We start from the raw sequence: 144,179 nt of genomic DNA on the forward strand, positions 1-144,179 counted from the left end.
ACCAAGTTAAATTCTGGGTTTACGTCTTCTATAGCATTAATGGTAAAGAGTTTTCTAAACTTTTCAGTCCTAACTCCCTGTCCTAACAGTCCTAAGTCCTGTAGGTTTTTATTGTTTGTCGGACAGTATGGCCTTACAATGGCCAGACACAGTAACCAGAAGAACTATACGAAGTCCAACTGGGGCAATGAACACTGGTATTCGTTCCTTTCTTCCGAACTATTAAGCATGCTTATTGAATCGGAAAGTCTCTTTCCGAAGTATTAAACAACCTAATATTATTGTAGAGTGCATTGGTTTTGTACAGAGAAGCTTTTTCTTTCGTAGATAGAAAAATAAGTTATGTATTTAATTATTTTACTGTAGCTATTTTGCATTGAAATAGCCTTCTGTTGAAAATCGTATTTGGATGTAATCTCAATCCATTTCTTTCTCAATTTCAATTATGGAAAAGTTATATTTAACATGTTCTTCACGACACGTTTTGTTCAATTCGGTGCGCAAAGCATAGAGTGACTGAAACATTAACTGAAATACATGTTTGATCTTGCTGAAGCAAAGGAATGAATGGGACTGAAAAACGTAAATACATAAAGCATTATTAAAAAAGAAACGAGTTCTTATTATAACAGCAAGATGCCTCAAGGTTGTCAGTCAGGATTCTAGTAGTTCATAGCTCTGCTGCCTCCTATTTGATGCCAAGAGATGTCGCTAGTTCCAAGGCAACTAGCAGACTAGCCGTAGATTTGTTGGGAACAAGTAGTATAAGTAAACCAAATTCATACAAATAATCAAGCTACATGGAAAATTCCGTACAGAACGAATGGTTCTAGTCGCAGGAAGTCTGCATTATCTACAAGCATGAGATAGAACTCCTCTACACTCAAGCCAACTCATTCCAACACAAGAGAATCTAAATCGAAGATAAGTCTCAAAACTCCAGTCTAGGATGTTTTACTACAATAATTTCAGTGATGACGATAAAACACCTCCCTTTCCTCCTCAAACTCTCCTCCATGATGCACAAAAAAGCCAAACAAGTACACAAGACATTGATTTGAAAAAACATTTTATTATATTCTTTTTCTAAAGTAGTAGTAAAATCTTATGTACCTTCTCCTTCCCTCTCAATTTTTTAGCCATCTTAACTAACGCTTTAACACAATTACACCCAGTTTCATTCTGCTCTGTTCTGGATTTATTTATTATATGCCATAAAACATTAATTCTTTTCCTGGACAAAATAGTATGTCAGCTAGAGGTCTTTCCTTTTCTTCGAAGTATGATAACTATATATTTTTTCAGTTCAGTTCAGATACCATTCCAGCTCGAGGGCATTGCTCACCGCAAAGACCAGGGCCGGATTAAGGGAGGGGCTTAGAGGGGCTATAGTCCCGGGCCTCCAGGTGGACAAGGGCTCCACTCTAAACAAAATCTCAACTAGTTATCTAAAAATAATCATGGAGATACAATAATCATCATAAAATAAAGTATGACTAAAAATATGAAACATATTCCTTTAACTTTCCTACCGTACTTTCACAAAAAGACTGGTGACAGAGAAACTGATAATCTAACCGTCTCCGAAGGAGATTTGGATCCGCCCCTAATTAAGATGGTAGCTTTCTCTGATATCTAACCTGTCATTATTTAGCATGGTTTGGTAATTTAAAAATCCAGTATTTCTTCCATATTTTGAAAAATTTATTTAAAAGAAATAAACCCAATGTTACATTGGAGGCGGTAGGGGAGCGATTAAAATTTAAAGTGGGGAGCCTGACAATTGATTTCTTATAGCCCCAGTGAAATTCTGAAAAAAAAAATGAATTTCATATTAAAAAAGAAATACAAAATACATTTTCATGGTAACTCTTACATTCATTATGTGATTATAAAGTTAATGGTACTTTTGAAATTGATTAGAGTGAATAGATATGTATTTAAGTAACAAAACCACTTGGGTAAGCTTTTCAAAATATCAAGTTAAAAGAACGAAGTTTGTCTTCCACTTCCATCTCATTGCTCAAAGATACCGGCGATGAAACAATTGGCCGGAAATCATGCGGCCACTTCTTACATCAAATCATGAAGATGAGTGCCAATGTTAGGTACGTAAATTCAGTTTTTTTTTTTTTTTAAGGATCCTTTCTTGGAACTATACGTAGCACATTTTAGTACTTACACTTGAAATAAAAATACAGCTGTTTAAAGACGATTGATTGCCTTTGTCTTTGAATTTCATATGTGCACACAGGATTTGTTAAACAAGACCGTACATCTGATATGTTTGAACTATATGCAACTTATGCTCACGGGCTAAACTCAGTCTTCTGAAGTCAATCGACAAATGATTATTATTACAGACACAAAGACAACACTAGAATCCCAAGTTTCAAAATTATATTATGTATGAAAACAGATAGTAGAATTAATTCTTCGTCACAAGAGACCTAGGGTCTGAAAGAAATTCAGAGGGAGTTCAAAGGGAATTTCCATATTCATAAATAAAAGTTGTGAATTTATTGTGTATTGAACCAATGATATTTATGCTTACATTACCCATACGCTGATGTTTTATCGATACTTCTATTTCACATTTACCAAAAGGCTGAATTACGATAATAATCCTAAAAGAAAGATGCATTGTAATCAGGTTTTACAAGGTAATCCCGAAAGACAAACTATCCAATTCCGTAGCCCTTTAAAAATTTAAGGAAAATTTCTTCTTCACTTCCTTTACCCCAAAGGGTTCACATTCATCGAAAAAATGAAATGAAATTTCTTTAGTTTAACGTCCCATGATTATGCTCTTTATGCTAGAGGAGACAGATGATTAATGAAAGTGAAAGATTGTAAAATTAATTGTTGGGCTCTCACAGAACCACGTACAACAAAGGCACATGCTCTAGCCAATAGACCAAGGAAGGGAACTTCCACAGTTCTCGAGTGGAAACGTATCGGAATTCTTTCTTGGCTACAACTCAAGAAAATAATTTAGTTGTCAATCGACCGACTTACATTAAAACAAATACAAGCATCGCAAGCCTTAACTTGATTTAAACTTACAGTTACAAGATATTGCGCAAGTATCTAAGCTATCAACCCATAATTAATATTTTAGTCATTAACATCTTATTACTGAGTTTTACAGGTTACTACTGTTTTATAATGAAATCAAATAAAACGTAATCAATTTTTTATATAATCTGCTTAATACACGGTAGAAATTCACTTGTGTGCTATCTTGTTCTTAAATTGTTAATTTCCATGCATATGCCATTATCCACAATACATCTGCATTACTGCAGGATTCAATAACTATATAATTTATGGAGTTCTTTATTAAGCGAAACAGATTAGGCTACTTATAACATGTAAACTGCAACTTTTGAAAATCGTTGGATACACTGCTGAGTGACGCTCTCCGTTCCCCTGTCCCACCGCGCTTACCTAGAAACTGATGTAAACACAACACTAGCGCCCTCCACGAAAAACCGCACTAATATCCTGGTCAGGTAACACCATGAACAAATAATGTTGAGCGTTACAAAAACGACGTTAGGAGGTAAGTCCAGGTCAATATTAGCCTGGGTGCTAAAAGAGATGTAAAATTGGTAAGTTGCTAATCGATATGTCATTATATACTACTCATCGATAACAGTGGAAAGCTTTTCAAATAAAATACATGTGTATGTAATTATGAACATGTGAAAAATGAAACCAAATATTAAATAAAAAAAAACATTTTTTTTTTTTTAATAAGTACCTATCTTTGCCTCGAGGGCCTAGGAAACGGAGAGCATACTCAACAAAAGATAAAGCTCTCGTCTAGATTGAAACAAAAAAGTGTACGTGGTTCAATCTGGTGCAATTCTCTCATTTATTTATTTTTACATATTTCTGGGCGCTGCCGGCATCTATGGCCTTAAGCCTGTCACGTATAAGGAATAACACCCTTCAACGAACACACTAACCGGGAAAAGGGGAAGGAAGGAAGCGACATAGGACCTGAACGTTAGATACCATAACTGTCTTTGCCTGGTGTGAATAAGAAAACGGAGGCTGATGTAGAAGATAAAAACTGGGGGGCCTAGCTAGGCTGGACTATAATAGGTGTATCATGAGTTTACTATAAGCTTTTAAGAATATATAAATAATAGCTTAAATTATTTTTGTCACTCAAACATCTGGGGCTAGGCCTCCCCTGTCCCGGGCTAGATCCGCCACTGGGAAAAAAGCTGACTCAGGATGAATGGCCTGAAAAAACTGTTACCCCTAGTCGACCAAGTGCTGCTATTGGGAAGCGAACTCGGGGAAGTTCGCACCAAAGTCGAGAGTGATAGAGACTACTCTCCGTGGTGCCATCTGGTGCCATGCAATCTTGTGTTAGATATTTTTACTCTGCACTCTACAATCTCGACTACCATTAATCTTCATTTTTCTATCCTTTCCCACTAACAGACAGAACATAACTGAAGGAAATTGCAAATATATATATATATACATATATATATATATATATATATATATATATATATATATATATATATATATATATATATATACATTGAGTTTCCTATTGAGAGTTGGATATGTTTGTGCATATGCTAGTAGGTAATGCAAATATTCTTCCTCTTCCTCTTTAATGTAACTCTATCTACTAGAGGAGCTCCCTCGTGGCTAAGCGGTTAGCGTACGCGCCTTTGGCGTGGAAGACCCGGGTTCAATTCCCGGCGGGAGCTCATGTGGTTCGGATTCCACGTTAATCAGTAGGTCCACGTCTCCTATAGCCTCGCTGCTGAACGGGACGCTAAACTAAAATAACCTTAACCTTAACCTCTATCTACTAGAGCAGATATAAGAATCAAAAAATCGATTTTCATTTTCGGAATATTGGACTGTACTGATTATCTATTTAAAATATTAGATATGTCGAACGAAATCTCCTTAGCTATTTCCTTAGGGTATAATGTTCAAAATATCGCAGTATATTTATGGAACACAACACTCCACTTCACGGACACTCTCAAATATGGACACAAAGAGTCGTCTCCTTCTCCCCTGCCAACACTTTAGCACCCTCTCCACAACTATTATCAATTCAGATATATTTTGTACAGAAAACACTATCTGCAATTTCAATTAAATCTGAGTACACAGTGCAGTAGACACAAAATCACTTCCATACAAAATGTGTTTTTCATAAGTCAATTATCTTGTGAATTATCACACAGAATAGTTGCTACCTGAACTTAAAACTCATTTTTTTCTTTTCTCTGAGCACAATCAATTTTTAGTGTTTAATAATAACTTCTCATGTTAATATTGCGTTATATTTAGTATGAGAATGAAGAGAATTTTACAGGAAAATAACATGAACTATAAATCACGCTTTCTTTTAGAAAATTGTGTCCGTGCGGGACTGGTCTAAACAAATTTGTGAGGGACTGCATTGGGACATTATTTTGGTATATGTTGGGTTGCCTAGCATACAACTCGGGGTCTTGCTCTAAAATAGTTCTTATCATTGCATACATTTATGAATTCGAAATAGATTTGCCAATTACTATTTTTAATAACCAAATTATTTGTGTTATTGTTTACTGAATTAAATGTATGTGATAAAATCAATTTAGTCATATCGTAAATAGACATAGAAAAACATGATTTTGCATAGCACGAAATCAACTAACTGCGTCATGCAAGGTATTTCTATTTCTTCCATTTGAGCTATTGGAGTTCCTGTGGTTTGATATATACGGGTTACTTTCCGATGCACCATTTACTACTATTTACTTTTTAGTGTATACAATTACCGCTTGAGATATCAGAAATCTAAATTTGTGTAACAACTTTCTAATGAACATATATAACCACAAATTTAAAAAAAAGATACGTAAGTAAATTTGTGGTAAGAAATTTGACTTGAATGACTAAACACTTATATGGTTTCTATAAACTTCTAAATTTTCCGTTAAGTATGGGAAGTACATTGTACTTAATCTGTTTTCTCTTTCCTTTTCTTCTCAGGTTCTACGAAGTACGAGGATGCCTACTACACAGGCCACGAGGAGGGAGAAGAGAACCTTGTAAACTTGAGTCCCACACCGGGAATGGGACCCTATTTCGATACTTCAGCTTCAAAAAACACAACGGCATTAGTAGGGAAAACGGCAATTCTCACCTGTAGGGTGAGAAACATAGGGAACAGAACGGTAAGTGGTTTTATATATTTTCTTTAAAATTATTTATGGTAGGAAAAGTGGTGCTATTTTTACAAAGTTCGCACAGTGTAACAGTACGGTTGTTCAATGAACAAAACCTGCGCAGCCCGATTAGTGTTTCTTATGTATGCCATTTATTACTTAAATTCTTTACGATAGAGAGATTAACCAATGGCCGAAGCATAGAAACCCTAGTATTGCTACGGAGGAGACACAAATACAAGTGTCGGTGGAGCTGACTGTGCATCCTCAACATTCCATAACAATGAAGGCTCAAACTTGCGGTGTGTCACGCAGAATGACACACAGGATCTTTTAAAAAAATATCTTCCATCCATACAAACTACGTATGGTCCAGGAGTTAAGTGAACATAATCCTGATATGTGTATCGAGTTTTGTAAGCAGATGTATGAGGCATTGGCGTGTAGGACCAAAGTGCTAACAAACGTGAGTTTCAACGATGAGATTACGTTTTACTTGAAAGGCAAGGTCAACTGGCATGACTGTCGATACTGGTGTGACACAAATCCTCATGTATTTCGTGAAGGGAACACACTACACCCACAGTCGCTGAATGTTTGGGCGGTTATCTTCGGTAATCACATAATCAGGCCCTTCTTCATCGATGGAATACTAACAGGTGAGATGTACCTGGCAATGCTGCAAGACTTGATTCTACCATTGATTGTGGAGACATTGGAAGAGATTCTGCCGCCTGTTTTTCAGCATCCTGCAATTTGAAGCCTATGGTGTTCCGCACAAAGCCTAACAGCATTGCGGAGCTGCGCCATGCATAGTTGATGCCTGTATTCCATACCGGTAATGACTTTTACCCGTATTCGAGAGGAATTCGTCCAACGTTTAAATTATTATTCAGGAGGTGGGAAGTGCACAGTTCAAGCACCTCCTGCATTAATGTGGTATGTCGTAAAAGGTACCATGTTTCTCTCTGCTTACAGCTTTGCAATGTTTCTTCGACTTTACGAATGACCGCCATGTTGGCTAGGGACACGCTAGCGACATGCAGTTTCCAGAACTGGTCTTTACATTTGACTACCTTTCAAACGAGGTACCACACGATGGGGTTGCTATTTAAAATTTTGTAGTTACCCCTCGTAATTCCCTTAGACCCCCTCATGATGGATTCTCCTTATCAGCATAATGTTTTGTATATCCCTTGAAGGTTACAAAAGGTTTCATGATTTTATCTGCATTGGCTTCTTCAGCAGACTGGCCTTATTGTTATTCATAGAACACACTGTATATCTTAAAAATTCAGCATCCTTCATATATTTTATTGATGCGCTGTACTACAATAGGGCAGTTTTACAATCAAATAGCTTTTGTATTCGTAATTTCATGGTGTGAACAAATTGGTAGAAAACGTTTGTATATAGATTATTTTAACTTGTTCACCACTCTAATAAAATGTGAAGTTAGATATAATTTAATCGATTAACCTTATTATTACACTGCTTGAAAAAATCTTACTTTTTAAAAGCTGTTTTTTATTTGATACCTGATTTTATATAATTTGAGGCTGCTAATTACGGAAATGAAATTAGTTTTCCCCCATCACGTCAGGTGTTGTTACAAATCGGAAAACATGATTGCGTAAATTGTGCTATTTACACAGCAACGCTGTTAATATACAGTACATTATGACTATATATTTTTAACAACGGAACATTATTTTGCTCAATAACTAATCTGAACATTTATATTCTAAATTATTAAGGTTATTGATAAACCAACCTATCTGATTTTTGTCCCTGCCTTTTCACTTGGAAACCTATAAAACTAGATTTCCTTTTGTGAGTAGATCGTAAATCTTCACGTACCAACGTCCAACGATAATCCGCCAGCACTGTTGTACTCCAGCGTACCGGATAGCGGTATTTAATTGCTTTGATGTCCTGGTGAAATCTTTCACCATGTTATTCACTTAAATCATCATAATTAGAAGGAAAACTGTCCAAATGTAAGTACAGGAAATGAGTCTTAAGACTCATTTTGCACCCTAATGTTTTAAGCTTCTGGAGCATATTAGACACAATGTACTTGTAATTTTCGTGTTTGTTCTTCCCGAGGAAATTATGATACCTGTCCCTAAATGCACTGCATGCTTCCTTTCAACACTTGTCATACATTGTTCAAAGTCTGAGTCCTTAAAGAAGTTTCTGATCTGAGGACCAATGAATATTCCTTCTTTTAACTTAGCACTTGAAAGTTCTGGGAATTTTGTCACTAAATACTGGAAGCACTGCTCATCTTTATTCAGAGCTTTGACAAATTGTTTCATTAGGCTATGTTTAATATGTAAAGGTGGTAATATGGCTCTTGAAGGGTCTACGACGCAAGAGTCACATTTTTACTTCCTACATTGTGGCTTTCCCTGACAGGCGAATCAATTTGAAAAAAAAAATGAAAATGAAATCTTTAAGTTTAACGTCCCACGGTTATGCCGGTTAGGCTAAAGGAGACGGTGATAATGAGAAATGAGTGAAATGGTGGAATGAAGAAAGTGGGAGGAAACGGGAGAACCCCGAGAAAACCCACGAGCACAGTGTTTGTCCACCACAAAGTAAACACGGCGCGAGCTGGGATCGAATCAGGGACCCCAAGCACCGGAGGTGAACGCTCTACCACTGAGCCACCGCGCCCCCACGCGAATCAATTTGAGTCTAATGTTTATCGCGTTCTCTGCTGTCCCATTCGCAAATGTGGCATGGATATTCGGTGCATCCTTGCTGCTGTCCAAGAAACATACATATCACCTTTAGACCGCGGCACAATAAACACTGATGATCCTCGTATTTGACTTTTTTCAAAAGCATTTCCATACTTTCGCAAGTCTCCTTTCAATGTATAGAATTAGCAATGGATACAGAGGGTTGTTAGTTGCTGTTGTGAAGAAGCACATCGTTCAGACTTCTCTTGTTGGAATCAATGAAAAACTTCTATTCCTCTGCATTATATTCATCCCTTGTGAGTTTTATCATGAGATTTCTGACGTCGTTGGAAAAGACTAAGTGTCCATCAGCAGAAAAGTATTGTGCAAATTCTTTCTCACGATGTCTAAAATATGAACATGATGTCCCAGAAACTAATAAAATCTTTTCACTAAGCCTTAAGCCTAAGACTTCCGCTGCTTGCTTGGACAGATTGAAGTCTCGCACTAAATCGTTTAACTCGGGTTGTGTAAATAACTTCGGCTCAGCAGTTTCCTCTTTTCTGCTGTACATATCATCACCACACGCGGTGCTACTAGAAGCAGAATCTGTACACAGTAGTGCTTGCGGTGGGTTAGGTACTGGAATATCAGGACCATGTGGTACCTAGATCGTCATGCAGATGGCAGGTTAGAATATGTAAGGCTTCGTTTGTTTCTTGTGGCAAAACTTTTAACCTCACACGAACAGAAATAGCAGTCTCTACTATGATCTCTTGCTTCAAGCCACATCATTGGTATTCCGAAATGTAGAGATTTCTTCTTACTTTTGTCTAGTTCCATAGGTCTTCGACACATACTTTACATACTGATTTGTCTTGATCCCCTAGGCGTAATATGCACGTTTCACAAACGATGTAATATTTTGTTTCTGTTTCGACACTAAATAGCTGCAACAGATATAGCAGAAATAATCAGGATTATTCCGACACTTCCTACGTTCCATTTTGATTCAACATCATTGCTAAACACAACAAAATATACGACGACTCGTAGTTATCGTGATCACAGCTTACACAGCGTTGTTATTGCGTCCCCAACGTCATTAATGCGTCGTGATATAATTAGTACAGGAATACCACGACCATGCGGTACAGGTTGTAATGCAGATGCTATCAGATACTCTACATAATGTTAGCAGAATAAGTAACTGCACGTCTTTTATTACAAATTCAAAGATAATCAGAAGGATATGGCATCGAAAGTATATTTTTATGGGATTTAGGATTTTCTTCTGAAATATACATTTTTACGGCTAGTTTCCTCTCCCCTCCCATCTATTTTAAGGAAACTGTATGTGATAGAGCAAAACTAACTACATTTTTGGATTTCTCAGGTCAAAAACATTAAGAATACATTAATAGTTTCCAAACAGCAAAATCATAGTAGAGCAGTGTTATTATTATTATTATTATTATTATTATTATTATTATTATTATTATTATTATTATTATTATTATTATTATTATTAAATATTCTGCCTTTCCGCAGGTTCTGGGACTAATGATAATTTTTTTTTCAGTTTTAGATTTGATCCGATTAAGCTTAAGTTTAACATTTTTTATAAAATCGGAAGGATTAATAATAATCGTATAAAAAAACTTTTTAATATAATATCTCTATGAAATGTACTACAATAAAACTATTTTTTGGTGAAGTAACCCATTGTGGATATAAAACGAGCAGATTACTCTACGCTCAGTTTAGGGGCGTCAGGGTTTAAGAGCACTAGGAATGATAAAGATCATTTAGGAAATATACTTTGTTTAGCCATAAGTTTCCAATCTGCTTTTACTACAATGCTTTTGTTAGTTTACTTCTCTGTTTGTTAGAGCAAATCTTGGAACTTAACTTTAACACACTCTCATATTAACTAGAATCACAAATGCGTCTCTCTTAGCTTAAACGGTATAATCCTGAAACGTTAAACTGAAAGATTTCATTTTTAAAGTCTAAAAATTTATAAAAATAAGTTAAACCTGATGATAATACAATATTTTCACATAAGTTTTGCTGTGGCTTATTATTTCACTGTAAAATTAACTCTTTATGATTATAATTATCGACCATGTGCCAACCCAAACATTCACACAAGTTTGACTAATTCCAAATGATTAACCATTCTGTTAAGTTCATAATGAAAGAAGTTCGAACATGTTCTACTTTAGGAGGAAAGGGGAAAGAAACTATTGGCTACAATACTGTAATTAAATATTTTGAATAAAGATTTAAAAGTTAAAAAATAATAACAATAGAAAGCCTTTTAAAGCAGTTCTTGCTGGATTAATGTAGTGTAATAAAAAAAGATCTTTATTAAGAAAGAATTGAAAACCATTCGTCTAGCAATTTCCTGAATAAGCTTTTTCATGCTGGACGACCTCGTGCCCTCGCATACATATTCCACATACGAAAGTAATCTACTAGTTTTTAGATTAACTAATAAATACATTTTTGAATTATATTTTAATCAATCTAATGTTTTTGTATAGCTAAATTTTTCATATGAGTATTATTTTCTATTTTTCAGATCTGAAATATTAAGAAATCTTATTTAGTACAATTTTCATATTTCTAGTAAATAAAATGAAATCTTTATTTTGCTACATCGGCCATTTCGTGCTGGTGGCGGAAAAGTGAAAGAGTTTGTAGACCAAAGAAGATGAATGGTACAATAAATTACTTTCAAACGAATTGGCCAATCTTTGCCGCCCTACAAACTCGCTGGGGCAAGGCACGAATTTACAACCTTTTGCACGCGTCGTAAACATTTTACTACTGAGATGCCATGTACCAGCCAAATAGCACTAAACGTGTACAAGTCTTTAAAAAGCCAGTATTCATTTTTGTTAAAGATTTATAAAAATCTTCATGCACATGGCTTAAGAAGTAAACTTTGAAGCGTAATCAGGTCCACCTGAAATCCAATCAACTTTTTTAAAAAAACATATTTATTTAGCGATTTACATTTTTGAAATATAACAAGATAATGTTAGGTTATTTACGAAAATAAGCTTTTAAATTAATCACATATACATAATTGGACTGAATGTTATATATATAGGGTGGACCTATCTTGAGACGATCTTGTAACTTTCAAACAAATAGACAAAATTCGATTTAAAAAATTTGTAATATGCAAATGTCGACAGGCGGACATTGCTTGACATACTACGAAATACCACCAAATTCCCAGTCCTGCCAACCCAACATAATTGTATCTTTTAAGGTAGTATATTACGTCAGCTTGTTGCATGTCCAGCCCAAATCTATATACAAAATGAAATTTCACATATCATATTTATTGTTCAAAGTAACAAACTAACAACCCTTCAGGAATTAGATTTATGGGCTCTCAGCATCTAAGGCCCTTAAGCCCGTCACGTATATAAGGAATGACGTCCCTCGGTGAGCACACTCTGTGATGAAAAGGAAGGCAGAAAGGATTGGGGAAAGAAGGAAGCGGCCTGGGACCATTATATTAGATACCATCCCGGCATTTGCCTGGTGTTAACGGGGGAAAACCCAGGAAAAACTTTACTCAAGATGACTGGCCTGAAAAAAGCTGTAACACATTTTCAATCAAGTGCCCCCACCAGGAATGGAGTCAGAATTGCCCTCACTCTTCCTGTCAGCGTGGCTTCAGCCGAAAGGAGCTTCTCAAAATTAAAATTAGTTAAAAATTATTAATTCAAAAACTATGTGCCAGGAGCGCCTCGTGGGACTCGCCATGATGTCGACTGAGTTCGACGTTCTTCAAGACTTGACATAGATGTCATTGTCAGAGATTTTGCACACACAAAAAAAAAAAAAAATCGGAAGGTTTTATTGTAATTGTTGCGAGGTGCTGAAAACAAATGCATTTAAAATTGTTTAATTTGTTGCTAATTTTCACCCTAATAGAATTTAATTTTTAATTAGTTTTTCTTAAGTTATGCTTATTACTTATCACCCCCGAAGCCAAAGGTTGCAAAGTTAGGAAAGCAATTTGTCTAAATTATTCTAGATTTTAAGTTTCTGTTTTTATAGAAGAAAAATACATAGATGTTTTCTCATAAAGTTCCCTAAATTAACTAGGATATGTTTACTTACTTATCAAACTTACGAAAGTTAGAGGATTTCTAATACTTGATAAGACCTGTTATTATAGTCTTATAAGAGTGTCCAGCTTTTGTACAAATTCATGAAATACGTTTTATGAATTCTATGGACTTCAACTACTAGAACCTACATAAAAAGGGTTGTTTATATTGCTGTGCTTAAAACACGTTCAGCATACGCGAAATGTATTTTTTGTTATTTAACGTTATTAGACTAGATTGTTACACAGTCGGATATATGATAGATGACTTCTGATGTTATGCAAATAACAAAATAAGTTACAACATAGCAGTAATCATGTCACCATTAGTAGTATTCAATGAATGCTATTCGATATTGTTTTTGTTCATACATATCAGTACATAAATAATAATAACAATAACACAATGTAAATGATACCACACAGAGAAAAATCCATTCTTCGGACAGCGGTACATTGTACAAATATACGGTATCCTCTTGCATACTATAGAAATCAGTACGGAGCATACGTTATCCGTATGCTACATAGCCACTGCTCTTAGATGTTACATCATGCCGTTGCAGGATATCTGACATCTAACAGTTTTCCGTATATCACATGCATATACTTAAGTTACCTTTGTCAGCTATATGTTGTATACGTCCATTTGTATGTGAGATCCTGACCGCCTACATTGTTTCATACGGAAAGTACGTATAGATGGAACACTTATACGGAAAATATTATAAAACATGCGTTTTCAGTTATACGTCTGCTGTACGTTAAGTCCAAAAATTACAGGAATTACGCATGTAACCTATCTTTTTAAGTACGTCACCTACATTTTTTTTCTCAGTGCATATGCAATTTTTAAGTAGGAAATATACCTAAATGTATATTAATTTCTCTTTTCAAAACATGGGTTTACAAGATTAAAATCACTGTAATAAATGTAAAATACAAACTCGGACTAGAGGGGGGGCGCCAAAACGTCACTTTGCTCGAAAGAAAATTTTGCCTTGCTCCAACGCTGGTGAGCATCTATTAACAATAAATCGTCAATTTTCAAACAAAGTTTATAAAAATATTATTTTTTTTAAACCATCAGACGGATAAGAAACGAAATTTGGTGTGGTCCACAAAAACTAGAAATTTTCAATATACAGTGTTGAAAATTCCTATACAACTTCTAGTTTTCGAGATTGAGAGCGATTTCCTTGACAATCCAATGGAGTTAATTTTGTTTTTAATTACAACATGTTATGGAGGTCAATTAACTCTATCGTTTGCACGAATTGAATCTAGTCACCTCCGCGCCTAACTCACCTACCTTCTACGATCTACTCAGCTTCTCACCTACTTCCCTAATAACTACTACCCATCTACTTAAGTGTTATACATAACCTACTCACCTACTTCGCGGTGGCGTTTTATAGGCTCTTCCTTTCTTAAATTGAATGTGAAAATGGCTGAACCGATTTTCGCCAAGTATTACCCTCTGTAATGGTCACTAAAATTTGACGGTGAAAATTTGAAGTAAGTGGAGACTTGAAAACAAATGAGGTTGAGTTAATAACTATAACACTTAAGTATTTTCTAACAATCGTATAAATCTCATGGTTTTGGATAAAATACCTAGTAAACCAAGTTGAAAGATTATTGCGAAAATTTATTTTGGGCAGACTTCGTGAAAAATGGTTTCGAAATCTAAATACGTCCAATAAACGCAAAATCTATCTATTTTTCTATCGTATTCCTGTGCCATGAAATGATTCTGCAAGGTCTTGACTTTAAAGAAATATACTTAACCCTTTCAGCAGATACCCTCACAATTGTGAGTGCAAAACACATTACCTATAAACGTTGTGATTTCCAATGTACTCAACAAATGGCAATTCAGTACCTGACAACTTGTCATTGAGACACTCACAAATGTACGAGTACTTGTAGCTAATTTGTGTACTAAAATCGTATCATTGGCAGTTTTTCACAACTGAAAGTAGCATTCACAATAGTGAGGATATCTGCTGAAAGGGTTAATCTGTCCATTGTACACTACTTTGTTAAGATGAATGTTCTAGTTGAAGTATGTCTGGTGAATATATATATATATATGTGTGTGTGTGTGTGTGTGTGTGTGTGTGTAAACAAAGTTCCTAAGCTCAGAAAGGTTCACTAACATTATTGGTTATTCTATAGTTGCTATCAAGCTAACACCACCTGTGCTTCTATTCTTTAAAAAATATTTGAAGTACGGGAATCACTGCTCAAATAACGGTTGCGTATCTATGTTATCTTTGGTATATGTCAAAAACCGTGTACATAGTATGCACGAATAACTGATAATCTCTCTCTCTCTCTCTCTCTCTCTCTCAAATATGTACATACATACTTGTATGTAAACAAAGTAATTCATCTGTATGAAATATACATATAAATATTCAGACTTCAGAAAAAAACACTGAATGGAGCATAAAAAATATATAGAGAAAGATAACGTTGACAGATGATGAAGATAGAAAACGAGCGTACACTAAAAGGAAAAAAACGAAATGAATGAAAAGTAAATTGGACACAACCATGCATCACTGACATGTAAAATTAAAAATTCAGCAAGAGATCTATAGAATGATTAATTTCTTCTGTGCGTAGTATAGGGTAAAAAGAGAAAGCGAGAGAGACTGAGAAGCAAGAGGGAGAAAACTGTCATAGTTTCTTTTTCTCCTCTTGTTGGTCTATCGGTTTCCTCCCTTCTCCTAACGTACCTATATACATATTTTTCTCAACTATACTATTCATTCTTTCGTTAAGATAGATATTTATTTTACAAACACTAAGTGTATGACAGTGATATCATATATATTCCAAACAACAGCATACGAGAGAAGAAGAAGAATATACTAGAATCAATTAGGATGCAGCTACTAAGTTGTTACTAGGTTTAAATCGTATATAAAAAGTTATCAAATAGAGAAAAAATATACATATTCGAAATTTGTATGTTGTAAAATATTTGAGTTGGAAAGCCTTATGGTAAACGTTGAAGACGTTTGGTAAGATAAATAGAACTACCAGGTTGAAAGAAAAACAGAAACGCTGTTCATGTACGTATATACGTAGAGTATATGTACATTACTACATATATATGTAATTTGTGAATGTATGCATGTATGTGTTTAGTTAAACGTTCTGTAGTATCCGAAACTCTCGCAGTGTTTATCTACAATCTACACGAAAGGGAAAGTGTGGATATTTGATTTAAGTATTACAACAGTACAGATTAAGTACACAGTAACTTCAATGATTTTGGGACAGATTTTCCCCGATTTGAATTGTGGTAATTTACGATTGTTTTATTTCATCAAGATAGAAAAAATGAAAATTTATATATATATATATATATATATATATATATATATATATATATATATATATATATATATACGAAGTGAAATGAAATCAAAAAATGAATTTTTGACGAACACGCCCCTAAAGTTACAAGAATAAAATGTGAAATACATGTGAATGACAGCGATGCAAAAATCGATAGAATGAAAAAAAAACGAATAGGAAAGGTAAAAATGTTCTCAGAAGACATTGTCCGCCATATACTGATACATTACACAATCAAAAATGTGGTAAAACAAAATATTTTCTTTGACAAAACAATGTTAATCGACTTTAACAAAAGAACTAAAAAGTAGAAAATAATAAAAATGCTCAAAAGAAGAAAATAATAATAAACCGCTTAAAAGCAGAAAATAATTCATTACTATTACATATAAAATGTTTGAAGTCTGTACCACTCAATATGGATTGTAATTTTCCGAATCATTAGATCGTTGTCTTGGTACAGACTTCAAATTTCTTTTATAGATAAAAGTAATTAATTATTTTCTTCTTCAAAGCGGTTTATTATTTTCTTCTTTCTAGTGCTTTTATTATTCTCTTCCTTTGAGCACATTTGTTGAAGTTGATTAATATTGTTTTGTTAAAGGATTTTATTTTCCGTTTTAGTGCGTTTCGTTTTTTTTTCTTACAGTTTATTAAATTTTTCCACTTTATTGTTACCCTGATAATTTAGTTTGATGCCTAACTAGAGGCAAGACACTAACTTGCTATAAAATTGGTCGGCCTGCAAAACATACATATATATATTGATGCGTTCCAGAACTATGTGTAAATATATACCGGGTATTAAGATTTATATGGAACCTGATAAAATTTTATAAAGAATCTGCAAGGAAATATGCTCTTTCAAACTGAAAAAGATAAACAATATTGGTACTTTATTTCATCTATTTTGAAGTTACTCATAAATATTGATACTACACACGCAAGCATATATCAATACAGCAGGTATGACTTGTTCAGTGAATTTTTTACCCGCCCTCTTTACGTTGGATAGTTTCCGAACTATTGGCGTCCGAAAGTCATTTTCCCACGCTTTCGGCACCTTGTAGATCCGAAACTATTTCCGATAGCCGAAAGTTCAAGAGAACTTTTTTTCTTGTCTCAGTGGCAAGAGTCACCTCCTAAGAGTTGTAACACTTATTTTGCAACACCCGATATATATATACAACTAGATTATATGTTGTATCATCTAATGTTTCATATAATGTTTGAACAAGACTTATAGGTTCAATGACATGCTTTTTAAAAGAATGAATATCCATTATATAGTATCTTCCAGATGTTTGAAAACACTATAGAACAATGTATAATACAAAGGACGTATAACATATAAACTATTTGTATTCGTTTGGAAGAGTTTACTGTACAAATAGAGAACAACAGAAACGTGCCTTACACAACAGATTCGCACAGCATAGGGCAGCCATTAAAGTTGAATTTCCTTGAAGTAACAGTTATTTTCCTTGATGACTGTCTTGCGCACTGTCGGTATAGGCTGGATCAACTTTAGTAGGACTGAAATAGGTATAAAAGTTGTCATTCTTGCTGGAGAACCTTCCACAGATGCGCAGAATTCATGAGACGCTTCTTGCGAACGCTCGTGTCTAATTCGTACTGCAGTAGTTAAATTGGATTGTAATCGGAACAAGGGAGACCCATTCCACGCTTTGGTGTATTTTTTCTTCATTAGGAACTTCACATAATGTTTACAAAAAAATTTGTATATTTTGTGTCAGTGTCTGCTAGTTAAATGAACATTCAACCAATCAGACGCGTACCAATGGCTTGGCATTTTGTTGCAGGATGCTATAATGATCATTTTACATGTTTCCCTTGATTTTCACTAAATCTCCCTTTGTATTCTCTTCACAATACCGCCATACCATCACCAAATTCCTTCAATGTTTCCCAGTTGGAGTTATGGACAGAAACTACAGAATAACTCCTGGAGTCGGCAGCCATAAATTGACAGCGCCTACTTCAAAAAATGTGAAACTTTGATTCATCTGTAAATAAAACCCTTCTCCTGTCCTTCTCTGTCTAGTTATCCTGCCTTAGTCCACTGGTTTCTTTCTGCTACATTCCTTTCTGGACTCTTCTCAGTTAAATATCCTTTTACTGTTGATTCATTCACGGAGGTATTCCCACATGTGTTGTACTCAGCGAGCAAGTACAAGACGGATTTGAATCTATCGCGCTTATATGTCACTAGCGAAAATCTATACTCACGTCACGATATTTTTCTGTGTGTTTCAGAGCATGGCAGATCGATAGATCGATATTCATACCAGCCTGCACCTCGATACCAGTGAATCGTTTTTGCAATTCTACTGACAGGCAATTTCAATGTGTTTGCTATTTGTCGCACTACCTTTCTGTGTACAAAGTCAATACCATTAATGGCACATCATGCAAAATGGTTGGTGCACTTCTCAGATGAAATCTTACCACTCACTAAAACACACACTAGATCCATTTATCCACTTTCTGAGTTTCAAACGGTCATTTTACTAAAGAAAATGTAATCACACTGTACAAAAACGACCTTCTGTTAGTCAACTGTGTTCCTCCAGTGGTCTCAAGGCGCTAGATCGCGCTTTACTGGTACAAGTTCTTTCACACTAGTAACAGCCTTCCAAGCGAATAGCACAATCCTGAAGTTCCGTTATGTTTTTACTGCAAGAATCATGTTTGTAGCTGTCCTAATGACAGATCATTTATTGCTACTAATCTATTTTATCTGTGTTGCTACCAAAGCTTCCAACGATCCAGGTCATACAGTTACTCAATACTTCCCTGCAACAGTTAAGTGTCTCCAAACTTCTAGAGCAGAAGATAATTAGTTAGTCAGTTAGCTGGAGAGGTGATCACAAATAATCAAAATATAAAATACAAATATTGTAATGAAACAGTTTTCCTTTCTAATGTATAAAAGTTTTTGTAACTATTTAGTTTATAATCCATGATTTAACCTAATCATTGAAATTACCTAATCTAACAAACTTGTCTTTAATACCACTGGGTCGAAACTTCTTCTTTAGCAAATAGCAAATGTAAGTCATGAATAGATGTAAGAGTCAGAGATACATTAAGTGGATTTGTGGAAAACGCAAAGAGAAAACGATTCACTGTCACATTTGTCCAATCTCTGATGGGACGATAATGGAACTGGGTCTAATACTCACTGCCATTCAAGGCCTATTTTACTACTCAAGCACAACGTTCATCTCGTGACCTACTTGAACATTCGCCATTGATCTCTTTCATTCTTTCACTCTTTATATGGTTATCTTTTGCTTTATATGTTATGTTGAGATTATAAATACACTCAAGATGTTGTAATAGTCAGGACACTTGAAGAATTTTATAGAACATATTCAAAGTACTTTCCGTTATTTATACTCCACACATATTGCATTAAGACTATCAATGATTGTGGTTCAATCAATTGACAACCGTTTTTCGATTGTTAATGCCAGGCGTTGCTGTACAATGTTTTTCTGAATTGTTATGCCATACTCTTGTGATTCTTTGTATTCATAGACTTTCAAGAAGAAAAATAAATATTTTAGATTGCAGTTTCACTTTTTCTATACATGAAAGCAAGGGTTGTTTCCTTTTAGGAATAGTCAATCGATTGTGTAAGCTCTAATAGTTCCTTCGTTTCGACACTCGTGTAGTCAGCAACATACTTCAGTTACTTTTCTTCCTCGTGTTGCACCAGGTACCAATTTTAAAGAAGGTGAGCGAACCTCCGAGATGCATTGTAACAAGGATTGAACGGGAAAAGAATTTCAGTTCTCACTGAGAATCGAACCCGAGTAGTACCGAATACATAACGCTCTGAGTGAATTTAAGTTGGTATCAAAAGAGCGCTGTCAAAACCACTTGTCACAATCTTTTGACTAGGAACCTCAGAATTTCCATAACGACAGGATTATGGTGTTGCAAGACAAATGACAGAAGATCATAGAACAAAATAATGGATATATACGGTTTGATAATGTTAGTTTCAAATTACAATAAATGTATTTCCAATTTTGGTCTCCAAGAGATCAATACGTTTTAAACAACTAAATATTATATAATGCAATATATCTATTTTCGGATGTGAGAAAAAAATACCTCTACTTCTCCAATATGTAAAATTGATTTATCGGCAACTTTTGGAGACTTGAGAAAGGGGAAAAAATTGTTCCAGTTCTCTAGAAATTTGAACAATGTGTTTCCAAAATCAGAAACTAATGGATTGTACATATTTTGGGTGTATTCCCAAAACTTTTATATCACCAGAAGAATTATCTTTTTCATTTATCACTATGTTTCATCCTTGTTCAATTTATAGTTTTCTGATGGGATTTAAATAATGGTTCATAATATCCGAATATTTTGAATATATTAACTTTCCATTTTGTTCGCATAAATATTGATTATACTATAGTTTCCTGGAATGCAGTCATGGAAGAAATGAAATATTTTTTAATTTAACAAACGACTATATGACAGAATATATATATAAAATCTAGTTTAAATTCTAAAATTTTAAACACGAATTTTTAGTGTTTTTAAATTATTTTCTTTCCCGAAATAAAAATGAATGGAAATCTTGATACCTAATTAAATTCCAGACAAGAGATATTTCCTATGGAAAAGGAAAATAAAAATTGAATGCGTAATATTTCTTCTTGTCTTTCGTTTCTTTGTTCTGATCTTAAATTATTTTCATAATTTCTTTAGGATGTTTCTTTTCTTCTTTTCGTTTGCATTTTTTAACCATTTTGATTATTGTTTTTTCCTTGTCGTATACTCATTGAAAAATCAGGCATTCTTTTGTTTCACGACATCTAGTGATGAATTTGTGAATTTCTTTCCGGAGCGGAAACAAATGAAGGTCTTATGATGACGCTTTTCTTCTTTTTCCTGTTTTTTCCTTATTGAGTTTTTTTTTTTTTTTTTTTTTTTGGCGTAAAGTAAAACTTGAGAAGTAGGACTTGGTAGATTAGAAGAAAGTAATAGGGATACATAGTATCGGATTTTTAACAAAATGTAAAACAAAAAGAATTTCTAAAACGAAGTAGGAAAGAAAAATACAGAAGAAGGAAGCAAATACCTAAGGAGATATTCCAAGTACAAAATAAATCATCCTCTTATGAAGACCTCTTTCATTATTTCATGCTGAAGTTCTGTTCTTTAACAATTGAGTTCGAGGTAATGACATTTTCCAGAAAAAGTGTTTACCTTATCTCTTACTAAAAGTAAATAAAAAAGGTGACAAGATATAGTTTCTGTATAGACGCTCATTATATATACATGTATATATACATACATCTTCGATTCAACCAGTCTTTTGAAACATTTCAGTGAAACATGATTAAGAAGCTTTATGCTGTTTGAAAGGACTTTTATTCTCTTTTGATGTAGAGTTTCACCTAGAACAAAGCTACGGGAAATTAATTCTTTTATTTCAATGAACACTTTTTCTATTTATAAATACATTTCCTTTGAACCTAGGTCGGTGCCTCGTTATCTTTCTAAAATTATTATTCTCTCAATAACCTTTCTGTGCTTAGAAATGTAAAGATTTTACACCATTTGGGACACACCATAGGATGGAGGTAAGATTATGAAAGAGTTCTTACCATGTTCTGCACACTATTATCCTCCCACTTTAATTTGCTTCACATATCTCTTTTAGAAAGGTTGAGGAAACTTTAGAGTTCCATTTCAATGAGTGGAGTACGAGAAAATTTCCCACCCCCTCTGGTGATCGAACCAGTGTTCCAGTTGATAGGCAAATACCTTACCATCTTCACCAGGGCTACTCTGAATGCTATACTTACGTGTGCCTAACAGGAACGTAGCGAAAGTGCGGAGGTTCAAGGTAATCGAACATTCCCAATTCTTAGAGATTATATTGAAACAGGTTCTGACTACGCTCTTTAAATTCACCTTCATTGAAGGTTGATTGAGTGTTGTCCATCTAGATAGTTGTTACAGATGTTATTCTTTCAGATTAAAGCAATAAATTTATAAAACAAGCGTCTGGAAAGAAAAATAATTATTTTCCTTGCCGAGTGTCTTTGATCCGAATCTGAATCAATAAATATCATTTTGCATTTTAGAAATTTCATTTCCAGGCTAGATAAACCCCTTACAAAATACTTAAGTTCAATGACACATGAAGTTTGTGTGTCATGCTTTCCAGCAAGAACTGAGCTAAGGTATCCATAAGAATTAAGGACTTAGTTTAATATCCATCTATTAGTGGAAAAACATTATTTAACAATATCTTATATACATTGTCATAGTTTCAATGTCATCAAGCAACACGAGTGCAGCTATATGTATAAAGCTCTTGTGGTTCATCATAATCTGACGTCTATGCCAGAACGTCCATCAAGAGTCTCCATGTGTGGCATGTAGTGAAGCAGCGAAAGGCTTGTTGATACTTCCGCAGAATTGAACCTGATTTGTAGCGTGACGTAATGCTGGTCCATCGATAACGTACACGATAGGAAACAGAGGGTTCGCACAACAACACGCTTGCAGATCGCTGGATTGAAGGATAGTTGGAATTGCCTAACTGATATGATGGTGATCAAAGTATGGTCAGGGATGCCGTGGCTCTATATAAATATACTGTTTGTTTTTTCTTAAATATGAATTTGTTTTTATAATGAATTTGAATATTAAGATATTTAAAGAATATTTATTATGAATATTATTTATGAATATTATATATTTAATATTGAATATTATTAATACTATTGAGAATGTTTTTTGTATATTGATGTGAAATGAAAGGGTTAATGGATTGTTAGTTAATAAGTTTTATTGTGTGATATTATAACAATAATAACATAGCATTGCATTTTGTTTATAGCTATTTTAAGGCACAAGTAAAGGGGAATATTTATTTTTATTAGTGAGATTGGTGCCATTAGCTTATGCAGATTATTATTTATATATTTAAGACAATAAACATAATATTGAAATGGGAGCCGTAAAAAAATTAATGAAATATAATAAATTAATGAAACAGAAAACAATTTTAATTTTCTAAAACAGCAAAGGTTTACATTAACCTTGTAAATAAATGTAAACAACTTTTGTGAAAGGAAAAGTGTTTTACTAAAACAGTAGGTAAAACCTTACTTTTAATAGCAAAATATAATATAAATAGTTAAATTTTTAAATAGGCTTTACAAAAAATTCAACAATGGCAGCACACTTTTTTGGCCAGTAAGTTATTTTTTCCGTATCCTTTTTGTTTTATATTATAATAACACGCTATTCTTAATAGTTGGCAGGTTTTTAAAAAGGCTAAAATAAAATATGTCACTGCTACTATTAAATGTTAAATAATTAAATTTGTTTTCTGTTTTATTAATTTATTATATTTTATTATTTTTACGGCTCCCATTTTAATATTATGTTTATTGTTTTAAATATATAAATAATAATTTACTTAAGCTAGTGGCACTAATTACATTAACAAAAATAAATATTCCCCTTATTTTTGCCTTAAAATAGATATAAACAAAAGTAATACTATGTTATTATTGTTATAATACCACGCAATAAAACTTATTAGCTAACAATCCATTAACCCTTTCATTTCACATCAATATACAAAAAGCAATCTCAATAGTATTAATAATATTCAATTAATATTAATATTTAATATTACATTGAAGGGTAAGGGAAGAAAAGAAGGAATGTCACAAAACTGCATTTTCGAGAAAACGATTTAATATTGAAAACTGCGTACAAAAAATAGGGTTATGAAATTTTTGCCACTTTTTACATCAACATTTCTACATCTACGCATGCATGCCATAGACAGTCAAATAGTACCAAGAGTCACCAACAGATAGGACAAAGCACCCGAAAAAGTACATACATGGACATTCCTTGTTTTTCCCCGTACCCTTCATATGTAATATTTATAAATAATATTTATAATTAATATTTTTAAATATATTAATATTTAAATTCATTATAAAAGAACAAACCAAGTGTAGAATACAAGTCTATTTTTCCCCTGTTCCATTGCACAATTGCCCTTAACACCTCATAGCTGAAAATGTCTTTAATCATATTGGTAGACATTGTTGTAGGAGTTGAATAGAGGCCACGTGAAATCTGAATACTTTGATGCCCCACTCCCATCCTCGAAGAGAATAATGGGCATCCACATAGCGCTAAGGAATCCAAATTCACTTCATTAAATATGCACCTTTAACTTTGTCCCGCAAGGTCTCCGAACATACTCCCTATCCAACACGTGTAGGGCATGGTGGAATAAACATAATTACCAACCGGATAACGCCGAGAAGAATTACCCGGTTTTGCGAAGCTATTCAATGGTGCCGGGATATCAATTCGCCTGTCGATCTGCTCAAATATTGTGTGTCCGCTTGAAGATTATAGGTCCTATTAAGGTTTATGTGACTACTCTGTATGTATTTTGAATACTCTGTACAACATATTTGGAATATTTTATTCGTATGTTGGTTTACCTACCACAACCAACTTTTTGTCAGTATGAGTACACTTGTATCCGTCTACTATAGATCAATTCTTTCTCAGAATAAATTTAAAATTAGAAACGTTCTAGTTTACTTAGAAATGAAAAGAAAACGTTATTACACATTTAGCTTTAAGCTGTGTTCCAAACACTCTTGGAGGTTTTGGCAAAAATTACAATCGATAACACTATTACGAGGTTAACTTGTTTTCTTCACTTTTCGAAAAATATGGTATTTTCTTTTTTCTTCTTTAGTTTCAAACAGATTATGATATTAACTTGAAAATTAGATATGAGTTATAAAATGCAGTCGTTGATTTCGTTTTCAACGCTAAAATAAGAAAGAAAAGAAAAACGATACTAGTGCTTTTGCTGCTTGTGTTAGCTTTCAGTTTATGCTGTATATCAGGCCTGTGCTCATCACGAGAACATTTCGGACTGGTCATCAACCGTGTAATGGCACAAGCTTTATTCCTCTACAAACAATTTCGACCAGATAATGATCGTACGCTCGGTAGATGATGTGTAATTTAAAGCCAAGATTCATGAGACATATTGTATAAGCGTGGATATATCTCCCTTAGACTAGCAATCTTCTGCATCGCTGTTGCAAAATGTATTATCTCTTTCCACCTAAAATACCTTCTATGCATATATATCGTCTAAGAATTATGAGGTACCACAAAGATATTACGGTAAGGTTTCGTGTATTTATAATTCTTCTCGAACTAAAGAGATTAGATATGCTAGTTCACTAAAATTGACTCCTGTAATTCCTTGTTTGTTATACTCATTAAAATCTTAAGTGAGAAGTAAAATTGTTCTGCCAATAACTCTAAGGTAATTTTGTGAAGAACTATCTTATGCTTATGGAATTTGTTAACAAGAAATTGTATTCGCTGAATTTGTTTTTCGATGTACATTTTCTCAGCAGCTTTGCACTATATTCTTCATATATTCTGTAATTGAATGCAATATATGTTTTATATTTCAACGTAACTAGATTCTCGAGTCACCTAAATTAACATGTTTCTGTAAAAAAAATGAAAGAATTTATTATTATTATTATTATTATTATTATTATTATTATTATTATTATTATTATTATTATTATTATTATTATTATTATTATTATTATTGATAATGAAATAAATGTCACGTCAAGTTTTCCAAAGGGACGAGACAGAAATCTTTCAATAGAAACAGCTACATATCCTAAGACGCGATTTAACATCCATATCTTGTTGAGGCATGACATACTCTTTTCTTTCGAAGGCAACCCTACTTTCACGTCTCATGCTTACGATCTATAAACTAATTACTATTGCAACGCACTGAAAAAAAATCCGTTATCCGGATAGCGATATATTGTACAAATATACGGAATCCTTATATTTACTACCCAAAACCGTATGAAGCACACGTTATCCACATGCTACATACTTTTCCTGTTTACATATTACATCATGCCGTTGCAGAATGTCTGACATCTAACAGTCTTCCATATATTACACACATATAATTATGATACATACAGTAAGCCAGCTATTGTTATATGCGTCTATCTGTATGTGAGATCCTGACCGCCTATATAAGTCCTTTCTTTCGTACGTAAAGTACGTTTATTCCAAACACTTATACAGAAATCACGTAAAAAATATACTTTTTCAGTTATACTTTTACTGTACGTTCAGTCCAAAAACTACAGAATTTACACATGTAACATACGTTTTTATGTACATACTTTTTCTCATCGCGGATGATTATTGAAATTAAATAATTTCGAAAGAAATACTGGATTGATAATATAGGAGGGAACAGCAGAACCCCAAGGAAACCTACATACGCTTTGTTGTTCGCCAGAAACTCAGATACACTGAGATTGAATCAGGAACTTCTTGCACTGGAAGTTATTGCTCTATCGCTGTGCCACATGGAGAGAAAAAACGTACGTGGCATATAAAAAACATATGTTACATGCGTAAATTCTGTAGATTTTGAAGTAAATAACCATCCGTATGTAACATTCTGCATCAAAAATATAAGCGAAAACATGTTTTATACGTGTCCTTCATAGAAGCGTACTGATGTTATTCGTGTGAATTCATCTACAGTATAGTAACGGTACATTTAGTCGTAACCGTATGCACGAATTATTAAGTAGGACACATACTAGCTAACAGTATAATTGAAAGAAGTATGTAGCTTACATCCTATACATATATCTGTTGCATTCATTCATCAAACAGCATCATTACTGTACGCATTCATCTTATGTGCGATTAGATATAGAATGTATACTGTAAATATGCATTATTCGGATTTACAGTATGCCGCATACAATATGTATATACTATACAGCATACAGACTATTTGTATGTAAAAAGCAAAAGTGCGACGTAACAACAGGTGTTAAACAACACACTTTAACGATCACGACAATTTGTTATTTTTCCAGCATGACATCTCCTTCCGAATTCTAGCATAAATATCTAGTAACTGATAATGAGAATTGTATTAGTTTTACTAATAATCAATAATCAATAGTCAAAGCTTTAGGCGGTATATGTGACATTTATAACAAGGAACAAACAGTATTACTATATATACAGCAGGAAGTATTATATTTTTGTAATTCTTCATGAAAATAGTGTTCTAAGGGTAGGAATGTTTCGGCATTTACATGACTAGAAGTCCTGACATCTATTTTCCTTACGTGCACTACGAAGATATTGTGAATTGTAACAAAATAGAAGAAACTATACCAATTAAATATTTGCACTCGAACAATTTGACACAAATGCAGAAACAATTAGAAAAAAAAACACAGTACGAGTTTCAGTAGGATAAGCTCACAGTGATTGTTATTTATTTATATGGCATCACACATGACAAAGAAAACTACCGCTGTATGTATACAAGCGGTCAGGATGCCAGATACAGATGAACGTATCTAACATATAGCTGGCGTACTTAATATATGAAGTTTATTCGATGTCAGATATACTGCAGCGACATGATGTAAAACCTACAGAGAAAAAGGTCAATACGTATATAACATAAGGATAACGTATGCTCTATGCATATTTGCATAGAAAACTTATGTAAGCAGGGGCATACGTATTTATTAAGGGTGCGCCTACCTTCTTATCCATCTCTGGCATCGTAACTGTTTGTAGGACTTTAATGAATGTATTCAATATACGTGCTACTGCGTTACTACAATGTATTTAAGGCTACACTATAGTCTGAACCAATTCAAATGAACCTTTCCTTCACCATTATCCAATCGTGTGTTATACTTGATATTTACAATCTTCGCAGCTAGATCTAATTCAACTACAAGGAATACTAAGACGTTTGCTGGATAATGATGTAATAAGACTAAATCGTTATCGTTTTGCTGGTAAGTGTTACTTGTTGGCTTTATAAAATCTTAGACTAATATATTTGTCCGTCTTCTTCTGTATAGTAAACAAATTGCATATGACAATGATCAGATACTTCTTAGCCAAAAAAAGATAACTTAAAATTTTAATACTGATTAATGTATGAGACTTACGACATATCTAAAATATGGAACCATAATTAGTAAATTTTCACTAAGCTACTGTAGCGAATGCTGTAATACAAGGCTACATTCAATGAATATATCGTTCTCTTCAATATGGCATCAATGATGTTACTGTTGTGGCGAATGGTGTGTCAAGTTAATGGCTTTGTATTAGAATATAGTATAAGATTAATACATTCTCATAAGTAAATTTCGAATGATAATTAGTATAATATTAAGTTTTTAATACATTTGGAAATAGAATTGAGATTTTTGCTCTTGTCTGATATCATATCTTATTTAACTATGAGATAGTAGATATATAATGATATACCCCAATAAAGTTTGCTTATTCTCATTGTTAAATTCTAAAATCAATACTAGTCCATAGTCAAGACTAGTCCATAGAAAGACATTTATTAAAATTTATATTTCAAGGAGATCATGACATTTCTTTTTATTTCCCAACGAATGTTAATATTAAAAAGATACATATATTCAATGATATGAAATATTGTTATTGTAATATGTGAACAATAGCGTAATATGAATAGATTGTATAGAAAGTCATTTTTAAAAAAAACTTCAAATTCGAGATTATAATCTGCCTTTGTATTTGGTGTCGCGTGTTACACAGGGATGCACGAAAGTACTTTCGACAAAGAAATTGTCTGCAACATTGATTAATATCTTTGTAATAACTTGAATACGAGGAAGACGAATACGATTTCATCTTATAGTAATATATTTTACCTTAGTATGATTCGAATGAGATTTACATGGAAAAAACATGGACTTACTTTTCTTGTTATGCATTTAGTACAGTAATTATATTAACAAAGATTTAATCTTCCGGTTTTGGTTGTTGTCAACAATATCGTGCATGTGAATTTTTAAATATGCAGATTTGTATCTGTAGGACACGAGACTTAAAGACGCGGTCAAACAACCTTATTTTATCTTAAATATTTATTAAGTTATAGTAATTCAAAGTCTACCACAAGAAATGTCAATATGTATCCACTGCTTAAAAGGGATTATGTAATTCATATTCATTTTACTATACTTCATGAACTAAGCGAAGCTATACTGAGAAAAGATAGGGTGAGAGATTTACCTTTTAAAATAATAATAATGCCTAATAAACTTGAAGATACACACAAACAATCCGCCCTGATTTTATCGGAACAATCCCAATTTGGAAGAAAATGTCCAGGGTCCCGACGGTGCTCTATTGGGATTTAAAATCTTCCGCCTTTTATGTATATTGATGAAGTTTATTATTAATATTATTGTTATTGATATTTAGTTTCCACATTCTTATATAGGGTCTTCAAAATATGAGGAAATCCCTATTAGCGGCAGGGAGAGAAGTAGATAGGTAACATATAGACCTATATATAAGCTACATACTATTTAAATTGGCTACATATTATATTATATAGGCCCTACATGATATAAATTGTCTCACTTTTCTATTATCAATTACATAAATATGATTTGCATTTCACAAGAAATACTTATATTTTCTTTTCACGAAAAATGGATCACTGGTACATTTCTCTCCTCATTAGCTATATGAAATATCGCTACATTTTGCTTTAAAACGGTTTAAAATCTACACACTATGCCACATAACACAGCGTAAGTTTGAAAATTTCTGGTAGTTTCAGACTTTCAATATCTCCCCTCTCGACATAACTTTGTAATTTAGTGAAAATTAAACAAGATACGTATTTTATGTTAAGTATTTTCATATTATATTATCACCATTAATTAGTGGTTTGTTTGTAATCCAGCTCTACACAATACCATTTTGCTCTTGATATGAAAATGATTTTCAGATTCAGCAAGCAGGTAAATTTTATTTTCTAACATTCTTTTCGCTTTTAATCGCACATTTAGCTTTCTATAATAGTCAAAATTCCCAATCTAGACTATTTTTGCCATATTTTCTCATTGATTTCCCAATAAACTGTTTTTTTCATCCTTCCTTATACACAAAAACTCCCATCTCTTTTTTACTGTCCATATTTCTGCAGTGTACAGTACAAAATTTAAAGTTGAACTATTTATTGACATTCCTTACTTTCTGTTCATTGTTCCCTATTCTGCTTTGAGAAGTGTAGAGTTTCATATATGAGTCATACAGCAGTATTCTCGATTAGACCAGTGTTACGCAATTTATTTTAGTAGGGAGAAATAACAAATATAATTTAATCAAATAAACAATGGTTCAGTTTACAGAATTCTTGTATTACTAACCTCTAGTAATGATTGAAGTCTTTAATAATGTGGTACTGGGATGCAGTGAATCTCTGAACCGAAGTTAAATGATTATCTATCAGTGTTTCTAATACAAATCCTTCTTTATAACCCTATTATTTTTCTTTTATTTGTCAGAATGAGGTCGTGGGCTGGATTGAACATTTCAGAAGGCCGCCTATGATCCTCGCGCCGTTCTGGTTGTCATTTTAAATTCAGTTCATATTATCATAGTAAGACTCCAATATGTGTATCTTACGTATAAGTTAAATTGCTTCAACTGCAATCTCTGTCATGTGACAGCACTACAGTACCTAAAAATATTTAAAAGCTTACATGTGATCACTATAAGAAGTGATAATTTAGCATATTTCCAGCTCATTTAATCTATGATATTTAAATTATCGCCAGTTGGTGTAAAACCTTAAAACTTAGGTCTTGTAGTTTAGCTTATTTCACTATTAATAGCACTGTTTTGCGTCAAGTTTTTTGGTAAAGTAGTTCATCTGATTGAAATCATAGAAGCACAGGAAAAGACGTATTGAGTACGTTACAGGAGAATAAACTGAGACTATTTGTTCACTAATGCTCTACGTTCGGAGTTTCTTTTGTGAATGCTAATCTCACAACTTACCAAACTCCTTGGAGAAAACTTATCTTCTCATGTGTCTTGTCACTTTGTGAGTCGGCTATTGGAAAAAGAGAGCAGACATTTCTTTTCAAAACATAGCGTCTTTACTTACCTGTCAGGTCCTGAGTCAGCCTATACGTATTTCAAAGCAAACATTCAACACTACTAGGATGGGCACTTTTTTAAAGCAGTTAAACACAAGTACAAAACGTACATAGGAAAATGGTCCATAATATGTTTCATGTAGATATTGTCTTTCAAGAGGAAGAAACATGAACACTACGGAAAACGACGCAAAGAAACTGAAGGTTGTGGAAATATGTAGACAAAAATGGAGAAGGAGAAAGAGGAAACGTTACGAATAATAGGTGAATATGAACAATAGTAAGTGCAATTACAAAGAAGAAGGAAATTAGTTGCAACATTGACTAACAAGTAATACTTCCCAAGTATAACACTCCGATTTTGATCAAATTTGGCAGGTACATACTATACATGAAATAAACGAATACGTGTTTTATTTTTATTTTCTGCAGAAAAGCGGTTTTAGAGGGCAAAAGCCCCCCAATTAAAATTTTCAAATTTGACGCCCAAAAGACAAGAAGAAGTGGACTGAATTGAACGAAATTGTGCACAGATATTGTAGACGTAAAATGAAGGACTACATGTTTGGTATTTTCCTGGAGAAAACGGTTGCGTGGGGCATGGACCTCTCCAAACTTTTGATCACAAAATATCAAAAGTGCTAATAACAGTATTTCAGATAAGCCTAAAGGACATTAAGAGTTCCAACAAAACTTTATTTAGGGACAATATGCAAAAAATAAACGTCAGGGGTATTTTAGTTCTGCGGAAAAACGGTTTTAGAGGGCAAAAGCCCCCTCGCAAAATTTTGAAAGTTGACGCCCGAAATACAAAAAGAGATATACCGAAGTGAACGAAATTGTGCACAGATATTGTAGACGCAAAATGAGGGAATACGTTTTTCGTATTTTCCTGGAAAAAAAGAAAAAAGAAAAGAAAAGAAAGAAAGAAAAGCTTGGGTGGACCGAAGCGTTGGGTGGCGGAAACAGTGGATCGAAGCAAATGAAATTGTGTGTAGGTATTGCATATGTTAAAAAAAAATGCCTTTCGTGTTCAACAAGTGTCCAGATCCGATTTCTTCAATTTTGGCACATCAACAGTAAGCACAAACAGTATAGCGTATTTTATAGTATTTCGGGAGGCGCTTTAACCTTTACAGTGTTTTTTCCGCACAAACAAAACACGTGTCGATTTATTTCCTGTTTACTGTTAGTGTTCCAAATTTGAAGAAAATCGGATGGGGACACTTGCGAAACACGAGATACCTTATTTTACGTATACGGTATCTACACACACAATTTGATTTGCTTCGGTCCACTCCTTCCTGCGCTACTACGGTAATATTTACTTTTCTTCGGAGGGGGCTTTGGCCCAACATTGTATTTCCGCACAAACTAAAGACGCGTATTCATTTATTTTTTTTTCTGAATTTCCCTATATAAAGTTTCGTTGCAATTCTTCATATCGTTTAGGAACTTATGACGTATACTTATTTGCACTCCTGATATTTCGTAATCAACGGTTTAGAACGTCTTTGTCCCACCCAACCGTGTTTTTATAGGAAAATACGAAACACGTATTCCCTTATTTAACGCCTACAATATCTGTGCACAGTTTCATTCACTTCGGCCCACTTATTCTTGCGTTTGAGCCGTCAACTTTCAAAATTTTGGGTGGAACCGCTCTTGCCCCTAAAGCCGTTCTTCCGCAGAAAATAAAAAACACATAATGGTTAATTTATTTATATGTTTTGGATATTATTACAACAGAAAGGTTCACTGCAATTCTTCATGTCCTTTAGGCACTTCTGACATACTGTTATTAGCACTTTTGATATTTCAAGATCAAAGGTTTGCAGGGTTCCATGCTTCATCCAGCCGTTTTTTTTTTTTTTTTTTTTAAGGAAAATACCAAACAGGTATTCCCTTATTTTACGCCTACAACATCTGTGCATTTTCGATCACTTTGATCCACTTGTTTTTGCCTTTTGGGCGTCAAATTTCAAAATTTTGGGTAGGGGCTTTTGTCCCTTAAAACCGTTTTTTCCGCACAAAATAAAAAAAACACGTATTCGTTTATTTTATTTGTAGTATCTACCTCCAAAATTTTATCAAAATCGAAGTGTTACACTTGGGAAGTGTTACTTGTAAGAAGAAATTATGTAACAACAAATATGCTAAGAGATACGATGTCAGGAAAAGAGGAAAAAGTCGAAAGAATGTATAATTGACGAACAGTAATAAAACAAAAAAAATCACTACCTTAAGATAAATACAGCTCCGTTTGGGGCAAGTGACCTACTAGTAGTGGCAGAGTACCTATGATAATGATGATATTATCTGCATGAGACATGAGAGATAGCAAAGAAATTAGTTCAAGACCTTGCTGAAAAGAAGCTTCTTAGTGTGCGTCAGGTACTTTTCTAGTGATGGCACAGTACCTACAAAGAAGATGATATTATCAAAAACAAAATAGAACGCTAGGAAAGAGATTAGCTAAGGACGGTAATAAATGGAATAGCTTCTTAGTTTGCGGCAGGTGACTTACCAAACTATGGCAGAAGACTGATGGTGGAATAATCAAAATGAAAAATGTGGGTGAAGAAAGAGGTTAGCTAAGGACAGTGGTACTAAGAAGATTCTTAGTTTTCCAAAAGTGTTCTATAAATATAGCAGAACACTTGTGACGATGATAGTACTGTATTATAACAACTGAAAAATTGTGTATGAGGGAAGAGAGAGCTGGGTTTGCTTAGGATGAATATTATTTATGAGTTCAATCTTGTGAAGTGCCCGGATAATATGGTAACATCCCTATTTTATGACCACTACTGATTATAGGATTTAAAAGTATTAGGTGTATAAGGTGGTCATCTTCTTTTAGTTGGTCTTTGCAAACAATTAACACCGACTTTTTGTTAGATTCTCTCTTGTAATCTGGAAAAGATGTACGTAATATGGGATGAATAACTCTTACATGTTGAAGTGGTGATCTTCGTAGAAGGATGCACTAACTGCAGCGATTTCTTTCTCCTCTTTTTAAACCTTTTCAAAGTTTTATCTGCAAACCAAATTGGAAAGAAGCCATTAAGAAGAGCTAGATGTAGATAGAAGAACAATATTAAGATATATCTCGCCGAGGTAGACATACAAAATAGAAATTGGAGCCAGTTCACTACAGAAGTCAACGGAAAGCTTTTGTCACTGCGGTATTGAACGTTCAGGTTCCATTGCTCATATAGTTCGTTCGTTATCCTTATTAATCTAGTAAACGTTTCATGCCTTTCTTTGTAGACTTTTAATATAAGTATATTTTCAATTATACAAACATGGCCTAAGAGAAGTAACTGCATTATCACTTCAAATGAACTGAAAAGAATAGCTATTATTGAAGAAGACATGGTAGTGAAGGTGCATCATCATTATAAATAATTGACAAAATAGGATATGTGAATTAGGAAAGACTAGTGTCGAAAAGGACAAAATATAATGGAACTTTAAAGAAATTAACAGATAGATGAAAGAAGTGAAATAATAAAATTGAAGGAAGATTAGAATTTTATTATTGTTTTAACTTTTGCTTTTATTTTGCTTTTATAGTTCTCTTTTGTTGAAACTAAATCAAACATAACCCAATTTGAGGTATGATTAAACAGAAAATAAATGTGTATGGTTATTTTCAATTCTGGATCGTATCTAAACTTATGAAAAGCAAGAGATCATTAATTCTCTAGGCATTACTTATGTCCTGATGAATGAATATACAGTGAGAATAGTCGAAGCCTATAAATATGGAAATTATGTAACTAGTATTACCAGAAGCTAATTATGACGAGTGTAATGTAAATACCTACGTAGATGTAGTGCTGTAAAGAGATGTAGTGTAAATTTATACCTGGTCGACTGTCATTGGCTGCATCAAGATACATTGTATCTAGCTATATGAGATGTTGAATCAAGAGATATGAGTTTATGTACCTTTTCTAAAATTATTACATGTTAAAGAATGTGTGAAAATTATTTTTGATTTTATAGGAAGTGTTTAGCGCTGTGTAGACCCACGTATTTTTTGAGTGGATGTTTACTCTTAAGTACTACTCCAATCTCAATGTTTGGGTTATTAAATAGGTTATGATGAAGGCTATTACTATGAGAGAATATTAATTTTGATAACACGCTTATAGCATCAACAGTCGTAATTTATTTTTTATGCTATAAATTAAAGTTAAACAGGTTTCAAGTACCAAATATATTTTAGAGATCTCTTTTATGGTTGACAATTTATTAAGTCCAAGCCACAACTTAAAACCATAATTTTATATTTCATATGCATCAACATATCACCACGTCGGTTAGTGTGGTCCCGGGCTCCATTCTCAGTGGTGGTGTAGTTGAACGAACAAAGTGGTTCTGATTCTACTATAATCAGTAGGTCCACGACTCCTTTAGCTTAGCAGGCATAACCGTGTGACATTAAACTAAATCAAACCAAACAAAAGAAGTATCACCAACATAATATTTCATGGTGGTAACATTGTCAAGATCTACTCCTGTCAAGTTTTGTCCTGATTAAATACATTTCTTCGATTTTGTGCGATATTTTATATATATATATATATATATATATATATATATATATATATATATATATATATATATATATATATATATATATATATATATATATATATATATATATATATATATAGTTTTTCAAAGCAACATCGACAACTTTTCGGAAGTGATTCCTAACACCAAGATAAGACAAAAAAGTATAGACCAACTTGGATGCAGAAATCCGTCATTTCGGAGTTATAGGCCGCCAAAAACATGAAAAAATTAACTTTAAAGGTTCAGGGACCTGCAGTAGTACAGCGTCAATACTTCACTTAGGACCTAATATGTGCGCTATTCAAAAGTACATGTTTCAGAATCCTGTGGTACGGACTCAAAGAATTTTTATAAAGGGAGTTTTTTCATGTTTTCGGCAGCCTATAATTCCGAAATGACAGATTTTTGCACTCAAGTTGGTTTATACTTTTTGTCTTATCTTGGTGTCACGAATCACTTCCAAAACGTTGTCGGTGTTGAATTGAAACACCTTATATATATTCCTTTACGATTTAGAAAAAATAAATAAAGAAACAAAATTTTAATATACTCTAGTTATATAGCCTGGGCAGTACAAAGGAACTCAGAAAAACAATTTAATTTCTGATGATAATTAGATTGCTTCTAGTGGACTTAATTAGTTTTTAGACAGTTTCTATAGACGACATGAGGACATAAAAAGACAGTTCTAACTAGACCATAATATTTGATCAAGGAAGATATTTTAGTATTCAGCTACTAATAGTTAGTGACTTTATACATACATACATACATATATATATATATATATATATATATATATATATATATAGATAGATAGATAGATAGATAGATAGATAGATAGATATAGATATAGATAGATAGATATAGATATAGATATAGATATAGATATAGATATATATTGCATATAGATCAGAATAAAAATGCTTTATAAACTGTCCGCATCTGTCGGCATCAAACATAATATGTCCCCAATGAAATACGATATATATATATATAGTTGCGGATAGAGTATTTTCCAAGGCAAAAAAAGGAGTAGAATGAGTTACGCAGAAAAGAGGAAAAGGGCGTAATGAGGCAGTGGTGAACAAGAAAGTATCAGAGTTTAATGCTTAGTGGTGCGTGCTTGCTTTAATGACGATTACAACGGAACAACTATGCGAACGAAAGTGAAGCTCTACCTCTGCCCCGTCTACCCTGGAAGCCGTTTCGGAACATTTATGGGTTTTCCGGGCTGAGTACTAACAACCATCGTCTGTCTGTTGTAGAATGAATGACATTGATACAGAAGATGTGGTCATCCCAAGCTTCAATTATGTGTAACGTGTGTCACATGCTCTATTCGCTTTACTAGTTCACTCAGTAACTCGTACGAGACGACTTCATTATCATAAGCTTGCCGAGTACGACCAAATTAAAGAAAAGTGAATGGAAACATATCATAATTACATAGATCGTTCATTCATGATTAATCTACTTATATCACAATCCTATACTATTACACACTTAATCTGCTTATATAAGTATTAGTAATGTAATGCTTATATCATATTTTCATTTGGATTTGATAAAAGATTTATAAAAAAGAAAAAAGTATACAGTTTTACGTTTTAGCGTTGTGGCCTTTAGGTTTAAGGAGGCAGTTGAATAACGAAATGAAATGAGAATATTGGAGGAAAAGGGAAACCGCAGAAAACACACAAATATGATGTTATTTATTAACCACAAACTTGAATATCCTGCCATCAAGTAAGAAACCACCGCTTCAGAGGAGGTGAGCAGTCTAACATTGAATTACCCTGTGCCCCCGATAAAGATTTAGAGCTTTTAGCAACCACAAATGATTTCTCCCGGAACAACAGATACGGTAGCTATACAACATGTCGACAAAATGGATAGAATTTTGAAAATGAAATGAAACAAGGTATGAGATGATTGGTAGTATATGGATGTGAGATGAAACGGGAAATACTCCAGAAAATCCATGGATACGATGTTGTCTACCACACACTCGCATTGTCTGGGATCGAACCAGAACCTTTCATGCCAGCGGTGATCGATCTATCACAGAACCAGCTGTGTTACCTGCTTAGTTTGTAGGAATTGTAGTAGTAAAAAAGTAAAATAATAACAATTCTATTCAAAAATTCTCATATCTGCTCTTTATCTTAGTAACTATAACTTTTTATGTTATTTTTTTATTTACGTTTATGCTAAAAAAATGTTCTGAATAAAATAAATATTTCAAATGTTTTTTCAAAGCTATACTGGAAACTTCTTCTTAAATTGTTATGTATTCGTAGGAAATGTTGAAATGGTATGTGAACGTTGTGCAGTGCACCAAAATTCCTCTTACCCACTTCGGAATAAATCGAAAATTTCCTTGCACAGAACTAAGCAAATGTTTGATATGACTTGGTTTGTTTGTTAAAATACAAATGCAAAGACTAGATCTGTAGACTAGGTACGCATTGTAACAATAATGACCAATATTTACTTTGAACCATGCAGAGAAACATCATATTAATTTTATTTGTTTTACCATTTTTATGTGTAGCGTGCAGAAGCACTGTGTTATCTGAATAGTAGCCATATTTGCTAAGCGAAATTAAGAAGATTGTTATTTCACCAAAACCAATGCCACTAATATATGTCTATTAGCTTTAATGTAATTTAAACCGTTTCATTGTTACTTATTGTTCTTCATTGTCTTTGCCTTGGAACTAACATAATTATTAAACTATATTTCTGTAACAAATTGTGAAAATAATTTTGAGCGATTACGTACAAAAGAAAGATAATTTAAATTTTATAATTCTAGATGAACTATAAAATTTATCTTATTCTCTGACTCTATACATAACCGATTCTATCATAATTACATGATATTAGATTCATTATCCGGGGCCGCGATGGCTCAGTGATAGAGCGTTCACCTCTGGTGCTTAGGGTCCCGGGTTGGATCCCAGCCCCCGCCAAGTGAACTTTGTGGTGGACATGCACCACGAGCGTGGGTTTTCTCGGGTTCTCCCGTTTCCTCCCACTTTCTTCATTCCACCATTTCATTCATTACTCATAATCACAGTCTCCTTTAGCCTAACCGGCATAACCGTGGGACGTAAAACTCAAAGATAGTTTCATTATGTTACTATAGTAAGAAGTAATAATATTCGAAATTAACTTTCTGTCGAGTGTATGTTTAGAGTTAACATCTCGGATATTCAGTATCGAGGATGTAGAAGACATGTGGACTGTATTTTATTAGGATTCCAAAACCACATTAACTAATATGGTGAGTGAATATTCCTTGTTCCTAACTCTCGTGATGCATACTAATATTGATCTCAGTTCCCCAGATTCCTTATCCTCACTTCCCTCATTTCCCCAATACTATTATTATTATTATTATTATTATTATTATTAATAATAATAATAATAATAATAATAATAATAATAATAATAATAATAATAATAATAATAATAATAATAATAATAAATTAAATATCTTTGAGTATTACATTATTATTATCGAAGTTTAAAGCATAGTACTACTAGGTGGCTGTCACTTTCACTATTTTTTGAGTATCTCTAACCCATGCTTCATATATTATATTTGCTTTGTATAACAGATAAATACTTCATTCTTCTTTCTCTATTTTCGAACGAAATTTATCAGTGAAAGGAAGCACAATTATAGGTATGATGTACAAAGCTGGAAAACCCAACAAGTACTTTATACAGGGTGGCTCAAATGTAGGTATACAGTTCCGTGCTAATCAGCGCATTGCATTTTATGTCATTTCTTATTGTTATCCATGAGATAAACTTATTTTCTTTATTATTTGTTCTTAATGTATTTTTGTCTTTTATTCTTATTTGTTCTTAATGACCTTAAACTTGCAACAGTCGAAGCAAGTACAACCATAAACTAGAATGTTATACTTCATCAATGCAAAGGTGTGTCCGTACTTTTGGACCACCCTAAAAATATGTGTCAATAAATAATAATTTAATTCGTTGTTAAAACATTACGGTTTATTCATATCTGCATTGAACTATTTTTTCTACTCTGATAAAAAAGAATTCAGGAGTTCAGCATACTTCATAAGCCCATTAGTATCTTTTGAATGCTCTAAGTACACTTTACATGCTTTTGGGTGAATATGAATGCTTTACTTAGTCCTCATTGATGTGTAAGTGTGGTTACTCATATGTAAATGTTTATTTGCTATGCATGTAAAATAAAATGAAAAAAAAAATGTGTCAGTTTGGAACCAGCGACATTTCCTCAACTATCTTCAGTTAATCCTAACTATAAACATCGAGTTTAGGAAGACATGGAAACGGTTACGCAAGGGATTAACAGGTGGGTACACCATCTGTAGGTAAAAAGAAAGTAGGTTTTGGGAAATGTTTGAGCAATTCTGCGGGAGGATTTGCATAAACTTTGCGACAACATTTATTACTCCTACTTAGATTCAAATTGTGCTAATTTGATAAAACAATATCTTTTCTCTCTCTCTCTTATGAAACAAGAGTTGACAATAATTAACCTCCTTTTGAGGCAAAATGTGCATAGAGTGACAAATAAACTTGCCTTTTACACAAACGTGCATAACCAAGAGCTTCACTTTAACTTCAGGTGGTGCTACTAAATAGAAACCATTCTGCACCACACATTCTACACAGTAGCCTTTGTGAGTACATATTTTCATCTATCTATCTATCTATCTATCTATCTATCTATCTATCTATCTATATATATATATATATATATATATATAGATAGATAGATAGATAGATAGATAGATAGATAGATAGATAGATAGATATACAAACATGTATGTACTAGGGATGGTACCGAGACCGAGACGGCCTTTTATTTACCGAGACCGAGACGGTGCTCTATAAATCGAGACGAGACCGAGACGAGACTTAGGTCAGTCTCGAAAGTCTCGGTCTCGTCTCGAATATTGATATAGACAACTATTAAGATTGACCTTTACTCAAAATTTCTTTCGTTGCTGTATTAGGTAATATGGGAACAGTTGACTAATGTTGAGTGGCGTATTTAGGGGATGGCTATCGGACTGAAGCCCCTCCTGAAATAGAATTGTGATCATTTTTTTCGAATTGCACGAACAACACAAATATTTCTTACTCGTTCTGAAGCCTCTCCCGAAACAAAATCCACTGCTGATGTGTATAGTCATCTCTGTCTCTCTCTCAATACACACACACACACACACACACACATATATATATATATATATATATATATATATATATATATATAGACCAGCGGATCCAGGATATGATCGAGGGAGGGGCTAACCATAGTTTGACATTTTATCCAGTGTGAAGAAAGAAGTAGGATTGAAGCCCATTTTATACAGTATATAGCTGAGCGTCAAGGGGAGGTATAACCCCTTTAACACTCCCCTTGGATCCTCGCCGTATATCATATCTAATATAAGTAAAAGAAAGAGTTTGTTTGTCTGTGTGTCTGCGTGCCTGTCTTTCTGATTGCCTGTGTGCGGCCTGGGGACCAGACGAGAGTCCAAGAGTTAGGAAATTTGGGTGACAAGTATCATGTCCCAGGCCTCAGACCAAGAAGAAGCGTTTCTTTTCTTTTTTCTTTTTTTTTCTTTTCTTTTTTTTCTTTTCTTTTTTTTTTTTTTTTTTTTGAATCAAGAGGGGCGTTTACCGGGACATGTAAAAGTAGTAGAAAATTACCGATATTAGTGTCGAATACATAGTTATCGCAGTCGCTGAGATCAATGATGATACTTCCATTAGCGATGACTTTCAAAGTCAGCTAGCTACCAGTGCATGCGGGTCGTGGTTCACTTGCGGGGGAGGGGAGTACCGAGACGTAAAAATAATAGAAAATGACCGATATTAGTGTCAAATAGTTTTCGCGTTTTCTGAGATCAATGATGAAACTCCGATCGCATTAACCTCCAAATTCACCCCCATTCAGCTGCGGGCCGGAATTCACAGGAGGGATACCGAGACATGTAAAAGTAATCCAAAATGGCCGATATTAGTATCAAATGTATAGTTTTTGCGGTCGCTGAGATCAATGGTGTCACTTCCATTAGCGATGACTTTGAAATTCAGTTACCAGTGCATGCGGGCTGGGGTTCACCTGCTGGGGATGGGGTACCGATTCATGTAAAAATAATGCAAAATGACCGATATTAGTGTCAAATACATAGTTTTCGCGGTTGCTGAGATAGTGATACTCCCATAGGCCTTGACTTCCAAATACTGGTCCCATGCGAAAAATGGGTATTTCATCAAGTTATATATAATAGTCATATATATTAAAAATGCTGAATTTTTTTAACATGCTGTGTGAAATGTGGAAGGGGAAATTCTTCTAGATACTCTGCAATACCACTAGATAAACAAGTAATATTGCCAACGCAACATAAAGTTTTAAATTCTCAAATTGCACTACGTTTGATACTACATATTTCTGTTCAGTTAATTTAGTTTAGTGCGTGGGTTTTCTCGGGGTTCTCCCGTTTCCTCCCACTTTCTTCATTCCACCATTTCATTCATCTCTCATCATCACAGTCTCCTTTAGCCTAACCGGCATAACCGTGGGACGTAAAACTAAAAAAAATCATTTAATTTTTTAATTGAGTTTAACGCCTCTTTCAGCAGCGAGGTTATATGAGACTGAACCTACTGATTAACTTTGAATCCAAACCACATGAGCTCCCGCCGGGAATCTAAACTATATAGGCTAACTGCTTAGCCACGAAAGAGCTCTACATATTTCTAATTTAGATATTAAATAAAACCATAATACCACATACATTATTCAGTGTAACAAAGGACAATACATATCACTAACATCAACATTTTGGAGATCTCTAATAACTCAAATGGCAGGAACATTATAACATTAGTGTTCAGTAGTTTTAATTACAAGTCTCAGTTACATTATTTTAAGCAGTGTTGCGAACTTAAATAAATTGCTAAATATTATTATAAATATAGTGCAAATAACGTAGCTAAAGTGCAAAATGTTTTAAAATTACTCGTAATTTGTTTTATGGTGCAAGAATGTTTTTAAAACACGATGTTTTTCATAGTCTTTGGGCTACTTATAATGTTAATGTCAAAGTTTTCGTTCCAGCAATACATGTAAAAGCAAATTGTATTTGAAATTAAATGCAATTGATTACTTTTCAGTAGCACTAGTTGTTCTCCCTAAGCCTTAAGCCTGGTGTGTTTTTTTAGATTAAAACACTGCTTTATTAAAATTTTAATTACACCCTAACCGCATTTCATTTGTTATAGTTTGACCACCGACTACCTCAAACTCGATCCATACCATTGGGCTATATGAAATTATTCAAAGACTTACAGTTAGTAATACACATTGTGTTGATTTTTGGTTTGTTTTGTTTTAGTTTAACGTCTCACGATTATGCTAAGGCGGCTAAAGGAGACGTGGAGTTACTAATCATAGTGGAATCCGACAAACTTCGGTCGTTGAACATTACCGCCACCGGGAATCGAACTCGGGACCATGCGAACCAAACTCAAGCGTACTAGCCATTACAGCAAATGGGGGTTCTTACATTGTGTTGATTTAAATAATTGAGTCAGTGTTGCCAGATCCGAAGATCAAAAAGGATCGTGTCTGTGCTCCAAAAGTAGAGGATATGAAATATTTGTAGCCCAAATATATAGAAATGAATTATTTGGCAACTAATGACTGGTACTAATGAAATAATGTTTAAAATAGACCGAAAAATGTAATGGACATATTGCAAGACGAAATTATGATCGATAGACGAAAAAATTTAGATTGGATACCACGTAACAAAATCAGGAACCACTGGGGAGTAACCTGGAAAAGAATTACCCAAGATAGATAGTTGTAGAGAATACTTGGGGAGACTTCATCCAGCAGTGGATTGATAATGCTTGATTATGATGATAGTGATGATTTTATATCGAGATCTCAGAGGTAAACTAAACCAAGTCATAATTTCGTAATTTTACAGGAGAAGCGAAAAACCGGTTCCTTAACTAAGATCTATAATACTGTTTTTCAAACTATACTAAGTAGTTACAAAGTAGTAAGATGGCTTTAGACTTACATTATTACACCACTAGAAAGAACATAGTGTGTAAATTTACTAGATAAGTTAGGGTAAAATTGGATCCAAAATTTAACGAAAGTCATACAGCGAAAAAAAAATATTTTTGACTATTTAATACTTCATGTTGCTGCAAAACTACGAAAATGAATACAAAAGAAAACTAGAATATTAAGAATCACTTGTTTTGGCAAGAGAGAGAAAATAGATACAGCTAGCTCGAATTACCTATATACTTATATAATATGTATGTTCATGTTTCGCAGGTAATTTTCAATCAATATAAAATTTCAACGTAATGAATGCACGATTGGTTTTCTCGAATAAAGATCACATGCACCGCTAAGAGCTCAGGAATAAGCTTATTCTATGTTACGGCAGTGGATATACGTATGCGTATGTAATGCATTACAACTTTAGGAACTTGTATAAGAAACAGAATGTACTTAAATTTAGACGCGAACTATGCGAAACATCTGACTTTAAATCTAACTTGTTTCGTGATGCAACCCGGGGCCACACATAGCAAAGATGAGTGTCGTAGCTCCCACCACAAAGTTAAGGAATTTCGTGTTATAAGGTGTCAATTAAACACGTAGATGTGAAACGGTAATAAAGCATTTGATCAATTTTAAACAAAATATATTGTAGTAATAATTTACCCTACTTGTTCAGATAATGAACGTTATATTATGTTTTTAAAATGACAGTCAAAACAGAATGTATTGGATAATAAATGAGAAAATGTAAAATTTCAATTTCGGTACGATTAAGTGCATTCATGCTGCTATGTGTTGCGTTATCCGTTAGAATGTATTGATCAATTCTTATTCTAAGGAAGGAAATAAACTACTGAAGTTAATTTAATAGAGTTTAATTGTATAGGCAGTACTGAGGCCATATAAGAAAGTCTTTTGCTGAAAGTGAAATATGGGTTACTATTAGAATTTTATCCCAAATATGATATACCCACTGATGATTGAAACTAGAACACACGCATGGAAGGCATCAGCACTAGCAAATTAGATACAAGAAGTACAACATACTATAATTCTAAGTCAAGAATAAGGCCAAAAATAAGAAGCAGAAACGACAAACTTTACAATAATAATACTTTTACAATTTTAATTTCACCTATTTATTTCGAGACTTTCGAGACGAGACCGAGACGAGACCGAGATTTGGCTCTCGAGACCGAGACCGAGATCGAGACAAGCATTTGTTGACCGAGACGAGACCGAGACGGCGATTTTTGACTCGAGACGAGACCGAGACCGAGACAGCTATTTTAAAACCGAGACGAGACCGAGACTGTACAAAGTCTCGTCTCGTCTCGTCTCGATACCATCCCTAGTATGTATATCACGACGTCTGAAACAAAGAAAGAAATTACAAAGACAGCGGGAACAGAGTCCCTTACTGGATTACATTGCCATTCCCAGCTGGAAATTTTGTAACAAAATAAACTCAGACAACCAATTTATTGACAAGTTTTGAGATTTTCTTGAACACGGCTCAACGGCTGATAGTACAGAGTTCCATTGATGCTCTGACCAGCTGGTAGCAGTTCCTGATGCACGATACCACGAGCAGTCCACCAAACACATAGGACTTTCTTCTGATGCAGTGTTGGTTTCATATGTTTTGGAACAGGTTCATCGGATGCTAACCAATGTTGACGGCGCCGTGGAGCTTCTTACAAGACCACTTTTCATCACATGTCAACATCCTGTCCAGAAATGGCTCCTTCCCATGACGAGATAGCAAAGAAACAAAGGTGTCTGCTCGTATTGCCTTCTAGACCGGAGTCAAATCATGTGGGAAACATGGTCCAAACTTGTTGTTGTTCCCAAGTTTATGGAGGTGCTGCCGAATGGTTTTTCCACTCACACTAAATTGTAGCCCCAATTCTTCACATGTCTGGCCACCGTTCGCCTCAATTGCTACCTGGAGATCTTCACTTTGTACATGTTTTGGTCTTCCGACACTTGTGTGTCTTTGAGTGTTTCGCCAACGTAATTAAATATATTAAACCACCGGGACCACTGTACTGTCTACGTAGTCTCGACACCCTGGCATATCGTCTGCCTCGCTACAGCGGTGTTTGACCAAAGTCTGAACACGTACAGCATACACGCCCTTATGACTCTCTGTGGGGGTTCTATGTTCACTCTGTTCCTTACCCAAGTTCACGGTGTAACTGAACTGCCACAAGCAGGTAGTATGTTGGATATATCCACACCAACAACAGGCCTTAGTCTTTTCTCCATTCGCATTCAACTCACGGTGTGAGCGCCAATTAAACACATATCTCCACAGACTGAAATTTCTTGTTTACCTTTATATATGGGCAATTACAGAGTACGCTGTCTCAAAAGCTTTGACCAATACTGTAGACACTCACAGAAACCCTAAAGACAACACTTTAAAAACAATCTATTTTAAACAAACAAGGTGAACTCCACCACTACGGGATGTCCATAAAGTTTAGTGATAATTTGAGTCTCCATAAAAATGAGAACGTTAAAAAGAACGCAACAAACCTATATTGTTTTACTTTGAGAATGGGAGTTATTTACGAGTGCAAGAAATTCCATTGCCTTCCCCTTGAGTTTGATATATATTTGGTGTTTTTGTAACACCTTATATATATATATATATATATATATATATATATATATATATATATATATATATATATATATATATATATATATATATATATATATATATATATATAATGTACGTGTGTGTGTGCGTCTCGAAAAATCCTGGTGGCAGGTCACCATGGCGCCTAGATAATTTGAAGTCAAATTATGTAGACCTACAATGTATATCAAATTGTATTTGTATCAGCAGAACTCGGCGTTTGGGTATATCATAAGCAACAAGGGTCAGTGTGCATGCAATGCATTATTTAGAACAAGCACCCGAGGCATGGTATTGTAATCTAGCTATATTGGAAGCGAAATAGTTAGGTGGGAAACGCACTATATTGTGTAGGTTGATCTTGAGTCATGATTTGTGCACCCGTCATCAGTAGAATCGTAAATCCCCGACAACTTAATAGGTACGAAATAGCTATTCAGACACCAAAGAGTGTTAAAAGTTAGCTGCTTTTAGTACAATGATACAGTTAATAAAAAAGAAGCAGAATCCTCTATATTTTTGTGTGTAGATCAGTTTCTGAATCAGAGCACAGGACGAGTAGGCAGGAAGCCAATTTTTGTGTCTTGTATTCCGTCTTCTTCTTTTGTTTTCTTTTCTCTCTCTCTCTCTCTCTCTCTGTCTCTCTCTTGTTCATTCCTTAGGAAACGAGGGTTGAAAAGGAGAGAGGAAAAAGGAAATTGCATAAGAAAAAAGTAAAACAAATCTACAAAGAGGCTCATACAACACTAAGATAGGAATGAAAAAAAAAATATAGACTTGAGCGAAAAGTTTTCCACCAGCATTTCAAAACTTTTACTTACTACTTTCATACAGAAAGTTATATTTATTTTTTTCTTCTCTTCTTTCTGGTTTCTTGCTTTTTGGAACGGAGAACGAAAAACATTTTATAAAAAAAAAATGTTTTAAAAAAGAAGTTGTATTATATGAAACCAAAAGAAAGAAAAAAGGAACAAAATAGAAATATCTGATGGAAAAATTTTTAAATATAAAGATGGAAGATGTTTTGTGTGCATGTATTTTTTCTCTCAATTTTTTTCTATTCTCAGTTCCTTCATTAATTTTAAATTAATATCACACTAGATGAAACCAGGCAGAGAATTCGAAATACACGCAAATGCTCAAGAACTATATATATATATATATATATATATATATATATATATATATATATATACTGTGTGTATGTGTGTGTGTGTAAGTATGAATGTTGAAAGGCATTTCTTCCATCATAATGTTCTAGAGTATAGTAAAAAGAAATGGAATATATTTTACAGTAAATATATTTTTGAAAATTAAAATTAAGTTTATTTCTATTATTATTATTATTATTATTATTATTATTATTATTATTATTATTATTATTATTATTGTTATTATCATTATTATTATTATTATTATTATACAGAAAGAGGTAATTTTCATTGAATACGGAACGCCAAAGTTAACTAACTGATTCTTTGAACTTAAGAATTGCTTGTAGTTTCCCAGCAACTATAACCAAGGCAAATAAATCTTTTGTTTGAACTTCCTGCCTAATTTTCAAGATATTTCCACAGAAAGAAAAAAAAATGAGTTTCGTGTTACATTTACGAAACTACAGTAAACTTTCAATCTATGCGAATTGAATACTGAGACCGGAAATCGTAAAAAGTAGAACTTCTGGTACAATAGGGGGGAAAGTGTGAGAAAAAGGACGTCTCACGTTGAATTTTTCACGCTGTCTCTTATAAATATTACTTTATGATGATTTATAGGAATATATGGCGGGTGGGTGTGTAAAGTGCATTAAGTCAAAAATTAGCGTTTTGGAGAAGTCGCATTTCAGGGTTCAGACATAAGTCCAAAATCTGGTTTAGGGAAAATTATTAGCTGTTGTAGCTCTTCATGCTAATAAGACTGTTTTTTGGATTTATGTCGAAAACCGGACTTTTGAATTTAAAATCTGAGCTTTCAAATGCGATCTCTGAAAAGCACTTTTTTTTATACTTAAGGCACTTTACACACCCACCCGCCATATGTATTCAAAACTGAAATTTCTACTGTGTCTTAGTATTTCTGGTTTCAGTAGAAGAATTAAAAAAATCTATTCCTCGCGGATACTGAATCCAGATAAAACAAAAACCCTTTCTCGCCTCATATTACCATTTTCGCTCTATGGGGATCAATATTAGAACCGAAAGTTAAGCATATTTTTACTATTTCTGGAGTAAAATCGGAGGTAGTGCCTATTCTTATGGTACTGAATTCATATCAGATACTTGCTTCTCGCTATCCATTACCATTTTCAGCTGTGCGGATCAGCTTTGAAACCGGAAATCGTAATATTCAGAACTTCCGGTTTAAACAGAAGAATAAATATGAAGATAAATCTTGTATACCATTACTTACTACAGTTAGACATTTTTGTTCTATAATGATCGAAATTGAAAATGGAGCTAGTAGCAGTAGAATATTTTCATCAATTCTCGTTCAAACAGAGAAATGAATTCAAAGATAAAAACTATTCTTACAATATTAACTCCTATCGCCAAAAAGAAAAAATCTCTATATACTACCATTTTGCTCTGTCTGTGTTCAAACCAGGCAAACGTAGATTATCATCACTTGCGGTAAATATAGAGAGATAACGGTCAAAATGAAAGTTTTCTTCTTGCGCCACTCGATTGATTAAAAAAAAACTGCTTGTCGCTATCAATTACCGTTTTCATTCTGTAGCAATCAACGTTAAAAATAGAAATGATTTATTTCTACCAATTCTGGTTTAAATAAAACATCAACAAAGGAGATGGATTTATTATTTGTATCTTCTCGATATCCCTTATTGTTTTTGCACTATGCATATGAATAAAAAAACCGAGAATAATAACACATTTCTAAAGTTTACGTTTGAGTAGTGAAGATTGTGTCTTATCTTCAGACACTGAATCCATTCCAAAATACTACTTCTCGCTATCTATTACCATTTTCTATCTATGCTGATCAATATTGAAACTTGAAATTATTAATTTCTACCACTTCCAGATTGAATAGAGGGCCAATGATTTGATGTAATATATTTTGTGGACGCTAAATCGATGTCAAGGAGTCATTTTTCGTTATACTTTACTGTTTTTCTTCAACGGAAATCCATATTGAAACATGAATTAGCACTTAAGTTCCACAACTTTCGTTTTTAGAAAGTGATATATGGGTGAAGATGATATATTTTCTTGAAACAGCTGAATCAGCTTCAATAAACCACTTCTCGCTAGCTATTATAGTTTATTCTGTCACCAACATTGAAACCGGAATCGGTTGATTTCTATTACTTCCGTTTTGAATAGAAAATTATAACGGAGGAGATGGAACCTATTTCCAGAATACTAAATCGATTACAAACCATTTCTTGGTATCTTTTACCGTTTTTACACTTATAATTTTATCTGTCGACAGAGGGATGGACAGATATACTAGGCATTTTATAAGACATCCATGTAGCATAGTTTGGTAGTCTAAAAAGTATAATAGCAAAAAATGGTCAGTTATAAACTCTTGCTGAGGCCGTGGTAGAATATTCACCTCTGGTACGTGAGGTTCCTGATTCGAACCCAACCCGCACCAAAGTGAGTTTGGAGGTGCACGGACACGGTGTGTATAGGTTTACTCGGGGTTCTACCGTTTCCTCTCATTTACTTTGTTGCACCGTTATCATTCATCTCATCATCGTCCACTTCCTAGTCTTGTTGTATAATCGTGTGCAAAGTCGAACTAAAAAATAAATAAAAAATAAACTACTCCTAACAATTCTAGACATATAAACGCAAAGAAATTAGCACATTTCCATAAGATTCACGTGTTTTCTTAGTAGGTAATATATTTTTTTTAAAAAAACCTCTAGCCACCAACCTATATTTGAAAGATACTGTATTTAAAAAAAATCAAATAAATGTTAATCCTCTTTCATCGATTCGAATATTTCTTTAAAGTCAAGGTTTTACAATTTCTTACGTATAGTTGTTAGAATATGATATTTAACGCAGAGGTATGTGTACTGTGCAAGTTCAGTAATAATGTAGAAAGAAGTTCACGACACCTGTCAATTGCATGGTAAACGTGATAGACTACAGTAGCTCCAGATGACACATAATATAAACTCAAAATGATGTCAGAATATCCGTCCTTTTAGGTTGGAAAATAATAAATGAAATATGATATTGCGAAAATAGAGATGTGGAAATGGAAATAGAAAACAAATATTACCCAAGACCGAATATACTATGTGATAAAGCGTGCTCTCCATATTCGTCTTGCCAAATTCTACGCTGTGTGGGGAAAGAGCCTTACCTCAGATAGAAATATAAATAGTGGTTTGAATTAAGCAGTAGATCTCTCTTCTTAACCGATAAGGAGTGTTGGAATGCAATCTATCTTTATTGTAAATATCGCACTCGTAAACTGTCTTGCAGGTAGACAAACAACCTGGTCCTTATTATTAACATGTAGTTTACCATTCTTAACCCTATAAAAGAACCTTTAGCAATATGATTTTCTGTCCAGTGATTGTAGATGTGGCCTGTCATTATGTCAAATGATAGTCAAAAGAGAGGTGTTGCGAGGCAACCAAGAGTTCTATCATTTGCTTCCTTCACTCTTTTAACTTGTTCATATCTAATATCTGCTGGAAGGACTACTCTAGTAGTCCATTATGCTTGGTAGGAAAAAAACCTTTGATGGTACTATCTAAACAAAAAAAAGGTTGTTTAAAAGTTAGAATGTATTTTATGTTTCTGTTTGTCACTTCACTTATATAGGCGTGTTAGAATTGAGGCTGTAAGTTTTGACTTAGTGCTGTTTGTTTGTCTAGTGATATGTGTGTGAAAGAGAGAAGTGTTCAGTTTATGTCATTTTTGTGGAAACCAGTGCGTTTAATTTTGTGGAAGTTAGGTTCCTCCGATGTGGTTTATTTGACCTATCTAAAATGTTGCTGGCGATTTTATGATGTTGATAGAGTAAAAATTGACGATAAGTTCTTCATGATCGTATAGGTGGCTTCTTCTTTGATGGCTTCCAACTATTTGAAGTTAGAGCGCCTCTGTTATTTACTTCTTTATTCCCTACTGTTGTTGCTTGTTATTTGATAGTGGAGTGTCTATTCATTGTTGTTACATTTATTGGTGTATCGTGTTGTGCTTATGTACTATTTTTTATCTTTTTCATTAATCTTTATATAGTTTTGACTTCGTGCCGCTGATTTCTATGCTCGACGTTATCTGGACTTTCGCAGTCTTCGTTTGTTCTTTGGTCCTCATAAAGTCTCCAATTGCTTAGATAGTCGTTTAGCTAATGTTAAGTTCTGCGCTAGTTATAATAGCCATGTGTCTTCGCTGTCTGTTCTCCACGAGACGCTGAAAACATCTGATTCATGCATTATTTCGGTCATAAATATGATGCTACCATTTGTGCTGTCACCACAACCGTAGTATGCTTGTGATACTATGGCGATACTAGGATGAATTGGAAGCTAAGTTCGTATGTAGTTCTTAACTTTTCTATTTTATGCCTGAAGTGATACAGTTATGTCATAATTAACATGTTTGCTAAATTTCTCAGGATCGTGCATGAACATGTAAGCAAATGAAGAAGCTATAATTTCTAAAAATGTATTCGTGTGGCTGTATAGTTCAAGTTTCTTCTTACATGTTTTGTAAGTAGATATTCTTTTATGACACGGAAGTATGGCTGGTGTGGGTTTCCAATAGTTGCATCTTGTGACAAGTATTTGGATTATCAGTTCAGAACCGTGAGCTTAGTCTCTCACGTTTGATATTTTTTGAGAGAATGGACTTTCTCTAGTGTTGATATCTGGAGGAACATGTATATACTATATTTTTACATTGTATGATGATACCTTTTCTTTCAGTACTATTGGTGATCTTTCAGAAAATGAAGTTCCTAGCCTATCATGCGTTACAATAGAGCTTCTCTACTATGTTGTATACACCGTTATTGTAGATGAACTCTTTTCATATGAGTCCGTGGAAATTCGGAGATGGAGCTGCTTCTTCCCCAAGCAGGCTTTCCTATACTATTTTATTTTGCATTTTTTGAGTCAAGTTATGTATCTTCCATAATGTGATTGAAGTTTCTGTCTTCTCAGGATCTTATTTTATTCTGGTCGGCCTTTATTGTTTTCCTCACCAAGGTAATATTTATCGTTTGTGTGGGATTGGTTGTAAGAAAAAACCTGTTTGAGAAACAAGAATCAAGAAGTATAGCATTTCTGTCGACGAATTCACAAATAAGAGCATCGGAAATCTTAGCGTGATCTGATCACACCTTACACGGCTAAAAGTTGTTTAGGCGCCGCGGTTCTCTGTGGCTGTGTTGGAGAACTGATGATGCAAAGAAAATGTACAGCTAATATAAGCAGCAATGTGACGGAAACCAGTTGATTTAGGTTCAAATGCACATCCTAGCGACATGTTTACGTAATAAATAAACTCATTATACTACACGGAAAGTGAATTCACGCTAGGCATGAACCAATTAGCATGCCATTACCAAGCCTCGTAATTGAGAAATTTGATTTCAGTGTGTGTGAATATTGTAACATTACATAATGCTCTTGTCTCAGTAAGAACAGCATTTTAACCCAACTGAATTCTCATTTTCAGAGATTTAGGAAATTCACTGTATGCGAATTCATGGACCGAGAGCAGCACTCAAAATCAAATTTCAATTCGACTGCCGCACACAGAAGTATATTTATAAAAAAAAAAAAGCTATTATGTTTTGAACAGTGTGAACCGACCTGGTTCTTAGTCATTTGCTTAAAAATGTTTATACTTTGGAAATGAAAACAGCAGTTATGGGCATATAATTTGTTACTCAGCTTTTCGCTCTATAAAAATTTTTGCGTAAGTACCTTAGGATTCCGAAACATATATTTTTGAACAGCGCATATATTAGTTCCTAATAAAGTCTTGATCTGACTGCGGTAGGTACCATAGTTTTGGAGCTATGAACCTTTAAAGTTCATTTTTTCATGTTTTCATCAGCCTATAACTGCGAAAGGAAGCATTTGTGCATCCAGGTTGGTCTATACTTTAAGTCTTATGTCAGGAATACTTTAAGTCTTGGTGTCAGGAATCACCTTCCAAACGTTGTCGGTGTTGTTTTGAAACACCCGATATATATGTTGTATATATATATATATATATATATATATATATATATATATATATATATATATATATATATATATATATATATATATATATATATATATATATATATATATATATATATGTGTGTGTGTGTGTGTGTGTGTGTGTGTAGCGGAAATATCTTCTCTGACTTTAAGTTAGCTGAGAAGAGCTTTAACTTCTGGAAAACCTAACAGGCGGCAAATCTACGAAATCTAGATTCAGTTTTTCTAAATCAATTTTAAGATGAGTCCTGAGTTAGGGTTTTTCAAGTAGTATATTTTTTAAACGAAACACAAAATTCTATAATAATATTAGAGTTTAATGAAAAAGAAAAGATCCAAAAATTATATATATAGAAAGAGAGAGAGAGATATACATACGAATTATATCTTATTGAACTAAATATATATATTGATGCGTGTTAAAATCTCATACATAGTTTTCGAGATTATTGAAAAAAATCTTTGTAAATCTAAACATTAATGCTGTATCAGGACCATGCCACATAGTGAAGTGAAACTCATACCGATATATATCTCATTAAGCTCTTTGTTATGATACTAGCCATTTGACAGTATACGTTATACTATGGTTAATAAGATATAATAGCATAAAAATATCATTAACTCCTAATTTTAATTTGTGTTTAACTATAGTATTGTCTAAATATAAGACTTACATCAGTTATTACATTACATCTTGAATAAAATAACATTCTTGATGGTAAATCCTTATAGGTCGTTCTTGAAAACATAATTTTGGAAAAGATTTTGTATGCCGCAAAAATGTTTCACTTCTGTTCCCAAAAGCGAGTGCTGTGGTTCAGTGGTAGAGCGTTCACCTTTGATGCGTGGAGTTCCTGGTTCGATCTCAGCTCACACCAAGTGCACTTTGTGTCCGTGGGTTTTCTCGGGGTTCTCCCGTTTCTTTCTCAACTTATTTATTCCATCATTGCATCCATTTCTTATCGTCACCGTCTCCTTTATCCTAGCCGGCATATGCGTGGGACGTAAAGCTGAAAGATTTCATTTCATTTCATTTTGTTCCCAGGAATAATTGTTTCTCTCTCACGTGGTTCGCATCCTTCATTAAGCTGTAGCTTCTCCATATCTTACATATTCTCGCTGCTGAAACGAACGCTAAACTCAAATCAAACAATGTTCTTAAAAAATAATTGAATATCTATTTCTCTGGAAGAAATCGTTATTTATCTGTGCGCTGCTGTGTTTACGTAGAAAAATACCTGTTAACTAGCAGATTTATCTTTTGTTAATTGCTTTTTATTCGAATGGTGACACAGATATTCGAATGGTGTATAATTTACTTCTAAGATTCTATGGTGTCATTCAGTCTATGCTCATAAAGAACATTCCTATCCTGAGATTTCCAGTTATGGTTTAAAATTATTTCTACAAGTACAATGATTTTTTGTGTAATACAAAAAATGCGTTTGCATAAATTCCAAAATTAAGAAAGGGATAGAATTCATAACGTTTGTAGGGTTCTGCTGATTTAGTTTTCGTTTCTTTTTCTTTTCGGTTCTTCTTTGAAGAAAAAATAGACTAACAACTACTTTTAATTTGATTTCCACCAGTTTACAGACATCTTAAGTAAATATAGTGTAGTCACCATACCTTTGATGAGGAAGAATGTTTTACTTTATTCTAAAATTCGGGAATATATATATAATGATTAGGTGTATGTGCTTTCTAGATGATGTGGTGCTTAAAATCTCTGATCCGAATCTAAAAAGAAAGTCAATAAGATGTGAGATAACTTGAGAAAGGGCTCTGAAGAATATAGGATAAACGTAAATGTGAAAAAGATAAAAGCCATAGTGATTGGATTGGAACGGATTATAGAGTTTGGTGTCAAGTATAGGAGAGGAGGAAACAGAACAGGTGACAAGGTTTCAATACCTCAGTAGTATTATTAGTAACAATATGAAGTGCAAGCGTAAAATGAAAGCAAGGATAGGTATGGTGAAAGCAGCCTCTTGGAGGAAGAAAAGTCTGTTTTGTGGGACTTTGAATAAAGAGTTGAGAAAAATATTCATAAAATGCTTCGTGTGAAGTAATGCAGCAGAAACATGGACATTATACAAAAATGATTAAAAAGGACTGGAAGCTTTCAAAATATGGATGTTTAAAAGAATGGAGAGAATTATTTGGGTGGAGCTGGAAACGAGTAAGAGGGTGCTGGAAATAGTGTGGGAGAAAAGAACAATTTTAGACATTACTAAGAAACGGAAGACGAACAGAATGGCACATTGACGAAGAAGAAATTTATCATGGCAGATGTGATAGAGGGTATGGTAGCAGGAAAGAAAAGATATAAAAACGTGCTAGTAGGAGGGGGCGAAGGAGACTACAATTAACAAACAATATCACAACAGGAAAATCGTACGTGAGGACGGAGAGATTAGCGGAAGACCGTAAGGCATGGAGGATTCTCAGTTTCGGCAAGTAACCTGCCAATAATGGCAAACTACCTATGATCATGATGATATATTACACATGTCTATTAAGTGGGGGAAGATTATTTCAGTTAGATAAGTGGTGTTAAAGCAAAGATTATTAAACATGAAATGAAACGTTTCAGTTTTACTTCCAACGGTTATGCCATGAAGACTAAAGGAGACGGATGAGAAATAAATGAAATAGTGGAATAAAAAAAATGGAAGGAAATGGAAGAAATCCGAGAACCCCCCCCCACACAGAGTGTATGTCCACCATAAAGTTTATCTGGCGAAAGCTGTGATCGAACCAGAGACCCAACACACCAGAGGTGAACGATCCACTACTGAACCACTGCGGACCCCTAAAAATTATTAAGGTAGATGATTGACACATAATAGAAATTTAGAGGTAGACTGCTCATCTACAGTGCTTAAAATCTCTGATCCGATTCAAGGTTAGTGAGCTTCTCCTTGCAGCAATTATAAGAAGAACAAATAACTTGCGTTTTACAGTGTCAAACTGTGGTAGACTTCCAAGCTCTGAAAATTCCATACTGAAACCTAAAGGTACTTGATCTATATTCTCAGGTCAGGAGACGATCAAAGATGTAACATATTCTTCGCATGCTGAATCAGCTTCACACCCAAGGGGGGTCCACCAGGTGCAGACCCCTCCAAAAGTTCCTAACTCAAGCATACATTTGTACACTTTCTCAATAAAACTATGTTCGTTTAACAGAAAAATGATTGATGTAGCATGAAAATTTCATCTTACACTTCATCTGTACTCTTTCTCTTATAAAAGCAATCTACAGTAGTTGTTTTTTTTTTCTTTCGAAAATATAAGTGGAAATATTTCACAATTACTTATTATCTTTTCGGGTGGTGAATAATACCCATTTAATACTACATAGACATATTGGACCCCTCCGAACAAAAATTTCTAGGCGTGAGTCTGTCCTGAATAAATATAAAATAAAATGTTTTCTTTATCTCTTCCAGTTATTACTGTATAGAAATCGATATTGAAAGAGGAAGTTGTACTAGTTTCACTACTTTCCGTTTTAGTAACAGAAGGAGAGCTAAGATAAAGTGTATTATTGGAATCATGTAGATTCATATAAACAAAAGTTTGTCGCCTCTTATTTCCTTTACGATATATGATAATGAACACTAGAACCCAAAGTGGTACTAAATTTCTATCATTTCCAGCTTCAATAAAGTCGATTATGGAATCTATTGTTACATTAATGAATTCATTAGAAAAAAATTGTTACTACTTGTTAAAATTTTTTGCACTATCGTACTCACAGTCAGTGTCAAAGCTAGAAATCGTATATTTTTATCTTCTCGATTGAATAGAGAGACATGCTCGAGATTCCCTGCGAGATTTTAAAAGAACGTTTTTTTTTTTTTTTTATATTTCTTACCCTTTCTGCTCTATAAGACTCTCAATGTATATACCATGCTTTGGAAGGCAAAGAGTTAAAGAATATAGTTCTCTGTACCTTAGAGAAAACAAGGAAAGTATGATAAAGACGAGTGAATGATAATGGAGAAATTAATAAAATGAAGATAATAAAAGGAGACGGGAGAGAATCTGGGAAGAGTATGTATTCCAGAGTATAGAAAGCAAGTTGCGATAAGATAAAACTAGGTTTATTTCACATCAGAGGAAACCGATCCATTTCTGAGCCACCTGTTTCGATAATTTCTTGTATATGGGTTTCCTCGACGTTTTGACATTTCTGAAATGGTTTTATTCCTTCAATTATGTTTTTATTATCATTCACTTTTTGATTACTCAGACTCGTTCTCTTAGCTATAACTTATTCATATTTTAAATTTCATCAGGTAGTCACTCACTACAAGTGTTCATTTCTTTTTCACTAAAATTCAAACATCATTGTCAATGTCCTGCTTTGATGTACAGTACACTATCGGATCATGAATTTAATCTATTCCACAACACGCTATTGCATTGAATTGTTCGTGAACTGAAATTATTTTTTCTCCTTTGAAATTAATGTAAATACGATTAATCCACTCTAACCACAGAAATATATTTTATGTATTTTAACATTCTTAAGTGTATCTTTTTTGTAAAAAGGGGTATATGAACCATGAATACGCTGTTATTGTTAAATTAGAACACAGCGTAATACTAGGTTTAAAGTAAAATTGAAAGAAACCAATACCAAACATGTTATCATATCGTTGTTAATTTACAGTCAAATGTAACACTAAAAATATAGCTGTTATTAATATAATAATGATTAAGTTTGAATATCTGTCGACAATAATAATTAAGTATTAGGTACATTTCTGTTCTTAATATAATTCTTTAACAAAACCATTCTAACAATATTTTTGGCAGTGTTTCCTTGTTAATTTTCATGAAAATCTTGTAATGTGTGAATTTATCTGAATTCACTCCAATGTCAACTCAACTGTTCCAAAATTCTTATGATACAAGATCAGAATTTCATATTAGTGAATAGATATAGACCTTCCTCTATTTAGTATACTACCAATACATATAGAATACCATCTTTTACCTTCAATGGTGTATACATTTTTTTACTTCTCATTATATAAGGGGCTATCAACTGAAACCCTTTCAGCGGCCGTAAATCATGAAATAAATTTTATTTCGAACGGAAACGTGTACACTATCTAGAGGCGTCTATGGTTAGAGTGCAGAAAAATATTGTTCAGAAGAAGTCACCAAGAGCGTTGAAACACTTGTCCCGCTCTGTTACTAACTTACAAATGCCGTCCATGTAAAATTTGTGCGGCTGACTATCAAACCAATCACGCACAGCGTCCTGAACCTCAGCGTCAGACTGAAATCTCTGACCTTTCAATGGCTTCTTTAGAGGCCCAAAGATGTGAAAGTCACAAGGTGAAAGGTCAGGGCTCTAGAGCGGGTGTCGCAATATTTCCCACTTGAATCGTTGAAACAAATCTAGCACTGGGTTTGCAAAGTGTGGACGCGCGTTGTCATGAAATACAATGACTCCAGCAGTCAATAGACCAGGACTTTTGTTTTTCGTGGCTCTCTGTAAATGTGACATGGTCTGACAGTAGCTTGCGGCGTTGATGGACTATCCTGGTTCCTTGAAGTCGAGCAATAATGGTCCATGGCAATCAAAGAACACAAACACCGTAACTTTACCCGCAGACGGTTGCGTCTTGAACTTTTTCTGACGTGGAGATGAGCGGTGTTTCCATTGCATATTTGAAGACTTTGAACTCTGTTCAAACTGATGGCACCAAGTTTTATCCTCATCAACAATGCGCAGCAAGAAGTCGTTACCTTCCAAATGGTAACGTGCCAAATGTTCAATGGCGCAACTCATACACTCCAACTTTTGGTTTTCCGTCAAAACCCTGTGGATCCACTGCGTGCACACTTTATGATACCCCAGATCTTTCACAGTTTTCTTAGCAGTACCATAACTCATGTTTAACCCGTTCGCTATGGATTGAATACTAATGCGACTATCCGCAGCTATAGCCGCATTCACATTTTCACGCGTGTTTTCTGTGGCAACAACATGGGCTTGACCACGACGGGGACAATCAGTGGTTTGTCCACGCCCCTTCCGAACCATTCTGGCCCAGTCCACCACTGTTGTTTTGGAGACGCATGAATCACCATACACGTCTTTCATACGCCGGAACACTTCAGCTGGTTGACAACCTTCAGCACTCAGAAACTGGATGACGACACGCTGGTCCTGTTTGGATGGATTGGGGATCTTGAACGCCATTTTTCAGTCGTTACACCTGCAAAACGGAAACGCGAATCAACAACATTCCTACACCCAACACGCAGGGACATTAGCCATTACACACTATTAAACAAACAATATCCTCCTACACACTATACCAATAATACATGGAGCGAATTGGTTCCAGTTGATCGCCCTTATATATATATATATATATATATATATATATATATATATATATATATATATATATATATGACAAAAAACCCTGTTTAACGTACTTTTTTAGTTTCACGGTGATTTCAGATTTAGTTGATCTTGAAGAATGGTGCGTAACTGCAAAGTCTTATTACCAATGTAAAGATTTTGTTTTGTTTAATTTATACCACTCAAATATCTTGCATCGCTGTATCATTTTGTTTTCATATTTTATATACGCTGAATGAAGTTGCATAATCGTAAATTTTAACCAGCGTAATTTAAATACGGTGCACTAACATCAATTAATGAGAAGACTAATACAGTTTTGTTAACATAATGATGGAACAATCTCATTAACCTTAAGGAATTTCTTGAAACTTGAAAATTACAGTTAAAAGCGTTTGAGAACACGACAGTTATATTGATACATTTCTTGTAAGTATTTAGTGCGCGGAAGTAGGTGTCTCTATTCTACTTATAAAAGATAGCTTTTACCTACATGTGTTTCAAATATTCAGAAATAAAGCGAGTACTATTTGGCTATTTTGTAATTTAGTGTCTTTTTCTAGTATCGATGCTGAAAGCGATGTAAATATACTGCTGAACATGGAATCCGAACCATATGAGCTCCTTTACACCAATAATTTAAAATATTACATTTTCTGTACTCAAAATGTCCGTTATCCACAATCACAAATGTTCCCGATTTCTGAGTGAATTGCAGTTAGACATAGTATAGTATATGTTTTCAATATATAAAATAATTTTTAGAAAGCCATAAAACATTACTTTTCTTCAGCAAAGAGTACAACACAGAACTTCTCTATGAGTTTCCGTTACATACGGGCTTTACTAATTTTATATTTTATTGTATTTTTTTCTAGTATTAGCATTATCGTGCAATGATAATTTTTTGTTATCTTTCTTACAGGTGTCGTGGGTTCGACACAGGGACATTCACCTTCTTACAGTAGGTCTCTATACGTACACAAGTGACCAACGATTTGCTTCCATACACTATCCACATTCAGAGGATTGGATGTTGCAAATTCGATATCCACAAAAGAGGGACTCTGGAGTGTACGAGTGCCAAGTGAGCACTACCCCTCCTGTTGGCCACTCAGTCTATCTTTCAGTAGTTGGTAAGTGTTGACGTTCTTCATCAAGTATTTTTTTAATAATTGGTAACCGCTATCCTTCTTTTTTTAAATGTCTTTTAGTTAGTACGTGCAGTCTTTCAACATGAAAAACTATTTTTTTTTTAACAAAAAGGATTTGAAAATCAGTGGCGAAGTCTCTGCTCATCAGGAGATGCAATAATGAAAATACAATATAGGAGAAAACATATTTTAAAGTTCTTAAAGCTTAACTCAAAATTCAATCAGAATGTGCCTACATTTGTCCGAAATCAGACAAAAGACCGGAAAAAACAGCTAAAATACAAAAGAATTTCGCACGTCAAAACAGGATCCATTGCCTCGCTCTGTATGTCCCCTCTTGCTAAAAGGCATATTCATCTACGAAGTTAGCGAAGATATTGGTTTATTACAGTATGAAACTTAAAGGAAACAGGCGATTTTCTGAAGGAGAATCTAAGGGTTTTGTTTGTATCCTACAAACCAATGTTTAATTACGAATCTTATAATATACATGAGTAATTTTCCTGGGAAAAGTCTAGTAGTAGTTTATTCTTCGAAATAATTTCCTCTCGAACCATTCTCTCATAAATGATTCCAGTAATTTTGATTATATTTGATATATAGATATTTCATACTGGCAAGGCTAAAGTAGATGGTGGGAGTGAGAAACAAATGAAATGGTGGAATGAAGACACTTGGAAAAAACTGGAGAACCCCGAGAAAACACATACATACGGTGTTTGTTGGCCACAAAGCTCACTTGACGCCAGTGGGGATCGAACCAAGGACCTCATACATCAGAAGTGAAAGCTCTATCACTGAGCCACCGCGGTTCCATAGACTTTAGTAAACTATCAAAGAAATTTTAATATTGAGGTGAGACTTTTTGAACATTTTTTTTAAAAAAGGCTATTAAAATGATTTTGTTCATGTCATAAATCCACAAGGAGTAGTTTACTCTTAGGATAAAATTTCTTGGAACTGAATTTTTGGAAAATACTTATTATAATTTTAATAATGTTTATAACGTAACTCAAAGGTCCTCAGTTTGTATATATTTATATAACTAGAAGGCTACTGATTTTCATCAAAAACCATTTACACACGGTATCATGATATTACCTTTTATTGTAGGATGTAACACATTAAACTTATTTTTACACACCTTAAAAATTGTACATATAGTATTCACATGATGGATCCGCAATTAAGCATTATTTCTCTTGTGTTGGTATGAGAACCAATTTCACATCGTCGAATTTGTATTACTATATTAACAAAATAGCAACGTATATCAACTGAAAGAGAAATTACATCTATATCATTTTTTATATATTTTTCTTCTTCTTTTCTTAAACAGCTTGTGCATAATTTAAAAGTACATTCTGCCCACAATAACTTAATTTAGTTTAGGAAGTGAGAACGAGAAATTTAAGTGCGGTGCCTCATACCTTTTCATGTTTCTCAAATTGCAGATCAATGTCATATACAGCTTCAATACTAAGAAAGGAAAAAATTACAAGCAAATAATCTACCAATTCAAAGCTAAAATAAGGTCTTGAAATTAAAATGAAATAAAACATAATGACAGTACTTTGCTAAACCTCCCCCATTGATTGAAATTTTTAACATGTGCTTGTATAATTTTGGTGAGTAGACTTGTTACCTAGAAAAAAAAAGTAATTTGGAATTCGATAGTATTCCTTTTGAGGTTCTGAACGAAAGCCAATTTTCTGAATCCACTAACTTAAGATCGGAGAAGAAAACAACAGCAGTCGTTTCCAAACAACTTGATCACACCTCTGGTGCAGAGGTCAGCTGGTCAGGTTCTTTGAGCGAAACAAATCGATTCTTAGACACTTCCAACAAGTGGCGCCTTTCCTAATTTAGTTCTTACATCTGTGTGGGATACAGCTGCTATCAAGCCAAGACAAGTTTAGTTATTAATTTAGGTGTCCAAATAAATATGAGTATAATATAATCATAATTAATTACTTCCTCTATCTATAAATAAAAGACGTCCTGACTGATTGATCAACGCCTAAGACAAACTCAACAAGATCAACTAGAAACGAATAATTTGACACTGTATAGGATTTGTGACGTATGGTACCACTAAGGAAAGATTTTTCGGAAATTTGAAGTAGAAGGAGTGATATTAGAGGTTTCTATTAATAAAGATTAGATGTTAATATCTAGGAATTCCTTAGTTTGGAGACATGAAACTTGATATTTAGACTTTTTGTTTAAAATATATGTTTCAGAGTTTTCATACTTGAATTAGAAGGGAAGAAAAAAGTTGAAAATGAAAAGTATACGGGTTGCAATTATTACATTAGAATTCCATATATCGGAGTAACTTAAATTTAAAAATAAAATGAAATTTTTGAGTTTTACGTCGTAGCATCAAACTTGGTACTTAAACTTTCTGTTTCAAACGATTAAGTACTGTGTTAGTATTTTTGATATAGATGGAAAGCACAATAGTTCACTGAGATACTCATACGAGGTGTTCCAATTTTCTTTACGATACTTCTAAAAATCTTTGAATTTAACGTCCCACAATTATGCCCTTTAAACTAAAGGAGACGATGATTAAAACAAGTGAAAGATTATGGAAGAATTGGTGGAATAAGAATGTGGAAGGAAGTGAAAATACCTCGAGAAAACTCACGGACACGATGTTGTTCACACCAAACTTACTTGTCCACACATCGAGGGATCCCACCCACCAGATATAAGCGCTATACAACCGACTCACCGTCCAACTGCGAATTTTCATAATTCTTTTTGAAAAAACACAGAATGATGAATTCAAAATGTTCTTCTTAGTAACATCTGTGAGTATTTGCTCTTTTATATATATATATATATATATATATATATATATATATATATATATATATATATATACGAAGTGTAATTTTTTTCAACTACAACACATTAAAACCAGACTCTATTCAGAAGGAAGTATTGAGAGCCCAGGGACATAATATACAAGGTGTTTCAAAACAACACCGATTACATTCGGGAGGTGATTCCTGACATCAAGATAAGACGAAAAGTATAGATCAACCTGGGTGCACAAGTGCTTCCTTTCAGAGTTGTAGGCTGTCAAAAACATGAAAAACTGAACTTTGATGGTCCATAGCTCCGAAACTATGAGACCTACCGTAGTCGTGTCAAGACTTCACTTAGGAACTAATATGTGGGTTTTCCAAAAATACATTTTTCAGAATCCTAAGGTACTCACACAACAATTTTTGGAGAGGGGGTTTGGCTCGGTGTCATAATTTGAACTACTCACAAACTAGCTCTATAAAAATTGTTATGGAAGTACCGCAGGATTGTAAAACATAGATATTTGGATAGATCACATATTAGTTCCTAAGTAAAGTCTTGACCTGATTACGGTAGGTCTCATAGGTTTGGAGCTATAAGCCTTTAAAGTTTTTCATGTTTTCGACAGCCTATAACTCCGAAAGTATATATTTGTGCACCCAGGTTGGTCTATACTTTTTGTCTTATCTTGGTGTCAGAAATCACCTCTAAACGTTGTCGGTGTTGTTTTGAAACATGCTGTATATAATAAAAATAATACTTATTTTTAGGGGGAACACATACAAATTAGAGTTTTCTAAGAGACGCGATTTCGGCCAGTATCATATCGGAAAGGTGAGGTCAAAATGTTTTCTTGTCTTGAAAACTGTATCATTTTCTATTGGAAGAGCTCCTTCTCGTCTTCTTGGATCTCATCAAGAAAATCTTGTATCGTCTTGTCTCGTCTCGTAGACAACACTAATAAGAATTTAGGGAGCATATCATGATACTGCGCTTCAGACATCGACAGCCCTGATGAATTATAAGTATAATTTATTAAATGTGTTAGGACATGTATTCCACAGACAATTCAACTATAATTTCATATCAATTCATTACGTTTATTTCGTACTTCACTTCCAGTTTCAGAAACATACTTAAGAATTTTAGGAATTATCCAAAACGATGGATCAAAAGATTCCGATCTTGGCCAATAATAATAATAATAATAATAATAATAATAATAATAATAATAATAATAATAATAATAATTATTATTATTATTATTATTATTATTATTATTATTATTATTATTATTATTATTATTATTATTATTATTATTATTATTATTTTGGATTAGGGGCTATAAAACTTTTGAGCGATCCTTAAATTAAGTTTTCGTATTTTCAACGGAATAAGCACATCATACTGAGTTAAGTGATAGTTTGGGTTTGGTTACACTGTATGTAGTTCTCCCAATAGAAGGAATACAAGAGATTTTTTGATTGAAATATATTGGATATTTTGATCCAATAAAACTCCTATATGAAACTTAAAATAGAGATTATTTATATTAAAAGCAAATATGTCATAATTTTAGATGGGATGTTGTCAAGTTTAAATTGATAAATATGCACTAATCAAGCTTTCCACTACACTAGAAAGACGATATTATACAGCATTGTTAATTATATATGTCTCCATATAATATGATTAATTATAAAATTTTGAATGTTTTAAGTATGTTCTTGACCTAGGAAGGCGTATATCACTCGATAGATCACATTATACAGAACAAAATGGTCTTCACGAAGGTACATTATCATGAGTAGATTTTGAGAAAATTGATTTTCTTCGCTGCAGTTGATAATTTTCATTCTTCTGGAATAGATTCTTTTTTTATTTATTTTATATGAAAAATAAACAGTGTTAACTAACAGATTATATCTACTGTTGTTTGCTTTCTCTAACAGTGAACACATACTCTTTCAATGGTTCATATTCTACTTGGAAGTATTAGTAGATAATATCCATAATAAATATATTGCAAAGTTATGGTAAGACCGTCATATTAAAGTGCTAACCATTCATTTTTAAGAAAGAAATAATATTGATAATGTTTATTTTTTCATTAAGTAAAAACTAGAGTAAAGCTTTAAAAGAAGGAGAAGCTTTGGCTTTATTAGTGATAAGTAAAGATCTACACTTTTAACACCATGACTTATAAACAAGATAAAGTAATCACCAAGACACTCCAGACTCATTTAAATCCCAGTTTGCAATGGGTACCCAACAGGTAGGAGCTGGCTAATCCCTGAACCACATTTGGACGAGAGAGTACCAGACAATGAATTCCACTGGAATCGTACCCAGACCTTTCTTTTGGAAAATAGACCTCTTATTAGATATGCAGTAGAATAGGTAGAAATTTTAGAAATATATTTTGATACTCATTTATTCATAGTTGGTAATAGTAAAATTTGAATTTACCCAGATGGAGAGAAATAATAAAATATAGCAGCCAAAATTGAGGAGATATCTTTCTGATAAGTAATAGGAATGATTAGATCTTTCATTTTAATTGGTCCTAAGCCGACACTCAGAAAGATAATCAAATGTTAGTTTATCTCCCAGTTGTTCTGTACGTATGTATGTATGTATGTATGTATCTATCTATCTATCTATCTATCTATTTATCTATCTATCTATCTAATCTATCTATCTATCTAGAAAATAATGTTGGTATAGTAACATACTTGATTCTGGCTCATTTGGGAATTTATCAAACAATCACGTGTGTAACCAAACTGACCATTAAATAGAACACATAGTGGAGTTCACTGACGCTAAAAAGTAAATTTGGAACTTTTGGGGTGAGCACTGTGCCACTAATGTGTAATAGTGCCACAACTTAAGAAACTTATTCTGATATTTTCATTTCATATTTTCCTCTGTTTACATGAAATTGATGATTGTCGTGATCTTTTAAAATTGAACTTCTAAACTGCTACTAAAAGAAACTACAGACTAGGCATTTCAGAAAATTAAATTTATTAGTAACTATCCCTGTATAATTTAGAAGTTTCAGTTATACATTTACATTTCTGTAATACATAAAGTTAAAACTGAGTCTTTCCCTGAAAAATAAAATAAAATAAAATCCATACTACGAGAGAAAGAGAGAGGTGTGTCTTACTGCCAAGGAAGCTCAGAAAACTTTGGTTATCTGTAATCGACTAGTAACTCTGAAAACATCAAGTCGTTACAAATCTTCTGTCACTGTCTTTAACGCACTTTTCATTCTTTCTTTTCGTTTGTGAATATTTGTTTCAAGCATTGCATAAATGCTGTCCGTGACATAGCTCCAAAGGAAGAATTCAAAGAGTGTTATTATTGGGGACAACCGTGATCTAGGAAATTTCCTCGTGATTGTATAGTTCGCGTATGCGTTTTCGGCACTGGAGACTCGTATTCGATTCCCTGTCATGTGGTTAGATCCTACATTAAGCTGTAGGCCTACGTCTCATCTAACCTAGGTGCTGAAAGAAACGCTTAACTCTAATTCAACTAACAGCCAAGATATTGGTCCATCATACCCCAATCCATATTCTACGGAAATTTTCAGAGAAATGTACGAAGAAGTGTACTCCAGTGTAAAAATATACGTTCCAATTGCAGAATAGCACTTGATTGATGATCCTGTAATGAAGGAACTACGTATAATTTACCAATGTGTCTAAACATGTATCCACAATAAAGATAATTTCGGGACTCCACACATTAACTTTTGAGAAGTCCCTTCCATGTTATTTAAATCATATAGTATCGTGAAACCACGAGAAATAAATGTTATATGAGAAAGTCCCATCGAATGAAGGAAAAATAATCTGCAAAATATCTGTACACTTAAAATAAATCAATACGTTTAATTTACGATTTCTGAAGTAAAATATTTCGACTATCGTTAAATTTGTAGGCTTTATTAGATTCTAACTTTATCATTTGTTTTATTATTTCTAGGAAATTATGATTACGAACGCTTTATTATTCTTCACTAAAGGTTGTGCTTTAGTTGCGTGTGTTTTATTGTGTGCTTTAGTTGAAAAGGGTTTAAAATATGTAGATGCATAAAATGGTAGGGGAAATATGAAGAAAAATAATGCAATTAAGAAAACGAACGTTATTAATATTTGATAGATATTATGCTCGATTGAAAAACATGTAATAGAGACTCCGAACTTATTACTGCATCTATCACGTGAGTCAATTAAAAAAGAAAGAAAAATGTTAATTGCTAGTTATAGCTTCCGAAATTTAGTGCTAAGCACTTCTACTGGCCAATGGACTAAAGAGAAATCGATGGCATATTTTTCAGATAGGCTGATATAAGTAGAGTGAACGTTGTAATGCATGGGTTTTTCATGAGAATTACCTTCATAATTGAATATTAGTAGAAGGATCGAAAGCTTGCTAGTGGAAAGCGAGCGAAGTGGGACGGGGAGATAATTTAGTCCTGTGGAAAAACATGTTGCCTATATAGAGAGAAGAACAAAATTAGAGAGCCTGCATGCATAAAAGAAAAAGTGTATGGAGTATGATAAGAGAAAGGGGGTGAGGGAATAAGTTCGTAAATTTATTAGTTGAGCGAGACAAAGTGTTTCAAGCTGCCATTGTAGCTTTTCTCAACGTTGTTTAGTTTAAAAACATATTCAGTATTGTATATAACTTTCTCAGAAAAAAAAAGTAATAAGCGTAATAATTTATCCTCTTCCAATCCTTACAAAATAGAAATTTCATTTTAAAATTTTCATTAATTTTTGTCTGCTTATAATCGAAAGAGAAAGGTTCAATTTGAATGTATTATTTAATTCTTTTTTTTTTTTAAGTAGACACTAGAATATATATTACGCATTAGTTAACCCTCAATGTTCTAGTTACAGAGGTATAATGAAGATAAAGAGAGAAGAAAAAATATTACTTGTGCAATATATAATTTCCTATATGAGAGAGTTTGTTTTCAAAGTCCTATAAGCCTATAAATGGTGATTCAAATTAGCGTAAAAGGGCGTGAACAACTTACTTTTTTTCTCAGAAACGACAAAGTAATTTAAAGGTTTGAAAAATATTCAATTACCTTGCGATTTTCTTCTTATCTTCAGTCATCACATTTATAGATTTGTATTTTATACGGGTGTTGTGGTGGCTCAATGGTAGTGACAAAGTATACCTTGCTTTGTATAGTGGCTAATGCGTGTGTCTTAGGATACGTGACCCCTAGTTCGAAGTAGTAGGGTTCCCTTATAGATAATCGAGTAAGCAAAAAAAAAAAAAAATATCGCGGGTCAAAGACAATGACCTAGGGGTGTGGCCCAGGATCAACGACCTATGTTTACCGAGGATCACCTCTCCATATTTTGGCAGGAGTACCTTAGCCCACCGTCTAATTTTCGTAGGGGTATCTAGGACCACTCCTTTATATTTTGGAAGTTGCCCAAACTGAAAATTTGGTATGGCAGTGTAGGACCAGGGACCAGTCACAAAAATGTCCTCTGCTGTCCCCATTATTACTTTCGATTTCGGCTGGGAGAGCAATTGGAACTTTAACTGTTCTCAATCTTTCTGTGTTCGTGACCAGTAGTCCTAAACAGTTGAAAAAGATTTTAAGAAAAAGATTTATGAAGTAGATTCCTTACTTCTGGTTCGTGGAGTTCCCGTCTCGATCCTAGCTCGTGACAAAGGGGCTTTATGGTGAACAAATACAGTATGCATTACTAACCTGGAGGTCTTCCCGTTTTTCCCCACTTTTTTGATTCCACCATTGCATTCCGTGTAATCACCACCGTATCCCTTAGCATCGGTGCATAATCGAAGACTGTAAACTAGAAATTTCCTTTCAGTTTATTTTGTAATTTATAAGAAAATAATATTATATATCCCATGACTTCAAATGACAGTCATATAATCACGTCATGAAAACAATTTTTGCACTAGAGAAACATTTCAATAATATATATATATATATATATATATATATATATATATATATATATATATATATATTATAAACTTAATATCACTTCAATGGAATCTTACTCATAAATATTCATATAATTTAATTTTCGTGGTATATGAGGCAAAATAGACTTTAGAACAACTCAGCAAGCTAGAACTATTAAAATCGTTGTATTGTCCAAAGAAAAGAAAATGATAGGTATCTACAATATCGTAGGCAGACTTTCATGAAAAGAGGGAAGTGGAAAGCATGCAAATTTCCAAATTCATATCGTTTCAGGGTTTTTGAATACATACTTTAATGTGGTAAATGTATTTTTTTTTCTTAATTTTTGTTCAAGAGAGAGGAGTTAAAACAGGACTCTTTGGGTACGCCACTATTTCCCCATATAAATCAATGGGCTACTAAAAGTACATATCACTTAGACACTCAATACTATTCAACGCAGGCCCGTAGCCAGTAGAAAAATGTAAGGAAGCCAATCCAATCATATTTTAGTTCATTTGCAAGCCTAGCGTAAAAATTTTAGAGAGGCCGTCCCATATGTCCCCTGTGGATACGGGCCTGTTCAACGCTAATCCAACCGTCCATCCACTCGAAAAAATAATTTAATTGTGTTTGGGTAGTTACAAAGTTACAAGAAAATTGGAAAAGAGTTTTCATTTTGTACTTATAAGTAGTGATGTGAAGTGGAAAATTTTCCTTTCTAAAAAATAACAATTCATAAGTAATCAAAAAAATTGCTTGAATTCATGTATAGAAAAGTTAAAAAGTGAAAGATCGCTTAAAGAATCTGAAAGTTTTCATGGTTCAGACAATTTTCAATACTATGTAGGAATAAGCGAAACAATTTTTCATGAATCGAAATATTGTCTGTCTTTTATGGAAAAATTGAAGAACTTTTTATGAGTCGGAAAATTTTCATCATTTTGAAGCAAAAAGTAAAACAACTTTTTGTGGATCGGAAAGTTTTGTTGCTCTGTAGGAAGAAGTGAAAGGAATATTCATAGATCGGAAAATTTTCATTACGATGTAGAATCAAGGGGAAAAACTTTTCATAAGCCGGACAATTTTAAATATTATATATAGTGATGTTAGGTGGAAAATTTTCCACTATATTTAACTGCACATTGAGCTACAAAATTGAAATTCTGGAGAGGAAAGTTAGTCAGCAACAAATTATAATTTTCCAGTTAGCTTTCGGGAACTGAAAAATTTTCTAATATTTCAAGTTGGGAAGTAAAAATTTACATAGTGTTTCTCTCTCTCTCTGCGAGCTTCTTCGTTGCTAAGCGGTTAGCATATGCGCCTTTGGCATGGGAGACCTGTTTGGATTCCCGGCTAAAGCTCATGTAGTTCGGATTCAACGTTAATCAGTTGGTCCCGTCTCATATAGCCTCGCTGCTGAAAGGGACGTTAAACTCAAAATCAACTCAATTCAACTCTCTCTCTCTCTCTCTCTCTCTCTATGTGTGTGTGTGTGTGTGTATCCAAAGTGCCGAGAATATACAACGAGTTCGTAGAATACAAATATCCCAATCTATCATTTAAAATTTAAATTTATTAAAAGTGATGAATATTTTCCGATTCATAAAAACATACTTCACTTATTCGTACATCGTTGATTAGCCGTAAAATTTATTGGTAATGAATATTGGCTTAAAAAGTTTTATGAAGTGAAAATCTAACGATTCTTCATTTCTTCAAAAATATTTCTAAAACTTCAATGCGTTCCTCCCTCAGAACCCACCTTTGATCTCACAAAATTATATTTCGTCAGTTTAATACGCGTAAGACGAAGTTTTCTCTTAGCTTTACTACTTTCCTAGATTTCCATACTGCAACATTTATAAATAAGTAAAGATAATATAAAGTGCCTACCGTAAATTTTTGACTATCCAAAATTTGAGTTTAAGTAACTCATGAAAACAAATACTGACCATTTTCTGGAAATAAACATTTATTTATTCATATATTCATTCAGAAGAGAAAGTGAAATATAACTTATAAGGAATCTTATTTCTGTAGTTGTTCCTCCAATAAAATAATAACGTAAAAAGCTGCCCTATTAGCGCTGCGTTCTAAAAGCAACAAGTAATTTCATTTTAATTTACAAAATAAAAAAAAAAAAACTATTTCTTTTTTATATATGTATGTACTTGTTCTATCGAATCGTCATTATTTCCATATATTTTTATACATAATAATGGTAGTTTTACAATACAAATATCTGCTCTAAGATGTTCATTATACAAATTCCAATATTGAAATTATGATTTACGAGTGTTAAACACAATACAATCAAAGCATTTCTTCTTATTTTCTGTTACAAAAATAATCTTCATAAGGAACTTTTATGTAGTTATTTCATTACATCGGCAGGCATATATGTGAAGAAATAGTGGAATTTTTTTGTTTTTCAAACAATTGATAAATTCACAAAGGTTTGTTTCTGATTTCTTGTTAAATTTTAAATATTGGAATAGGATATTTGTTCTCTACGAACTCGATATATGTTCCCTGCACTTCACACACACACACACACACACAAACACACACACACACAGAGAGAGAGAGAGAGAGAGAGAGAGAGAGAACACTGTCTAAATTTTTACTTCTCAACTTGAAATATTAGAAAATTTTGCGGTTACCGAAAGCTAATTGGAAAATTATAATTTGTTGCTGTCTAATTTTCCTCTACAGGAATTGAATTTTATATATCAATGTGCAGTTAAATATAGTAGAAGATTTTCCACCTAACATCACTATACATAATATCCAAAACTGTCCGGCTTATGCAAGTTTTTCCTTTTTATTTTAGATTTTCCTTTTTATTAGATTTAGTAGATTTTCCTTTTTATTTTCATAATTCGTTTAAATATTGCATATTCATACGCGTGTTAATATTACATTTTCATAAATATGTAACATATGTAATATTACATATTCTTATATAATATTACATATTTCTTACATTTTTAAGCGATTTTTGTTACATATTTATGTACGCATTTAGGGAGTTAATATTACATAAAAATCCGGACTCTACTCATGATGATGGCGGATAGGAAATATGAAGTTAGCATCCGGCTAGATGTGCAGTACTTAATGTATGATACTACGTTAATTAACTGTGTATATTCAGCTCAAAGATTACTTAAGATGTATTTATATGATGTATTCAAAATTATATCGTCTTTACAGAAATATCGATAGTGACGATGTGTGAATAGGCCTAGTTTAGCGTTTTATTTTCTTGAAAATTCTATGTATACTCAAGAAATATTACGTGAAACGCTGGACACCTTTAGTAACACTAGTAAGACATCCATAATATTTTGTTCAATTCGAGGACATCTCGATTGACATACAGAATATTCTTCGGGGAACATGTTTTCCGTAAAAGCTATTTTCAGTATTTTTTAAAAGAATTTTTAAAGGACATTTTAAGGAAAGATTTTTTAAGGACATCGAATTAAATTCCTAGTTGTACGTTCAACACTTATGCCCTTTAAAATAAAGCAGACATAGATGATCAATGGAAATGGAATGTTATCAAAGATTTGGTGGGATGAGAATATATTAGAAAACAGAACAACTTCGATAAAATTCACGAACACCATGTTGTTCACCACGAATTCATATGACCGGCAATCGAACATGTGACCCATTGCACCAGAGGATACAACTAAACCAGTATGCCACCAAAAAATCAACAGATATACCGCGAGAAAAAACGGTTATCAAAATCTTATTACAGAACGAAACAGGTATGTACTTTCAAGAAGAAAAAACTATAGTCACCGTTTTTCCATGTCCTGGATATTGTAGATTCCAATCTTGTTGACGAGTTAGTGCGAAAAATAAATGTTTATGGAAGTGGTGCAATAACATTGTTGATTAAGACTTCTACTGAAGCAAAATAGTGTTTTAGTTTAAAATTAAGTTTGCAGAAAACATGAATGAATTAGAAAAAAAAAGATAGCAAAATCAACATTGAAAAACAGAAATAAAGAACGAGAAAGGGTGTCGTGGATAAATTATAGCTAGACAAAACAACACACAAGTTACGTGAAATAAAAATCATAGCGTGTTTAACTTATTACAAGCACGTATTATCGTCAAAAATTGGAGAGAGAAAAGCACACCGCTTTTTTCTCCATGAATTTCTGTTATGATTAGTGGTCTGTTGGGGCATAGGTAATCCTTCAAAACCCTGCGTTTTAACTCGAAAAAAAAATGTTAAAATTGCTGTTGTACTGCAGATGAAATAGAAACAAAAAAATCAATGATTTATTGTTGCAAAAAGGATTTGTAATGTTGTTCTTTTCATTTATTACTATTATTAATTTGTTGGTTTAAGTATAAAAATAAACAGAGCATAAATTCATTATGAAAATGAATGATTACATCTACGTGTTGACAAGCTAATGTGATATATGCTTAAATAATTTATTAGTGTTCGTGTTCATAAGAGTGGAACATTTTTTTATATCGATCGTAGGGACTGTAATACAAATTAATTTCGGAGTCTAATTGGATTTTTAAATATTCATGAAATTATATTTATTTAGCTTGGTTTTTGTGGACGTTATAGATGAAAGTGTTAACCATTGACACAGCATTCTCGAAATACCAATCATCATCAACATAAGAGCACATGTTCGCAGAGAGCACTATTTCCTTACACAGCTCGCCATGGTGAGAGCACCAATTACGAAGTAAAGAAACATCGCTGTATGACAGTGTTGTCATACTCAACTTAATTGTACCGAACACATTATGTACACGTTGATGCTAGTGGTCTACTAATCCACGCTTAATTGCATGCATGGAGATCATGCCCGCGAACGTTCGGTCTATTTGATAGACGGGTTCCGCCAAACAAGACACCCCGCCCATGGTTGCTCGTGCTTTGGACTTAAGTCCTCGTGCACAAGTGCACCGTCAAGATTTGTCCCTTAATCTTGACACCTAAGTGTGTAACCCTCATTCACTGAGGGAGTGGGATACGCCCACTGCGCGGCCAGACCGAAGTCCTGAGTGCCTACCAGTTGACCTACTGGTGGAGGCGGTCCTGCTAGCGAGTCAGGCCCTACCATACTCTGCAAGCATGGTGCCCGAGCGTTATAAGGCGAGCTCACCTCCCGTACATGTTCACCGTTACCCAAGTTCCTGGGATCAGTTCCCATGTGCTACCGAATCCCACGGTATGACCACAACCCGGCTGAGTCCAACCCAATCCAGGAACACCAGGCAATGCCCGAGGGGCTTGAGTTCCGGCTCTGCCTACCTCTATCGTTCAATTGGCAACCGCCGTGTGTAGAGGTACCACACACACGTCGAGATGCTGTACATCTCATCCCGGATCCAATGGTACATGTAAGTCACCATTTGAGTTTGGAACCGGCCAATATCCTGCAGGGTTACCTCCCTTCCGCGGAATTAGTACCGTTGCCCAGACATCTGGGATTGGACCTTTCCCGTTTCCGTTTGGTCCTCCTGCAGGCAGGAATCCGACTCTCCCCTCCCGGTAGGATCGTCCAAGCAATACGGGACTACCTCTCTTTTACGTGTTGAGGTACCACGTACACGCTGAGATACTCAGTATCTCTTCCCAGACCCAACAGCACGTGTAGGTCGCCGTTTGGGAGAAGGGCCGTGGCCGCTGCTCTCCTCCGGTAGATTATGTACAGTACACATGGCGTTTTCTTTATGCAAATTGGATTTGCAAAATGTAAAAATCTCTCCGATTTTTAAAGAGGAAAAAGTGTAGTACGCTGTTAGTTTGAGCTAGTGTATTTAGGACTGATAGTATGTTAAGTGGTACAAAAATGTCAGTTTCCAAAGTAATAATAAAATACAATACTCTTGCGAAGAGAGATTGTGAAAGTAAACCAAGCATAGCTGAGAAGGATCGCCAACATTGACTAGAATTGTCATAAAGAACCGTAAAGGTAGTGCGGCAGAAATAATAGGAAACTCGATCAGTATTTGAAATGACTTAATCTGCAAACAGTGTCCGATGAGAATTGCATAATCTCAACATCCGCGGTAATCACCTTCGCGAGAAATATGGTACCAGGAATATAAAACATACGCCATTGACGATTGGAAGAGAGGTATAATCCAATGAAAATTTTTTTGACTTCTTTATGTATGGAGAACATCCAAAGATTGCTTCAGATTGCCCGTTCAAATGTCTCTTGAGTCTTCACTTCTCTTACAGTGACCACATAACTACATTAGCTAATCCATCTATTAAGTTTAAGGGTAATCGTTGCACATAACTATTTCAATTTAGTTTCTTCTTATGTACTCGCAAAAGAAATAGGCCAGCTGCCGGGATGTCCTCATTTTTCCTTCGCTGACTGCGATCATGAGAGTCCTAGACTCAAAATACATCACTAGAAAATCCATTGTTGACTATTTAGAACAGTGATGACCATTATAGAACGTATTGCGAGCCAGGAAAAAATAAATATCATACTTCGTGTTCCAACACCCCTCACTGACACAACGATTTGCTGAACGATATATATATGCTCTATTCTGGGATTATACTTCTTGTGCCATATGTCTAGGCCAATTAGGGCTGGAGTTAAAAAGATTTCAAAGTATTTCTATGAAATTTGAAATCTTAAAACATCAATCTTAATACCAATGGCCTCACTTACTGAATGAACTTGATAACCAAGGGCACCCATCAGGGGGTTAAGGTGGGGCACTCGCTCCCCTAGAGGAAATTGTAATTCAGAATATCGAAAATCCAATAGAATTTTTACATTAGTTACAGCAAAATTTAAAACTATTTTTGAAACGTCGCTTAAACTTGCCCCCTCCCCTTCGAAACCACAACATGGGCGCCCTTGTTGATAACAAAAAGGTTAAAGAATATTTTTGCAGCTACTTGTATATATGATAGCAAGTTATTATCTTTCAATTCCCTATGGACTTTAAAAAGGAACAAATTATGTAGTTTTCCGTTTTACGAGGCCGGATAAAGTATACTCATCGATAAGAGACAGCTCCCCGGAACGAGATCCAGATCCGCAGGCCACCGTTTGGTCGTCATTTGTACAAAAGAATGTTTACCTTGAATATCTCTAATAAAGAGTAACACTGGATATTGTCGATACATATCACCATTGTAATCATATTAAAAATTTTATAATAAGTGAAGAGAAAATTGTGTTTCCTTTGAGATAGTTTAACCTTTTAACTGGCACAGTTTTCTGGATATGTGTATACCTACTCTCAGGTGGCAGACGTAGTTCTACGTCGTAGCCACAAGATCCGTATAACTATGGAACAATGATGTATGTTTCACACAAACAACAATAGCACATAACAATAAACAAAAAATACGTTACAAAGACTCCGATTCCGATTTAAATGTAAGAAGAAAAGTTTTCAAGAGAGATCTTCTTCATTGCAACTGAACACTAGTGACTTTTTAGTCAAGACATAGTACAGTACTACGTTGTAGCCATTTCCACTGCACATATGCCTTGACGTAGTACTACATCATAACAAGTTAAAGAGTTAAACAACTTGTTATTGTCTAGAGATATTCAAGACGTTCTTAAGATTATTTTTACCTTTAAAGAAGAAAAATATTACGTTTCACACAGTACTCTCTTCAATTTAAGTTTCTATTATCCCTCATTGGATTCGTGTGCATATTCTGAATTAACGTATGGCGTATTTACGGTGATAAGAAAGACCATTTCATTGTTCTTAAGCTTATGAAATCAAATTAATAGCGGCCGGCTGCATGAAGTGCAGGAAGGAACACGGATAGATGGCGCAAAGAGAGGGATAATGGGAATTGTGCACCGCTGCTAGAGTCATCTACCGTTCTCCATCAGAAACACAATTAACTCTCTATTACCTTGACACAGGCTTTCTGGATCCTTTGGGGGTGCTTCGTTTTCCTTGGGAAAAGCATAAGAAGGACCAGGACGGAATCACATTAAACAGAAACGAGCTACGGAGGTATTCTTAAGCCACGTCTTTATTTGGGTGCAAGATGCAGCTGCTATTTAAAATATTAAAATTTTCAAACATTCTGTTATGAGATCTGCAAAAATATATTCAATACCTTAATAAAAAGTGACAATTCTTCGCTACTTTTCAAAATCTAATTGAAACATATTAAGTAAGAACAGTTTATTGGTAGTAAATTATATAATGAAATGTAAAACAATATCAAGTTACGTAAACAGATTTTATTTCCTCTAAGAGACAACACAAAATTTTTGCCAATTTTCTCCACGAAAATTAGAATAATAACATTTTGAGTGCTGCAAAAAGTCAATCACTTTGTAAACGTCAATATACAACTTGACATAGGAGATAAATAAATAAAATAACAATAGTAGGTATAATAATTAATAATGCAATTATCAAATGAGTAGATTAAAACTCTTGTCAGTATGTTAAAATAACACATTTATTATATGTAATGCACATTTATCTTGAAATCAATGTTCAAATGAAAATAGTCTATTTTCTAAAATTCAGTTTTCTAAACAAAACACAATTGAAGTTTCGGTTAAAAACAATAGCCAAACTTATAAAGTTCCACGCCCTTGTTGTCATATTGATTGAATGCTCTAGAGATAAATAAGTTAAACACTAATATTAAAGATTTGCATATAGTTTTTTTGTTTGTTTGTTTGTTTGTTATACAGTTAATATATTCATTCTGTAAGTTTTTTCCCACCAGGTATGTTTAAATTAACAGATTTTGTAACTCTTGTTAGTATATCACATTTAGAATGGACATTTCCTTTCTGAACAAACGTTTTAAATGAACGATTCCATTGCGTAGAATTAGTCTTCAGTATAACATACTGTATATTAAAAATCTCAGAGTATGATTTCTTGGTTACTGAGATATGTAAAGCCTAAACAATGCAAAAATGCACTGCTTACATCACAGAAAGAAAACAGCAGGTTATTCGCGTAATGTCATGTGTCGGGTCTCCTTTAGACAGTTGTATAAGCATCCTCAAATAATGTTTTTATATGGCATTTCTTATAAATTATTCATTGCAGCTTTGGAAAATTCAAGATTGCTAATAAACCTCCAACTGATCACAGCAGTATATGTATATTTCAATAATATATAACACCCTATGAGTATTTGTGTTGCAGTATTAAGCTGTTAAAATTGGATATTTCTCTCATAATGTGTCTGAGGAAGGCTATGTTACATAGCCGGAACTGTAACACAAATATATAATCTTAAAATACATATACTGCTTCGGTCAGTTGGAGTTTTATTGACATTTCTTACTGTAAATTACGAATACATTTAGTGAAATTGTAAACGAAGAGTAATAAAACAAGTAACATACTGTACATAATAATAGTGCATTAATAAGACCTATTCTGTTAGTTTAAAATCGCTAGAAATCTTTTGTAATGTTCTATCATTACAAAACTACTACATCAATTCATATTTGGAATAATGCAGATTGAGAATATCCAACTCAGTATATATTAGGCCTACAGCTACAAAGATACATTTTCTTTATTCTTATTTTCGATACTCGGCTTCAAGCTCTATTCAAACTTCATGTTCTATTATCGCCCTCCTATTTTCCCGACTTTTTACCGTAAATATTAAACACACGCCAGTATATTATAATTACAAGTGTAGTTAATATTCCTACTAGTGAAATACGACTACCAATAAAGTATTTCTTGCACACAAACAATATGACATTGTATATACTAAATAATTTTTGTAAAAATTTGTATGTTTTTTAACCATGCCACTGTTATATGTAGCTTTGAATGAGGGAATGGGAAGCTGAACTCCAAATAAACGATTTACGCTTATGAGATTCGATTTTCGGTTGGAGTTCATGTGGTTTGGATGCCACTTTAAGCTATAGGTGCTATAGTATTGCTGCTAGAAAGGAACAGTAAATTCCAAACCATCAGATCTCCTCGCCAAGTTGAAGGATTTAAAATTGAAGATATTGTGCTGAAATGTTTACAAATCAGAGTTTCATTCCCTTAAATTTCGATATTTTAAAATATTTATTTATTTATTTGACAAATTAAAAACGAAAAATGAAATGAAATCTTGGAGTTTTACGTCCCATGGTTATGCTGGTTAGGCTAAAAGAGATAGTATATTTGACGAATTGAATATAGCCTAAGAGGCAGGTTTATAGTACACATGATGTTTCTTGTCACCTTGTTGTGCAACGGGCTTCTTAGAACCATGTTACCATGGTTAAGGCTAATTTTACGCAATTGAATTGTTTAACTAAAAGTTTTGTTCTGAAAGGAAATCTATCTTCTACATGTGAAATACTAAACAGAGTTACGAAAGCTTATAATTTAAATTGGCTTTGTAGGGAAAAAACTCACATAGTGAATGTATTAACTCTATGACAGAGAACTACCTGAAAATCTTTGATATGTTTATTTAACTCTGGTATATTTAATCAATATGATATCAAGGACGTGGAACTCTTTTAGTTTGGCCAACTAACTGACTCTATGGCCTATGGAATCCGGAGGTTCAATGCTGCGTTCACGAAAGCTCTCCATAGACTTCTATCCTTAGCCAACTGGTTCCAATTTCTACTCTGTATTCCTATCTCTGCGAGATCCATCTTAATATTGTCCTCCCATCTGCGCCTAGGTCTTCCTAATGGTCGTTTTCCGATTGTTCTTCCAGTCAAGCATTATAAGTTTGGCTATCGCTTTTAAATGGAACTTTAATTGTATTTTGTTTTGAAAAGTGTAGAAAATTAACAATTTTCATTTGAATATTGAACATAACTTTGCATTTAATAAATGCATATATTTTAACATTTTGACAATGATTTAACCTACTTATTTTAGAATTGTCTTATAAATTATTTACTGTTATTATTTTATTTATTTATCTGGTGTGCCAGGTTTTATATTGGTGGTTACAAAGTGATGGGCTGTTTGCAGCACTCAAAATAAACTATTATTATTATCTCCTTTTTGTGAAGAAAATTGGCAAAATTTTCCGTTGAAAAAGATCTTGACAACCCAAAAATAAAGTTTGTTTCATATCTAGAAAAATTACAATTTCCAATTTTCACTGTAAGTAAACTACAATTAATTTTGAAGGTAGCAAAATGATCTCTCCAAGAATTTCATCTATTCTTCACACTTAAATTGTTCCTTGTCCGTATGAATAAAAATAACTGTTTTCTTCAGATATTGACGTGTAAATCCGTTGAAAACTCTAATTTGATTATTTTCCCGAATACAAGACCATTCATATTGTCTCTCGGAAGTAAAGGACATCTTTTCATCCCCCGCATCAAACACACATATCCTTCGGGTTCCTTCAGAAAGTAATAATTTATGCCGTATGTTTGGGTTGTTATTAAGCATAACTTTAACAAACAGCTGTATTTATGAAACATGAATAAGGTTTTTCACACAGTACTCGAAATACTTTTTTTCAGTTTTCACAAGACAAATGATTTGTGAAACGTTATATATATTATATATATAACGTTATATATATTAAATGTTATAATTTCTACGTTGAAGTTGGTAGTGCAGTAAGCGTTGAAACTGTATGAACTGCATCGAAATATGAGCATGTTTAGCTTCTTTCTCAGTATTCGATTTTTCACAGAAACAATGGTGAGGCGAGGTTGATATAATTAAGGGCCTACTATTTGGCATATTTAAGGCCCAGGTATATTTAGTAATTCAGTTAATAATGTGAGGAGAGCTTTTATGTAATTAGAGTTATTGAAGTTATTGATAACGAAGACTTTATTCCTATATAAAAGATACAAGTGGTTATTATTCGTAACGTTATTCTTGAGCCTAAGCCGACTATGTACTGTTGAATATGTCTGCAACTTGTTCCATCTGCTTAATAGTTGGGTGTGACTACAAGATTGAATTAATATTTGGCAGAAATTAATTGCCAAAATTACTTTATATCTATTATAACTTGATCAGAATGCAATATATCGATATGGAGGTTAACAACTTTGAATCCAAGAAGAATTCCAAACAAGAGATCGAGTAATAGCTCTATTGAAAGGAGAAATCAAACTTTTAAGAGCTAATAGAGACTGGAAACAAAATAATGAAGAAAAACGCCCAGTTAGATTGTAGAAAAGTTTTGAGCCAAACAGTTTGAGAAAGATGTTTCTTGTTTGTATACTTCTTGGCAATAGAATAGGTGACTTTGGCTCATTAAATGAATGTAATTTGCGGGGCGTTTGAAGTTTAAACTTGCCTGCAGAGTCTTCAATTTCCAGCTTATGCAGGCAGCAGCAAGATAGGTAAATGCACATTAGTGTAACATTTATTTCTGAAAACGGGCTCTACAGAAAATTGAATAAGTGATCTTATTGCGTTTGATCACTTTGTATCTTTAATTTGTTAAGCAGCGACCTATATATCTTCTTCTTAGACCTCATGCTATGCTTCTGTATTTTAATATTTAAGAATTATTGTAGGCTAACTTTAGTTAGCAAAAAAGTAACGTAGTACCCTTTTAATGAACGTTGATAGCACTTTCACTGTTTACATTGTCCCTTCGGGCAGTATTCATATATAGGCTGCAATTAAGAAGACGCTGTCCTGCAATATTGTCACCATCCAGACAGAGTATGTATCTTTGTAAAGTACACAAAATGTGCTCTTAACTTCAAAATTCTCTATTCTCCTTTTAGCAGTTCTTCCTTTTCCCTTGTATAGTGTTCAATACCGATGAGCTTATCTCTGATTTTTGCTTGTCCTCTTGCGAAGATTCTACTTCATATACTGCGGCAGTGTTATTGCGTAAAATTAGTTCTAACTTCACCTTATGTTCAAATTCAAAGTACCCGAGAAACCACCAAACCGTATAGACCTAGACCCTCATAGCTATCTAAAATTACACTACATTAATGAATGCGATACAGACAATACAACTTCACGGATATTACTTAAGCTTTAGTTTCCACTAGAAACTACCTTTATTCTCGTACGCAAAATACAATTATGTGCACCACAAATTTAGCAAGTTACCCAGGCATATTAAAGCTTTCGTGAAACCTATTTACGCATTAACTCTTGAAGCAATCATAATTTAACCGTCAATCAACCAATTGGTTGCGTTACCTTAATTCATCTATCTACACATTAATTTAACACTCATATCCCAGAACACAAACACATGCGATATTTAATTCTCTACAGTAATCGGTTGCACTAAGGATAGTCTAACTCAAGAATGTGGTTTAGGTAGATGGTACAGCTTGATGATTTAAAAGGTTTTAGACTTGAATGTTAATTGCCACCGACACAAAAAGGTGGACAGGAGCTGACTTCAATCATGTAATCTGTAAACTGATCCGTTCTTAATGGGACGAGCCCAACTTCAGTCTCTAATATTTAGTCATTTGGCAAAGTTATCAATAGCTTTGGTAAAAGGTATTCTGTGCAACTTTAAGGAAATCGTATGTGCATTGAGTAAACCTATAAATGAGTTAATGTAGTCTATACCAGTGATTCTCAACCGATGTGTCGCGACACACTGGTGTGTCACGCAGTCCTGTAAGGTGTTTCGCGAAATTTTACAATTTAAAAATCATGAAGAAACTAATAATAATTAATTAAAATAGAGACAGACTGTACCGGTCAACATTCCAGCTACAGGAATAATGCTCAGTACTACCTAGAGTCATTATGAAAACTAATAGGTTTCACTAATATAATATATTATTATTATTATTATTATTATTATTATTATTATTATTATTATTATTATTATTATTATTATTATTATTATTATTATTATTATTATTATTATTATTATTATTATTTAGAATAAAAATATCAATGAAGTGTGTCGCCATGCCGTGGACATTCAGTAAAATATGTCGTCAGTCCAAAAAGTTGAGAACCACTGGTGTATACCAACATTAATATACTCAACTTCGCTTACACAATACAAAAACACCAAAAAATAATATATTTGAGATCGATATTTTTTTATTTCCTTAATTTCGGATATTTTATAAAAATGTGACATTTGCACACATAACAGAAATTTCATTCGTAACAAATGTTTACAATCCGTTTGATACGACTTGTCCTTTGTGACAATTATTTTCCACTATTTTTTTCTTCTTGCACGCGATCATAACAATCAGGCAAGAAGAGCTGTTTCTATGACAACAGCACATTCAGCCAATTATAGTGAGTCATTTCTCTCGTGCTGCAACGATAAAACTTCAACCTTTTCCGCACGTTGCCAATTTCAATACAAAGAAATGCATATTGTTTTAGTCGAATGTCAACTTGAGTAGTGGACCTGCTAATAATTGAAAGCAATCTTTTTAGTTCTCTTTTGTGTCATTTAATTTTACAAACTAAGATTTACTTGCAGTCAAGGAAGTAAGCAGGGGGTTGGTCCTGGGGTCCAGAACCCCCTTCCGAAATTTCGACTTTTGTGTAAATTTAGCCTAATTTTAGGGGCAATTTCAGGAATTTTAGTATAATCCCCTCAGGAATTTTGAACCCTCCTGCAAATAAGTTCCTGCGTACGCTACTGCTTGCAGTGAATAATTTCGTCTTTCAATATCCAACGCAAAAGCTGGCAACACAGCATTGAGCATCACGTGCTCGCAGCGAGCTGTCAGAACGAACAAGTAGTAGACCTCCTATCAATTACAGTATAGACTTTCATGTTAAGGACAAATTGGCAAATATTACTGTTCTACTTTATCTGGTTATGGAAAATTTATTCCCGGACACTTATTGAACTCTTCTTAATGACATATTTCTATATCTTTTTTTTAGAAATATATAAATTGTAACGAAACAACAAACATTAAACGTAAGATAGGAACTATAAAAATTTTGACAAGAGCTTGACAATAACAAAATTTTTACATTGTTCTCTTTTATTTACTGTAATCACCCAAGTTTCTACCGTACATTTCCAGAAGTTGAATTTCTAAGTATTTATGAACACACAAGACAAGAATGGCTTTTTTGAAACGTATATTGCAACATATGCCTTACGGGAAATCTTGAAGATGAATTCCGAAAATAAAGAGCACTCTAAAAATAATATCAACGACAATAAAAACAGACGAACAGGCTGTAAGAGTCAATAACTTGATAAGTTAGTGTCGTTCCACCATTTTTGTTTGCATTTATTTCTGTCAGCTTCTATCAGAACAGGACATAATAAGTGCTATATAAAGAATGAAAAAAGGGTTCATATGATAATATAGGTACCACTATACAATAACAGTGTTCTCTACATAAATAAAGAACACTTTTTGTGGTCCAAAAGATATGTAACTAAAAAAAAAGAAAAATGTAAGGAAGAAATGCTATCATAATTTTGTATTTTACAGTTGCGCTTCTATAGTATTTTGTTTTGCACAAAGATTTTCCCGCGAGAATGACGCTTCTTTTTTTAACTACCTGCGCGCCATCTATGAGCTAGTTATTGTCCTATTACAAGAATCAATACGCGAGAACTGGGATTGGAGCTTCTTTCAACACCTGCGAAGTTTTCCTCTCTTTTCTATTTTATACTCTTCTCATCCTCATTGCTTATAAAGGAAAGTACTAAAACTTCTTTTACATTCAAATTTTATTGAGGAGGGAGATCTCTGCTGTCTCTTACGAGATCGTACTTCCGTTTTTTTCTTTCTTTTTGATTTTGCTTCTTTTTCTCTTGAGGAGAACGAGGAAGACGTAAAGATCTCAATGTCGTGCTTGGGTTGGCTAGCAATGGACGCCAAACTTGATGGCTACGTCTATCTTTCAAAAGATGGCCATTCGTAAGAATATGTAAGAGACGACGAGAACTTTGTAGACCATCTGATTGCATTTATTGGTAAAAATAATGGGTAGAATAGAAGCCATGTATTATGGCTTCATTTAAATCCCCATCGCTCAAGAGTGTCAGGTTGCGTATGAAACAAGGAAAACAAGAATATATCGGTGCCTAGTCACAAATTATAACATTTACACCTTTGTTTTCCATGTATAGTACTATTAGACCAAATTATAACCTTTTAATTCTACAACCGAGATTCTGGAAATATAAGACGTTAGAAATCAAAAGAACTTTTTACAGCTGAACCAAATTATATGCGTCAGTAGAAAAGCTTATGCGTAGTTTCCGAGAAAATGGAAGAAAATCTAAAACCTGATGATGAAAAGAAACTATGGCACTTGCTGAAGTAAGCCGATACCGAAATGACGCTAGCACGACGATGATACACTGTACGTTTAACAAAATACAGCCTAAGAGAATGAATAACTGTACTTTCATGTTTACCTGAAATCTTTTTCAGATTTAAGATTTATACTAGTGATCATCAAATCATCGATTGCGAGCCAATAGTAGCTCACAGGAACATTTTCGGTAGATCGCGTTAACGCTCTGATTGGCTAACTTTGATTCCTCCCACTGAGCTAAAGCTAACGACAGGGGGCGCTGACGACGACTCCTTGTTTCTCCCACGCAATTGTCATTGTCAGTCTCATCGCACAGTTGATTGTATAAGCGTGAAGTTGTGCACGTTATGTTTCTTTCATGTGTATATTAGACATTTACTAACTTGGATAGTTTAATTTCGTATTTATTACAAATGTTAGTTTATAGGCAATAAACAAATGTAAGACTTTTTTTTACATGCTAGTTCGTTTGGTTGGCAGTTCACGGTAGGATTTAAAACGATATGCTAGCTCAGAAGCTTAAATTTGGCGATCATTGATGTATACGAATCGATAGATCACAACAGGCTGAGGTAAATAAAAATGCTTATGGATAAAAAAGCATGTGTAGTTTACAAAATAAATAAATAAATAAGTAAGTAAAAGAACTATACCACCGAAAGTACGTCGTACGTTGCTAATTATATTGACAATACTTTTTTACTATTTTCCTTATTTATGAATGTAATGTTTATGTAGCAAATTACACTATTATCTAACAAATTGTACCTATTGATGTTTGTGTTTATCTAACGGCGATACATACACACTTTTTTACGTTTGTATTACTTTGTAATAGTCTTTTTTTATTTACCCAAACGTTTTCATGTGTTTCTTTAGACTAATACACGTTTTTCTACATGTCATTTCTATACAAAATAATTTCAGTTTATTTATCGTCATATTCGTTTTTGTTTCTTTTAAGTACTAAATGGAATTCATTTTCTTTCTTTTCAGAGCCAATTACAACAATTGTCGGTGGTCCCGATATGTATATCAATAAAGGAAGTACCATCAATTTGACTTGTATTGTTAAAAACAGTCCTGAACCACCAAGTACGATGCAATGGACTCACAATGGAGAGGTAGGTATTCAAAGAGAAATAAATAGATAAATGTATCCTACTATTATGCTATATATATTTAAAGCGAAGGGTGAGGGATGATCACGAAGTAAGAAAGACCCTTTTAGCCTTGTGCGTGAAAATCGTCATCGCACTGCAGCTTGAGCATGCAAAACCGTATTTTGTTGTTTCGATACTATTTTTGTTTCGTATTAATAGAATGAGTAATAAAATGAATTCTGTCCTCGCGATACCCTGGAGTGTCACTAAGTAGCATCATGGTTGTCGCGAACATTTTTTTTTTTTTTTTTTTGTTATAAATTCAGAATTTTAAGTGAATGAATAACTTGTAATAAAGCAATACTAAATATCTTAATTTTGTTCAACGCATTAACTGCGTGATCGGGATGTTGATTTCAACAATTTTGAGCAAGTAACATTCAATGATAGTACTATATGTCTATGTTCTTAATGCTGTAAAATCATGAAACTTTCTAATGATGAATACCTAAATTGGGTCTCATGTCATATACAAGGATGTTCTATACCGGAGTATTTGATGTTTGGAGAAAAAACAGTGAATAGATGTCGTGTATAACTGTGCCTACTGATAGGGTGTAGCTAAAAGGAAAAGGTTGGAAAGCATTGCATTGGTGTGACGCGCAGTGCTGTTAAAAAAAAAAAGTATTACTTAAAGAAAATAATTCATTTTTACTCTCTTTGTTAACGTTTTCTATGTAATGTTACCGAAAGAAGGAAGATGGGGCAACCTATAAAGGATAACAGAAAATACTTACAAACTAATTAATTAATTAGATGCTTACTCAGATATAAATGTCATCTGAGTATACAGATGTAGATAAATACTGTATACACATGCTAGACAGCAAGTGGACTCTGTGCAGTTACGGAGAAGTTACAGTTGAGAATAATGACCCAATCCATATCTGTCGATGTGATAAAAAGGAGCACTTTTCAATTTTACATTTGTTTTTCTTTATCATTTTCTGAGTTTGTTTAACACATGAGACAGATGTTGTAGCATTGGTAAAGTATATGTAGGTTTTATTATTTTGAATCAAAGTTTATCACTACCACAATAAACCCCATCTTGGCCTGCTCAAGGGGATAAGACAGAGAGGAATATTATTTTCAAGGCTTCTGTATTTTTAAGGATTATGTTCTTCCTATGTTAGTCTCCTTAACATTTGAGCACTTATAGCCTAAGAGTCGAATAATTAACAATAATTAGTTTGCAATATTTAAGAAAAAGTAATTCCTTTTAATTATTAAACCTCAAGTACTCCATCTTACCCCATTCTTACACATAAAAGAATGAATAGGATGAAAATTTTGCGAACGTAATAACCACAAATATTTTACCTTCATGGTAGTATTCCAATGCAGATGAAATTTTGCTAGGAAATCCATCCTATATGGCATATTCACCTATTCGCTTTGTCGCCACAGCTAGTCGAATAGTCGAACTTCCGCATTTACGGCCTAATGAAATTGGTTAAGATGAACATGTGCTGAGATTCTCGTTCAATTATTTAAATTAGAAGCAAATGGTGATTATCGACTTGATATCGTAGACCAGCGACTGAGTAACGCATTTCATAAGTTTTTGACTATATTTTTTCCTCACATGTGTTTAATTTCAGGAATGTTTCATTAACTTTACTTTGAGCTATCCTTTTAAATACATGATATGTTCAAGGGGGTACTGAGCATAAGGATTAATATATGATAAAACTTTTCCTCGGTTTCAATATTTTTCTTTTCTAAATTATTCAAATGTAAATAAAACTAAGCATCATATAAGTATCAGCACATCTAGTTATCTCATATTTTTACCAACAAACGTCGTAACTGTTGATGTATCTTCAATTACAACTCATGAGTTCTATCCAAGAAACTTTTGGCGTATAGGGAATCCTGGAATAAATATTGTAAATACAAAATGTACTATCAAAGTTGAATAAACAATAATAACTTTTGTACTATGAAGCAAAACAAGCCACAAAGGAGAGACTAATTGTAATGCGCTTTTAAATTTCAATAACTTACAATAAAGGTGAAAAAATTAAGAATATCACCTAATCTTGACTCTTAGGATTGTACAGTTTATAAATATTTGATTTCGAGAAAACATACGTCACTTTAAAACTAAACATTATCACAAGTGAAGCAGAAGAGGAAACCTAGTGAATCCGTCACATGTGTTTTGGGGAAGAATTTCATTATTTAGCTCATATAAGCTAAGTCGATAAGATTAGTAGTGATGAGTTTTTCTATTGTGATAAAAATCGTTCATAATCCATTAGCAATCTTTATTATCAATTTGTTTATACAATATGAAACCTTTTGTGGCCAAAATTAAGAAGACATTTATTGTGGTTTAAAAATAACATTATAAAATCACATTTGTGTTAGGTTTTGTTCGGTGACTTCTGACATTTTTCTGGTAATGCCATAATCCCGTAGCCATAATTTTTATGGTTTCTGTTCATGAAAATGTGGAAAGTGATTTTTACAGGTCTCTTTTGAAACTAACTTAATTCCATTCAGGGAGTTCTACACATAGACCTAAACAAATGATAGTCTGACGGTGCCACGTCCGCGGATGGAATAAAGTCTCCCATCCTTGTCCTCCAAGTTTCTGACGAGTCTTTAACGATGTATTCGGTCTGACGTTGTCAGCGTGTTATATAACATCCTTTGTGGTTACCAGTTTCGGCTGTTTCTTCTGAATTGCTATTTAGAAATATACTGGCTCTAATTGACGACAGTACTGTATCGAATCTATCGATCTTCGAGAGGTTCGAAGTGACAATTCTCTTTCAATCCCTCGCACCAAACGCACAGATAACCATCCTGGGTGTCAGTATGGGCTTTGTCATAGACTTTGGGGCTTCTTCTAACTTCGACCACGATCTTTGTTGCAGGTTGTTCACTATTCATCACTCGTGATCAACCGAGATTCGTTTCAAAATAATCTTGATCTTGACCAAATCAATGTTTGGTTATGTTATTGTAGTTACTGCATCTGTTTTATATTCTTTGAGTTGAATACGAAATAAATAAAAATGGGGTCTTCAGAGATCTTCATACAGTGACAATATACTTATACCTTCAGGACCCAAATTTAACTGAATTCATATCACAATTCAGTACTAACTACTAATGTTTGTGACAACTTTTAAAATTTTGGAGAAACTAAAACTACAATCAACGAAAGTAAAAAAAAATCCACTGATTTTTTCGATTTTATTTCTTTATACACAATGCGTCTGCAAAATTGTTGTTCAATTTCAAAGTGTGACGGCTTAACAGTTAACTGCATTTCAATGAAGGATTTTGTGTTCGAGAGGGAAACTACCTGGTTTTGTTTGGTTTACAGGAGTTTTTACTAGTATGCAGAAGCGACGCACGTTACTGAATCTCTCGTCAGCCATCACTCAACTCGCCAACTCCCGTCAGTGTTGTTCGACATGGCGAGCCAACTGCAAGACGTTCTTAATGTTCTCTTGATTCACGCGTGCAAGTCTGTAACAAACGTACAGTGTGGTTTTTATCGGAAATTCAGCACTAAAGCTCCTCAAGTCGAAAGCATTAGAAAGTTGTAAGGTTATAAGAACACCTCTCTTTCAACTGTAAACATTTCACTCAAATGCAATTAACTGTTTTCCAGCTATAAACTTTGGCATCGGATGGAGGTTTCGAAGTTACCCTCTATACCCTCAACACTATTATTGTTTACACTTTCAAAGCTACATTCTTTCTAGTTCAATAATACCTACAAATACCACTCATTAGTTTTAATGGATGAAGTATCCAAAAAAAAAAAAAAAAAGAACAAGATTACAGTCCACGGAGCTATTTTAAAAGAAAAAGAACAACAATACTGTTTATTTTATGGACACTATGAAAAGGAAAACAGAATAAAACTGCATATTATTAACAGTATCCAAAGAAAGAAAGGAGAGGCAAATTATAAGTCAAGAACACTATCGGAAGGAAAAGGAGAACAAATCTACAATTCATGGAGAGTATGAAAAAAAGAAAACGAGAACAAAATTTGCGATAATGGGCAGTATAAAATGCAGTTGATAAACAGTATCAAATGTAACAAAGAAGAGAAAAATTACAGATCAAGGACAATATCAAAAGAAAAAGGAGAATAACACTATAGTTCAGTTTACGGACAATATAATAAGGAAGACAGGAGAACAAAACTGTATATCATGGACAGTATAAAAAAAGGAAAGCATGACTGCAGCTCATAGACAGTATCAAAAGAAAGAAAGAAAGAAAGAAAGAAAAACAAAACTGTAGTCCAAGGACGGTACCATAAGGAAAAGGAAAACAATACTGCATGGCGCTACTTACTAATATGTAGTTCAAGGACAGTATGAGAAAAAAGAAAAACACGACAATTCAGGGAGACTATCAGCAGATAAAGAAGAATAATTCAATCAGAGAGGAGAGAAAACCTACCATTCAAGGAATTCTATTGGTGGAGAAAGAAGAACAAGACTACAGCTCATGAATAGTGTCAAAAGAAGAAATGAGAAAACAAAATTTCAGATCATAAACAGCATAAAAAAGGACATCACTGCAGTTCATAGACAGTATCAGAAAAAAAAGACGAGTACAAGATTGTTCATGGGCAGTATCAGAGTATACATAGTAATTCCTGTGTAAAGAAAAATAAGTTCCGTCACAGTAGTGGAGCACCAAAGCTTGGTAATTAGCATCAAGTGAAAAGATAATAATGATTATAGTGATGATCACCGATCAACACACTTAGATTCTCAACGTATATATTTAGCTTCGTTTGCATTTGTTTGACTTCGAAATAGCCACAAGCTGTATTATACAGAGCGTTCAAAAAGTCTCTGTACACCTGAGTCGTGGCAAGTCAAAGTCGCATTCAAAGTCACATGAAATAAAATTTTATGCGAAGATTTACAACACTGCTATATTATCGCCTTGCGTGAAGTTCCTTTCTTAGATTCCAGTCGGCAAAGTGACGTTGAAGTGATTGTTGCATCTAGTTAGCGGTCTCTGAAACAATGGTGTTAACTTTGGAACAACGAATATTCGTGGTTGAACATGTGTTCCGTGAACAAGGTTAGTACAAATAGATAGTCAAAGATAAGTTTGCAGATAGGTTTCCGGATACACCTCTTCCGAATCGTCACACTGTAAGGGCACTGATCGATAAATTTAGAGACATTGGAACGGTAATGGACTATGACTGAAGTGGTAGACCATCAGTGTTCGATGAAGAAAAAATGCTACATATATCGGATGCAATGCAACGTAGTCCCCATAAACCACTTTGAAAACTTGCCCAGGAAGAAGCAATAGGTGTTGACATGGCACAAAAGGCGGTTCGTAAGAAACTGCGTCTTATCCCGTATAAGGTGAGAGCGGTGCAGCAGTTACTTCCTCCCGACAGTGTAAAACGAGTGCAGTATTGTGAATGGTTTACATGGTTCGTTATTGACAAGTCTGACGATGTTTTGGATGATGTATTTTTTACTGATGAGGCCTGATTCCATTTACAAGGTTACGTCAATGCTCAGAACTCACGTTTGTGGTGTGCAGAAAATCCACATGTCATACACGAAGTTCCTCTGCATGACCAGAAGGTAAGGGTGTGGATTGCTATATCCAGAAGAAGAATAGTCGGCCCCATATTTTTTAGATAAACAATAGATTCAACTCGTTATTGTGAAATTATTCACCAGTTCATGGGGGAACTGACGGAAGACGAAATTCGTAATGCTTGGATACAACAAATATGGCGCTACAGCACATACAGCTCGCCAATCCATGAGATTACTGCAAGAGATTTTTGGAGATCGAATAATTTCAAAGGGATTGTGGCCATCTCGGTCTCCTGATTTGTCTTCTCCGCATTATTACTTCTGGGGTTATGTAAAGAAGTCTGTTTATAAAGGGAACCCCCACACGCTACAAGAACTCGAAACAGCTATTCGAGATTTTGCTCATAGCATTCCACATGAACAACTTGTGAGAGTATTTGAGAACAAGAAGAAACGTGTGTAAGCATGTTTGGAGGCTCATGGGGGACATTTCCAACATTTGCTGTGAAAATGTGTGTGTATATGCTGCGCCCTGTACATAGTGCTTTTATGCCATAAAATATAATAAATTTTGAGTAAAATAATTTTTTCGTTGCTTTGAATATGTGACAATTCAGGTGTATAGAGACTTTTTGAACGTTCCGTATATTGATATACGAGGGGCATTCAATAAGTAAAGAGACAAATTGCTATAGCTCAATAAAGATTTATTTCAATCTTTCAAAACTAAGGCTATTTTTCAATATAATCCCCCTTTACAGTTATGCATTTGTCCCATCTTTCTTGCAGCTTCCTAATTCCCTTGGCGAAGAAATCTTTCGATTTACCCCGATAAAGATTTATTTCAATCTTTCAAAACTAAGGCTATTTTTCAATATAATCCCCCTTTACAGTTATGCATTTGTCCCATCTTTCTTGCAGCTTCCTAATTCCCTTGGCGAAGAAATCTTTCGATTTACCCCGAAGCCACCTTTACACCGCTGCCTTAACTTCCTCATTGTTAGCAAATCTTTTTCCACGTAGGGCGTCTTGTGAACATGACATTGTGAACAGTTCCAACACTTACTTGAACTTCCTCAGTTATCATTTCAACAGTAATTATTCTATTATCACGAATAAGTCCGTCAATCCCCGATTCCAACGAAGAACCAGAAACTTCCACTGGACGTCCACATCAGGGTTCATCACCTACACTTGTTCGGCCACTTTTAAACCGATCAACCCACTTGTACACATTCGCACGGTTCATACAACTGTTACCGTACTGTCTCAACATTCGAGAAAAAATTTCACTTGGTTTTACACCTTCTGCGACTAAAAATCTAATGACTGAGCGCTGTTCTTCTAAGGTGCAATCTTCTAGAGGACTTGCCATGATGAATTGATATTTTTGAAGTTATGTTGACATAAAATTACGAAACAGCAGATCAGAGCATATCCCAAGGTTGCCAGCTAACACCCCTGAAACAAAAAAAAAAGATTAGTGTTAAAAATATAGACTGTCTCTTTACTTATTGAATGATCCTCGTATAAATAAGTACAAACAAAAATCCATAAACCTATACTATTGACGGAGAAAAGGAATTTAAAAAGCGGACGTTGCTTTTTATCATTAAGCTATGTTCTTTTTTGTGAATTATTCACTATCTACAGAACAGTATATGCGCTCGGATGGAGATATTTCTCTTGAATTCATATCATGTTCGCTTTAATGACTGCAAGAGTTAACTTTTCAGTCAACAGGCACATACAGTGTATACATACTCATTCTGCTCTCAGCTGCTGTCAGTTTGTATGCGGTGTTGTTTTCGAAGAATTGTTTGAACAACTCTGTACTCTCCATGTAGGTACGTACAACATGCATACTTATATATGTATGTCTGCATATTCCTGTATTTGTGTTAATGAGTGACAACGCTCATAGGACTGCACCGAATGTTCTTTTTTTTTCAAAATACCGTGACTCTTGTATTTCTTTTAGCTACCAAATTTTTATCTAGCATGATGCATTTACTGTATCCTCTCATATTTGATGTAGAGTGGAGTAAGTTTCTCATTAATCAATGCATCTTCAAACACATATAACTTTCTCTATCATTCTTATTTTGTACACAGTTTTTCTCGTCCGAACAAACAGTGCAAATTTTCATTTAAGTATCTCCTTTGTTTGTTCTCAATCAACGAAATACATTAACTTATTCCATCTAACTGAAAATAAGCAAGCATTCAAGACAATTGTTAATCACTATTTACTCTTTCATATTCTCCTCGCCCTATCGAATGGTCTCTTTTACAAAGGTTTGTTAACTACAAATCTAGGGAGCCAGTACGTATGTTGCTGCATGAAATATGTTCATATGGAATTCGGTCGTATTTGAAACCTATGATAACGAGAATAAAATATTGCTTGTAAGCATTTCTTAAATTATAGATACATTTTTGTGTTATCAGTAGATTATTACACTATTCAATATAACTTTTTCTGTAAACAAAATAAATAAACTAGGAACTCCTGCATAAAAAAAATCTTTGGGTCAGAGACTAACAGCTAGCTTCTGACAATCATGCCTTAAGAGTAATATTTGATCAGTACATCGACTTTCCTCGCCTGTATTGCTTCCTTGTAGAGCGGAATTTACTGCCTCTTTTTCTCACATGTGCTAATTGTCCTCACGACACCATGTGAATATATAATGGAATGGACATGTGCTAGGGAATTGGAATTTTATATACCTTTTTGCATTTAACAAGTTTGTTTCATTTCGCATCTACAGAAGGTGTCTTCAAAATTCCTCAGAGTGTCCTCTTTGCCAATTAGTGGATAAGTAAAGTGTAAACGATTTTTATTTGGGTACTTAATACTTCTCTTTAAAGAAAGAAAGAAAAAAGAAAGAAAGAGAGAGAGAGAGAGAGAGAGAGAGAGAGAGAGAGAGAGAGAGAGAGAGATCGGATAAGATGGCATGCGTTTACGGAATGATAATGAATGAAAATATCGTCAAGAAAAGAATTTCATCTTTTTGTGCAACAAAAATTGTAAGCTTTAAAAAATGTATTTTCTTACGTTCTCTGTAAGAAGAGTTAACAGAAACGTACTTATTTATGTTGCTAGGAATTATATATAAATTTTGATTTAAGTTGTTTCGATACACTGAACTGAAGATTTATTAGACAAATTTCAAGAAAAGCAATTTATTTACAAACATGTCCATATACTACATAAGAAATAAGAATCAAATCTAGACGTGACTTATGACAATTTTATCGCTTGAAAGTGTAGGAAGTCCAAAAATAAAATAAAGTTGATATTATGTTTAGGTATGTGTGCTTACATATCTTATATGTAACGCTTAAATTTTGCGTGTTTGTTTCTCTTTTTTCTAAACGCACACGATTGGCTTTGCATACTTCTAGGTAACTGTAGGCAAGATACCTCATATTGTTTTTGTTTTAATGTGGATTCTAAAGGATAAATAAAAGTTTAAAATTTAAAAGTGTGTCAAAATACTCTGAAATCTCACAACTCAAACTGCTCTACTGTGTTTCCAATTTACATATTCCTCAACCAGTGCCAAAAACAGGTAGTGCTGCTATTTAAACACATTACTCCATCTACCATTTTAGTATATAGTTACATTGAGAAAAATCCGTTATCCGGATAGCGGTATATTGTACAATATATATATATATAATATTGTACAATATTATTATACAATTAATATTGTATATTAATATGTGGAATTCTTATGTTTATTACAGAAATCAGTAAAGAGCATACGTTATCCATATCCTACATACGCACTGTCCATAGATGTTACACCATGCCCCTGCAGGATGTCTGACATCTAACAGTGTTCCGTATATTACGGCGTATATTACATACGTCAGCTATATGATTCATACGTCTATCTGTATGTGAGATCCCGACTACCTTTATATTTGGTCTAGGAATTAATTCGTGCGGTTGGTACGCACACATTGAAGCTGTAGTACAAACACAAAATACATAAATACCTTAAGAAAAATATTGTCCATCGCTAGCCACCACTTTCGCCCATCTGTCAGGCAATGTACGGATTCCTTGGCGAAAGAAATCCTCATCCTTGGAAGCGATCCAGTCAGAGACCCATGTTTCGACTTCTTCTGAAGAAGTAAACCGCTGTCCAATCAAATCGTTGTTCATGCAATCGAACAAGTAGTAGTCCGAAGGAGCAACGTCTGGTGAATACGGCGGGTGGGGTAAAACTTCCCATCCGACATTTTCTAAATAGGTTTTGACCGGTTTTGCGACATGTGGGCGAGCGTTATCATGTTGAACAATAAGTTTATCATGTCTGTTCTCCCATTCTGGTCGTGTTCTGGCCAGAGCTTGCTTCAAACGCATTAATTGTCGTCGATAACGTTCTCCATTCATAGTTTCACCCGGTTGCAGCAGCTCATAGTACACCACACCTTTCATATCCCACCATATGCACAGCATAACCTTTGCACAGTGAATATCTCGTTTTGGTCGTGATGGACCTGGTTCACCTGGTTTCACCCAGGCCTTTTTTCGTTTAGGGTTCTCGTAATGGATCCACTTCTCATCACCCGTAATAATTCGATGCAGAAACCCCTTTCTGCTCTGTCGTTGAAGCAGCAATTCGCAAATGGTTTTTCGTTTTTCAACGTCTCTGTCTTTCAATTCATGTGGAACCCAATGTGACATCTATTGAATCATTCCCATGGCTTTCAAGCGTTTGGAGACTGTTGTTTGATCAACGCCTAATGCTGCTGCAAGTTGTTCCTGCGTTTGACACGAATCCTGCTCGAGCAATGCTGTCAATTCTTCGTCTTGAAATTTGTTTGGCTGTCCAGCTCGCTCTTGGTCTGCCAAGCCGAAATCACCACTTCTAAACCGTGCAAACCACTTCTGACACGTTCGCTCAGCTAGAGCATGGTCACCATACACTTCCACCAAAATACGATGACTTTCAGTCGCACTTTTCTGCATGTTAAAGTAATGCAGCAGGACACCCCGCAAAAACACTTTATCAGGCACAAATTGCGCCATGTTCACTTAACTACAAACTGGTGTTGTTGACGCTTTAATCCACTGCCCTATACTACGAACGATACGCGATGACAGGGGTTTGCAAAACATGTGTGGATACACGGAACTGTGGGACGCTCCGTTCGTTGCGCCATCTCTTGTCCACCCGCACGAATTAATTCCTAGACCAAATAGAATTCTTTCGTTCTTACGGAAAGTACGTTTATTCGGAACACTTATACAGAAAGTACGTATAAAATATACTTTTTCAGTTATACGTTTGTTGTACTACATGATTTACACATCTAACCTACGTTTTTACGTACGCCACATACGTATTTTTCTCAGTGTATTTTAATGTGCTTATTTACTAATAACAAGTCGCCCTAATAAGTCATGAGAAAATAAGAATGTATTCCTATACGATGACAAAGTATACTATTACCAAAGTGACTCTATTCCTACAAATTGTATGATCAAATATCACTGGTATATTTAACGGAATATATTTCTTGAAAAACAATATTGCATTATTTTAAGCTAAATCATTAGATTCGCAAAACATTTAAGATTATGAATAATGCTTATATTTATGATAAATATACATTATATAAATATCTGCTTTCTCATACATGGACACTTATTGGCATAAAGGCCATTTTCATCTTGAGATTTTTGATGTTCTTAAGAATTATTGGTCTAGTATTCTCTTATTAGTTTGATGTATTGTGGTCAACTAGATTAAATCCTTAGACTTAGAAGTCTGAAGATTCATCCCCACAGAATCCAAACCAACTCACACAAGGTTGTTACCCACCTCCCGAAGATAATGTATCATTGATCCTTCTTGGTCTAATTGAGTCAGTTTCTGCAGGTTTAATAACTACAACTCAATATTCAATTCAGTAATCAGTATGTCACACGTAGTAAATAAAATGTTCTACTCATCTTGAACTTTATGGTTAAATAAAGTATTATACCATATAATTTGTAGTAACTTCTAAAGCAGAAAAGGTTTAGAAATAAAGTCCATAAAGCTTTAGCAAGTCCATAAACCCGCTACCTGATTACGAATATTTATCCGTTCTAAAACTTCTGAATTAAAGTAGTGAAAATTATGGTAAATTATTACAAAAGTCACCGAAGATTCTTGAGATCATTGGTAAACCTCATGTGAAGATGGGTACACTAAGAAAAATGTATGTGCCGTACGTAAAATTGTATGTTACATTTGTAAATTCTGTAGCTTTTGGACTTGAGGTACAGCAAACGTATAACTGAAAACGCATGTTTTATAATACTTCCTGTAGAAGTGTTCCATCTGTACGTATTTTCCTATGAAACAATATAGGCAGTCAGGATCTCACATACAAATGGACGTATATAACATATAGCTGACGAAGGTTACATGCATATACGTATGTTGAGTAATATAAGGAACTCTGTTAGATATCAGACATCCTGCAACGGCATGATGTAACATCGAAGGGCAGTGCCTATGTAGCATATGGATAACGTATGCATCGTACTGATTTCTGTAGTAAGCAGGAGGATTCCGTATATTTGTACAATTTACCACTGTCCGGAGAACGGATTTTTATGAGTGTGGTTCTAAGGTGAGGCGTATCGAGGTAGTGTTCTAACTGTTTCCTGTTATGACCAACAACTGTTTCCATGTATCAACTTTATGGTAACACATTGTTTTGTTGAATATATTAACCGTTGTGCAGAGTATTCTTGCAATTTTGGACGCTTACTGATGCAGAGATGACGAGTTGATTTCTTGTTTACTTTGAGCAAAGCACTCTAATACTATCTACACAACAGTTATTTTATTTTATTTTAATACCGACGGACTTTGTTTTTGAGGAAAATTAACCATGCTTTCTTTATTGGATCTTTATGAACTGAAACTTTGAACTTTTAATAACAAATAATTACATACTGTAATCTGTCTGAAAGCTCTTTTCAAAATACTGTACTTCCCTGGATTCTTCAAACACCATAACAACGTAATCTGAAACAAAAAAAAAAAAAAAAAAAAACTAGGTGAGCTTTCCAATTATTTGTTCATTTCTATGTTACTAAAATTTTAGAAATAATGTAAGTATTTAATCAGGGAGATATTTTTAGGCCAATCACAGTAAGTCACGATATAATGTTAAAAATATTAAGCTCCACTTTGTCAAGTAATAACGAAATAGACTTAAATCTTGTATCCTCCTTTTCCTAACTTTCTACAAATAAATAACATAACAATATGCCTTGAGTTCTTCTTCAAACCTAACTGAAACAGATAGGTATAGATCCTCTGAACAAAGTAGATAGACGTCTCTTTCCCTTCCGGAGAAAATCTGTCTCGTCACAGCATGTTGGTATATGAAGTTACAGCGAAAAGAGAGTGCGATTGAATAAAAGATTGCTCATAAATGCCAACAGGAAACTATACAGGTGATATACTTGCCAGGTGACAGAAAAGTCCCTTTAAATACTAAAGTATTACACATTACTGTTCTTGTTTAATATTTATCAATATTAATATTATTGCTATGTTATTGTTCATGCTCTTATATAACCATAGCGTTACTCTCCTGATGGTCCTTTCCCCAGTACCAGAATTTCCAAACCGATGTCACAAAACTCCATGGCTAAAAGTGGATCTGAAAAGGTAGGGGGACGAACGGCATCACACTGTCCCCCTTACCTATCTTTGACCATTGTAATTGTTTTAGGAAGTGGAGAGACGCCATACACATTTCTTCGAAAGTGGGGTAACGGAATCCCCGCGTTCTACCTCTTTGTTATCCCTGTAAAAGTCATTAAATAAGAGATGAAAATATTCCATTTTAGGGCAAAAAAAAATCGTAGAAATTATTCGTGAAATATCGAATAATATGGCCTTGTCCATATACACTACTTTAAACATTCAGACATGATTTGTTTTCAATAAGGTAAAAGTATACTACTGTGTACAGATAATAATATGGTCTAATCATTTTTTTCTTTGTCTACAAGGCGTAACAAATCTTAATTTAGGAATCACTTTCCTTGGTTTCTGTACTTTTGTTCGTATTTTGAACCAGTAGCATCATCTTAGGTTTTGCTGAGGGCCGGAGGAAGTATGGAAGAGACTTCATCAATATAAGCAGAGCTTTACATTTTCATTAGTATATTATCATGCAAATACCAACATGACTTTAACTCACAATTCTACAGCAAATCGGCTCGCTATCGTTAACTCATTGTTCCAGGTGTCATTTTCCTATGTGTGTGCTGTAATACCAGGGTTTCATTTACTGTTATAAGACTGTCTAGACCGTTATACAGGACATAGTTATTATGCACGCGCAACGAGAGCATTCACATTACTGATAAAAATAATTATTTGTATTGTGGAACGTTTGGACTGAAAAAGGGAAATTTTGAAGTTCTGAAGGGATTTTATGCTGCTAAATGTTGGTAAAACTAACCGGAGATCAAAGACAAAGTTTATTTCCATTTTTTTTTTTTTTTTTTTTGGTCTAAAATCGAAATACGATCTCGAACTTGCCCATTGTTTATCGTCAATATAAACACATGTATGTCGTAAGTGAATGCTCCCTTAAGCCTACCATCTACTGAGACAATTGTTTTTATATGTTTTCTGTCAGTAAGGTGTTGTCACCTAAGGAGAAAGAGTAGAACTAACTCGTATCTTGCATCCACTAAAAAAATTAATTATCCCCATGTTTAATACGACCCATAATAAAAGATACGTTTTTATGACATACCAACGGATATCACTGGTATTTTGATACTGAGTATTTTATGACATCCATCTGGATGTCACTGATACGCAAAGGGTTAATGCTGTATTACTTTATTGCCTCTTAACGGAAACTCTAGAGACAAATAGACATTGAATGTTTGAATTGTATTTCATTGGAGAGCAAGGAGTATGAAAGAAACAAACTGAGATTGTGAAAGGGTTGTCACGTTCTATTCTTGCAGAACTCCTCTTGCTTCTCCTGATTATAACAAACACAAAAGAGAGAGAGAAAGAGAGGGGAAAAAGAAACAAACTACTTCGAACTATAAGACTTGAACTATCGAACTTGATTACAGAAGGAAAAGTTCACACCACGAAAGCCTCTGGGTTTGTAAGTAAGTCAGTAAATCGTCATTTAAAATTCACCAAAAACGTCGCCAATCGGAGAAATACTGGGAGTCAAATCCTTTAGATCCAGCATCTTTTCCCCAGTTGACAAAACTGCCCAATACCGTTGTAAACGGAAACAAAAACAAAACAACGGAAACAAAACAATAAGATCAACACTAATAATAACAGTAGCATTAACATTAATAATAATAACAATAACAATACGAAACTCAACACGTATAATTGTTATAGCTACAACCGAAGAAAATGATTGACAAAATAGTTGCCACTGGGAAACTATATAGAATGCAAATTGACATCGAAAAATCGAAACCCATGAGAATATCGCGTGCAAATGCGCCCTTACGGGTCAGAGTAGAACAAAGACAACTGGAAGGGGTCGATCATTTCAAATATCTGGGAAGTATTTTGATGGAAGACGCGTACCGCACCAAAGAAATCAGGTCAAGGATTGCCATAGCTAAAGAAGCATTCAACAAGAAATGGTTACTCTTAACTAACAGCCTTAATATTGAATTAAGGAAGAAATTGATCAAGTAGACTTGATATATTGAGTATTGGACTTTATGGTTCAGAGACATGGACATTACGGAAGTTAGAGAAGAAATATGTGTGCAATGGGAGAAAGATGTAGAAGATAAAATGGACAGAGAGCGTAACAAATGAAGATATTTTAAAAACGGATAGGAGAGAAGAGGACGTTTCTACACACCATCCTTCGTAGAAAGGCCAATTGGATTAGACACATCTTGCAAAGAAACTGTCTCTTTCATACCTCCATTGAAGTAAAGTTGAAAGAAAAGCGAGGAATAGGAAGGAGAAGAGCAAGGAGATCGATGATTTGAAAAAGAGAAGAAAATATCGGGAGTTTGAAAAGGAAGCTGGAAATCAAGAAAAATGGAAGAAACATTTCCAGGTCCAAACCGAAAATTAAGAAAAAATACCCTCATTAGTCCCAGGAGTTGATGAAAGGCAGAATACTTAATAATAATAATAATAATAATAATAATAATAATAATAATAATAATAATAATAATAATAATAATAATAATAATAATAATAATAATAATAATATTAATAATAATAATAATAATAATAATAATAATAATAATAATAATACTTTAAAGAGGCTTATCATCCACCCTGTATATTTTGGAGAGAAAAATATTTTGTTGAATTTTTCCCTCTCTAAAATTCTCTGACCGCCTCTACTGGAACTTTTTAATTCTACTAGTCAGAAATGTTGAGCGCTATTTGTGATTATTGAAAAAGATAACATTCTCATTACGTGTTAGATTGAACCATTTTCAATAGCACTTTTATAATGAGAGGTAACGATTTGTTGCATCTATATAATCACCACAGCAGTGTTTATTGATTTTTAAAGTGATTTTATTTTTTAAATATTCTGTTTCTCTTCCCTAGGAAATCAACTACGACTCCCCAAGGGGTGGAGTTAGTGTAATTACTGAGAAAGGTGATATAACCACTAGTTATTTACTGATTCAACGCGCCAGGGACACAGACTCCGGGAAATATACCTGCAGTCCTTCCAACGCAAACCCCAAAACGCTTACGGTCCATGTGCTCAATGGTGAGTAGTATTTTATTTATTCATTTATTTTCACCTCAAAAAAAAAAAAAAAACAAAAAAAAACTTTGACTCTGCGTCTGATTGATTCGGTTTTGTAGATTTTAATACACTAAACGGTTACTATGGTAGCTTTATTTAAATAGAGGAAATCCGATGATTATTGAAAGGTATTAAAGCAAAGCTCTCTCTATATATATGACATTGATAATTGTATGAATATTTTGAATACAGACAAAAAAATTACTTCCAGTAGCTAACATTTGAGGAAAATTATTGTTTAAGAATATTTCTATCTATGATATTTTGGATAATTTTAGTAACATAAATATTGATGAAGTAAATGTTAGACTTTGGTTCAAAATTTGTTGATGAATATTTAAAAAATTAGTTTTCTTTCAAACAGATGAAGAAAAACAATGATTTTAGTACCTATATATTTAGTTAATTCTCCTTTAGTGCTATAGAGAAAGCTGAGCCAGCTGACGAAAGAAACTGTCAGAACTTACTTGTATTTCAATTTTCTTGAAATATTCTTGCTTGTTATTAGTTTATTGAAGCTTAACGTTCCGTTCCAGCACCGAGGCTATATGGCACAATGACCTACTGTTTAAGGTGAAATCTTAACCACTCTAATAGGTTCCATGCTCTCCTACCAAGAATTGACCGCGGAACCATGTGCACGAAAGGTGCTTACGTTAGCAACTAAACTGAGCAGTGGGGATGGCATTGAAATGTCCTTGAATACAAGTTGATGAAATAAACTTTATTACACAAAACTGAGTTAGTTATTCAATAAGAAGCAACTTTATAAGCAAAACTTTTGATATTTTTCTAACGGAGAACAATCTGGGAGACATGAAGTTATTATTACGACTGGAAGATATCGAAATGTAGATGTGGTGAAGAATAGAAAGAATTATCTGGGTCTAGCTGAAAATGAATGAGAGGGTGTTAGAATTTGGTGGGCGAGAAAAGAATAATTTTAGATAGTACTAAGAAGAGAAAGAGAAACTGGTCGAGACATTGGGTAAGACGGAATTGTATCATGAAGAACATGCTAGAGAGTAGCCCTATAGTGTCAGGAAAGAGATAGAGAGGCGAAAGAGACAACAATTAATGGGCGGTATCAAAACAAGGAAATCGTACGTGAAGACGAAGAGGTTATAGACTGCGGAGCATGGAAGCTTCTCAGTTGCAGCAAGTGACCTGCTAATAATAGAATACGTATGATGATGTTTACTTATAATTGAATCAACAATAATTTTGTTTGCTGTTAAAAGAACAAATAAGCTAGATGTAGAGTGACTCATTTCATGCGTACTTCTGTTTACCCTGGAATAATGCATAGTTAAAGAAAAACAAGATGAAGAAGCAGAAAAACTACTTGATCTCAATCCTGATTTCATTGATTTGTAGATTGCATAGATCGGGAGACGAAATTCAAATATAACAAACTACTGGCATTATAGTGATACATATGCTTTCTTTTTTGCGCGTACAAAAATCGTAACCGAAGTTCTTAACTTAAAAAGGAATTTATTTAACTTTCTAAATTTTAAACAAATTAATTTTCATTTTATCTGGAATGGACCATTTCATAGGGTTGTTTATACCACAGTTTGGAGATCTGTCCATATTGGAAATGATCACAATATTAAATTGTTCTAGTACCTTTTAGCTATTCTACACCAATCACTGCATTTTCAAGTACGGAACGTAACTGATGGCAAAGCCTCGCACATTGTAACCAATATTACACTTGCAAGGACACTAGAATTAATGACTTTTGTGTTCCTTAGTTTATTACCTCACTCTTACGTCTCGTAATGTACGTCCAGGAATGATTACGGAAGGATTGCTAAAAATGATAAAGTGGAAAGAAGCGGGAGAAATGCTAGAAAACTACTACCATTATGCCTGTTTACCACTTGGGTTCAAACCCAGGATTACTCACACCATAGTTGAAAGCATACCACCGAACAATTGTACCCAGGAAATAAAATTGTTAAGGTAGATTGGTCTAGGTGTATAGACAACACAAGTCAAATGTTTGAACAAAATATACTGGAAGTTGTAATGAAAACAAGAAGTAAAATCCAGATGAGTTTTCTACGCACCAATAACGTTAAACGTTGTTGAAACTAGTTCAAAACCATTTGTACATCTGTTTCAAACATTAGAAAATTTGAATTAATATCAACATTCCATTTGATTTTATTTGCGCACCTTGTCTAACTCACGATTCTTTCCTTTTTTGAGCGTGCAATCTTCTATAGACACTATAGAGGAAATAAATAAAATTATTTGCCTGAAAAGAAGAAAAAAATCAGAAATAAAATTTTCAAGCTCTATTCTCGTTTTTCAGCAACACAAATAGCTGTCTTTGACTTTTACAACATATTTTACGGTGGCTCGGTCAGGGGTATGTTGGGTAAGTGAAAAGGGCTCTAGAAGGAAAAAGGCGGAGAGGGGACCACTCAAGATTTTGAAGACGTTGTTTGATGATTCCCGGGTTCTGTTATGGATTCAACTAAAACAAGTCGTCAACAAACACTGGGTTTATGATGAAGAACCGACTAGGGTAAACTCGTTCGTAAGCTAGTGCATATTACATGCAGAGATTTCCCATTAACTTTGGCATAAAATTCTCTCTCTTCGCTTTCGAAATAAAATAATAAAAAAGTGGGAGACAAAGCTCGTAAAAGATATTGGCCTTGGAGATACGAAAAGCCGCATAATTTCACAGAAATTAAGGTGTGATTCCTTCTCAAACCTGTGATTATAAACTTTTTTCTTCCATTTCTTCTTCGCCGCCCATCCTATAAGAAAGGAAATATTGTTTCATGTTTTAATGAAGTCTTGGCAGTTAGAGGTAATTCAAGACGAAAGCTTGTGTATATATAAAGGGCGATCCTCTTTCGTTAGTTATAAAGAATTAATTTAATGCTATCTCGTAACGAAATTAGAAGCAATTCATTTATAAGTCATTTTCTGTCGAATTAAACACGTTTTTATTTATCTCATCGCCATTTTAAGTGAGAAACACATATTTGTTTTCATTTGACTTCATGTTTCTATCGCTTTCCACTTTTTAAATTAGGTATAACATAATGGCTTTATCCTCTTATTTAAGTATTAGTTTTGTTTCTTTCAGATATAAAGTTTATGAGTTTAGCTTCGCATTGACATATTTCTCTAAAGAAACAGCAGTTTGTAATACATAAACCATCACTTAGAAATCCAGAATAGTGTTTTTATACAGATATTGATCTGATGTTTCCGTCTTCTCTGCTTTATTTACCTCAGCTTACTGTCTTCTCAAGAATGGATGTTATCCTGACTGTATTTATATTACGTTGATATTTAACTCTTAAAAGATATTTATATGTAAAAGAGCTTTCTCTGTAGAAAATATATTTATCTCTAAAATCGTAAAGGTAGCGAAACATTAGGTGTATATACATAGTATTCAAGGTCAGGGATTCAGGATTTTCTGATAGGGTGCACCTTAACTACCGAAATAACCAGTCTCATTGAAACTCTTCAAAGTGATATGTGACAATATTCTTTACACCTGACAATGCTGATACATAGAACGGAGGGGGGGGGGAGTATTCTAAAGAAGGTCACAAGTGATATGCAGGAGAAACTGATCTCTCTTTGTGGCTTCTGTTTTCTTCCTTACTTGATTAATGTTATATTTCTTTGCTTGGTGAATCTTTTTTCCTCAACCTATAGAAAATCGACTTAAACTATTGCTTTTGCAAAACTTCTTTTTCTTTTAAGCTCAAACGGAAGCATGGCGGCAGAAAGTTTCGGAAAGTGTTGCTATTTCCACTGATAGCTTCTCATTTTAGATAGTGCATATTTACAACGAAGAGGGGGGGGCACATGCACCGGCGCATCCCCCCTAAATCCGGATATGATAGTATTGTTTTTATCTTATTACTTGGTAACAGTAGATATTCGATATTTGATACGTCTTCAGGTATTAACGTACATAGTACTGAAGAAACTAAAAATAGAATCAGTAAAATGATCATCCGTTAATGTTGGAATGAATACCTTTAAAGAAAATAAGTACGTTACGCTACACATTCTGAGACTACGGTAGGCTTCCAAAGCATAGATATAGATATCTAATATTCTAAGCAGAAGTAATAGATTTGCCAGTTTCCGGTTTCAATAGGCAGATAAGGAGAAGGAAGATGAAAGTTACTTTTGGGATGCTGACTATATATATATATATATATATATATATATATATATATATATATATATATATATATACACCTTTCGTTAACATGATTGATTTCTGTAAAATCGTGCGAAATTGTGAGTCTTAAAAATATGTATCTAATGTGAAATTTGTTGATCATGTATTTGATACATTAAATCTTTGAAGTATGAATAACAAAAATCATAAATGAATACTCCCTTTCTCAACACCTGAACTTTCAACGTGATTCTAACTGTTGCACAAAATCCTTTGTATCCACTGCTCTGCTAGAACAATCTTCATTAACAACGCTATCACACAATGGAAAAGCAGATCTCCAGTTGGTTCTTGTATATCTGGTGGTAATTAAATGAATCAATTGTTTCACCACTAAACTAATTAAAACATTCGTGTCAAAAGACTCAACACAATCCTTCTTTTATGTAGCCACCAGCTTTCTTTCTTTTATGTAGAAAAGACTATTACAAGAAGAAATTTTAGATTTGTTTTCACTCGATGGCTATCGAATTAGCACATAACCGCTGATAATATTCACACTAGCAAGCACAAGATACACAAATGTACAAGTCATTCTCAACTTCTGAACAGTCAACGTGACTCCAGTCTTCGCACGTAACACATTGTGCCCACTTTTCTCTTTGCGTATCTCATTACGGAGGCCATAAGAGAATAGACAATACACATCGTAATTCTTCAATTAGTTCTCTCATATTCGGTGGTAATGAAATCGAATCACCGCTATCATATATGAAATTAATTACTCAGTCGCGATATTCATCAGAATAATTATTTTTGTCTTTGAAGTCAGTATTTTACATGTTGATGTAGTAAGACCACTACAAGACGGAACGTCAAATGTTTTCACCCGATTAATGTCTTTTCTTGTCGCATTCAATATTCTAATAAACTTCGAGTTGCACAATTGTTTCTTATACAGGAAAGATTTGGTAACTTTCCCGGAACACTGTATTCGTAATAAAATAATATGAAGTGTTTACCGTATGTTAGTAGCTATTGATTCCAACATGAAATAATCACGAGAGATTACGTTCGAAGTGGAATACTAGTCTTCCACTTTAGGAAGAGCAACCATACTTTTTATTCTCAACATGCAATTATGATGTAAAAATAAGTTTACGAATCGTATCATTATACAGGACTTATGGTACTGTATCTCTTTTAAACAACTACAATTTAGCTACTGTTAGTTAACTACACAATAAAACTGAAGTGATGAAAAATCAAAGAACCTATCACTTTCCTTCATACACCACAAACAAACTGGCGCCAACTGTTGAACACGAAAGGATACTCTTCTCTACTTACATCATCTACACGCAGGATTGCCAATGTTGAATGGAAAATTAAAGTGAAATTCCACGTTTGATACTTTTCCATCCTCTCTCTCTTTCTCGCTCTCTTTCAATGTTACCAACCCAACATAAAATCGGTTTCTTTAATAGGACTAAGTCAAATTATTACATATTTTAAACCGACATATAAAACAGAAACTTACATATCACATTTTTTGTTCAGTGTTGCAAACTAAGGACGCAACAGTATTACAAACATAGAAAACCTACTAAATTTGGGACGGTCCTATACCAGTAGTAACCCCGAGTGAGATGGACGGGGTAATGCACATACAAAGTACCTTAGTGTGGTGTAGTTCATGACCCATTATATGACGTAGTTTCGAACAAGTAGAAATTAAAACACAGGGAATTGAAAAATTGTTCATTTTCAAGGGCTCTATTTCGAAAAAGTATATAAGGAAGTACACACCTAATTAATTTGGCGACAAAAAAAGTCCCAAATAATTTTTCCCAGACGATTATGGAGAGGTGAGGATGCAAGACCAAAATTAGCATGTGACATTAATGATCAGACGTACATTTATTTTTCCACATAAGTACCATGTACATTGAAACATTTGTCATACCGGTCTTCAAAAATCCTTCCAGGAAAAATTCAGGGCTCTCCATACGGAAGAAGCACCGAACAGCTTCTGTGTCTTCAGCATTGGTTCCAGAGCGCCAGCCGGGAGTCTTCCACCATCCTGACATTTTCGTCTGTAGTGGTCTTGCACGTCCTTCCAGGTATCGGTGTGAACAGCAGTTGCTGCCGTCCCTCGCTGAACTGGCGACATCATCTGCGCACAATTTGTTTCGACATCACATCAGGCCCATAGACTTCCACGAGGCGGTCTGCTCCCGATATGACACGTGACCTTTATGGCGGATAACCGTTCGCACTTCCTTCTTTGATCACGACGTCAAAACGCGACTTCTCTCCATACATACCAGGTTCAGCTAAGAGACTCCTCTCCGTTTTGTGCAGACGTTGTGATAGCGCCATCTGCAGGATAGCGGGCGAACGATACCCACTTGTGTTTGGGTGTGTTGCGCATGCAACCACTATCTTGTTCGCCCCATTGCTCTTTGCTTTCTTGGGGAAAACCAGAAGAAAACTTATTTACGGACTTTCCCTTGTAAATAGTTTTTAATACACGTAAAGATTACAATATAGTTTACAGCAATTTGATATCTAACTAACTAACTAACTCTATGGCCTATGGAACCCGGAGGTTCAATGCCGTGTTCACAGAAGATCTCCACTGACTTCTATCCTTAGCTAACTGCATCCAGTTTTTACTTTGTATTCCAATCTCTTCGAGATCCATCTTAATATTGTCCTCCCATCTGCGCCTAGGTCTTCCTAATGGTCGTTTTCCGATTGGTCTTCCAGTCAAGACTTTGAAAGCGTTTCTACTTTCTTCCATTCTAGCTACATGCCCCGCCCACCTAAGCCTCCTAGACTTGACGACCCTAACAATGTTGGGTACACCGTATACTTATGTAGTTCCTCGTTATGAGGTTTCCGCCATTCCCCATTCCCGTTCCTCTTGGGTCCGAATATTCGTCTCAGGATCTTGTTCTCAAATACTTTCAGTCTATGTTCTTCCCTCAGAGTAAGTGTCCATGTTTCGCAGCCATTCAAAACAACAGGCATGATTATCGTTTTGTATATTTTAAGCTTTAAATTCCTCGACAGAATGGCGACGACAAGAGATTTTGAACCGAATAGTAACACGAATTCCCTGCTTTTAGTCGATATTTAATTTCTTCGTGGATATGATTTTCCTCTGTTAATATTGATCCTAGATATTTGAAACTATCCCTTTATCAAAAGTATTATTTAATATTTTAATAATTTTAATATTTAATAATTTGCTGTATTACGGTCCCGACGCACTTCCATGTATTTAGTTTTGTCTGCATTTACTTCTAAACACATGTCCCTGCAGGCGTTTAATAAGATCTCTGCATTTCTTTCTATTGTTCTCCTATCATCCCTTATTAAATTTACAGCATCAGCATATGCCATAACCTGGTGAATACCGTTCAACTGTAGGCCTTGGTTGCTATCTTTGATTTTTTTTATAGCGTATTCCAGAACAAAGTTAAATAATAATGGCGACGACGCATCTCCTTGTTTCAGGCCATTTTCGACGTGAAAGCTCGTGGACAAAAATTTTCCTACCCAGACTTTACTTTGGGATGCATTTAAACAAATCTTAATTAATCTAATTAGCTTTCTCGGTATTCCAAGTTCTATAAGAAAATTGTATAATGTTTCTCTCCTAACCGAGTTGTACGCCTTTCTAAAATCAATAAATAGTTGATGCACCGGGGTATTGTATTCCCACTTTTTTCGAGTATTTGGCGAATGGTAAATATTTGGTCGATAGTTGATCGATTTCGTCTAAACCCGCACTGATAATCTCCAATAATTTCATCTGCGTATGGGGTTAATCTTGCTAATAGAATATTTGAAAAGATTTTATAGGATGTTGACAGAAGAGAAATGCCTCGATAATTATTAGTCAGTTTTGTCACCTATCTTGTGAATTGGAACAATGATTGATTCTTTCCAATCTTGTGGCAATTCTTCCTTTTTCCAGATAAGGAGAATGAGTTTGTGTACCTTGTTCCACAATCTTTCGCCTCCAGCTAAAATTGACTCAGCAGGAATTTCATCTACACCCGGAGATTTGTGTTTCTTTAATTTCTTTGTAGCGGTTTCTACTTCTATTCCGTTGGGTTCTGGAATATACGGTTCTGCGGTATGTATCTCCTTTTCTCCACGCACACTAGTTTTTGGTTCCGTGTTAAGCAAATCGTCAAAGAAATCTTTCCATCTATTTAAGATGCTATCCGTGTTAGTGAGAACTGTACCGTCAGATTTCTTTAATATATAAGCACGAGGTTGATGGCCTTTCTTAAATTCGTTGATTCCCTTATACATGTCCCGGATGTTTTTAGTTTTACTATTATCTTCAAGTTTTTTAATTTTAGCTTTCAGAAAATCGCGTTTCTTTGTTCTAAAAGTTTTGGAAGTTTCCCACCTGATATCTGCGAAATTTTGTGTAGTTATTTCATTCCGATTTTGTAGCCAGCGTAATTTTGCCTGTTTTCTCTTCTCTGCTAGTTTTATGCATTCCTGGTCGAACCATGGTTTGTTCCTACGTATTTCCTCGTGTCCCAATTTTTCTTTTATTGAAATTTTAATGCTATCTCTAATTTCAATCCTGGTATCCTCAACACTAGTGCACTCCGAATCTTCGCAATTTGATTCGCAATAGTGCAATTTGGAATAGTGCAATTTGATATCTCGAATCTTTTATAGATATGACAAAATGGTAAAATTTAAAGTATTAGCTAAAATGGTGTGTTTGTAGAAAGTTTTACACAACATTTTTTCTTTACTCTGCTTGTACAACATTACAACATCACTTTTTGCAAGGTGTAATTACACATTCTGAAAATTACATAATTTTAAGCAGTATCGCCAAATTTACCAGTGTTTACCGGAATCTGCAGAACGATTCGAGAAGCCAAATTGGTGTAAATGTCATTATGTCCTTTACATGTATTGAAAATCATTTATGAAATTGGATGAGATACTTATCTAAACATTTCTTCAAAATGAAGGATTTCGAAAAATAGATTTTCAATCCCTTGTAACTTTATTCCCAATCATTCAAAACCCGTCATAGCATGAAGATAATAATTACCTAGATCAAAGGCACTTTAGATCTCTATTGGGTCCCTCACTATTACTCGCGTTATTACTGCTGTAGACATCACGAAAATTTGAATGATTGTGATATTATAGCGTTCTCGGTTCGCAACACTGAATGGTAACTGTGATAATGTAAGTTTTTGATTGTCATGTAGATTTCAAATACATAAAAATATGATGCACTGATATTTGAAACTAAAACATATAACTTTCTGTTGGGGTGACAACACTGTTAACCTGATGGTATCGGAGTGTATGCAGTAAAAATATCTCCCTGGCAATATTTGCATCGTACCAAATTTCAGCATTTTCTGTATATTTTTTTAAGAGTTACAATAGCGTACCAAGATAAATGATGTTACCGGATGCTAAATTAATGGTAATGTCAGCGATAGGAGTCTTGTAGGAAGTCTCGTGAGAAGAAAAAACACTGGTAAACACAGGATGGAAAATCCTCGTTCTAAAGTAATAAGATGCCGAAAACGACAAAAAATAAACTTTAAAGCTTCATAGCTCGAGAACTATGAGACCTATTGTAATGAGGTCAAAGAATTGTACAGTGGTAACAATGGCGACTTCCATGTGCTGCTTTCTTGTTTTGTAAGCGGTTCAAAGTCATGGATTTATTTTTCATGTGCAGTAATGATTCGATCCAGAATGTGAGGATCATCTTCCATACGCCTCTTCCATTGGCTGTAAACATCCACACGCTGCTGCCCTGTTCTGCTGTAAGAAAATGTGGCACCTATGCAATCACCCAAAATGCTATTCAAGCAATCCATCTTCATTTTCAAATAATCACCCAAAATCCGGTGGATGGTGTCCTTCGAAAATCCCCAATGTGCACTTAGCGCTTTCACAGACATATGTCTATCATCACTAGTGTTTACTAGTGTCTTGTTAATCATGGACTATACAGGATTCGGAAGTAAAGCGCCTGATTCGCGCCATCTTCGAACAATTTGTGCCTTCGGTTCACTGTGGCTCTACTCAGTCTGTCTTGATCGGCGTATGCCTGTTGAAACATTGAATAATGTTTCTGCAGCATTTTCTTCCTAAACGCCAACAAACTTTTATGGTACGTTGCTGTTCATCTTGAATATTCATCGCGAAAAGTAATCTTATACACAAAAGTCTGGAGAGGTAAACGAAACATGTTCCATGTAACTCAACAAAGCTGCTCACTAATGTGGTTTAGAAACATGTGACAACTTGCTATGAATACAGAGTTAGTCATCCTTCACGACGAGACTAGTGCTGAGACCATAGGCAGTGTTGCCAAGCCAAGGAAAATCTGCCTCACCTCTGCGACAGCATTTGTAGTTGACCATTAGAAAGTATAAATATGTGAGAAAAGTAAATATCTTATCATTCAACTGGCTGAAAATCGAAGCCAGATATCTGATTTGCCGACTGTTGCACTACTGAATTACAAGAAAGAATTCCAGCAGTGCTCCTTTTTTTCTGAGAACAAAATTATTTTTTTTTTTGTACATTTGCACAGAAGAAATATGTTTGAAAAGCCTTAAGTAGTTTTTGGTGTTTGCAAAACAACCCTTGCGTTAGGTTAACGGAATTGCTGTATGCTGGGAGACACGTTTACGGTACATTTGATGGAACTCAACACTTATAACGATCTGCATTGATATTTTATGTCATCTGAGAAGGATATGATGGATCACTTCCATCATAGCCCAACATACCAGCAACAACACATTCTGTGGAACAACAAATTCTGTGAGTAATTTCGTGAACCTTCTTCGATGTTGATTACAATCCAGCTATTATCTTGACCATATATCTTGACCATAAACCCCTTTCTCATCTGAGATGACAATCCGATGCAAGAACGAATTCCGGTTATTCCTTACCAGGTACACTCAGAGAATTGCACACCTCCAGATGGCGATTTTTGTTTGTCGCTGGGGACCGCGGTGACTCAATGGTAGAGCGTTCACCTTTGGTGCATGGGGTCCTTGGTTCAATCCAAGTTCGGGCCAAGTGAGCATTCTGGTGGACAAACACCATGTAGGTGGGTTTTCTCGGGATTCTCCCGTTCCCTCCCATTTTCTCCATTCCACTATTTCATTCATTTCTCATCATCACCGTCTCCTTTAGTCTAGCCGGCGTAATCATGAGACGTAAAACTTAACTATCTTCTTGTTGATCGCTGTTAACATGAGTCATTTGGCAAACATGAGTCAAACTTTTTCACGTTTCCTATTACGAGGAGCCACACAACGACAGTGGTATGATCTATGCCTAACTCGGCTGCGGTGGTACAAACTTTTCCGAGAGTCTGCTTGCAAAGATGTTCCTGAGGAGCTAAATCGAATATAATAATATTTAGTACCCATGGGCCCATTGTGAAATGCTATGTCACCTGAATGAAATTTAACACACCAACAGCATCTTTAATGATTTTAGCAGCTTGCTGTGCAGAATGTCCTAAGTTTTAGTTCCTAATAAAATCACTTTGATTTATGTGTTCGTCATGGTGCACTTTTGTACGACACTGTTTAACAACACACTACCTTCGGACTAGGTATTCTAATCTATTTGCTGAACTGTACTGAGTTCGTGACTTTAGGTATCCTATGTTGTATTGTTTGCTGAGGTGAGTTTTGTACCAGTCGTCAAGACAGACACTTCATACCCACCAACCTATTAAGAGAAGATGAAATATTTATTGTTGTTATTGAAATAGTTTACATTTCCTCGTAAAGACATACAACAAAGTTAGGGAAAAAAATTGTTGCTCAAGAACCTAACTAATAAAACAACTGAAGTGAAACAAGAAACCTGCGTTCGATTCTACATTAATTGAACCAAAACACTTTTTCAATTCATTTCAACCTTTTAATGTCTTAAATAAAGCCTTCATATATTACCAAATTATATTTTAAAATCGAAATTTGGTTTTACTTTATTATCAAAAACTTTACTTTGAATAAAATCTATGTTTTGTGTAGTTACATAATTCTTGACAATAATATGAAAGGTAAAGATGATAGTAGTCATTTTCGATTACTAACGGAGAAATTAAATAATTTTTCCTTTTAAATTCTACATGAATCTTGTCGTTTATACTTATTTAGTAATAACTTAAAAATGTCTCCTCGTGCTGAAACGTCCTCTATGTAATGTATAGTGTCGAAGGATACTTAAACATGGATATTTAGGTAGGGCGTCTACTAGTTCCTGCGTAATTCTTTCACCCGATTACGATAGGTCGCATATGTTCTCGAGCTGTGAAGCTTTAAAGTTTATTTTTCGTCGTTTTCGGAAGCTTATTACTTTGGAATGAGACATTCTCGGACCTATGTCTACCAGATTTTTTTTTCCTTCTGTCGAGGCCTCCTACAAGATGACTATCTTCGACATTACCATTAATTTAGCTTCCAATACTATCATTTACCTTGATACTCCCTTGTAACTTTTAAACAAATATACAGAAACCGATGAAATATTATATTATGAAAATATTGCCAGGAGAACATTTTCTTTTTTTTTTTTTTTTTGCATAGTTTCTAATACCACCAGTTTAACAGTGTTTATATCCGAACATAAAGTTCTATATATATTTCTTTCAAATAGCACTACATCAGATTTTTGTATATTTGAAGTCTATATGAAAAACAAAAACTTACATTAAAATTACTTGTTTGTCTATCGTCCGCCCTTAGTTTTTACTGCATTTTCAGATACTTCAGAAAAAAAATACATTAGTTTAACCTAAGATTAGCACCCCCCTCTGTACACTTGAGGATGGGAGATCAAATTTAGAATACTTTTTGGGAACCCTCACTCTTTATTGCAGATTTTGGTTCTCTTAACAAAATTTGACATTAAATTCACCAAGAATTAGTGGAAGTAGTTAAACCACGTGAACGTAGTACCCAAGTCTCTCAATAAAGATTTCAAAGTTTACCTTTCACTTTCAGCAAGAAAACATTAAAACCAGAAGGACATAGTATTAAAACCGGAAGCAACATATTTCTACAACTTCTGATTTTATTCGCTTGATTAGCGAAGATTTGACCTACTTCGGAATTCTAAATTAATACCATAGATATGGGTTTTTCCTGTGTCTATTGTAATTTCTACTCTATGGAGACCAATATTTGGAACCGGAAGATGCAACACTTTTCTACTATTTCTGGTTTCAATAGAGTTATTAGAGCCAGGGTTGAAGTTACTCTTGAAACATTAAATCCATATCAAAAACAGTTTCTCGTTTCTTATCACCGCAATTACTCTTTGATTACCAATACATTATTGAAACCGGAAGTTCCAGTGGATTTCAACAACTTCCTCCTTAGTAGAGTGATACATACAGATTAATTCATATCAGAAATAAAAACAGTTTCTTGCTCTCTTGTACCGTTCTCGCTCTACTGAAATTAACGTTAAAACCGGAAATGGAATTTTTGTAGCACTTTCAGTTGAAACAGAGCAATAAATACGAACGTGGCGCCTATTCTTGGAACCTGAATACGTATTAGAAAACAATTATTTCTTTCTATCTTTTACCGTTTTCGTTCTGATACTTGTCCACAGATGGACGAACATAACAGTTCAATAGGACTTCTAGTTCAGAAGTTTAAAAGAAACAGATATAAAAGTGTATTGAGATTCAACATGAGTTTATTGCGTCGCAAAATTGTTATCTTTCCAGTCTTTAGCACGGAGATTTTGATTCTATCCTATTAAGATTGATTAATAGGTTACTGTGTTTAATAGGGGCGTCAGCAGCGATTCTATATACTTGTGCCTGTCCCAAAGAGGCTAGTAATCTACACATTCTTCTCTTAAAAGAAGTTTTTAAAAAAATATCAAAATAAGGTTTCCGAAAATGTATAAACCAAGACCAATTATAGCGTATGTGCCTTCGGTGCAGGATTAGATCTATGTCTGTTTCGATTCCCAGTGAGAGTTGATATGGTTTCGATCCGCCATTAAGCTGCAGGTTGACGTTTCGTTGCTTTGTGCTTACGGAGACATTAAAACTAGCCAAAAGTGTCAGCTTACTTTTTATTGCACTAGGTTTGTGATTTTTTTATGTTGGTTGGTTGAAATTTGGCGCTCCTGTTCAAATTTCAATACTCGAAGACCTCACGTACCAAAGGCAGGCCCGTATCCACGGGGGGCTAGGGGGGGCTGCCCCCCCCCTAAATTTTGGCTGGCCCCTAAAAGTTTCACGGTAGGCTTGCAAATGAACTATAATATGGTGATTAAGTATAATATGATTGGGTCGGGCCCCCCCTAACTTCTACCGGGCCCCCCCTAAATTTTTGGGCTGGCTACGAGCCTGACCAAAGGTGAGAGCTTTAGCCACTAGACCAGCTAGTAGTGCGTTTCATCTTGGTGTTAGGTGAATGGACTAGTACCTTCTTCGCATAAAAGTTTCAGATTAGGCAAGATTTTATGACAGAAACTTGTTTGTTCTTATAACAGAAATCAGGAGATCTTTCCACCACTTTTTTTAAAAAAAAAGTATATCCGCGATTGCCCTGTACCGTATTCCTATTGAGTAAAATATTTTAAAAAACCTAATTTTGGATGTTAATTTGGGAAGGATGGTAAATTTTGTAAAACGAACAACAATTAAGTGTTATTTTCTTTGTTTCAGGAGAGCATCCTGCAGCGATGCAACACGGCGGACAGCTTAGACTAGAGTACCCAGTGAGTGCCTTTCTTCTCAGCGTAATCATCACTTTGATTGGCTCCTGAGTATTGACGTCACATGATTACTTGTAAAGTGAATAAAAAGAAGAGAAAAAAAACTTCCGAATGTGCCTCTGCACTTGATGAAAAAGCCTCATTGTGTAAGAGACTTTTTGTGCTTTTAAGGATTGGGAAAAGGGCACGTTTCTAAAAGAACTTTTTTAAAAAGAGAAAAGAACAATTATACAATTATCGGTTCAAAGGTAATTCTAATGAAATAAAAGAGAAAGAAATGGGATCAAAGAAATGTTCTTAACTTTTTTCTTCCTATTGTGAGTGAGTGACAAACTTCTACAAAAAAAAAGACCACTAAATTAAAACAAAAAAGAATATTAAGAAGTGTGTAAATATTGCCAACTCAATTATCCAATGCTCTCCAGTATTTGAGTTTTTTTTAAAAAAAAAAGATGGAAAATGCCTAATATACGTTTAATTGAGTGTTTTGACAAATAAGTGATGCTCTTTGTGGCAGTATAGAGTGTTTCATGTGTGATATATAAATTTAAAAAAAAAAAAATTGAAGAAGAATTACTCTTGGAGTTTGGTGAACAAAAGTATTTTATAAAAGACAGTCAAGGTGAAGTCATGTGATGGATACTTGATTTCGGACCTAATCTCGTCTTCACCGTAGCATTGAAATGAGTCCGTCCTGCTGGAAAAATATTTAGATGACGTTGGTAGTTACCTAAAGAGCATCAGGTAATGTATAGCTTCATCTTGTTTTACTGATTTTATAATTATTTAAGTGAAACTGCAAGCAATTCTATTTTCCTCTCTCTCTCTATAAATATCTTTGATACATGTTTTTATAGTTATTCTGAATATGATTTGTTTAATATTCCACAAATAAGAACGTTACATCTCTCTTTCTCTCTCTCTCTCTCTACGTTTTATTTTTCTTTTAAGTTTATTATTTTTAATTTTCCGTTATCCCAGTAGTTTAGTCAGATACTTAAACTACAGTTATGACACTAAGTTCTCATAAAGAAGTGGGTCAGCCTACGAAACATGTGTCATCAATCATATATAAATATATATATATATATATATATATATATATATATATATATGATGATCAGAAAAATGGAAACACTTGAACGAAATTGCAACTTACCAGATTAATATGGTGTCGGGACACCTTTCGCCTTCAGAACAGCCTTCATGCGACGTGGGATGGAGGCATAGAGGTCGTGAATAGTAGCAAGTGGAATTTTACACCATTCCTCGTGCAGGGCATCGGCCAGTTATGTGAGAGACGATGGAGGTGGATATCGTCGCCGGAGTCGTGTTAACAAGACGGACCACAGATGTTCAATTATGTTGAGATCTGGGGATTGGGCGGGCCAGGGGAGGGGTTGAACTTCATCCCGATGTTCCTCAAACCACGCTGCAACAACGCCAGCTGTGTGAATGGGTGCATTATCATCCTGGAAGATGGCGTCATTGTCCGGGAACAACATCCGGACCATAGGATGCAAGTGGTCTCCTAAAATTGCGACATAATCTTTGGCAGTGATTCGTCCGCTAAGTGTGACCACAGGACCCAATGAAAAACATGATATAGTGGCCCACAGCATCACCTAGCCGCCGCCATGTTTCACAGTTGGGCGGAGACTCTGCAGATCATAAGCTTCTTTGGGCGTTCTCCACACATAAACACTTCCCGTGGTTGGGAATAGGGTGAAGGATGACCCATCCGATCATATCACACGTTTCCAGTCCTCAACGGTCCACGTTGCATGGTTGCGGCACCATTTGCGGCGTGCGAAAGCGTTATGGTCCCTGATGAGCGGTTTGGCCCGTGCAACACGTCCCCGTAAGTACATGTCATATAATTCACTGCGGACTGTGATTGTCGAAACATGGTGGGGGAGGTTCTGATTAAGTTCCTCCGTCACTTGCTCCGCAGTGGCACGACGGTTCTGCGTGACAATGCGCTTTAATACCGGGCGTGACCTGTCACTCATGATTTTCTTCCGCCCACTGTTCCGCTTCCCCGACGTGGTTTTCCCGTGTGTTGTGTAAGCCGTCATCACCTTCGACACTGTCCCACGTGACACACCTAACACAGTAGCCACTGCCGTCACACTCACTCCACATAACCGCGCACCAACAATTTGCCCTCTCTGAAAATCTGAGAGGTCTCCCATTTTACACTACCTCCGTCTGCTGCAGCCACTGGACACTGCTGTTCCACTGCGCCTGACGTAGTATGGAGACCGACCTAACACACCACCAGCAGCGGTCCGGCGCTGCGGGCGCCACGACACCACTGCCAACCCGTACACTTGACGTGTTGCCAACTACAGTTGTTTCCATTTTTCTGATCACCATCTGTATATATATATATATATACAGGGTGTTTCAAAACAACACCGACAACGTTTGGGAAGTGATTCCTGACACCAAGATAAGACAAAAAGTATAGACTATCCTGGGTGCACAAATGCTTCCTTTCGGAGTTGTAGGCTGCCGAAAACATGAAAAAATGAACTTCAAAAGGTCAATAGTTCCAAAACTATGAGACCTACCATAGTCGCGTTAAGACTTCCCTTAAGAACTAATATGTGCGCTATCCAAAAATACATATTTCACAATCCTAAGGTACTCACAAAGCAATTTTTAATAGGGGAGTTTGGCTATGGGCATGTAATTTGAAGTGCTCTCCAACTACCTCTATAAACATTGCTGCGGAAGTACCGCAGGATTCTAAAACTTGGATATTTGGATAGGGCACAGAGTAGTTCCCAAGTGAAGTCTTGACCCAACTACGGCAGGTCCAATAGTTTTTGAATTATTGATCTTTAAAGTTCATTTCTTCATGTTTTTGGCAGTCTATAATTCCGAAAGGAAGCATTTGTGCACCCAGGATGATATATATATTTTTCACCTTATTTTGGTGCCATGAATCACTTCCCCCTGTATTATTTGTAGGGCCTCCAATAGTAGACACGTTTTACTGGAATGGGCCTACGACTTATTTTTATTTTATTTCTCTTTTGTGTAATGTAGTGAACCTTTTTCATGCTTCATTTATAACTTCATCGTATCGTATATGGAATAAGAAAATTTTGTCTCAAAATGGCCTCCCCCTTGAATGGCGGGGAGCTTCTCCAGCGGCAGTTGCCCCCTGGCCCTCACAAGTTACGGCCCTGGCTCATATAGCCAAGTAGCTGTTGCAGCTACTTGATCAGCTGCTAATTGGAATCTTTGATAATTCCGAATTCCTCAACGTTCCTTCTCAACGCTTGACTCAATTGGTATGGTGGTTGAGTCGCGGCGCGGCAATTAGGCAGTGTTCGTCGTTTGAGAGAAATTTCACTGGATAAATTTAGCAAAAAGGGAATTTCTCCATAAAATTTGAAAATCCAAGGAAATTCTCTCGCTGACTGATTGACCAATACAAATGCTTAAATTTTTCTTTGTTCTTCAGAAGTAAATCTATGCAATGGCAATAGTTTTTTTCTCTCTCTCTCTTTCCTTGTGTGTGTGTGTGTGTGTTTAAAGTACCATAATTTGTATACTTTTAAAAAAATGTGAAAGAAAAAATAAAAATAGAAATAAATGATTAAAACAAATTTGGTTGGGCTAAATTAATCTTACCACTACGGCTCGGAAGTTGAGGAAAAGTTCTCCTTTCAATTTGAGTCATTTTAGGCCAGAAAATGGTGGATTTTATTTGTCCTTTTTTGTCCTTTTTTCGGCTTTTTTCTTTTCTTTTTTTGTTTGTTCTTATTTTTAAAGCTTTTAATAGGTCTTAATGTCTTTTTTCCACTTCATCTTTCGACAATAAATTTACTAGCCACTAACTCGAATCACCACTACCTCTTAAATATCTTTTGTTTAGTAAAGAAAATGCAAAAGATAAGACATTCTTCAACAAAGATAAGACTGGACTGATAAGACCATCACGGGGTTGGAAAAGTTTTGTACTTTTTCTGAACAGTTGCTGATCTCTTTTCACCACGGGAAAAAGGGAAATTTCGTAGCTCTACGATATATGTAGAGCTGAATGGCGGGAACTTCGCGTAGACCGTAACGGCTCTTTGGAGTGGCGTATTTAGGGGGACTATTGGGGAAGCCCTCATCAATTTTTTTTTTATTGTTTTCTCGGATCAAAAATGGAGATTTTGTGAGCTGTGCAGTACATATCCACCCGAAACAAAATATTTAATACGCTACTGGCTGCTTGAGACTGTATTGCAACTCAGAATCACACTAGAACTCTCCCTACCTCCTTCTGAAAAATGACTTCTAAATTATTATAATCACTGTAATAAAACGTAAAACATAGGTTCGTACTAGAAAAGGAGCAAAAAAAAGCTTTGCCCAGGTGAAAATTTTGCCTTGAGCCGCTCCTGAAAAAGGCCTAATAAAAATTTATTTTCGTACGTCTTGCTGCTCAAGGCTGCCGAATTCACGTCCGGCGAGGAAGTAATTTTGTTCATTACCTACAATTTAAAGCATAAAATATTTAAATATTTTTATTACGTGCGAGCTAATACACAGATCAATAATAATTTCAGATCGTTACGGGCCAATGTGGTGCCTTAGCCTTCTCCAAAAGTGTCCTTCTTCTAATTATGTTTCAAAAGTGTTCAAAATCTAGGATTTAAGTTGGACAACAGAAACAATACAGCAAAAATGCAAATACAATGACGAAGCAAAGCATTTCATTGATAAAGTTTCTTTCAACTGTATATTGCATACTATTATAAGCGTGTATTTCTTAAGCACTATATTCATTAAATATGTAACTCTAATTAAATTGGGTTTAGTTTTTACGTCCTTTTTTTCCAGCTTTTAAGTATTTCTTTGGGATATTTTAAAGTCTTTTATAGGTCCTTTTTAGGAAATTTTTATTTCTTCAGCTTCCTATATATATATCCAGGGTGTTAGTTAACTATACCGACAAACTCTAAGAGGTGATTCCTCACATCAAAATAAGAAAAAAAAAGTTCATATAGACATTGGATATATTGCAAAAAGTGCGTAGTTTCACGATTTTGGATTTTGGACTTTTCGCCATAGGTCCATAGGAACTTTTTGAATTATTTTGATGTGAGGAATCACCTCTTAGTTTGTCGGTATAGTTCATTAGCACCCTGTGTATATACATACATACATATATACATATACACACACACACGCACACACACATATATATATATATATATACAGATAGATAGATTGATAGATAGATGTGTGTGTTTGTTAAAGCAGCAGCGTTACATTATCGCCTGCAAGGCAGACAGCCTCGTCAAGGTTTGTTGACCGTCAGATTCTGTTTTTTGTTTGTTTGTTTTTTTTTTTCTGATCGAATGAAGGCAAATAATTTTCTACGGCTATTTATTATTTATGTAGTATAGTTCTCAATTCGTATTCATTATGGGTGAAACAGAGTAATTATTAACATACGAAATAATTTCGTATTCTAATTTTATGCTCAGTTCAGTGCAGTTTCTGAGAATGTATTCTGTCTCATAATATGTCGAATATTGTCTCTCTGTCAAGCAAAATGTTTTCTTTTCTTTTAGTAGCGATAACCATGAAATCAAGTGTTTCAATACGAAAAATCAGAAGATGTATCTAATAAAAAACTGAAACATGCACTAACGGTGATCAAAACTTAAATAGATATAACATTTCTGATACTCCTTTCTATTCCACTCAATTTAGTAAATTATAATTAGTCTATAGTCAATGTATTTCATTGCCACATAGATAACTATTATGAAATGGAATCTTTGAGTTCTACATCAAATAGTCTTGACCTGTAGGCTAAAGGATAAGAGTAAACGAAATGGTGGAATGAAGAAATTGGGAGGAAACTGAATTCTGAGTATACGCACTCACAATGTTTGTCCACCACAATGAATAATAATAAAAAAATCATTAAACAAACACTGACAATAGCAGAAATATCTAATACTTGCCATGGTGATACATGTTTTCTTTCCAACCTGATGTCACCCACTAGAGAGATATTTATATATTGAAAGAAGTTTCAGCATTGAATTTAATAGCTTTTCCAAATCCACAGTTATTCCCATAGATGGAAAACGACAAATCGCTCCAAACATTAATAATTATTAAATGATGTCTTGAAGGAAAAGACTCTTTAGATTCCAGGCTTCTTTATTGAGCAGTATATAAAAATACATAGCCACTGGAAATTGTATTTCTCTCCTCTATATCCATTTAAAAAATTCCAAGGAAGTGCCGATCGGAAGAAAGAGGTCCCCTTTACCCTAAAGAAAATATAATTCCTTCGGAAGACAATAACAAAAGAAGTTAGGAGCATAGTAGAAGAAATACTATCTGCAGTAGTTATGTTATCTACACTGCTCCACAAAACTTAAGCAACCCGAGAGAACGTGGTATAAGCAACGTGTAGGGCCCATTCAACAATGGTTAGTGGCATGCACATACACAGAGACGCGTCAGAGACACACAGGCAAGGCGAGCACACGTTCTATTGCATAAGCAGCACCGTTTCAAGCGCGGTGAACAAATTATGCCATGAGGCGTACACCACAGCCTAGTAGTCTCCGAGGCTCCAAGCATTGTGTTAGTGGTTCTTGTGTGGGGTACACACCTTGCAATGACTGATAGACGACATTTGAGTGACTTTGACCGCGGGCGAATAATTGGGCGGTTGGAATTGGGTCGATCGCAAGTGGAAGTGGCGCAGGAATTCAACGTGAACAAAAGCGTTGTGTCAAGGCTGTGGAGTCGCTTCCAAAATGGAGGTGAAGTCAGTAGACGTCATGGAGGAGGCCGTCCGAAGAAGACGCCGGCCGTCGATGACGGATTTCTCACAATTTCCGCCAAACGTAACCGTCAAGAGTCACGCTCTCAACTGGCCAATGAGTTGTTTCAGGCTACAGAACAACGCGTGAGTCGTGAAACTGTTCGTCGTCGGCTCAGCACAGCAGGACTGTATGGAGGAAGGCCTGTGCTGTGTGCGCCATTGAAAGTGGAGCACAAACGTGCGCGTTACACATGATGTCAGGAACATGTTGCATGGGGGAACACCAGTGGGCGCGTGTCATGTTCTCCGATGAGTCGAGATTCAGTTTGTCGTATGATTCTGGTCGGACTTTAGTATGGAGAGAGCCAGGAACACGCTATCATTCAAACTTCATTGCTGAACGGCCTTCCTATGGCGGTGGTTCCATTATGGTGTGGGGTGGAATTATGCTGAATGGGAAAATGGACCTCCATATTGTGCAACATGGCACTTTAACAGCACAACGGTACCGGGATGAAATTCTGAATGCACATGTGCGCAATTTCCGCGGAGCATTTGGCCCAGACTTCCTGTTCATGGATGACAATGCCCGCCCACACCGTGCACATCTTGTTTCCGACTATCTAGAAAGTGAAGACATTACGCGTATTGCATAGCCTGCATATTCTCTGGACTTGAATCCCATCAAGCATGTGCTGGATGCTCTTGGACGGCGAATAGCGCAGTACAGTCCACCACCACGCACTCTCCCTGACCTGGGAGCAGCTCTCCTCGAGGAGTGGCAACATCTGCCACAAGACTTGATCAACACTCTGATTTGCAGCATGGAGGCCAGATGTCGTGCCTGTATAGCTGTTCGTGGTGGTCACATACGAGCATGGAGGCCATATTGACTGCCTATGCCCTCACACAATCCAGCTTCACCTGTTGAGGTATTGTTGTGCTGAACTTTTTGGTCACTCTGTACATCCTAACTGTATTGTTCGTCTTCAGTTGTGTTGCATTGTGCATCTAGAACGTCGGTTTGTTCATTATACTTGGTGCAGTGATGGTGTCGTTTTATTTTCTGCCACTTTCTTCGAGTTGCTTAAGTTTTGTGGAGCAGTGTATTTAGAGAGACTTATTGAAGAGCATTCCAGATTTGATTTAGCATGCAGCAACAAGAATAGTTTTGATGTAACATCTTGCATAAGTATGTGTGCATTTTTCTCTATCTCCGTAATGCCCTCATTCACGTACTACAGCACATGCTATACATATGTATATGGACCTTTAAAGTTCATTTTTTCATATTTTCAACAGCATATAACTCCGAAAGAAGGCATTTGTGCACCCAGGTTGGTCTATACTTTTTGTCTTATCTTGGTATCAGGAATCACCTCCCAAATGTTGTCAATATTGTTTTGAAACATCCTGTATAAATATTATTTATCTTTTTTTTAAATTTAATGTTTCACGATTATGTAGGAAAAGTAAGGCAGAAGGTAATGATGAAATAGATGACAACGGAGGGATGATAAAAGTGAGAGAAAAGGGAGAGCCGCTATAAAATCCACGCACACGGTGTTTGTCCACCAGAAACCAACTTGGCAGGTGCCGGAACCGAAGCAGGTATCCCATGTGCCAGAAGTGAGCGTCACGCCACTGATCCACGATATTTGTAGAAGTCCCGTGTCATTTCGATTTTCTAATATTTTTTTCTTATGTCTTCTTGAATCGCAGAAAGTTTTTCTCATCTCAATCAGAGCTTTTTTGTCTCATAAAAAAATGTTTCAAAATTTCTCCCCCCCTTTTTTTTCTCAATTTCATGCACATGTTGTTAGAGTCCTTTTGCGTCACGAGAAGTACATGAAAGGTGTGACATAACAGCATTTAAATTACTGTTTATCTATTATTGGAAATATTGTGTACTGACTTGCATATTTTCAGAAATTGATAAATGTTCTTCATTGTGTTCGTACAATCACTTTATCAGTTTATAGTTTTTATACTATAATACATATAACAATAAAACAGCGTTTGAGATCTGGCGTAAGACTTGGACGAACTAATGATGCCAATGAGACTAGATAAGTTTCTCATCTAGTCAGGGCCGTACTGGCCAGGCGGGAAACCGGGAAATTTCCCGGTGGGCCCTGGATGGTAATTTTTTTTTTTTTTTTTTTAAGTGAGCCCTCCATCTCGTATCGTAAGTAGCGGTATATGAACAAAAAGGCACACTTCACGCACTTCTCGCACGGGAGTAAGGGAACGAAGGACGAAAGCATGTCGAGTACCGGCAATGCAGTCAGCTAATCCCAGACAAGCGTTGCCAGCCCATGATGTTGCAAAAATAGCCTTTCACATATTTCGTAATTTTTTTTTTTTTTTTTTTTTTTTGTTCTTGATTTTCCGCTTTGCTTTATACTTTTGCTAATATATTGAAGTATTCTACTAAATTGAAATTTTAAATGATGCAATAACTTGAAAGTAAATAATAATTTACATTTTACAGCACCATTGTTTTCTGTATAGAAAATATACAGGGCCGGATTAAGACCATTGGGGGCCCTGGAGCGGGCAATACAATGGGGCCCCACCATGATGGGCCCTCTTTCAACATGTTCAAAAGGGTCCATGAATTATATAGGAGTGACTCGTGTCATGTTTTCTTTTAAACTTGTATGGTGAAAATGTTTCAAGCAATTTTTAAAATTTTTGGGGCCCCCTTGCTCACTGTCAATCAGAGCCGTAGCTAGAGATTTCGGCGCTAAGGACGAAGTAAAATCCTTCCCTCCCCTACACTCACCTCGTCAAATTTTTCTTTTTTGTTTTTACATGTAAGAGAAACAGATTTTGTCGTTATGCTACGATAAATTTTTATCAAACTACTTGGACAGACCACTGCAACAGCCAAAAGCAATTTATTAATATTTTTATAAACAGTAAGAGCTTTTTTCAAGTGGCTTATTTTTGTTTTGTTATACTTGACACAACTACCTTTGACTGTATACAAATCCACTTGGAGAACAGTTATAGAAATTTACAACTATTTACGTTTCATACTATCTATATTATAAAAGAGAACGTACAAATCCTTTGTTCCCTCATCACGCTAATACGGCTGAACCAATTTCTTTTATTTTTGGGGGGTTATTAGGATTTGGACCCTAGATGGTTTTTATCATATCACTTTAATTTTTAATTACCAGTGTCTTGAGATAATTGACCATTCAAGTGTCCATAACGTACAAATCCTTTGTTAGTTCATCATAGGTAAAAATAAACGTATTTATATGCAACCCGCATGACCGTGTCACTCGGCGGGTTAACATAAATGACAGGCGCTATAATGTTAACATTTACTGCAATTTGAAAGCGAAAAAGTAAAAATTATCTAAGTAACAAAGTTTATTGCGTTCCGGGGTGACCGCAGCGAAGCGGGGTGAACGCTGCTAGTATATAATAAATACCATTTCAATACATTAGAAACTATGTGGTTTTAAAATGTTTAAAATGGGTGACACCATCAATATTCAGTAATAATTGTAAGTTTTATTCTGTATGTGACCACAAAAACAGCTTTCTAATTTCGATTATTTTGCGGTAAAAAATATTCTGTAAAATGAACAGAAATTCCGAAGGAGCCGTCTTTGTGAATTTCTCAATATTGATCAATGGAGGTGAAGAATATGTTTAATGTTTGCACTTAAAATCCAAAATAGTTTACCTACTACATGTGTTTGAAATTATAGTAATTACTTGATTTCTTAATGAATGAAAGTTCTGAATTTAAGGCTACTTATTACTAATTAACATATTGAAAATACACTGACGCACATACACTACACACATATATACCTAGGTATATATAATGTGTGTACATGATTGTATATATGTAGATAGATAAAAAAATATCACATAACTTGATACGTACGCACAAACAAATAGCCTAGTGATACAAGTAGTTGATAGTGAAATAATCCCAATAAATTCCTTCAAATTGGAAGCATTTATATGTGAATGGTATTGAAAAAAATCACTGGTAGTGATCAGTCTTTGAAAAAGATGAAATTCGTGAAGTTCTGACCCCTTAAGTCCCTATTCTACAGCTGCTTCAAGTTCGAAAATTCTGTTATTCCCCTTGTTTACCTTCATTTTTAATATTCTCGCGCAAACAGCAGTTTTCGGCCTTCTGTATCACACCACCATTAACAAATCATATATAATAACTTTCTTTAAGTAACAAGTAAAAGCTTGTTGTGACTATTAATGAAACCTTTGGGTTGCGAGGAAGATTTCTTTTTTAACAAATCTATCCCTTTGCAATCCTACAACAATATTGATATTGATTTAATAGGGCGCCAATACTTTTCCTGGGCGACGCGTTGTTTATTCATTTCCAACAGATTTTCTTTTTTGCTCTTTTGGCACTCTCTTGCTATCAGCGCTCGGGGCCACGTCTTCGCTCGCCGCCCCTCCCCAGCTACGACTTTGCTGTTGATACAGGACAGTGGAGAAGTGTTGCATTTATATAAATTATAAATTACTTCTGATGCTTCACATTTGTATTTGTATATGCACCAGGGCCGCCTATGAAAGGTTTATGGCACAAGTTCTGCTTTGTTATTTTAAGTTGAGATATAAAGTAGTCGAAATCTTACAGATGATTGTGCAGATGATTGTACAGTTGCAAGAGAAGAATGAAGGATTGGGCATTACGCCAGATCAATCAGCGGCAGGGAAGAAATTATTGCCTTAAAAAAAGTTTTAAATCTACATTTTAAGACTTTTCAGCATACTTGATCTGAGTGACACTCCCCGACTACTTTTATTGTTGGAGGAGGGGGACAGTACGTTCATGTCAGTGGGCCCCCTAGAAAGTACGTTTCTGGTGGGCCCCTGAGTTGCAGTACGGCCTTGCATCTAGTCTCGACTCTTTTCTCAAAAATGAGACGAGAATTGTCATGTTTTAAATCTCGCCTCGACTTTTTAAAATGCATTTCTCGTCTCCTGAGTGACACTAAACACAAAACACATTTTTACTAGGAGTTTCTTATCTTAGAACCTGATATTTTGCTGTGACCTGTTCAGTAACAGAGAACTGCTAATATGTTTAAATCTGAATGCACTTTAGTTACGTACCTACGCCTAAGTGCTGAGTAAAATAGGTAAGCAAGCCTATTTGAAATACAAAATACAAAATAGTATCACAAAATATATTTAAAATACAAAATAGTTTTTAGAAGTGTATTTAACATACTTATTTCAAATACATTTGCATAATACAAAATAAGTATAACTAATTTTATACATAATCTGCAAAATATTTCTATTTACTATGGTTCATATAATAGTTTAGACATCAAACAGAATCTTTTCTTTTGCACTAACCAACATCAAAGACTACCATTAGACCTATAACAAACAAGATCATTTCATTTAAGGAAAAGATTATTCGCATTGCAGCAACAGTTGTTTATCGAACATTTTGTCACTTATATTCATGCTGCCCCCAAATGAGAAAAGTCACTCAAAACCTGCTGAACTTGGCACACGTGTATTGAAGTTTTTTGCTCAATACACAGAGCGATGTATCTAAATCCTCAATGTACTGTAGACATTGCAACTGAGAAGAATTTGAGGACGCACAGATAATTCTCAGAGGATTCTTCTTGTGATCGCTTATGTCCGATTCGAACAAATAATTTAGTTCATCATGAAGATCATGTACTTTCTCATTTGATACTAGTCTTGTCAGTTGAGTATTCATGGAGAATCTTTTCCATAAATGCATCTTTCACAGATGTTCTGTTACCCTTGGAAAGCGATCTAAGTTTGAAAAACGCATGAGTGACAGAAGGAAAAATATCATTTACTGATGACTCCAAGATTAAATATTCATGGAATCATTTGTCCATGCCCTTTAACAATGCCTTCACTAGCGGATTACAGTACCGTAATGAACGTAGTTCCAGTTTTTTTCAGAATTTTGTTCATGTGAATAAGTTCTGCGATGAGCTCGCCATAAAAGCAAGTGTCAGAGATAGGAGTTGATCAAGTCGTGCGATAGGCTCCGTACAATTTAAGTATTCGTAAGAACAGTAGCAAGAGATTTTAGCGCCCGGGGCGAAGTGAATTCGGCGTCTTCTTACACTCTCCTTATCAAGATTTTCCTTTTCTTTTTTTTTATTTCATACAGGAGAAGCAGCTTTCGTTGTTACACTAAGCTGATTTTTTTTTTTTTTATCAAACTGTTTGGACAGACCATTGCAACAGCTAAAAGTGATCATTATGTATTCTTTTATAAATAAGACTTATTTCCAAGAGTCCCATTTTGAACATTTTGTTAAACTTGACAAAACTACTTTTAGTTGTATAACAATTACTTTGGGGAACAATTATGGAAATTTACAACTATTTACAATGTTTCGAACTGTCGATAAGAAATGAAATTTCAATATATTAGAAACTATGTGCTTTTAAACTGGTTAACAGCATTAATTACCAGCAATGATTGTAAACTTTTGAAATTTTATTATGTATATGACAACACAAGTAACATCATAATTTCGATTCCTTTATGGTAAAAAAAAAAAAAAAGTGAAATGTGACGGAAATTCAGAAGAAGCCTTCTTTACAAATTTCTCAATGTTGACGGATAGAGATGAAGAATATGTTTAATGTTTGTATTTAAAATCCAAAATATAGTTTGGCTACTTACATATGTTTGAAATTATAGCCGTTACTTAATTTTTTAATGAATAAAGTTCTAAATTTAAAATTACTTATTAATTTAATTAGCAGATTAAAAATACACTAACACCCCCAGCCACCCCCATATATATATATATATATATATATATATATATATATATTGCATGTAAAAAATCACACAACTAGATACGTACGCACAAAAAATATTCTGGCGATACAAGTAGTGAAATGGTCCCAATAAATTCATACTCAAATTGGAAAGCATTTCATACGTAAATGGAATTAAAAAACACTGGTAGTGATGAGATTGTATTTGAAAAAGACGAAATTCGTGGGGTTAAGTAATGACCCCTTAAGCCTTCATTCTACAACTGATTGAACTTCGAAAATGTTATTATTCCCCTTGTTTGTCTTCTTTTTTTAATATTCCCGCATAAATAGCATCTTGCGGTGTGTCTCCCCTCTTCTCATTTCCATACCTTCCTTCTTACTGCCGTGATTAATGCGATTGGGTAGAAAAGTGTGATTAAGTAAGCAAACTCATCATCATCAAAACGCCGAAAATGTATTTCAGAGAATTGCCTTTTCTGATTTTGAAATCGTTCCTTTATACACTACGAATCATTACCAGGCATCTTGTGTATACCACATGATCATTTAAAAATCATATATAATAAATTTCTTTAAGTAAGAGTAAAAACTTATTATCAATCTTATTGAAATGTTTGGGTTGCGAGGGGAGGACGCAAGAAAATTTTTAACATTTATTCCTTTGCAAACGGCAACAATATTGACTTAATAGGGCACCAATACTTTTTCGGAGCGACACATATTTAGTCATTTCCAATACTTTTCTTTTCTTCATCTTCGTTCGGCGCCCTCTTGCTATCAGCGCCATGGGCGACCGTCCTGCCCGCCTCCCCGTAGCTCCGGCTCGTGTATTCGTCGAGAAATTCCAACTTGTTATCTTTAAAACTGGGGATTCCCAGTGCAATGCATGCATCGTTTAGCTTACTTTTTACATTTTAGAGCTTCAATAACCTAACAAAATAAGAATTCTACTTTGTATGAGATGATATTATGGGAGACACACCAACAATATTTTTGAAAACTATTCTGGTTTCGACTGTAAGTTCCGTAACAGCAGGCAACTTACAATGTTGCCGCCACGTAATGTTTATAACTGTTAGTTTCTAGTATACTGTGTGCAGGTTCGTAAACTACCTAATATTTTATTTGCCAAGATCAGACCTATTTTGTATTTTGCATATTATGGATAGGGTTGCCAACTCAGGAAAATAAAAAGAAATCGGCAGCCTCATAAAATTCCCTATAAAATAGGTCTAAGTATGAAGTATCTCTTTTCGACAAAATCCATGTGAAGGAAATGTACTATCGTGAACAAAAGTGCATTAGCACCTGCATTCTGAATATGCTTAGTATATTCACTAATAAACTTAATAGACACATTGTGCTGTAAATGAGAAACTGAAATCGGCATTGATTATTTTATTGTATTTACCAGTAACTGTCCCTTCTTTAAAATTATCGAAAAAGATGAACAAAAATATATTAATCTTTACGTGATAATTTTGGATTTAGAAAATGAAATTTATTCTTTAAACGTATACTTCAACTACAGGAAATTGCTTTAAGAAGTCCTTTTCCACTCTCCATAAATGTATAAAATTCTTTACAGTCCCTGTCATCTCTTTAAAATTATCTAAACAGACGAACGAAAAATATCAATCGTTGATAAATGGTGAAAGGTGACAGTTTTGGATTTACAGAATGAATGTTACTTTTTAAATCTATACTTCGAACCAGATGAAACTGCTTCGAACTAGATACACATTTAAAAAAAAATGGTCATAAAGGGGATGGTAAGAAGTTTGTACCGGTCACCGACTTCAATCAAAATAACATCAATATTTCCGGCCAGGTCGGTGAAAAACCGGCCAGTTGGCAACCCTATTTATGGAAAATTCTAAAATACGCTACAGAACCTATATCAAATATAAAATACAAAATAGTTTTTGAAAAGGTGTTTAAAATATAAAATACAAAATGGTATTTTGTATTTTAAATAAGTATTTGAAATAGCTCCCAGAACTGCTACCCCTCAATCTGATGGCTAACGCATGTGTGTTTGGTTTATATGATTCCAGAGGTTGGAATTTCAATGTAAAAGTATGACAAAATTTGAAAGCATTAGGGAAAGTTTGGATTGCACTTTAAACTTTAGGTCCATATCTCATGACAGTCTCAGTGCTGAAAAAAGGATGCTAAACTTCAAGAAACAAATTTTAGTCATGTGATTAGCACAGATCCTTGCAAAGGTGCAATTAGATATTATAGAAATAAAAAACCCTGCCCCTTGAATGCTTTAACAACCCTATATCTTATTCTATAGTTTTGAATTCAGCGGAATAAAAGTGGATAACTCATATACTATATATATATATAGTATAGTATACTATACTATACTATATATACTATACTATATATACTATACTATATATATATAGTATATAGTATACTATATATATATATATATATATTCTAAGATGTCCGTAATGTGTAATCGAATCGTGCTTTCAATGTATTTTGTACATAAACAATTTGCTACGAAATAATCTTAGTACTGCAGCATGAAACAAGCATTATAACTTTTGCATAGTTCGGAGTCAATTTAATCCGCTTCTTCTTCATTATTGTCCAGTTTGAATAATCTAATATTGAAGATATTTTTTACTATTCCGACTTAATATTTAGGTTGTATTCTTCTGTTTAACTGCAACAAATACTGCACATAATCACTTGCCTACAAACTCATGCATCTTTTACAACCAGTAGATTATACTTCAAAGGATTCCCTAATGTGTTTCTAGAGATCGTGAAGAGAAGAAACGCAAAACAGGAAAGTTTGCAAATACGGTACAGGATACTCATAGGTGAATAATGGAATTCTGAAAAGGAACAAAACATCTGTTTGCTACTGAAGAGATGACAACCAGAGCCCATGTAATCATAAATAAAAAATGTCTTGCCTATAATGTAATGTAGTTTCAAGCTAAAATAGCATTCATAAACATAGTTTCGCAAAGTTTGATTCTTATTACGTGACTCATGATTTATTTGTAATGGGACTATGTGCGATACTCGTCATTTTTAACTGAATGGCATATAACGTCACCCTCTGCGGATCTCTTTCTTAGTAAACCCAACGGATAGGATAAGTAGTTCAGGCACGTAGCCAAGGGGGAACCAGGACCCCCCTTCGAGACCAGAAATGAAATAATTAGGGAAGGATAAAACAAAATGAAATGAGAAAAAGGAAGATCAGCGGTAAAAATTTAAAAAAATACAGGAATCTTTTGGTCACTCTTTCTTATGAGGAGATTTGTATTATTTGAAATACATGTTGTCTAGGTGAGCGAGATATCCTGGAAGAGTCAGGGAATTTGAAATTTCTTGAAAAGTTACGGATTTCTCAGAATTTCCGCTGCTAGTAATGGAGATTTCAAGTGTCGAAAGAATAGTGCCGGTGTGTAACAGCGTGGAAATTTTTTATGGCGAATGAACAGGCACCCAAACGTTGGTTGAGTCGGACGGTTAAAACTCGTTAAGCTCGCTTCAATTATTATTATTAGTAGTAGTAGTAGTATTAGTAATAATAATAATAATAATAATAATAATAATAATAATAATAATAATAATAATAATAATAATAAGAAGAAGAAGAAGAAGAAGAAGAAGAAGAAGTAATAGTGGTTATTTTTGTCTCGTACTAGTAGTATTTCCTGAGTAAGCCCCCTAAGTTTTTCGAGAGGAACTTTTGCGCTTCATTATCCAAAACTGCAACATGCTTTACTGAACGTTATACATTCGAAAGTCTTATACTGAGTTGAGCTATCAAGGAGAAATCAGACTTTGCCAAATGATCTTCAGGGTCATCATTCGCGAGGTAGTAATGCACATTTAAAGTGTTAAAATTACAAACTGATAGAGCGAAATAGCCAGAAATAGCGGAGAAAAGGCGTCTCAAAGTTTTCGACTAGCTGCATATATAATACCACGTGTGAAGTTACCAAATGACGGTATGGCAGAGTGAGGAGTATTTATGAGTCACGTGAAAACGGTCCTGGATTTGATTCCCGCTCGGGTAAGCTTTTATTTTCGTTTTTTAGTTAACCAATAAAGTAGCCAACCATTTGTAACTACAAGTAAAATATTATTTCGACACATGTTTATAATGCATAAAGTAATCAGTTACACTGAAAAAAAGGGCTTGGTCAGGAATACCAAATTTGTTTGGTCAGAGCATTTGGTCACTATTTTTGGTTAATTTAACCAAAATTTGGTCATTTTGACCAAACCTATTTGGTCATAAACACTATATTTTTTGGTCAGAACATTTGGTTGATTAATTTGGTTATGCCAAACAAATCTTAAGTGATTTGGTAAAGATTTGGTTTTCCTGACCAAAGTGTTTATTTACAAAGTCACGTGTATCGATTTGAGTTCTGGGTAATCTTTATTTAAGCTATCAGTGTTTTGAACGTATGTTAGTGACAAATAAAACTGACTATTTAGCTGCACAGAATGATTGCTTGAAGTGTGTGATTCATTATGTAATTCGAGGTAAGCTTACTTTTCCATGTAATGTAATGTGTATTGGTTATTTTAGTGATCTTATATTTGGCATAACAAATAGGCCTTTATATACAGATGAAGCGGGCAAGTTATATTGACGACGCTAGGGCAGGGAGCAAAATTATAGCGTCAGGGGTTGGTTCATTTCCTATTCCTCCACTAGAAACCTCCGGAAAGGGATAAATCAAGTGACACTAACACTAGAAGTTTGCAAAATAAACTGGTGCATTCACAGTTTATAGATGCACAAAGTACAAAATATACGGAAGAAATAAGTAGTGTTTACTTTCTTCCCCAGATCACTTGGTATAGACTATGGCTCACTTGGTAGTGATTACCATTCGTTATTTGTAACTGTGATGTAGTCATGAATATAAATAGAGTGTGAACGAGTGGTATAGAAATTACGGTGCATAAAACACGAACCAACTTGTGGTAGGTGGCCACTAGAAAGCAGGAATGCTATTTAATCGAGTCAGAAGAGGAGCTTAGCAGAGGTGCCCGAGGGTTAAAAACGATGTGCGTCCGTAGGGAGCAGACGCGTCAGCGACGGTGGCTCTTTATATAAACAAGATAATTAAGAACAGCTTACTATAAGTCACATTACCGACTCCGGAGCCATCGATGGATTTGGGGCGGGGAGATACTGAATGTCATCCGAAATATGAAGCATACTTTTGAAGAACTTTTCATATGGAATTTAAACATGGGAATTCTTACCTATGAGATCGATATTTCCTGAGAAATACGTTAATAAAAGCGTATAAGTTTACGTTTGGGACACCACTCAAAATAATTATTGAAGAAATATATGTTCCCTAATTTACTTCTTACTGACTCCTTAAATATTTATCAGTGGTAGAGCGTTCACCTCTGGTGCATGGGGTCCCTGGTTCCCTCCCAGCTCGCATCAAATGAACGTTGTGGTAGACAAACACCGTGTGCTTGGGTTTCATGGGGGTTATTCCATTTCCTCCCACTTTCTTCATTCCACAATATCATTCGTTTCTTATCATCACCGTCTCCTTTAGCCTCCACAGCATAAGTGTGGGACGTAAACCTGAAAGATTTCATTTCATTTTGTGGAAGTTCCATCAGGGCTTTTGCCGATGGGAATCATTTAACGCAGATGGTTTGAGATAAGTGGAAACGTACCATGAAGTGCACACGATTGGTGACTTTTTTCTTTTAAGTTTCCTTGTTTGTACTTTAAAAAAATGTTTAAACCTTTAAAAAGTTATTACGGGATGTACGTATATTTTCATCGAAGCTACGCGTAATATTTCCACATGTACTAACTTTCCATTTGCATATTTAATAATTTCTTGCTTTGTGACGATATTTGTTAGAAAAAAGGTTCTCATGACTTTTGCGATAACCGCATTATTTTCAGTTTAGTACTTATACAGTATCAACAGTATTTGGTAATTTCTACCAAATGTTTTGGTCAAATTCACTAAATGCAGGTTTAGTATTTGCAACCAAATTATTTAGTTCCAAAAACCAAATTTGGACCATTTTAACCAAATTTTTGGTATTCCCAACCAAATCCTACTTATTTGGTTTTTCTTTGGTCAAAATTACCAAACGCATATTTGGTGCTGGTTACCAAATACTAGGTTCCTGCAACCAAACGAATCGTGACCAAATGATTTCGTGCTGGTGACCAAGCGTTTGGTTGGCGCTATATTGACCAAACGATTTGGTAACCAGCACCTATTTTTTGGTCAATTTGACCAAACCTTTTTTTCAGTGTAGAAGGGTTTAAATCAGTTATTAAATAAATCAATGTTCCATGTTAACTAGCAACTAAATGTGAACTATTCCATAAAATATTGATATTAAGAGCTATATTATGGTTACCACTGTCGTTGTGTAAAAAATGTTCTTGACACTTCGTGTCTATATCTGTGGACAATGTACGAATTAACCAAACCTTTGCAAAAGGAGGTGGATTGTGCTTTAGATAAGAATAGCATGAAAAACTACGACAGTTATAGCCAGGGGCATCATTTATGGGAGGAAGTAGGGGGCAATTGCCCAACCCCCAAGAGCTTGAGAAATATAGATGCTTTAATCGATTGTTTACTAATTCTGTATACTAGTAAAGAACGTGAAAAATCTTATGTCGGTGGTGCTCTTGCCCGGTCCCCCTTACCCAAGAGAAGTCTGCAATGACGCTCCTGGTTATAGCATACATCCAGTATTATCAAATGGCATTTCCCTCTCATTCCCCTTGTAATTCGCACACTGTTCACAGATATAGACAGGAAACGTCAAGAACATTTTTACATAACGACTGTGGTAACCATAATATAACTCGTGATGCTAATATATTTATGAAGTAGTTTACATTTTGTTGCTGGTTAACATGAAACTGTTTTACAACTGATTTGAACATTTCTATTATTTTATGCATTATAAACATGTGGTCACAAAATTTTACTTGTAGTTACAAATGGTTAAGTTATTGGTTAAATAAAAGAAAGGTTAACTCATGGAATTGAACCTGGGACCCTTTGCCTGGAAGTCGCAGATGCTCTTCACTCCTCCACGCCCTCACTTGACAGCTCTACGCCCTATTCCATATATGTGGCGAGTCGGAAATGTTAAGAAGTTTATTTTGAGCTATTTCTCGCTATTGCGCTCTATCAGTTTATAATATCAACACTTCAAATGTGCATTACTACCTCGCGAAAGATTGCCCCGAAATTCATTTGCCAAAGTCTGCTTTCTCCTTGTAAGACTGAAAAATAAAATCATAAATAAGCCACTCCCCGACAGTGATCTTACACTATTTGAATTTGTATAAAGGTAATAATATGAACTAAACATCAACGCTATCATTGTATGTTCTGTAATTCATGATTATTTCTTTTTATATGATAAATAATTTTTCATGAAGGATACTTCCCAATTCTTGTTTCTGAGTCTTATAAATTGGTGCGGGTGTGCAATATGCGTTAAGTCAGTAATTGCTCAAAGGGTTGTAAAGATTATCAAACTCCTGGAAATAATATGATGTTCCAAATGAGGTTTTTTATAGTCATTAAAGATAGTGTTATAACAAGAACTGCCATAGTCAATTATTTTCCCATAACAGGACATTAGATTAAAATTAGCACTTTCCAATTCGATTTTCTCTTAATAACTATTTTTTATTATCTACTTTATCTTTATTATATACTTAATATGCTTTTATATTTGTATAGTATTTACTTTTAGAAGATAGTTGTCCAGGCAAGGTTTGGAACCCTATCAAATAAAGCTATAACCGCACTAGTAAACTACCCAAATTACCCATTATGATTTTGTTTTTCATAATAAAAGAAGTATAAAGTCATGCAATCAGCTTTCATTAATTGGAAGTATTTAGTTTTAACATTTAGTATACTATATTTGTTTCGAATGAAAAATAAAGCAACAAGAAGATTCATTGTTCACAATCTAGTATTTTCAAAACAAAATAACTTAATTAATGATTCCCAATTCTTACTATTATATTATACATATGAAAAAATAATAATAAAGTGGATCAGTGGTAGGAAAGGTTGGTGGTGTAAAGATAAGGCATGGAATTGCCAAACAGGAGACTCGGTTCGAATCCTGTCCTGTTAATTATTAATACATGTGCGCCTTTGGTGTACGTGGTCTCGAGTTACCTTCCCGGTGGAAGAACCATTGTGATTTTAAATGTACTTGATATTTCTGTGTTTATGTCAAAGTCGTACATAGGTGACCAAAGGATCGAATAAAAAGATTGGCAATAGAGTTGAGTATCCCCGTTGGGACGAATTAAAAAGAAGTAGTAGAGCATTCACCTTAGGTGCATGGGATCTGTGGCTCGATTCCACTTCGCGCCAAGTGAAATTTGAGGTGGACAAATACCTTGTGCATGGGTTTTCTTGGGATTTTCCATTTTCCTCCCACTTTTTTCATTTCACCATTTCATTCATCATCATTGTCCGTTAGCGTAGGTGCATAATCGTACAACTACACATTACATTTAATATTAATTTCAATAATAATAATAATAATAATAATAATAATAATAATAATAATAATAATAATAATAATAATAATAATAATAAACAATTAATTCAACTGAAAGAAGTGTAATTTATGTTGACGACAATTATCATAAATATGCAACTACCAGGGAAGCAAGAAAGTTCGTGCGCTTTTGAACCACTCCCGCTTCCATTTGTCTGCTGCGGCGACATCTGTCCCCGTAGCATGAAAGTTTTGACTGTTTGGGAAAGCTTATTCATTGACGCATCAGCCACGGTAAATATAACAACGCATTTGTCAGTGTAGTGTGTAAAAATCGCTCGTGATCATGTCAGTGTCACATGAAGTTTTTAGAGCTTGTTTGCTTTACGAGTTTAAATTGGGGACAAATGGTGCAGAAGCAGCTAGAAAAATATGTGTTGCGCTCGGAGAGGGTGTAATAAGTAAATGTACAGCACAAAAATGGTTCCAGACCTTTTCAACTGGTGACGAGACCTTTCAAGATAAGCCTCGCTCTGGGAGGCCTAAATCAGTGGATATGGACCACCTGAAGGCCTCTATTGAAGATTATTCCAGTCAAACATGCGAGGAACTTGCTCACCGATTCGAGGTAAGCAGGAAAATTATTCGGGTAAGTCTGCATCAGTTGGGGAAGACCTGTAAACTGGGTCAGCGGGTCTCTCACGAGCTGACCGCTATGAGCCAAGTTCTAAGACTGAATATCTGTTCATTTTTGTTGACGAGACACAACATCTGTCCAATTTTGGACCGTATAATAACTTGTGACGAGAAGTGGGTCATGTATGACAATAAAAAACGGTCATACCATTGGCTATCACCGAATGATCCGAAGCCTTTGACTTCAAAACCGAACATCCATCAACACAAGGTTTTGCTCTGTGTTTGGTGGACTACAAACGGTATCGTGCACTACGAATTCTTGGAACGTGGTAAGACAATTACCAAAGATGTGTACTCATCACAACTGAGAACGGTAGCCACCAAACTGACCCAGAAACAGCCAGCACTAGTAAACAAAAGAGGTGTGCTCTATAACCAGGGCAACGCGCGCCCTCACACAGCAAAACAGGCGCTGGAAGTAATCTCAGAACTTGGTTGGGAGCTTGTATCTCATCCTCCCTACTCCCCAGATGTTGCCCCTTCGGATTGCCATTTATTCTTGGCCATAGACAACTTTATGCGTGGCAGGCAGTTCAAGACTGAACAAGACGTCAAAAATGCAGTTGCTGAGTTTTCCGAGTCTGGGGAACAAATATTCTACAAAACTGGCATTTACAAGCTTGTTGAGTGCTGGGAGAAGTTTGTAGAAGCAAATGGAGGCTATTTTGCCGAATAAACAAACCGTTAAAACCCTGTAATTGACAGTTTTCTTCCATAGTATAAAAGCGCACGAACTTTCTTGCTTCCCTGGTATTATGAAAACAATGCTTTGAGTAGAAAGATATTCCTGTCCCAAGTGTTAACGAATGCGCATGAGATGAGACATGTCACGAGAAACAGACGAGACACGCTTTGTGGCATCCAAGATAAGACGAGACAAATGCTTTGGACACGAAATAGCTTGTAAAATGGCTCGATTTGTCTCGAATGGAATGCCTCGAAAACATAAGTCTAAGTTTTAAAATTATTTTTCAAGATCTATTCTCTCAGACGTAGCTCTGCCTTAAAATTAATAACGGCATTTGTTATTTAAAAAAGATAAACAGTGCCTAAAGTTAATAGTTAACTTTTTAACTTACTCAATCATTCTAATTTCCAAAGTTATCCTGGTCTTGGTACGATTCTGATTAAAATATGTAGTTCTTGCATATATTATACACTTTTAATTCAAATTTTAGACTGATTGGCTAACTATTTTTCTTTCGAGAGCCCTAAAATTTTAATGTCCTTCATCCACCGTTTATGGGCATTCGTTGCAATATCATTACAAAATATTTCAAATGCATCGTTGTTTTTTTCGTTTTTTTTTTTTTTTTTTTTTTTTTAGAAAAAAGCAAATTCGAAACGAATTTAATATTACAACTATGATTTGTTTGTGTTAATCAGGATTATCAAGAAATGTTAATATCAAAGAAAAAGAAATGAAAAAGGAAAAATCGATAGTTATTATTAGAATAATATCATCTTACATAATAACATATTTTCTTTTTTTATTTCCTCTCCTTTGTTATCGAAATTATTGATATTGCTAGTAAAAACACTAAAAGTTATATGGCATTTACTTTGTTTCTAAACTTATTGATTTGACACGTACTGTGTTAGATAATAATTACAAATGGCTCGGAGGAAGATAATGTTAAATCCCAATAAGGAAAAATTGATTTATTAGTTGGAAAGGGTTTGGATTGGACCACAGAACATTATGTAGGCAGTTTAGGCAGTTTAAATTTTGATAAGTACTTTTTATGCCAGGGGAACCTTGTTTGCTATGTGTCATTGCATTACATTACTTCGAAGTGTTAAACAGCTCTTCCGGTTTATTTAAATTGGAGTTTTGTGGTGGACAAACACCGTGTGAGTGGGTTTTCTCGAGGTTCTCACGTTTCCTTCCATTTTCTTTGTTTATTTCCCATCATCACCGTCTCCTTTAGCCTATCCGGCATGACCGTGAAACGTAAAACTTAAAGATTTCATTTCATTTCATTTTTATTGAAAACTTATATGTTGCTTTACATGATCTTCCCCCGAGATAGAATGAACATAGTTTCTGTTTAGCATCGAAGTAAATGATATACCTATATAACTGAATATTGTATCTGAACATAAATAAGAGAGTTGACCCAAAAAAGCCCAGGGGGTGCCTCAGAGGCA

At 34.5% G+C, this 144,179-nt stretch overlaps 1 protein-coding gene across 2 annotated transcripts; it reads left to right on the forward strand.

The window, feature by feature from the left end:
* Positions 1 to 6,024: 6,024 nt before the first annotated feature.
* dpr21 (defective proboscis extension response 21) lies at positions 6,025 to 119,623 on the forward strand. 2 transcript variants are annotated; one of them, XM_081747502.1, is made up of 5 exons: positions 6,025 to 6,215; positions 61,414 to 61,624; positions 87,672 to 87,799; positions 104,010 to 104,178; positions 119,136 to 119,623. In XM_081747502.1, exons 1-5 carry the CDS (start codon positions 6,114 to 6,116, stop codon positions 119,234 to 119,236), a joined length of 711 nt encoding a protein of 236 aa, XP_081603628.1. In that variant the 5' UTR covers positions 6,025 to 6,113; the 3' UTR covers positions 119,237 to 119,623. The 2 variants fall into 2 exon arrangements, with proteins under 2 accessions (XP_081603628.1, XP_081603634.1); XM_081747508.1 differs by having other exon boundaries at positions 119,139 to 119,623.
* Positions 119,624 to 144,179: the final 24,556 nt, after the last annotated feature.

The sequence above is a fragment of the Thermobia domestica genome, chromosome 2, assembly GCF_964235325.1.
Source record: "Thermobia domestica chromosome 2, izTheDome1.hap1.1, whole genome shotgun sequence".
Taxonomy (NCBI): domain Eukaryota; kingdom Metazoa; phylum Arthropoda; class Insecta; order Zygentoma; family Lepismatidae; genus Thermobia; species Thermobia domestica.

Excerpts from the sequence above, each read along its gene's own strand:
- dpr21 (XM_081747502.1), top strand. The coding sequence starts at position 6,114 with ATGGGACCCTATTTCGATACTTCAGCTTCAAAAAACACAACGGCATTA. Across the intron at positions 6,216-61,413 it reads GAAACATAGGGAACAGAACG|GTGTCGTGGGTTCGACACAG; the intron begins GTAAGTGGTTTT and ends TCTTTCTTACAG. Across the intron at positions 61,625-87,671 it reads AGTCTATCTTTCAGTAGTTG|AGCCAATTACAACAATTGTC; the intron begins GTAAGTGTTGAC and ends CTTTCTTTTCAG.